Consider the following 144,179-nt stretch of genomic DNA (forward strand, 5'->3'; position numbering starts at 1 on the left):
AAAAATAAACTAGGCATAATGTTAAAGCATTTTACAAGCAAAATACTTTACTGTTTCCGTTTCAATTTGCATGGGGTGGGATAAGTGTATGGGTTAAAGAATAAAACATACAGAAGAACAATACCATAGAGTTCATCAAACTGCACTGCAGAGTGTTACATTCCTGTGAGTGAACAGCACTTAAGCAGCTGTTTCTGTCAATGGAAAACCATACACTTCACCATTGACAAGGCTGCCTTCCCATGACCATGATGCATCATGATGGCTGCAAGCCACTGGTTTCTTTTCTTACATTGTAGGCCATTCTCCTTTAAAGAAATTAAAGAGTTAAACAAGCCAGAATGCATCCATCTATGCTCATTTCTTTTCTACCTGAACAAAGGACAGCATGGAGAGAGGGAATTTTTAAAGTCAACTTTTGAAACTGGTTATAGTAACCTGTGTCTCTCATATTTTTAGTCTCATGGAGCTAGCAAGCTTAGAGCTTCATCCACACATCTCTGTCTCCTATTACCGTGCATCCAGGTGAAAAACCTGTACTTTTCACTTTGTAGAAACAAACTGCAAAGAGATCATGCTTCTTTCCCACTGCAGTCACATATCTGTTCCTCCAACTGTATAAGTCTGGCTTTAAAGTCTCACAAAACTAAAAAATAGTTGATCTAGGTTGTAATTAAAAAAAAAGAATATTAAATACCTTTGGTAAAAATAGATATATTTAACAAGTTTAGAAAAGCAAATAGTTATATCGTCAAAAGGAGAGTATAAAAATGTACACGATAAAAAATAACAAACACACAAAAAAAATCATCAGCCATAGTAGTAAGAATAAAGGCACTGATCTTTTCAATGTTTGCTTCCTTAGCTCACATTATTGTCCAGTCTTCCTTCTAAAAGGCAGGAGCTTTACTAGAGCATATGGAAAAATCCAGTCCTTCCTACCAGCATTAGACAAATTAAATTTAATTCAGAAAAAGACAGTCTGTTTTAACCCAAGTTTATACAACAGAGAACGGTTTGATTTAGAGTACGTAGGAGTAGCTGAACACAGAAAGATTTCAGGTGTTTTCAACCAGAGGCCAGATGTACTCGAGCTGTAGAAATGAGACAGCCAGCAGGATCAAGTCTCCATGATGTCAGCCTTCTAAATCTATTTTTTACTCCTAAATTATAAATCCATGTATTGCCAAGAAAATTGTGGGGGACAACAACAATACATATATTTTAATTCCCTCATTGATGCCTTTCTCCCATCCTTTCACTGGGCCTCCAAACAGAGCTGTCACACAACATATAATCCCAGTTTGGCTTCTCCTCTTTTTAGAGCTCACTGTAAATCTTCAAGACGGAAGATCCCCAAAGCAAACAACTGAGATTACAGAAGGAGATAATGCACAAGCCCCATAATAGAATCAGCCATTGATTGAATGTGCTTTGAAAGAAAACAGCACAATTATATCATGTTTATCCTTCAGTATTCCTTTTGCACACACAGTCACACTCCTCGTGGTGTTCCAAAGGTACATCTGTCAATGATTTATGCAATCCCCGGACACCAGTCCTTGGCTTCAGCTGAAGAACCTGAAGGAGAAAAAGCCAAGCATCAAAAAAACAGCAAGTGCTTCATCACACACCTAGACTGTGAGCTAGATTGCACTGGAAACCCACCGGATGACACGAAGCATATTAAAACTGAATTTCTTCATTAATTCCACCCACTCGTTACTACTTTTGCTTTTACCTCAAGCCATTTACAAAATTGATTAAATCATGTTGAACACAATTGAATCATGTTGCTTTACCAAAGAAGAGTCTTTCAATTTCAGATTTCCACTTAATTTTATTTAAGAGCAAACAGTAGAGTCAACCCAATTAGAAAATTCTATAATAAATAATTTTGGCTATAAATTTATAGCAGTGGAAATGAACAAATATTTGTTTCTTCATAAAGTCGATATCTACCACTAGAGAAAGAAGAATGAAAGGTATGGTTGTGATGTGTCTGAACTGCACCAGTAAATACCTTGGAAATTAATTAATAGTTACACAGAAAAGAATATTAATAAGAAAGAGTTTACCTTTTTCAATGCAATACCTAATCAAAATGCTAAAAAATTATTTACTAAAAGTGCAATACATAAAATATTAAAATATTAATGTTGGTGCATTAATTTTATTAAAAATAAATGCCCTGATTGGCTTTCAGTGTTTCCAACATGCAGACATAAAAATAGTGCATACCTCATGGTATTTTTTGGTGACTTTTGTTGGCACACATTGGCACTCGTTGCAGCTCTGCTGACAACAGGCACAGTTTCCACCACAGCGTTTCACCAGCAGGCACAGCGGCCAGAAGATGGTATCCGTTCTCTTCAGCTCCTCCCTCAGCGACACCGAGAAGTTGCGCGGGGTGCAGCTGTACAGCCGCGCCTCCTCCTTCAGGAGGTTCAGATCCACCACTGCAAAGAGACAGAGAAAACTGCGCTTGCCCCATCTGCAATCCAAACTCCTTTGTGGCTGATCAACTTCAGCGGTGCAGAACCCATGGGGAAGGTTCACTTTTGTGCCGGTTCAGCACAGAAGTGCAGTACTGCGGTTCTATGAACACCCATGAAACTCCAATGGAATGATCACACAGTGATATTCACCAATTATTGTATAACTCTGGCAAAGTTGGTTACACCCAAAGCAAGATTTGGCTGCTATGTTCCAGTACATGTTTTATCAAATCAACCCTAATGGAAGTCACTTTGTTCACACTAATACTCTGAGTTCTAGTGTTGCTATTCTACGGTCATTTTGGATTGGAGAAACACACACAGAGCAATTAAGAATCCTGCAAAACTTCAGGGACATTTTTAATTCATTTGCAATAAAGCATTCAAACTTCTTGTTCCAATTTCAATTATCACTTCTTTGCTAGGGCATTTTAATTATAAGAATGACACCATCCATATCTAAGCAGAAGTCACTTATATGGACTAAGAACTTCAAGAATTTTTCATCAGCAGGAAATTCTGCATAGAATAAATAACTGTACAAGAGTGTATATCTATATAACCATGAGCAGGTTCCATTTTCTCCTCCCTCTCCATAGCAGCATATATATGATTTTCTGTTGTTTCACTAGCTTTCATTTTCTCTTGATGTGTCTTAAAAAAAAGTTCCTCCTTGTAAGCAAACTAAGTTGAAGTGCAAGTTAAAGATATTAATATTTGGCACCAGTTTCCCTATAAACTGGTTCCACTGTATTATAGTAAAGCTTCACTGTTTCACTGGTTGAACTGCAAGTTCATGAAAAGATCTGAAAGACGACAAGCTCCTTTATGTTCATCTTAGCTGCACAGTCAAGAGCTAACAAGCCTTGAAAGAAGCAGTTAAAATTGGGAAAACAATGAATAAGACTGGGGGAAAAAAGTGAGAAGCAATGTCAATTGAATTTATTTCAGAAAAGTCAGACTATAATGATCATGATCTAAGATGTTTTGTCTGAAGTGTTTTTTCTCCACACCTACCATTAAGGAACAGAAGTGATATCTAATTCACAGGGATACTACTCTCTCTAGTAAAAAACAAAAAAGATAAAGAGAAAATGAAAATCCTATGATAACATGGCTATTGAGATGAGTGAAACAGGCTGAATAATGTGCCAAAGACCTTTAACCATCTGGTTTTAAGCTAAATCAAGAGAAAAATAGGGGGAAAAAGAACCCTAGTGCATTAATATAGCTTAAAAATTACTTTAACGTCATCTATTCATAAATAAAAATAAATACAATAAAGCTAAAATAAGTTTGTGAACTGAATCACCCTCTAGAGAAATATCTTTTTTTCCCTCTCTACAATGTAAAGAGCCTCAAGAGGTCATCAAGAAGAACTTCAGCCTATCAAGGCATGATAATTCCTCCTAATTCTATTTAAACACATAAGACATAAAAAAAATTGGGAAGCTGAATTTCTTTAGCAGAAACGCTCACTGGTACTCTCCATGGAGCAGATCTTTGGGAAGGAATTTCAATCCTTGTTCCTTCAAACATTTCTTTTGCAGGCATATCCACATACTGGCATATATAAGTAAGGATTTATTGTTGTGAAAGGTCAGTTAAACACACTGAAGCCTTTTCTTTGCTTGCACTCACAGTGAATGCCAAGCTGGGGAACTTCATTCCATCACTATCAGGTTAACATAGGCTCCTAAATAAACAAACTGAATTTTAAGAGGGAGGAGTGTGTAATAACTCCAATAAAGTTACTGATAGGACACCAGCCTGCCTCCCACACTGCAAGAGCATTCCTTGGAGAAAGTTGAGAAGAGAGCAGAGGAAAAGAGAGACAAAACTTCCAGGGGAGAGATTCACTGTGAGAAACCAGAAATTATTTAAGCCCTTCTGATCATCTAATAGCTCTAGGCAGAGTCACTTAAAAGGTGGATGTGTCTACCTCCATTAATCAAGGACTGTGGACAGGAATGGAGTATTTCTTTCTTCTGTAATGTTTTCAAATGTATAATAATTGAGCTGCCGGAATGAGGATAAAATGCCTGAAGCACACTGTGAGAAGTGCTAGTTCTGCTAATACTTTCTCCTGGAAGATTGTTTCTGCAGAGACTGATATGCTTGGTGCAGTGAATTTGAAGGAGCTAATCTCATGTGCTGCTCAGCCCTTCACCATGGGATATTGAAAGTGAAAGTGGGCACTGGCACCTCTTCCAGCAGGCCCACGGAGCAGCGGGAGAGAGATTCTTGTGTGGTGATGACCTTCTCCATTGCCTCCTGCCTTCTGGCAGCAGCAGAGGAATGCATCAATTTCCACACCTACAGCTAGCTTAGTTATAGAGAAAAGGGCAATGTGCTAAAATAAACAAGATTTTACTCACTTTGTCACAAAAAAGAAATCAATTTGAACTCAACCCCTCAGACCTGCAGACATTAATTTTAAAAGGGTTCTGCTGGAGAACACACGGCCAGCTCTTAGCAGACATCTTTCAGTGTGCTGTACTGTTACAACAGGCTTCAGGAGAGATCAACAAATGTCATGTTTGATTTCCATGCTTTACTAAAATGTACTAAGGTATACTCTCTACATTTGTATACCTTGTATATTGCTATAATACCTCACAATGAACCCTTGCCCTATCTTATGTAATTCAATTTCATTAAAAGGTCTGTGGCAAATTTATCTAGTGCTTATATAATCACTTCTTTGAAGTGTGTGAATGAAGCTGTTATTTTTTCAAAGAGTAGCTGTCTGTTCAAAATTTATTTTAACACACTGTGGGCATGAAACTAGATGAGAGAATGTATATATTCCCTTAAAAGTGTTTACTTAACCACAATAAAAGGTTATGCGGATTTCCCAAGTGCACTGAGTTACAGTACCTGTTATAATGTGAACATTTAAACACTCCTTCAACTTGGCTTCCACTAATGTATCATGTTTGACACAACAGTCAAGGTTCTTTTGTCTACCACTAGCTCAGGAGGAGTGAAAGGCTCTGCAGTAGCACATAAATGGGAAGCACTAAAATAAAAATAAGTGAAGCAGAAAAAATCTAGATGCAGGTAGGCCTACAGTAAAGTGTATATCAAGAGTGTGCCGACACTGGCACACGCAACTGAACTAATCCATGTTCACAGCAGCCTGAAATTAAGTGTGTTATGCAATTGGCAATGCAATTTGCTGGCATCTTCTGGATGTGTATCGAGTACCACAGGGAAACTTCTTTCCCAAAACATTTTTCCAGCTGGATACTGTTCTCAAAGTCAATGAAACAAATTAAATTCCAGTTGGGGCTCTTGTGTGTGAGCACAGCAGCAGAATGGTTTTCATTCCCAAGCACTTTGGAGATGTTCCTAGGGATGTAAGTTTCTCACTGGCTTTTACAATAGGAGCTGTTACAAAATCTCAAGCAAGAAGTGGGGTATAAATAAAAAAATAAAATGACATAACTTGTACAAAACCCACAACTGCTAAGGACTACACTTTGACTGGGACTAGTTTTTTCCTCCTTAAAGAGATTTCAGAATATGATCTAAAGATTATACATAGATTTCAGTGGGAAGTGATGGGATATTTTTTTTTTTGCAGAGCAAAATATATTTATTTTTAAGCATGTTTAATAGTATAAAAGAATTTAGAACTATATTTCGACATCAAAGCCTCTGAACTTGGTTTTTCTTATTTTTTTGACTAGAAGTTTTTGTAAGCATTTTATCCAGAGAAAACATCAGAGACAGAAGTTCTCTGGAATTTAGATTGTCTAAATATAGTTTTTTCATACAAATTATTATGTAGGAGTAGAGGATATTTCTCTACATAAGATACACTTTTAATAACTTCTTTATGAAAACAGGACAGTAATTTAGCTTTTACACTGAAACACTGTAAAAATGAAACTGATCTAATCATGAATGAAAGAGTTTGAATAAAGCAAAAAAATTTAGGATATGCCCTTCCCACAAACATCTCTTATAAAGGTTTTGAAATACAGCCAACATGCTTCTTGAGAGAATATCATGGGAAAAAAATTAAAAAGAAGAAAAATGTTTTGCTTTTCCTATCTATTGAATAGTCCTATGCCATTTCAACTGGACACATTTTCCACCTCAGACTATTATATTACAGACTCAGTAATGCAGTCTGAGGGTGGTCTCTAAGACAAATGTGGCAATACCATGATATGTTTATTCAGTGAAAAAAATCTATTTCAGCATCTAATTAGAAGCCTTTAAAAGATTTACTTTGATAGTTTCTTTCTAGTATGTGTCTTGCAGGGAGTTTCTTTTGTCAATATAGATGTTATCCAACACCTGCATTTTGTTTTTCTCCCAATTCCTGTGTGCTTATGGCATGCATTTGGCAAATACTAAATCTCTTTAATTAAGGAAGCATTAAATGACTATCTGAGAGCTTTTAAAGATGTTTCCTCCTCTTCGGCTCATAATTTAGCTGCTCTATGCACAGCTATAGCAATATGGATAGGGTACAAAGGCTGATTTCTGGGCTCTGATCTAAGAATTATCTGTCAAACCCTTAAATTTGAGCTATGCAAGGTTCTACTTCCTTCCCTTTCTTGCTGATCAGATGATAATCTTCTAGTTTATATCCACCAACAGGGAAGTCTGTTCAGTTATGCTCATATGTTTTCATTTTCATGCTGTATGGCGGACAAGGAAGGTGGTATTGCCTTCCTGCTATCCATGTTTATCCATAAACATGAAATAGTGGGTAGCATCTGGATGGGATGTGGCAGGAAATTCAGGAGTGTCAGATGTAGAAGGAAGAAAATGAGTTGCTGATCAACAGACCTACAAAATTTGAAAACACAGTATACTTTACTTCTGATGAATTGACAACTGCATGATCAACCCAGACATGGACATTTCTTAAGGTGTCATCAATGAGAAACATTTAGGTATTGCTCTCAATTCATTTCATGTAGAGACTGGAAAAATTTACGGGAAATAAAAAAAATCATTCACATGATACAGTAAGTGTAAGACATTACCTACCTCAAATTAAAATAAAGTTTTTGCCCTCCATAAAAAAAGAAACCTACAAATTTCAAATATGTTACCCTATTAAGATGCCCTGCTACTTTAGGGAAATAAAGATCTCCCAGGTTGCCTACAGGAAACTGCTGTGTTTGCTTTTTTTTTTTTTTTTTTAATTCCACATTGCTGCCCTATCCTGCTAAATTCCTTTAAGTTTTGAGTTTAGCTATTGTCCTTTTTCAAATAATACAATTTTGAGGACAGTGAAGAACAATGGAACCTGCTCTCTTTCTAACGTATTCCTCTATTCGAACCAAAACTCAAAGTGAAGAACGCTCTTAATTCTTTGTCAAGAAATCATACCCGTAGCAAGCTGCAAGGCCAGACAGAAGAGTAAATTACCTCTTGACTTCCTCCCATGAATGTATGCTTTCCCAAGAAGCTGCCACGTTGGCCTGTACAAATCTTCCAAATCCAGCTGCCACCGATCTGGTTCGAGATAGCGGATAAGGTCTTCCACGGTGCTAAACCCAGCGACGGCGTTGTTTAATACATCCAAGGGCAAGGCTGAGGGGGGTAGCAGGGATGGGCTGGGTGCTTCTGTGTGGTGCTGCAATCAAACCCAAGAGAAGAGCACCAGTCAGAGGGTTAATGGATCTGCTCTGACAAAGTGCGGTACTTTACCCAGTTACATAGCTGGGAAAGTTTATAAGTGGATAGCTTGTTTCCAAAGTACGGTTTATCTAATAAGACAAATGACAAAAGTCAAAAAGTACCTAATTATTCTTTAGCAACAACTGTAAACAAACTTCCACTGCAGAGTTTGCCTACTTCTTATATTTTCAGCCTTGCAGCTAGCACGCCACTACACCTGTCCTTTGAAGATGTTCACTGAGTGACGGATGGGACTTTAGAAACAGAACAAAAGGTGATTTAAAAATATGGCCCCATTTACAGGCATTTCCCAAACCCCTCTAGAAATCTGACACATTTCACATTCTGCCTCTCCTCAGAAACTTAGCCACAATCTTCGTCTTCTCGTCCTTCAATGCAAATATTAACATACCCCAGTACAAAGACAGCAAATATTCTTGCTTTCATCTAATAAAAAAAAAAAAAAGCACCAGTTGTGTTTCATGCAGTGCTAAGAATTATGTTTCTGGTTAAACAATAATGACCAATGTAATAACAACATCTGGCAAAACTAAAATTATTTCTCCCTTACAAAGAGAAAAAAATGTTCCAAATGAAATCGAAAGTATTTAAACATTGAAATTGAGTCCTGAAAAAGTACTTTACCACAGCACAAATCTCATTGACAAGCTCAGTGGACAGGAGTACTTAGTCACAGACAATTCAAGCAAAGTGAGGCATCTGTTTTTGTTCACTCTACAATCTGTTTTAAAATTATGCATTGATTTGCATTTTCAAAAGAGTAAAAAAATGGCAGGAACGTAAGCCTAAGTAGGAAGCTGCTTCTGAAGCACCTGCAGTTTAGGCTTCAGGCTTTTCTGTATGCAGACATTACTACAGACATTATGTCCACAGTAATGCACCAGAGCAATTCATCTGGCTCATGTAAGAAGGATGAAGAAAAATTTGAACGTGCTGCCAATTTGGGGGATGGAGAGGACAAGACTATGTGTTTATATAGATATCTATATTTAAAAATCCTCATACCACTTAGTGCCAAAATGGCACTGTCAGCATTGCAATGTGAAGTGTGTATATACTATAATTTTTTCCATCTATAATGTCAGATCAATGGTAGGGTAGTCATTTACCTTTTCAAGATGGTCAGGGAAATTGATGAGACATGTAACAGTTATGATGGAAAAGGAGATTTAGTACAACACTCAGCAGAAGTTTTCTAAAATATATACTCCTGTGGTAGCTGCATCCCATACCAATAATATTTTATTTTCTGTCCTCTAGATTCTATTAAATATATAAAATTTTGGTTTCAGCTAAATGTGTGGTTGAAAGAGCAGCCAAATGGGAATAACCACCATGGCCTTCCTATTTTTTTGCTTGAAGGCTTTCTCTACAACTTCAAGAAATGCAGCCACTAGAAGGATTTGTGCTGCTTTGTAACTGGAAGTCTTGCAAAAATAATACAACACATAGATTAAGTGTTCTGCTACTGTTAATTTTACAATATTTTCATCTTGCTAATCTTTTCAAATAGAGTTGGTGAAACAGTTGTTTCCCATCCTGGATGAATGTGGTTTTCAAAATACTAAAATATTTCTTCTTCTCTTTGCTCCATTGCCTGCATTAAAAATAGTAACATGTTAATCCATCTATTCGATTATGATAATAAAGCAACAGATTCTGGTGTATAATTTAAATAGTTGCTCTTAGCAAAATATGCTCCTTAGCAAGCTTCAGAACAGTGCTGTGACACTGTAATTCAGATGGTCAAAAAAGAAAACTTTCCTAAATTTTTCTTCCTGTTTTTCTCCCCAATGCTGAAACAGTCACATTTCCTGGTTTGAAGGCGCAGGGTTTTACTAAAGTGAAAAACAAAATCAACGGTAGAACTCATAACTGAAGTAAAAAAAAAAAAAAAATTCTTCTATTTTGTTTTCAGCTGAAGAATTTACTTCAGTGTCTTACTTCTGCTGGGACTTTTGTTGGCAGAGAAACAGGTGGATTCTAGAAGAATATGTATTGATCTACAATCTATTTCCATATTTACAACTTACAACATCTACACTAAATGTTACATATGTAGCAAGTAATCCATCAGTTAATGGTATTCTGGATTCAATATGCATTTGCCTGAGTTAAAATGTTGTGAGGATATAGGGAATCATTGCACTTAATGGTAACACAATTAAAATTGCCATCACTTTCTAGTCATTCTCACAGCAGCCCAAAACAGAAAGAAAAAGTATTTGAAACAGCAAAATCATACAGCTTTGAATGTTTTAGAATAAAGTCATTAGATCTCAGGATTAAGAATGTTTTCTTCCAATACTTTTTAATGTTAGTTAATTTATATGACAGTTAAAATGTACCAAAGATTAAAAATTATTGATATCATAGAGCTATAAAGGCTGTATATTGAATTTGTGACATATAACCTTTATGAAATCTCAATTCAATAAACTGTTCAAGATAAATGGTACTTCTAATTATACTTTACATTGTTTTTACTTGCTAGAGGATACTAATTATTTTATAATTTAAATCTTTCGGACAGAACATCCAGGGCAGCCTAAGTGGTAATCCTTCCAGTGACTAAAACTATATATTGGAATTCTATACAATTTATAATTTCACTTGACTTTCTCAAAGTTTGTCATCTATAGGCATAGTTTACTCATACAATAAGGTTTTACTCACAGAGCAGAAAGCAGAAATTACTTGATGCAAGAAATTAAAACTCGACTTCATTGATGTTACACACCTTTTAGAACAAGCAAATGTGAAACTTCAGCATAACTCTGAAAAGTAACATCATAGTTGCAACTCAGAAATGCTGAAATAATTCCTACCTGAAGCTTTCAGTCACTTTATAGTAAGTCTGTCACTCCTGTTGCAATTTAATCTGCATTTCTCTAGGCAGCCCTACCTGGATGCCTCACTCCACCTGCATGGCTGACACTCACTGGTGTTCTCCAGGCACTCCATGTGCTGTGCCATCACACCAGCAGCCAGTGGGTGTCAGAGAGAGCCCTGCCATTTCACAGCAGAATGGGGCTGGGAAAGCCTCCCCGGAGGATCACTGATAATCTCTAGCTGTTTTGCTGCTCAGCATTGACGGAGATAATGATCTGATAATGAAGCAGCCACCTGTCAAGTGGACATTTATTCTATAGATGGCATCACCTAATTTACTCCACAGAAATTTCTCATGTCTCCCTTAACAGGTCATCTAAAAAATAATCAACCTTTTATTTAACATAAATTTATTTATCTGACAGGGGAGATACAACCCAAGATCCAAAATATCTTTTCTGATGGAAACCATTTTCTGAGAAGTGATGTTCTCCATACTCTGCTATAATAAATACTTATTGACAGTAAACACTTGTTCTGTCATAGCAACACATTCTAAACTCATGCCAATGTTTTAGGTTTGAGATCACCTTTCTTATTTTTTTTCCCCTGAGCATGAATAATTTCTGTCAAGACAGATTTGACAAATGCATCAAGTTCTTTATGTGATTCCTCTAGTAAAAAACATACTGTGATTTGTTTCTGTTTTTCTGACCAGGAAATAATTTCAAAGTACTTTAATAAGCATAAATATGATTAGAACCAAGACAGAGGTAAACAGTTGCATATTTACTGTTAGTTAAAATGATTCAGGATGAAAACCAGAGCAGAAAACATTGAACTTCTGCTGGCCTGTACAACAGCCAAGAATGACAATTGGTATTGGATCAAACAGAATTTTCTTCAGGTTTGTTTATATTGTATTTCTGTACATGCACTCAGCTCTATCAAAACAAATACCACACAGAAATCCCCTAAAATGTTTACAAACATGACAGGCCAATAGACCCATTTAGGCAACAGTTAAAGATATAGGCTTGGGAAAAAGGATGGAAATATGTCACAAAAGACCACCCAGCCCAGAACATCACACATAACAGTGCCCCAGAAAAAAATTTAGGGACTAAAATGCATCTTATGGTGCTCACAATGTTAGTTGTGCCCTATTAAAGGAATCAAAATACTCCATCTAGCCTCAAACGTGAGGCTTATAACCTTCTCAAAAGGGTTAAAAGAGTAGGACACTATTGTAAGTAGAATAAGAAGTCAACCCTCACTGAAGCAGCAGATCTGAACAAAAACTTCAACAAACAATTTCAAAATTATCTGGTTGAAGTTAAAGCCTAAAGTATTATTTAGTGTACAGCCTAACTTGAAGACTTATGATTAATGTCTTGTTCTGACACATATTTCTTGTGTTATCCTGAGCACAGTATTTAGGTCAAACCTTCATAATGTAAAGCATCTGGAGGTAGTATCTTCTTGGTATGCCAGCACGACTGTGTATGTGGCTGAATAATAAATAAGAGGCAAATTTCTGAAAAAGAAGAATAGACCTGCAACAGCAAAGCCATCACAGCTGAAAGCACAGCAGTTGCTCACACAAATACAGTTTTAGATTCACTCTGGCACCAGGAATTTCACAGGTTTGTAACACAGCCTTATCAAATCTGTAAAATGAGCATAAAGGCAGTTCTTTGATCTCACAGATTTTGCGAGAGAATGAATACAACCAATTTTTGTTACATACTCATTACTGGTTTACCTAAAGAATACAGAAGTGTGTTAGACAGATTCCAGGTATAAATTTGGATATGAGATTGGATATTATAGCCTTTCCTGTTTGTCACTATCCATTTGCTCTTTCCTTGCACAGTAGCTGCTCCAAGGATAAACAACTCAGAAAATAACAGCACTGACCTACAATCTACACAACATCAGCTCTTGATAGCTCTATTACGACCTAAGAAAAGCCTTGATTTTGCTCCTGTTTCTCAGGATAAGAGTACTAACACCCTAAAGGTACTAACAGTACCCTCTTCCAGTTAAAGAAGGCAAAAACCAGAAATGTTAGGCTGCTGCCGCCAGGAGTAAGGAATTTCATGTTTAATAACGCAAACACTAAGTTAAGATTGGAAAAACAAAAACAAGTGAGTCAAATACTTGGCATGACAGAACACTTACAAGTACTGAATACTATGTCTAAAATAATTACCTCCCCACAAAAGAAATCCCCACTTTTTTTTTTTTTTTCCTTTCTTGTCTTGAAGAAAATACTGTCAAGTAGTTTTTGAGTTATGACCCATTCATCAGTTGGCACAGTTCAGAGAAACTAATAAACATCAGTGTAGTTTAATCAAACTAGAAGGGACTCTACAAAAGCCTCAAAGGAACCTAGTCTCCCCTGAAACCCAACTAGGATCAGTAATTTGAAAGAAATAACATATTTCTCTTAATGAAATATCCTTAAGAGTTTGTTGCTTTTTTTTTTTTTTTTTGTTTTTAAATTATTATCCAGGAACACTCCAAGTCCTCTTAGATTTAAAGATATGCTGTTGAAACTTATAGTACATGCATATTCTTGTAACATGCACTAAAGAGCCTGTTTTTTTCCTTTATAATCACAGGTAACCCTCCTAACCCTCCTACTAGCATCATTAGAAACCCTGAGAGAAAGCAGATCTCCAACTCTTTTGAGTTTGCCCTGAGGACAAAAATTTCTCTGCACAACAATAGCTCTTTGTCTTCTCCCAGAAGTATATTCAGTAATAGGTGCGAAGAGCCTCTAGAAATCCTTACCTGCCTGAAAAAGCACACACTTTTACTTGCTTGCATCTATGCAGTAGAAAAGAGAAAGCATTTGTGAAAGCCTCTTATTTATAAAGACATCTTCTCTGTGCAACATTAACGTGCACTGCTAAGAAAGTGTTAGTCCTGTTCGAGTTGCAAGGCAGAAGGAAGTGTGCAAGGATGTTTACTACACATGGCAGACATGGAAGTCAGGAAGGCTGCCACAGCTCTCATCCACTTTTTACTGCTTTGGATGAAGTTACTGTCAGGGCAGCAAGGATGGCTGCATGAGAGGCACATCACCCCAGGGCTGCTGAGCAGGTAGGTCTGGTGAAATAAGCTCCAGTGGCACTGAGTTAAACATCCCTCTCTTTCAGCTGGCCTCCTTTCAGGGATGCAACCTCTGCCAGTCAAATGACACACAGGTAGAGGGGTACCAGCCCTCCTCAATTTGATGCTTCTGCAAATGACAACCAGACTGCAGGATGACAGCACCCCTCTTTCCTGGGCCCCCAGATCTCTGCCTTTCACAGGTTCCCTCAATTTTCTGTTCCTACAGAGTGCTACAGCCTCTCATCAAAAGCTTGTTCAGGCTCTCTTCATGTGTGTGCAGGGTTTTCCTTTTATCTCACTGAGGACCTCATCTGCTGAGTATCCATGCATGCCCTTGCACCAATTTACATCTCAAAGCCAGAGATGGCTTTCCAAACTCTACATCCATATTTTTGTTACTGCAGTTTGAAGATTGCTTTCTGAATAGTGTGTGACCTCTACTCTCCATAACCACTAACAGGAGAAAGATCACAGAGATCACAAGGGAAAATGGACACATTTGTGCCTTTCTGGTTTTGCCTGACACAGGTGGGAATAAAAGAATAAAGATGTGCAAAAGTAGCATTGGATAACAGTCTTACAGCTTAACTAACAGCATAACATTTTTTCAGGCTAAATTCTGAGATAAAATGTTTTTTTGAAAACGTTTAAATATTCTCCTAAACAGAGTTTCTGTGCAGTTCACAGAGGAGGCCTGGAATTCTAATTGTGCTGGAAACAACTGCAAGATGCTCCCAAGGAAGCTAGCAGCATGGAAATAGCACAGGATGTTGTGCTATTTCCAAATCATCAGTGTTCCTCTGGCAAATTGCAGCTTTTTGCCTGAAGTCTATGCACACTGACACCTTTTGAAATAGACAGTACAGGTGTGAGAGACACTCTGTGAAGACAGAGCTGACACATTTAGAGCTAGCTCATTAACTCTCAGAGGATGCCATCAATTGCAATAATCTCTGGAACCTATTCTCAAAAAACCTTTAGGGATTGGTTAGTTATCATAAATATCTATAATCATATATGTGTACATAAATAGTTGTGATTATATATGCATAAATACAGTTTGATTTTTTTCTGTGAACACATGTATCAGTAATCAATCACACTAATTCATTTTAAAGACAAAAAGCAGAAAACTGATGCATAGCCCTGTATTTTATGGGATAACTTATTGTCAATACACTTCATCATGATAGTTTTAGAGGCTTCTATTCCTAGGAGATATATACACAGACACAACTATATTTTTTGGATGTAGTTGCATGTCATTTATTTTTTTCAGTGCACCTGGTAAGTCTCATTGAAGCAGCATGTGCTACTTCATGAGTATTTCATAAGTACTACAAAATTACCTGCCTTGTTTTTTTTACAAAATGACCCAGTGATTCTTGTATTCTTTTGGGTAAGAACTTTGATTCACTGATTTATTCTTTCAGCTAATTAAGGAGAGAAGAATTGTATAAACAACTCTGCTTGAAAGCTGGGTTGCCAGTATCTTTGTCAACTGCAGAAATCTCAAGCCATAAAACATATAACCCCTGCAAGCCCCAGAATCCAGAAAGCTGGCAGATTCAGCCACATACCTGCAATGGAAGTCAAATTCTGATGCCTTTTTTTCTATATTCCTAATTGTTTTTTAATTGTATTTGCTTGCATTAGGAATTCGTGGATATGACAGTGAGTAGGATTCTAGATAGAAGACTCAAAGAAATGTGAGACATCTCACAACTTGGACACATTTTGACTCCGAAGACAAAGACCCAACCTTACTATTCTGAAAGCAGGACCTGATGAAGTTGAAATTCACTGAGTTGAACAGGAAGCATTTAAAAGCAAACAGCCTGAGATAATCATATAGAACAAGTTATGGCATAGATTATCTCCAAGACAAGAAACTTCAAAGTAGAATCAGCATGTCAGTTTGAATCTAGAGTTACTTCTTGAAATAATTTGTCTTTTTTATCATTTTCAATTTACTGTAGATATACAAACTGATTTTAGGTTTGTTATCCCAGAGTCCTATTAAGCATACTTGTGGCAGAGTAACACTTAAAACATAACTACTTCCAAAATCTTAATTTTTAGTGAGCACTCTGCTTTTTTATGCATTTCTCTCTTTTAAATGAGACTTTAAAACAAAATTTAGAGTGAGCTTTCCCTCTACCATATAACTATATATATATGCTATAAGAAAAAGTCTACCTTTTTTATTCTAGTAACAACTGCTAAAAATTTTGATTTCTGAACCTCAGAGCAATTTTCATTATAATATTTTCAAACCAAATTTATGAAATGCATTCAAAACTATCTGGCTGTTCCTGTCTCATGCATGAGCACATGGAAGGACTATTACTGCAAATTTAAAAAGCTATAACCCACTAGATAATGTTATGTCTTGTACAATGTAAATGCACAATAGAAATTTTTTGTCTAATTCAGACCATGGGCAATACTAACATTTATATACACATTTTAAAGGGTATGAAGTTTGTTTGTGTGTTTATATAGATAAGGTACCTGCTGAAAAAGATTGAAAGTAGACTGCATATAGACAAAATGAAGTACCAAAATAATTTACTGAAGTATAGTTTCTCTCATTACAATCTCGTAAAATCTTTCTTTGGAGAAAGATCTTGTCATGTGCTTGCTGCAAGGTGCTAAAACAGCTCTCAATGTCTGAGAAATCATAACCTTCACGTCTTATAGCATTTTCTTTTTTATATTCACAGGACTGCTCTAAACAAATTAGCAGCTGCAGTGAATTCTTACCATGTGTGGAATGTGTGAGGGAACATGCAGGACAGGTGGTCAACTACTCACATCTCATGGGACTGCTGCTGATTGCTGCAGGTTAAGTTTTGGAAACACAAAATATTTTCCTAAGTAGTAACCCTGTCCTCCCTGTCTTAGTGCCTTCCTTTCAACTCTCCCTTATTAATTACCCATCACAGCATTTAAGGACATTTAAAGTTTATTCCCTGCTTAATAGAGCTCATTGTTAAGAGGTCACTGCAGTCTTGTATCCATTTACAGGGTAGAACTCTATATTGATTACTTGCTGACTTTTTAAAAAAATGGGATATTTTCTCCTCATACTGCTCTCACTGAGGAGTTAAAGTAGAACTCTACAGAAACCCTTCAAAAACTACGTCAATATTTCATTGCTTGATGACTTTCTGACTAAACCCACAATTACCTTTTTATGTTTCCACCCTAAGCTCTTAAGGTAGCTTCGTTTTTGTTTTGTGCTTGAACTGACCTTGATTAAAGCAGTAGGGTATTTAGTGACTGTTTTAAATAATAGTGACATCACTTTGCACTAAAATATTCCTTCATGGACACTCAAATGCACGAGTTGACAGCTAAATAAGAAGTGTTTTTTCCAAATGCTGCTATAAATTAACCTTTTACCTTCATTTCGTGAATATAAAGTTAAACGTAATTTTCTAGGTTGTCTTATTTTGATGAATGTTGTATTATGCCTGCAATTCCCTCCTAGGAGGGAAATCTTATCAAGATTTATATATCAAATACTGGGAACAAGAAAGAGAATATCTCTTCTCAATATTCATAATGATATCCTTATATCTATTTTACAGTTTATATTTATTGTACAGAGACCTTGGCTCCAAGATTTAGCTGAACTTTAGCAGAATAGGATTCCACCACAGCTTAGCTTCTTTCCCTGACACTTTGATACTATGTCAGTCCAGTATACATACCTGAAGGCTGAAAGGAACACCTTTTACTTCAGTCAGGAGAACATGACAACCTGAATTTTGTTTACAATATGAAATTATCATCAAAAAGGAGGAATAACATTGTAGTTGAACTGACAGCAAATTAAGTGCCCAAATAAATGCAAAAAGAGACTCCTGCAATCAGATGGCAATGGGCATGTAGTTTTATAAATGTTTGCTCAGATCTTATTGTAAATGGGGTTACTGTGACTATCAATCACTATCATTTATAGACACACCTATAATTCAAGCAGGAAAAAGTTGCATCTGCTGTATTTATGATTTACAGAAGCCTTTTTTTTATTTTCTGCACACAAAGCTCTAGCTCTTAGCTGACTAACAGTAGCTGACAAGTAATAAACAGCCAACATATGTGCGGCTGTTCTGAATAGAAAAGAAGTTTTTGTACTTTCTTCTATGACAGGGGATATGGCCAGCCATAGTTAGAGGAAACCATGTCTGCAGACCTTTTTAAAAATTACTCATTTTACTAAAAACACATATAACAGCTTAATCGAATTAAACAACAGTAAGTGTTTGGAGGCAGTGAATGAACTGCTCTTTAAGTTCCCTCTAGGAACTTCCCCACTGGAAATGGGTAGGTGTTCTTAAGAAAATGTTTACTTATCCCAGTATGCTCACAGGGGGCACATCAAACATTAAACAGTAGGAATGAACATTTATTACAACTGGAAAGTGTATTTGTGAAGGACAATGAAAATTACCTCTACACTGAACACTACTTTAATTTGATCCTTCACTATACATGTTAAATTGCATTCCACAACAGCTTTCTGTTCATTTCATATCACAATAAAATGAACACACCCAACATTCCTGTACAGCAGACATTGCAAATCAGAGCTTGTCCTGCCTTGAAGGTAAAAAGTCCTTGAACAATGAATTACTTTGCAGGGAAACAACTTCATCTATGTCCTAATATATCCATTCTTAATGTTATCAAACATTTCATGTTACCTCATTATACTTTGATATACATTACACAAGTAGAATAATGTGATTGCACAACAAATAAAAGTCAAGATTAATTGGGAAAGTATGCTTGACAAGAGAAATTTAAGAAAAAAGTACTTTGAAATCCCTTGAATTTAGGAGTAAAATATAAAAAGCATAAATACAAAATCATAGGTAGAGTCTGAAGCAGAATAAACAGTGTTACAGAGACCTAAACCTGAATAAGAGACGATGGGATCCTGTTTTAAAAACTCAAATCTCATTCAGATATTTTCAGAACAACATCCTAAAAACAGATATTGAGCTGCTAGAGAGGTCTCAGCTGAAATACAGTGTTCAGATTTATCTCCAGCACTTGTGAGATACAGGCAGAGAGAAACAGGATATTCACATGAAAGACCAAGATGAAAACAAAAGAATGAACAATGATAAAAGATCAAGTGATACAACTTTCTTTCATCTCTACAAGACCAGGCTGATAGGAGATAACAAACATGCAAAAGCATCAGAAGATCAGCTGTTCCCTAGTCCATCAATGACAAGAATTATTTATGTTAAGTGTTTGAAAAAAGTATTATACAATGTAAAAGTGTGCAACAGATGACATGGGGAATCTCTGAAATCTTCATCCCTGGATTTCAGGAACAGCACTAGCAAGAATCTAGCAAGAATGAGCTTAGTGTGTCTGCTCCCCCTTAGAGCAGGACAATTGCTCAGAAAAGAGCCAGTCCTACTGTGTTCCCTTCCAGCCTTGCATCCCTGTGATTGTATTGCAAAGCATCTACCTGGTGACCTTGATCCGTCTACAAGATCCGTGAAATTATGCTGAGGGACATGCTGAATCTTAAAAACTAATTAATTCTAAATAATTTTAAAATCTGTTTTGACTAACTATGCCAGAAGCTCTTCTGAATACATAGGCAAACACTTTTTTCCCTCAGTTACTCTTTGTCCATTTGTACATTTTAACTCTTTGGATTTAGAAAATTAATGGTACATATAAAAATAAATAACTGGATGCCAGTATACCTAAATATAGAATACATGGTAGAAAAATACTTTTTTTTTTTTTTAGCTCAATGTCAAACCACAAGCCCTTAACTAAAATGAGAATGAAACTACTTCAATTTTGGACTTTAATTTAGGTACTATCTCTTGAAGTGAATTAAGGAGTCACAGGCTTTTTATTAAAAGTTGGTTCCTTGGGAGTAGCAGAAGTTCCTTTGGCAGTATCATTTACAATTTCTTTGAAACCTCAAAATAGTATGTAATATAACACACTTGAGAAGATGGTTTTAGTATCAGCTATAAAATAAAAGTAGATGCATTTCTGCCATGCTCTACTTTTTCAAAGCTGTTTAAAATTGATCCTTCAAAGATGGTTTGAAAGCAGACTGCTTCATTCTATTTCTAATAGTCTCCCATGAAATTTGGTACTGCTTACAGCATGAAAAAATCCATTAAAATAGAATTAGGTTGAATTTTAAGGTACCACTATAAACAACTGCCTCAGCCTGATTCTTGGTGTTATTAAAATTTAAATAAATCTTTGAAACAATCTAATTACTTTTATTATAATGAATAAATATACATTTTCCTTTGTACATGCAATTCCTTTTTAGCCATTTCCTGGACAAAAAAAGAAAAGAAGGAAATATGGCATCTGCCAAGTAATAAACCCATGTTATTAACAAACCCAATATTTTGGAGAGAAAATCCCATTCTCCTGAGGACTGCTAGTTAATCAGCTGTCTTCCATTAGGACTGATATCTTCAGCTGTAACAATGTCACTGTCCACAGATGTGACCAAATTCTCTCTAACTGATCTGATGGTCAACTAGATCATGTATCTTGATCTTGATGATGGATGGATGGATGGATGGATGGATGGATGGATGGATGGATGGATGGATGGATGGATGGATGATTATAGTCCTTTGGGCATGCTATGGGTACTCTTTTTAACAGAAATTATAGCAAATTATGCTGCTTTATGTCCTCAGCCAGGCCATTAATATTCCTTGAGGCATTTTAAACAAGTCTATTCAGGCATTGATTGTGGCCCCAGTGCTGCCAGCAGGCTGTTCACAGCAGTGACACTGACTCAAAGGGATGTCCCCACGTGCACAGACCTTCATCTGGTTTCCTCCTGTCACACTACCCTGGGTTTGCACGTTCACTGTGCTGGAAAGCTACCAAGTCACAACACCTGCACAGGAAAGGAAGTGCTGCACACTAACACCAGTCATAACCCATTTACAAACTGCTGCTATCTGCTGTACCTTACTGTCACTTTGGAAAGAGGTGAAGGTTTTCCTCAGTTTTGTATTTCAAAAGCATAATTTTGAAAGAGTTGCAAAGCCTTTTAAAGAGGCACCTTTGATTCTATTCCCCTCATGTACCCTTTTTAATACCCATTTGAAAAATTAATATTTTTGCACTGAAACATACTTTTCTGCTTCTATATATGCTTAAAATATCCCTGTGTGTCTTATTTTTCCATTCACTGATTTAACAATACTGTCAGTTTCTAATGATTTAGTGAAGAATATATGGAGCTAACTACAGAACACAAGACATCAAAAACTGTGGTTTTCTAAACTTTAGTTAATTGTGGTTTCACAAGCTGCTATTCAATGTAATCTAGGAAGTGGTTAGATGTAGGGCTTATTATCAGTTTAAGTAAAAGCCAAAGTGTGAGGCACAGGTTGCACCTGAATTTTCCAGCTCATAAGAAACACGACTTTCTGTGAACTGCAGAAATTGTGGGGTTCAACACAGAGAAAACAAAGTGATTTTTTGCTTTAGCCTATTGGACTGAAAGATACTGGCTAACCACAAGTTTATCTTTTGACAAAGACAGAAAATCTACTTTACAGCCATATCAGTGAAAATGCTCTTTTGCATCCCCAACAAAGCATCATCTCAGAAACAAGCCAAATAAGAAGATAACTTAAGATGATATTAAAAAGGTATTATTTACAAGCAATGATCACTGAATTTATATCGTGGTATGGATTTCCAGGGCATGATGGACACTGCAAGAAAAGTGCAAAAAAAAATGAGGGAGTCAGGGGGGAGGGAAGTGATTTTGCAAGGAATACACCAATCAAGAACACTCATTGAAGAGATCTGCATGGCTAATTCTGGTGGGATTTCTCCCACCTGCCCTACACAGTGAAGCCCCATGAGACTATGTTTGTTTAAATAAGGATAAAAACACATTCTGAATGTTATCAATACCAAAAATGAAACATAATTGAGATGTTCTGCATGAATTACACTTATGAAGCAACATTAAACAAGTTGACTAAAGTGACTGTGGTGACCACCATGTTTTGCTGAAGGAAGACTCAGTCTTGTATTTGGAGAAAATATTTTCTGTTTTTGTAAATGTTTATACGTTCTAATTGCCAAGAAGATAGTATTACCATGTTCTTAGCCTTCTTTCATTATTTGCTATTTAATTTGAAGTTACTTTGCATCTTTCAGATTATCTGTGCAGTCCCAGTGGACAAACAATGATTTGAATTAGCATGCCTGAGCGCTCACTTGGGGAATGGGAGGGAAGACAAATTGTCATTTCAAGTACAGCAGCATAAACTTAATGTAAATTGCCTGAATTTAGGTGAGCATAAATTCCCATTGTAAGGCTATATTTCAGTTAAGAAATCAGAACAGGACATTTTGCTATTTAACAATTCAGGTTATATTCTCTTCTCAAACAATATACTAGTATTAGATATGGGTTACCTTAGCAACTATTATGTTGTCAAAGAGAATTCTGAGAAACTAGGATGCCTTAGTAAGCAACTAAAACATTGACAACTCTCTTCTTTTTTATCTCCTACAACTCAACTTCTCCCACAGAAAATTAAACCAATTTTTTGGGACAGCCACTGACTGTAATCTCAGAATGGGATCATCAATACATTTTAACCTGATTAGCATCAAAGTTTAATTCGTCCGAGTAATCTTTACTTCATTACTAAATTTGGTCCATGGTGTATAATTCACTTAATTAGGAGATTAGAGGAATACATAGATGCTGGGCAGAACATTATTCTCAGTGTAATAAATACGTATAGGGAAACAGTTATTTGTCAATCAATTAATTAATTTTTTTTAAATAAAAAACCCCACCAAAATCTATTTAGGATTGAATCATGTGACCATTACTGTGATGGTGTGGTCATTGTTTTTCAGACTCACAATACCTAATAGCTCCTGTTGAAGGCAACGGGAACTCCATGTTTAAAAATCTGCCACCAGCCACACTGTAAGTGACAAAAAAACTAGAATCAAAACTTCCAAAGATGTCAAGCCTATAAATTGGAAAGTATATGACTCTTATTGAAATTTCAGTAGTCTTGTATATGAATAGAAATAACATTAAAATTGCATGGAATAATTAATTCAAGTTGGCGCATTGTAAAAAAACCTTTTAAATACAATTATTTAAATAATAATAACAATTATTTAAACAATAAAGCCCACAGGAATACCATTTGCATTTTTATTTGTAAACAAGATAACCTAACCATGACAATTTGGCACTACAGCAATTGCCAGTTATCACCCCTTAGGTAACTTGACTACTGTTTTCACTTTCTCCTCTGAACCTCAATACTTGGCAGCAAAAAACTGCCATCCTTTTCCTGCAGAAAGAAAAATAGTGGAAATTGCCACTATGCAAGAAGCCATGGCCCATGGCAGACTGCAACTGCAACAGAACACTGTGCACGACAAAGTCAGCGCAGGGTAAGAAAGATCTAAACTGAAAAATTCCCATGCTGTATCCCATGCAAGATGAGTTGCTTCCTAGCTCTCTTGGGGGATTCTCTAATTGCTCGATTAGATTACCTTTTGTAAGTATTTAACCAAGGACAATGGAGAAGTCTTTCAAAAGTAATTGCACTCTCATAATTTATTAGGGAATCAAATTTAGAGAAAAATTGTGAAAGTAATGGTGTTATTAAATCACAATTTATTTGAAATGGCCTGCACAGAAAAGTTGGTCTTGTTCACACTTTGATACCTTTTAATACATTGATTTTCCATACTCCTTTGTGATTTCAGGTGATGAAATATCAAACTTTAAAATGGAAATTTTAAGATTTTTTTCCTCTTTAACAGCAAGTCTCTTTTCCTTTTTTCTCTTTAACAGCAAAAGATTCCAATTTAGAGAATTGAAAAACTTAGTGAAAATTTTTAGTTGTCTTCGTACTGTTAACCTGACCATTTATCTTTGATTTTTGGTGAAAAGCTGAGCTATATTCTGAAGTTTTTACACCAGCAAACAGCTCCAAAACACTCTTATGAACCTTAATTCCACATTAATTTTGCATCAGAAATACACTGCTGTTTTAGGCACCAAACTGAAAAGGATTTTTTTTTCTACATTAAAGGTGCCTATGACTTTATTAAGCAGAAACGCAATTAAATAAAGTAAATACAGTATTTTAAGATATATATATTGACAGAGTGCAAACAGGAGGAGATCAATGACAGAACTTAGTTCAACTAAGACAAGCATTCCAAGCCAAAAAGGCATTACACAGATGAGTTAAGAGCAGGAAGTATTTTATTATTAACTTTTGATTACCCAGAACACGTCACATTGAAAGCCCAAAGACAAATACGCACACACAAATCAGAAGAGTTCAGCAGATCAGAATGATTTTAGAAGATAAGCAAGGGCAACCCTATTAACAGCTTATATATTAAAAGCTTACATGTATGTGGCTAACTGTCCTTCCAGTTAGAAAGTTAAAAATTATTTTTAATAAAAAATATAGATGATGACACCTCAAGAAATACAGATGATGACTGAGAGGGTTTGATAATCTGGCTCAACTACGTCATTTTACTCTCCTTGGCTACTTAGTCCTTTGGTTCTGTCAGTCAGCAGGGAAGTTCAGGGTTAGTAGCACAGTTAGCAAAAATTTGTTTTCAAATATATTTTAAATCTTAGGGGTTTTCAAGCTTCAAAGACAGTGGCCTTTTAAACACTCACATGCAGGCACAGTAAGAAAATGAGTGAAAATAAAACACTTGAAAATTCAAATTCAGGAATTGCATTTACTATGTCAACCATTCACTAAAATATGAAGATACTGATTTCCAACAAAATCTCCTTAGTACTGCATCTGTCTTTTTAAAGATGGTCATGATTTCTAAAAGGTGCTTGTCATACTATTAGAAGAATATGAATATTTAGAATAAGAGATGCGTACTGACAAACTGAAGCTAAGTGCTACCAAAAGACACCAGAGCTAGATTCTGAACAATAAATCACCATCTTAATTTAATTATCAGTACTGCACTGAAACCCCCCTATCCTCCTAAAACACTCAGATGAGACCAAGAAGTGATGTAAGGGATGTCAGGGTGGAGTTATTAGAGAGTTCCCCCAAGAAACTCTTTTGCAGCTGAAAGGGAAAGGCTATTGGGATCCACCAACCTCCACAGTGCCTGTAGGACTACATGCAGAATTTCTTGGAAAGGCTGTGTCAGCTGCTTTTACACCTCCACCTTTCAAGTGCATTTCAACCTGGTCTTTCATGCATTAAAACACACCCTTCAATATGAAGCCCAGCATTCTATTTCTCCTTGTAAATGACCTTTACTTTTTCTTTTTTTTTTTTCCTGTGATTTATTGCTCAGCTCAAAAGCAGAGTGAAATTAATAGTCAAGCCTCTGGAAATTCTTTGGTCAAACAAACTGCCTTCCATTTCCGAAAGCTAAGTTCTTTAAATTTTGTTTTGTTTTTAAACAATTACAGCTCTTCAACAACATCAGCCAGCTAGGAGCAAACATGGACACAGCCTTCCTGAATTCCTTGTCTACTCCCCTAGCCTGAGATAATTACAAGAACAGATGTGATAGCTTTGTGATTTCCTAGACTTTCCCATGAAAACAAAACTGAAAGCTTTTCAACAACAATCCTGGCTTCTTCAGCCAAACCTTTCATCATCATCATTAAAAAGGTTTTGAGCACTTATAGAAGCTAACAAATGACAGCTCATAATCCCCATTTGTAACACCAGAGGCCAGGTACTGCAAAGACAAGACAGGTGCAAATTTTGGTATTCCCATAGTGCTTATTAACTACTCCTTTTTAGAAAGAAAAGGATTTGTCTTAACACCACTACCAATATTCCACATTAATCTTCCCACAAGCAAACTCTTACCCTGAAGCTACTATACAGTGTTATTACTCTGTCAAAAAATTTTCTCCAGAATTTAAAGTGGTGCCTCTACCAAGTGTGGAGCTAGATTGTGCTGTAAGCCATCTACAGAAGCTGCTCCACAGCTGAGTTTATCTCAAATGTCTAGGGCTGCCCCCTTCAGAGCTCTAGCGTGTGAAAATGAAATAAAATAAATTGAGAAGTTGCACTCTTCTATCCCAACTTCTTTAATTTAATTTCTGCTTTTGCCTTTTCCTAACAGATTCATAGTAAGAAAATTTAGCACAGTACACACCGCTCTAATTAGTTACTGCCTGTTTTGCTGGGGTGAGGCAATGGATAGGATTGTGGCATGACTAAGACACTAACAATGAATAGGGACAGAACAGGAATGCACCTAAATGGCATAACTGAAAACTATGGTGGTGCCTGAAACCTAGTATCAAATGTACATTTGCTTACCTTTCTTTCAGTTAGCAACCATGTCAGACACAAGGTCTCAGTGTGATTTGAAAGAAAAAAAAAAAAAATCAGGACTGTGCCAGTTACACAGGGGATTACTTTCAGAGTGGCATAGAATCACTTTGCTTTGGAATTTGTAGAGAAGCCATCAGCATGCTTTCTCAAAAATGTTGATCCTGAAAATTGGAGAAGGGATAGTCAACTAGACGATTCTGTAGTACTTAAAGTAGAAAAAATATGGATTGCTAAAAAAACTTTGGGGAAGAGGAAGGCAGTGTTGGGAATTCTTTGTGATTTTTGTTTGGGTTTTTTTGTGGGTTTTTTTGTGTGTGGACATTTTGTTGCCTTTTTTTGTTCAGGGTTTTTTGGAGGGAGGATGGTTTTGGTTTTTTAAACCAAACATATAAAGTGAAAACTAGCTCATAAAATATTTAGGAAAGGATTAAATTAAAAATTAAAACCATTGAGACACTGCATTCTTTAGGATAGATATGATCAATTAGATTGAACAAATAAACTTGAACCATGACTACAGAATTATCTTGCAAGACTAAAGGAACATTTGAACATCATTGTGAAATATTTCTGTTGAAGTAGCACCCAAAGCTCCAATTACATGATAGCACTGAGTTTACAGAGTTTACAGCTGAAGAGTGACATTTTTATATATATACAGATTGCTCTTAAGTCACAGCCTTGAGTGAAGTTTTTTTTTTTTTTTTTTTTTTGTTTGAGGACCCTCATATAAAACTTCTAAATTTTTTGAAAACAGCAGAGCACACAACATTAAAATTTACACTAGAACACTACAAACAAGTAAATGATAGACCATGTAAACCTCATTTCCAAGTTAAATATGCATACATAAACTTATCTGCTGAAATGCTATGAGACACTAATAGAGTTTTCAAATACTAAAAAAGAGTCCCTGACAATATAAATATCCATTACTAAATGGCAATTTAATAAAAGCCTTTGGGTAATTTACAGAGAATGGAGAAAAGAAATTGTCCAATGTATTTGAAATATTTTCCAACACATTTTCTAAACTTTTCCACTTTTTAGGGTATTTAATTGTTTCCACTGAATATTCTGTGGTCTGCTTTCATCTGGGAGGAGAGTGTTAATGTGTGATCAAAGACATTATTTGGGACAAGGAGCAATAAATGTTGCCTGCTTATCCTTGAAAGATGTATCACCCCATCTCCTGTTTATGGTAATTTCTGCTTGAAACAAGTTGACAGAGACTGATCTAACTTGGACATAATACTCTGGAAGGAGAGTAGCTTTCACGAGCTCTTTTCCATGTCACTTTTTGAGACTGCCCCTTAATACTTTCTTTCAAAAAATGCCCCCAAACTCAAAAATTAAAGAGCTTTAAGACTTATATTGATGTTCCATTAAAAACATGCTTTGATATTTGCTGAACACTCTTGAATTTTTCAGGAAGAGAATTTGTACAGAATTTTTTGTAAAGAAAAAAATACCAAAGCATGACATTTGTGGTAATGCAATTGCATTTAATTTTGAAATTACTGCTAGTTATTTAGAAATAAAATTAGCTGATTTTTCATCTCTTGCCTTATTGATACAAGATGTGATATTCAATAAACTTCCCAAATCAATGAACTTGAATTTTAGTCAAATATATGATAAATTTGTAAAAAAGTTTAATCCAAGGAAATTAAATTACTTTTTTTTCCACAATGAAACAATTTGTGATTCTTTTCCGCCTCAGCCACTGCAAGACTAACAAAAAATATGAATCAAATGGTTTATAGTATATGTACTACATGAGAAACTGCATTCAGATTTTGACCAAAGGGAAAGGAACCTTGTCCTTCAAAGTACAAAACTTGCTATCAGAAAATTATACTCATTCCTTTCAAGAACTAAGTGACAATACCAAAATGGTTCAAAATATCACTCTTCCTTTTAGAGTCTCAGAAAATCCTCACTGACACCTCAGGTTGTGAAGGTCAAGGATACACTTCTATGGACTACTGTGCAGGTCCATAATCTTGCTAGATTCCTGTCTAACCCTCTCTAGTCTAACCTCTCCAGTGTCTCTGCAAGTGCTTCACACACACAGATCTTTAAACTTTTTAAGATGTCCATGGGACAGAATGAGATATGGCCACAGGAAAAAAAGGCATTATGATTTAATTAGAAAGTATACTTCAGAGGTTCTGTTGCCTCAAAGTTTTTTTTTTTTTTTCCCCACCACTCATTTTTGTCCCATGGATAATAGCCACTCTCAGTTTGTACTCTTTTTTTTTTTTTTTTTTTTGTATTTTGGGGTAATATTTAATGTCTCATCTAAGAAATTGTCTCATCTAAGACATTAAGCAAAACTTTAATGCAAAGCAGAATCTCCAAGAAAGAATTTGTTCCAAAACGTCTTTGATTTACAATGAATTTTTGCACACAAAAGAAAATTAATACATGGAATTTGCACACTGGAGCATCTTTAGAAGCCTGTTCAATTATCTAGACTAAGGTTTCACTGTACCTAATCAGTGGAAACTCTGAACACTGAGGTTTTGTTTTAGAGTCCTTCCCACCACATGAAGGGTTTTCACAGCTCTTTTTCACTTCATGTAGTATTGCAAACTGCTACACAACACTCATCCACTCCCCAACTCTTCTTCCTACCATCTTGGCTTAAACAATCCTGAAATAATTTTGTTTCTAAAATCTTTTGACCACTTCTAAAGAGAGTGCAGGAAAAAACCTTGTTTAGAAGATCAATAATGCTCTTTATGATGGTTCTGGATGGATTTGCATTTACTGTAGGCACAGTTAAGCATCTCTTGGGCTTCAGCACAAACACGTGAGAAACACACCTGATTGCTGTGAAATCTGGAGACTTGTGAAAGGAAGTGTAATCAGGGTATGAGCTTTCCCCTCTGTTCTAGTTTTATGCACTTTTTCTATTAGTATTTTAATTTTATTTGCCTGTTTCAATCAACAAGCTGAATTAAAAAGGTTCCACAAAAAAAAAACGTAATATGCTCAATCTTTGAAGAGCAAAGCTTGGCCAACTCAGATGAAATAAAGGAAGTGTTATTACATAGTTCTAAAAAGAGTATCTTTTTAACTTTCATTACTGCTAAAAGCAAGAGCAATACTAACAAAATACCTGCATCAAAAGGGGAAAAAAAGAAAAGCAAAGCAAACCAGACCACTCTCTTGGATTGACACCCACATAGCCAAACAGGTACTGCACCAAAATCCCAAAGCACCCAAAGTCACTTTTAAATCAGGTCAGGCTTTAGACAGCTTCTTGGAGTTTCATCTTTGCTTGCATAAAAGAGGGTTAAGTCTGTTCTTTTCAAAGATCTTTGGCATGATCTTTGATGACAAATGACATGCTACCATATGCCAAAAAAGAAGGGGAATACAGTCACCCCCAGCTTCAGCTTTAACTGGAGCTGCTTTGTTCTGAGTGCCCTGAATAATTAATAACTACTTTGGCAATCAGTCATGCATTCCTTAATGACACCTCAGGCATCAAGTATCCCATTCACCCGCTCCCCAACTAACAATGGACTTTATTACATCAACTTTTCTCTGCCAAACTTGTAACTGACATAGTTTAAACTAAAAAAGTCACTAGGAAGACTGAGGCTCAAATGTATATTATAAGAGTTTTTAAGATTTTCCTCAATTTCATGTGGCCACTATACGGGGCAAGCGAGAAGAAGAGGAAAAGAAATGAAATATGGATTGTTTTTGCAATAAAGTTCTAGGAGGGTTTTGGTGGCACAGTGCTGCCAAAATCATGACGTTTGATAAATGGATAGCTGGTCAAAACTGAGAACCATCTCTAGGCAGCCCTTACTGAATAAAGCAGCTCACCAGTAAGCACAGAGTAAGTGACAGGGCAGAGCATGAAAGAGTGACTGAGAATAACAGCTGTGCTGAAAGGAGCATAATAATTTTGAAATAACACAAATTATGTTTGCTTAATAGGAATAAGCTTTTTCAACACTTGCTTCCATTTCACGGTATCGCAGACAAATTGACTTATAACTATAAAATAGAGGAAAGAAAGTGGGAGTAAGACCAGAATTACAGAAAGTTCCAGGGTACTCAACTTAAAATGGAAGAAATTCAAATTATTAAGATCTAATTAGTTAGAATATGAAGACAAGGACTGTGTTTTTTTTTGGGAACATTCTGCTTGCATATAGTATATGCACTGCTTTTAAGCAGTGTCTTCCAATCCCACATCAAACCTTTCAGAGAATGATGTTGGATTCACTGACATTGGAATGGCTGTGAGTCCCTCCTTTAGAGTGACTAAATCCTAGAAATAAAGTAATCAGATCAATAGCCATTCTCCTACAACTTATCATGTGAGAAGTTGGTTTGAAATATACAAAGTAAAAAAAAAAACAAACAAAAACTGTGTATATATATATACACACACACACATATATATATATATACACACGGTAAATTACAGCAGATCTAAACAAAGTCACTCCTCTTACTCTTTAAAAGACCTGAAAATGTGTCCAGTGCCCCTCACTGTGTGTGGCCTTCAAATACAGAAACAAGCTTGCACTGTTTTATTTCAGTTTTGCTTCATTTCTCCCCAAACAATCTCTCACTTCTAGTCTACCAGGCATCTCCCCCTCCCCACTACTTGTGAAAAAAAAATTGAGCAAAAAAAATTAACTGTTTAGGATCAATTCATTGAACTGAATCTCTTAGCGAATCAGTTATGATTTTGCAAGAATTATTTAAAATTTAAGCTAATATCTATAGCTCACCTCTTTTTTTGTGGGGATGTGGAAGGGGGGCTGTAAATTTTATTTTCCCTTGAAAAGCTGGATAACTTTATAAAAGCAAGCTACTTTTTTTTGGCATTGGTTTTCAATTGCTTTAGGTACAAGAAGGTGGTTTAATCTTGGAAGTAAACAATATCCATTTAATTTACAATCTGCTGTCTGAAATGTGTAATTGTATTCTGCATGTCTGAAATGTGTAATTGTATTTTGCATTCTGCAAAAACCAATGTTTTTTGTTGAAAAAGATCACAGCTCCTTTAGTGGCAGATTTAGAAATTAACTGATAAGAAGTTATTCTACTGCACATTTTGGGACTCATTCCAAATTCTTATGACAGCAAGTGAGCTGCTCTTGTTCCTTGCATGTGTTAGGTGTGACTAGTTTGAACACTAAACCATTGTTTTGTGAGTAATTTAAATTTTCTAACTGTCTTCCCCATCAAATATGAAGGAACAAACTCAGTCCATTTTTACAGCATGACACAAAAATAATTATACGTATACTCCTATTTTCAGGTGCCTTTGTTTAATCAGTTCCACAGAAATGGGATCACACATAAGTTAGATGCAAACATAGCAGGTAGGGTGTAATACTAGAGCTGTGACAACGGAATTTGGCACCAGCCCCACAAATAGATGTATTTGTTGATTTTCTTTTACCATTTTCTAAAAGTAAACACACTTATTACATTCTGCCCTCAGGTGTACTAATGTTTAAACCTGGCCTTATTTCAAGTTTGGAGACTGACATTTTATTTAATTTTAAAGTTTACCACTATTGAGATATAACATTCTACTAACAAAAGTTATTCTAACTCATGAAAGAGTCAAATATGCAGATCAAACATTTAGTTCCTTTAGAAGAAGTAGTTCTTCCTTAGGCAAAAGTAGCTAAAAATATTTCTAGGAAAACAACACAAATATATATATATATATATATACACATGCACAAACATCTCAGCCCCACTACACTACGCTGACACCATCATCAGCATGGTAAATATATTCTTCTCAATAACTTAAATTTTGCCAATAGGGAGAAGGAGCAAAAATAGCAGAAAAATAAAGCCAGCCAAGTGCATTCTGAGTGAAGCACATTTCAGTGGGGTTACAACATGGATTCTTTTGATCAATATTTTTTTTTTTTTTTTTTGGGCTTGGAGATATTTTCCACCAACCAAATACCACAGACCATGAGACTACTTAGGAGACTGAAAGTGAATTATGAGGCATTAACAAAAAATAGTCCTTACTCTCTTTAAATATGGAATACCTATTAAAGAAAAAGCTCCTGTTTTCCTCTATTTTAATGTTTCAGAACATTATCTCACCCTTAAAATTCTGTAAACATTTTTTTGCTACCACAGGTCTTTCAGTTAATGAAAATAGTAAGAGAAAACTGTTGAGATTGAAATTAGTCACATTTTAGACAATGACTAGTTTAATATCTGTGACTTACAAGCTTTAAGCAACATTCAAGAGGAGCCTAAAGTACAGATAAAGTAAGGAAAATGCAGTGAAAAATGAGTATTATGGGTTGTCTGCTTTGCCTCTATAATAAAACTACCCAGAATCATAAGAACTCTTCTGTTTGGGAACTAGGTATAATCATCTGGTTGAGTATGTCTAATAGCATCTGACTAAGAAAAACATTAATCTCCTCAGTTTCCTTTTTGTAACTTCCCAATCCTCTTTCAACATCACACTGGTGATTCATAAATTGATCTGTCTTCTTCCTAAAGCTGGAATTCTTTTTTGTTTTCCACAGTACATTATTAGGAATGTAAACATTTTACTGAATTTTCCACACAAACAACCGAGCCCACAACTTCCTAGTCCAAAGCCATCCAAAAAGAACCACAGGAACACTCAGCTAAAAACAGAAACAAAACGTACAATTCAGGAAGACAGACTGCACACTGTTATTATTATTAAGAAATAAACAGTAATTAATCTTACCCTATTAAAATATTCTTTTGAGCCACCACTTCAAAGATTTTGTATCCTGAAATGTTTCAATCGGAAACATATTACTTACTGGCATAAGAAGCGTATAATGGATGCAGAACCCAGGTTCAGAAGGGAAATATTCATCAGACACAAATCTTATTCTGATCTGGTTTCCTTTGGAGATTTGTCTGCTTGGCACAGTACTGGAACCACACCAGCGACCTAAAACGGTGCCATCACTAGGCTCTTCAACTTCTACAAAGTCATACCTGAACAGAAAAGAAAATAAAATGTTTATTTACTGACAAAAATTCTATAAACTTCCTAATGTAACCAATAAACTGACTCTGCAATTTTTTATTTGTTTAAGGGCTAAAATTATGCAGCCAAAGCCAGCTATTTTGAACTTAGCTCCCAAGTTGCTACTGACTTACATACATAATAAAATCATACAGTGAGGTTAAGAAAATAAAAGCAGAGTTAGCATTTTGAAGAGACCCAAGTGTATGGTTTTGCTTCTTGTACAGAGAGCAATGACCACATGTGTGACAGGGCAGAATAAAATCAGAGAAAAAAAAGGCTATAATTGCCTGAGTGGCACAGTAATTCGTGCTGCAGTGTCACCAGCAGCACACTGCATGCCACCAGGGAAAGTTCAGGGGTTTTTTGGTACTGAAAACCTGCTTTCCTGGAATATCAGAGGTGAATAACTTCCTAAATGTTAAATTAAGGCTTAGAGAAACCTGGAAGGAGTTGATGCATATCCCAAGAAGACATTTGTTGAGCAAAGACTTAGACCCCACTTCATGTGAGAAAGAACCTGGTATTGTGGAAATATTGACAAGAAACATATGGGTAGGCAACGTTGAGAGAATAAAACATATTGAGTCTGATTTAGTTTCATTGCTTTTAACATGTGGTCTGGGTATCCCTGGGGATCAGTGAACAACTTCAAGCAGATCCATGGAAGGTAACTCAGACATGCCAATCAATCATCAATAAGCTTCAGTATGCCATACAAAGGTCCTCGTTTTCACTGGAAACATTTAGTGGGTTCCCAAGTCATAAAAACATGGAAAGCCACTGCTCTAGAAGGTACATCTGGTTTCAGTGCTTTAACCTGCTTCATGTCAGTTCCCCAGCCGCCCACTGACAGAATAAACACTGAGCATTTCAGCTGCATTTTCCCTGCTCCAGCTTGAATCCCCCAGTGGCAGCACAGCCCGGTGGTTTGGGAAGGTGAATGTGTGCTGGTAAAACCAGGGCAAGCACTCGGCTGTTTTCAGTTCCAGCTTCCCCAGGCAAGTTTTTACTTTTAAACCACAATTTGTATCCTAAGCATGAGCATAACAAACCTCTGAGAAAGTTTTGAGGTTTCTGATATTTTTATGTCCTCTTGCATGTGCAGTCATATATTAAATACATCTCACATAAATCTAAATTCGTAAATAGCAGAGTCCTTTTCAAGAGTACAAACAGTCCTACCTCTGATGATAGCAAAGGCTCATATTTTAAAAAAATGCACACAAACACACTCTACCAAATATGCCAAACTATATTTAATGTGAAAATTATTACCTCATAAACATTTTCTACTAAAGCTTTTTCTGGATTTTTTTTCAGTAAATCTAATCTTTATAATGATTCCCAGTTCCCTAGTTAGACAGCAGGCAATAAATTCTTGTGGTGCATGTTTGTGCAAGACTGACTCGCACATTTATTATCTCCATTTAAAGGACCACTATTTTTTCCACTTAATTAAAAATGAATGCAATGAATATGCTCATTAACTGTGTTCAAAATCCATTACTGCCATGTACCACAGTTTTAAATCTTTGTTGAACTTATGATACTAATTACTTTATCATTATCTTTCTTCCCCCAAACACAAACTAATTCCTTTAACAGATCCACCAGTGTTTTTACTTTATGATCAAGTATACAACTTATTACAAAGGCAATGTGTACATTAATTGTACTAAGGCCTCAGGGCTCAACACATTTATCAAATTTATTTGGAGCACTGAGCATTTTTTCTTTTCAAGATCAGCTTTTGAAATTTCTAAAGACAACTTTTTTATTTTTCAGTTAAGAATATGAAATAATTACCTACCTTTCTGATTTTTAAAGAGTGAAATAAGCTAATATTTACATTTATTGACTTAGGTTTAAGATGTTGAGGGGAGTCAGGGGGCTTAGTGCCTCTACCTAACTTGCAGTGCTTTTTATTGCACTCTTTGGTCTTCTGGTACACCTGAAGTAAAAGAGAAGCTCAAATTCCACAGTTTAAATCCTAGACCCTTCAAAATAAAGCTAATTAATGCCATTAGTAGAGAGGTAAACTTGAGGGAAATAAGTATCCTGAAAAACCAAATAAAATTCAGCTTGGATAATGACATTTTTAGCCAATAACTATTCCTGTCAGTTATCTAGGTTAAATGTGCTACAAGAGCCTGCCAAAAAGCCTTCTGTGAGACTAAAATTCCTCTCATCATACATCTGGACTGATGTCTGAACTTTTTGTAAAAATAACAAAACAAAGCTGTTCAGATGCTTTAGCATTTACATTAATGTGCTACGTAATTTTGCAGCTGATGTCACAGGGCTAAGCATCAGCAGGGACAACAGCACCACCATGGAAAACTATTTCCCCATCAAGAGAAGCTTGTACTTGAAACACAAGAGATCTAGGATAAATAACCAAGAGCTGAAATGCCATTTTACAATTGCAATGGAGTAAGCAAATGTTAAAATGCATGTTGAACTTACCAATGCAGAAGCCTTCTTTTCTTTGCAGTGTGCAAAGGAGAAAACACAAGCCTCTTTGAAAATGACTAAAGAAATGCTCTGGTGCTGTATCTGTAATATTTTTTTTTTAATACAACCAAGTAAAATTTATGCCAAAAGGCAGTCTAATCTCCTTTCTGGGGACTACAGATGCTCTGGCCTTTAGGCATGATGCCCACAATGCCTTCTGTTATACCTGTTGCAGAAGATCTAATCCCCTCCCCTAAGGCCTGGGTGCCTGGGAACATGGATTGAAGTAACAACCTGAGCAAAGACAATTTACTGGAAAGGAGCAAGGAAGTAACATAAGCAGCTCAAAGCTTCAACAGCTTTCCAACCAGGAAATGTATTTTCCAAGGGTATATGTTTTCCTCTCCTTTCTTTATGTTTTTCTGTGGTTTATACTGTCATTTCCTAAACATATTCTGACAGGCTGTTTATCTTGGCTTGAAGTTTTGTGACCTTTCTATGGCTTCTCTCTGCCTCCAGAATTCCACAAATATATCAAAAAAATATAAGAAGCAAAAATCCACCAGGTAAAACCGTTTGTCATATCAGTGGCGTTGGACCTTTACATCTGCATACAGATGCATGCTAGAGAAAACTCTAGAAAAGCCCTTTAACACAGTTTGTGACAGGTGAAATTTATTCTTGCTTCCCCTTTTGACAAAAACAAGTTTCCTTTTCTTTAGTTAAGAAATAAGAAGTGTTAACAATCCCTAGTGAATTTTTTATGGCATTTTGTGGGGCAATGTAATATTTCTATTCCAACTTGTTTTAAAGCACATAGAATTCTGAGGTTTTCCTGGTGTTGGCATAGCACACCCACCTGCAGACCCAAAACATCTGGCAGTTCACCAGACAAACAGTTGTAAAATAGCACTGAAATGGTTTGGGCAGCTTCTATTTTGGAAACACTGGAAATTACTAAAAACTGTCGTCATGCAAATATAACTTTGATATTTTACTAATAAGAATTTTAACACCATCATTCCAAAGAAAACTTCACTTCCCTCTTTCAGCTCTATTTGAAAAAATTTCAGTTTCTGCTATGGCAATATTTATATTTCCTATGACACAAAATCTTGGTTTCCATAATTTGACATAACTATTCCTTTGTATAGACAGAAGTGTGAGGTACCGGTGATACCTTAGGTAGTCTTCACTTCTTAGATCACTTTCAAATCACATCTGTAAAAAATAATATTGCTCTTTGTAAAATAAATATATTTGCCTATAGAGGAAACCAAGGCCAAACATTTAGCTAACAACATTTTTTTCAAAGCTTGGCAGATTCACATTTATCCAAGTGGAAAATGGGACACTGAAGCATGACAGAGGCACTCAAATCCATGGTACCTAATAGCAGCTTTGTTATTCCCTGCAGGCCAATATACAGCAAAGATGTGTGATAGGACAAGAGGAATGCAGAGTTTATGATAAAGGACAGAGGGAAAATAGGAGGATCTCAAGAAGGGAGAAAAGGACAGAGTGGCATGCTGGATTACAGAAAAAAAAATATTCCAGCTAAGGAACAAGCCTACAGACATAGCAATACAGTTGTAAAAAGAAAAGCATACTCCATCATTCACTCAACAGGTGGAGAATTTTCTTTTTTCAATACCAATACTACCCCTCTCACTGAGACAAAATTAATTTTTCCTCAAAGACAAAAGCACAGACCCAAAAGATACATCACATGAGATGAAAATCAAAATGACACAAAATTTAAGTCATTGGTAATCATGAAACTGCAGGTACCTGTGCAGTAATTTTCAGCTTATATAAAATGAAATTTTAACTCAGGTATTATTTTTTTACTTTACAATGTGACCAGGTCAGGCAGCTCAACCACCTATTGCCCAACTTTGCAAGCTTCAGAGAAGCTATTTAATTCCATTGCCTTTCAAATGCATTAATTTACACCATATTCTTGTGCATTTGCTGCCAGACAGAAATATCCATATTAATGTCAGACTGGCCTGTTCAGTCCAGTCCCCCATTCAGCACATCACTTTAAGTTACCTATGAATAATGCCACTTGCCAGACAGGCAGCAGAGAAAAGAACTCAGAAAGCAGATTTCCTGGAGGGACAGAAGGGAGATTGCACCTTGACTTAAATGGTGGCTCTGTGACAGCACCAGAAAATTCCATACAGGGAAAAAATTCCGTAAAGATTATTCTGCTTAACATCACCAGAAATATTTAACTGGCGCTACTTTGAGTGACACTAAAGTCAGGATACTGGAACAAAACATTTTCAAAAACTAACCATTGCAAAATTTTAATTATTTAAAATATTTCCTCTGGATTTTGTTTTTCCAATACGAATTTCCAAACAAAGTTACCCAGAGTCATTTGACTGCGTTTCCTGAGGCTCACAACATGGGTGATTTACCCCTAAGACTCACCCTCGTTAGCAGGACTTGGCAGTGTCTTCTCCTGCAAGAGGAAACTCCCTTGGATATCATTACAGATCATCCAACAATTGAGAAAAGGCCTATGTCCTATCATTTCTGTCATGAAATCATCATGCTTGATGTTTTAACATGTAAACAGAGAAAAGATGATGGAACACCAGTGATTTGCTGAGAAATAAATTTCCATAGTAGTTTCTGTATTTGCTGATCTTATACACACTGTGTTATAACAGTCACTGGAAAGAAACAACAAACCCAGATATAATCCAAATAAATAACTGATGAGGTCAGTTTTTGTACTCAGAAAAATTATGTTTAATTATATACAAATATCACTTCTAGCAGTAGACATCACTTGCAGCCAACGAATGAGCATAAAACCCCCAAGTATCCTGGCGTGTCTACATTTTCCATGAAATAAAGATACTCAAGGTATAAACAGAGAACATTTCTAACTGCCATTCCCCAAATATGGATTGTAATTTCTGCGCCAACCTACTTTGAATACATCTATTTTAGAATATGCAGTACTACACATTAGGAACTGCCTTATGGAAACACAGATTCATTCACAAATGTTACACGGTTGCCATGGTTCTCCCTGTTTAATCTTTTCTCACACTGATTAATAACAGCCTGGGGCTTCTAACACAACCACACAGCTCTCTCTGTATTTCTACCTTGTTATTTAGAATACATGGGAAAAAAAAGTTTAATCCTTAGATTTCACTCACTGCAAGCCATTTCGATCATAAATATACACTTAACCACATTACAAGTGAAAGGAAAAACAAGACAGAGTTCAAACCCCAATTTCTACTCTTCAAACATTCAAACTTTTTTTATTAAAAGGATGCACTGATTGTTTGATTTGGAGAAATTAATTGCTGCATTACCACACTCCACTCTACCAGAAAATATATTTTCCATTTTCTGTGGACCAGTTCCATGTGAAGGTGAGAAATACACATTTTGCAAAGCAGCTTTTGTCCCTTGGTGAATGCATTTTGGCACTGCATGCAAAAATAAGAAGTTCAAAGAAATGTGTCTCTTTTCCTCAAAACTCCCATTTTTATCAAAAGTTTACTTCAGTGCTAATTAATAAACTGTGTATTGCTGAAAACATTTCCCTGATGACTAGACAGTTGGCACACAACTTTATCTAGGAAATAAATCCTCATGACTGATATCTAAGTGCACTGATAAACACTTATGTTTCTCATCCATAAGCACATGAATATCCCATAGCCTCTGAAGGTGACATCCACCTTGTGGGGACAAAGGGACAAGAATGAGACATTTCAAACTAGATGCATCAGTAAATGTACTTCAGGCTCTGAAACAAAAACAATTCTATGTTCAACCAGCAAGCTTTCAACTATTTAAGCATATATTAAAGTACTGATACAGATTAAGCACATAAACAAGGAATTACAGGAATACAGAACGACAGAATTCAGCCTCTACTACAAACTAATTTATAGCCATACAACTTCTATTCATACAGCATTTCAAGCACTTGAATAAGAATCTTATCGATAGAGACAGTATAATCCTGCAGGTCAGAGTTGGAGGTAAGGAAAGAAGATGTTTTCCCAAACTCTTTCTTTTAAAACATAGATTGTCAAATTTCTTAGAAGCTACTTATCTTCATTGTATTACAGAATGACAGTATTCCCAATGCCAGTCAGAAATATGTTTAGCTCTTTTAAAACACAGATTAAATTTGGTACAAAAATGGCCTTTTATGAGTACAACAGACATAGAAACCAAGAAAGTGCATGACATTTCATACCATCACTATTACTATATATCAAAGAAGAATTTGGGAAAAAGGGTGAGCTTGGAAAAAATGTACACACACAAATAAGCCTGCAAATGATGCTTCAGTCCATGCACTTACTTTGGCCTTTATCTTTAAATACAAAGAATTAAGTTCTGTGTAGATGAAGATTCCAAGGATTACCAACACTCACAGTTAATATGCTACACTTACTTTTCTCCTATCTGACTACACATTCTCCTGTAGTCTTATAAAATACAGTAAATAAAACAGATTTTCCACAAAATTAGAAGTTACTTGGGAAGGTTATTTTTCAAGGACTAAAAATGGGTAACATTTACAAGAAACCCTTTCCTGTGCCATTTCACCTCTAACTGTCTATTTTGTACTATTCACTGGACCTCCTTAGTATTCTGCACCAGTTATAAACTAAATAATAACACACACAAGAAAAAATGGTAATTGGACAAAGTATTCTTACTCTTGCACAGCAGCACTTCTATTATTGGCTTTGTCTTCTGCTGTGCAAGGCATTACCTGTAGTATTATTATTATTATTATGTTACAGTAAAACATTGTGTGGAAATGAACACCAAAGTTTCAGGGTTCTGCTGTACTGGACACTACCATCTCCAAAGCACTTTTTCTTTCATAAAGATGCAGCTGCTGTCTCTCCTCACAGAGTGAATCATCTTAGTAAGTATCCTGCACTATACAGTACTACACATTCCAGATTTTGGAGAACTAAATGCCTTACCAAATTTTTCCCAGGACTCCTCTGTACAGTCTGGTATGCTTTATCTTGGGAATTACAGCAATCATAATAAATCACACGTTCCTACTGTACAGATCGACGTTTTGTAGAAAACCAAAAAATCTAATGGACCTTAGAGTTCACATTTACAGGCAAGGTTGTAAAGCACTATTTCCATAAAATTTCTTCCTCTGTTCACACTGTTCACAGTGGTCAGTGCATCTGTTCCAGCTTCTGTGAATCCACAAACACATATTTTACCATTGTTTTTCAAGCAGCATTATAAACATTTATTCTAGTATCCCAAAGAGTAATTTCTTCTTTATGCACTTTCCAAGATATTCCAGGGCATAAATCCTAGAATGCAGCAATGGCTCCAGACAGTGATGCGCAAACTACGGCTAAGCAATATTCAAAAGTAGAGGTTTTGGTGAAAAAAAACATAAGGAGCATAAGGGGCATTTTTATCAATGCAAAGATTCTGCCAGGGCAGTGCTTCCCTTCCCCTAAAGCACCCTCTGAAATTAGAACACCATGACATGCCTGGATAAGCTCCTCATCTTCCCTTCCCCTCCTCCTGCCTGCTTCAGGGGAGGCTGGGGCTCTATCTATGTTCATTTAAATGAAAACACCTTTATTTTCTTTAGCTCACAATAACATATGGCCTCTTGCAGCTACACCTGAACACAGGATTTGCCAATCCAGGACAGAGCAGTTGTCACAGTCTGATATTCTGCTTCAGGACAGACAAGTAATTGCTAATCAAACAAAAGGTGAAAAAACCCTGTAATGTAACAGACCAGTCTGCATGAGCCATAAAAAAATGTATTCTCAATCCCAGAAGATCACTTTTTACCCAAGGAGCATAAAAAGTTTCCTCTCACTTCAGTTTTACTAGTTATAAATTGATGGTCATAAAATTATGCAAGTCTATTTTCAGTCCAGCCACAGTATCAAAGGTTAGTCTGAAGAGGTATGTCTTAATAACTGGTGCCACAGTGCTGGTCTCCCTCTTCACATGCTACTTTCAGAAAATGAGATGATCTAATAATTTACCTTATAAAACCCCTCTGATGCTCCCACATGACCACCTAATATTTTTTACAATAATACATCTTTCTTTCTTTTTCTGATGCACATGCATCTTCTCAGATATCCTGATGACCAGATTGATGTAAATTGCATTACATTTTACTTCTACTTTATCCTAATGGACCAGCATTGAGTGCAAGACTGGATTGTTACTAACTTGTCTGACTGAAAATATTTGCTGCTAATGCTGTCTGACTACAATTGCATGTGAGAAACATACTTTGTTAAAATGCTGATGATACACTTAAAGAAGCAAGGACAGCATTTAGGAAGATGGTAAGTGGAGAAAAAAAGGTAAAAGGAAAAGCTGCACAACAGGTGAAAAAACACACTGTCCATCTAGGAACAGGACAGCTGGAATGTCTGCTATTCCTGTTTAATCCTGCTTATATACCTGATGGTGAGTCTAACATCGTAACTGTACCTGGACTTCCAGTAATCAGGAAACATCAAGAAGGGACTGTATGCTATACTTATACTTACATATTTAGACACATGGGGTAACTTTAGATTACTTTGTTGGTCCTGACTCTGCAGCTTGCAGAATCTTGTCATCAGGAGCTAAACTGAGCCTTACCAGAAACTACAGGTGGCTACAGAGTCTGTCTGTGTCCCTGAGCTCAGGTGGTGGTGGCTCACAGTATGTTTTTCTGCCCCTGAAAGTAGAGATTTACTTCTCTGTTATAATAAGTGGTAGGGTGAGAGCAGAAGAACTCCATCAACTACAACTGCTGCCAGAACACCTTAGAAAGAAGCAAGACCCATCAGTTCCAAATTCACATTCGAAGAAAATAACTTTGGTCTCCACCATTAGAAACACTGCCAACTATGGTAACATAAAACAATTTCAGAAGCAATAAATTAGCATTAGGACCGTTTACAAAAATATTTTGATAGTGGGGACACAGTTTACTTTATTCAAACAGCTTGCTTGAGATTGAGAGGACTAGGAAGAAATTTTAAGAAGCCTAAATTTTTTTTAAGTCAGTGACTGTGGTGTGAAAAAGGAGTAAGGGATTATGTCAACTGCCCACTCATCAGCAATCATTTTCCAACACACTCATGCAGGCTGTGAAAACAGGCATCAATTACTTCCAAAATAATATCTATTATAGTGTCCTCTAGCAACAGTGGATACTAAAAATGAATGCTGCATTTACAGAAATTGAGGGAAAAGTGGGTAGGTGAGAAGGTGGTCTCTAGGTTTGTGCAGAGTGCCCTTCTGATCACATCACCTGCGCTCTGCTGTCCTCCCATCCCACCCAGAGAAGCATCTCCTTCACTCTTCCTTTCTTGTGTTTCACTCTGATTTGCTTAGAGAATGCAGTTTTGCAGCTTTAAGAGCTTTCTGTACAAAAGAAGAGTTTACTCTTCTTGAAGCCTCGGAAATGTGTGTTACAGAGTAGCCTCAGTTACAACCACACTGAGCTTTGCTTTCCTGATTTGTTTTTAGCATTTTTATTGCCTGTGATACCTGCTTTGTCACACTTATAAATCTCTTATCATGAGAATGGTATTAAGCAGATTTTAATAAGCAGTAGAGAACCCAAAAGAAAGGATACACACCACTGCCACACTGGGAACAGAGGACAGCAGCTAAACCAAAAGGATGGGACCAGCTGAAAGACGAGTTAATGTTTGAATTATGTGGAATGTTTTATCTGGAATCACAAAATATCCAAAAGGAAGATATTTCTTAAAAAAATCCTAATAAACCAAACCACCAAAATCCAAAAACAAAATAAAAAAATTCCCACTACAGTTTTGTTCAATGAAATCAGAATAGAGAAGAAACAGACCCAGATATTTCTTTTTATGCAAAAAATCTACTCATTTTTTTTTCTTTAAAACACTAAGAAAGCAGGAAGCATAAGTTTGTTGGATTTTTCTTCAGAATTCTATTCATTAAATTGAAAGAATATTGTTACATTGCAACTCACATGAGAGAAATAACTTTTGTAATATAAAACTATTTTATTTATATATAAAAGAATTTTTAGATAATCACAGGACTCTGGCTCCTAAATCAATGTAACTTCTTACAAATTTTGATCCCCATCCCCCACTCTTATCCATTTAGCATCCAAACTTCTCTTGCACTACTTTTTAGTTTTCTTGCAAATGGATCAAAGAATTAAAAATCAAAACCACTCTACAAACATCAGAAGAAATTACTCCATCAGCCCAAACTGACACAAGTAATTTTCTACATAATTTTCCTAAAATGCCACCTTTCTGCCACTGATAAAACATCAATGCTGCTACAAAGGGCTTCAGATTAAATTAGGTACTTCACACTAATTCTCTTCCATCAGTATTTCAATTAAACCAAGGCAGTTGAATGCTAGAACTCATCCCAACCATTTCAATTATATGTCCCCCTTTCATACTTTGAATAAAAATGATTAACAATTTATTTTTGTCTTGGGAAAGAATTAAATATTTTGTATTAAGGAATGAGAGTTCATATGCTTTTTATAACCCTGTATATTAATGAATCATTCCTTTCCAAATGCATCTGAGTCACAGAAAAGGGCTATAATAAATTCTAACTCAGTTACGGTTTCATTTTTGCAGAACTTACAGCCAATTATGAGAAACTTCAGTATGACTGATAGGTAGAGTCACCTAAACAGAGCCCAGCCCACCCATGTGTCAAATCTCACAGAATTACAGAATATTCTGGGTTGGAAGAGACCCACAAAGACGATCGAGTCCAGCTCTTAGCCCTGCACAGGACCATCCCCAAGAGTCACACCCTGTGCCCAAGAGCACTGTCCAAACACTTCTTGAGCTCTGTCAGGCTGGTGCTGTGACCACTTCCCTGGGGAGCTATTCCAGCACCTGATCACCCACTGGGTGAAGAACCTTTTCCTGATATCTAACCTAAACTGCCCCTGATACATCTTCAAGCCATTCCCTCGGGTCCCATGGTTGGGCACCACAGAGAAGAGATCAGTATCTGCACCTCTTCTGCTCACTGCAGAAGAAGTTGCAACTGCAATGATGTCTCCTCTTCTCCAGGCTGAAAGGACCAAGTGACCTCAGCTGCTCCTCACACAGCTTCCCCTCCAGAGCCTTCCCCATCCTTGTGGCCCTCCTCTGGACATTGATTACAGCTTAATTTTTTTTTTTTTTTTTACCCAAAACTGCACACAATGTCCAAGGTGAGGCTGCCCCAGAGCAGAGCAGGACAATCCCCTCCCTTGCCCAGCTGGTGATGCTCTGCCTGATGCCCCCCAGGACACGCTTTGCCCTCTTGGCTGCCAGGGCACAGTGACTCCTGTTCAACTTGCCATTGACCAGGACCCCCAGCTCCCTTTCCATGGCACTGCTCTCCAGCACCTCATTCCCCAGTCTGTCTGTACACCCAGAGTTGCCCCACCTCAGGTGCAGAATCCAGCACTTGCCCAAGTTGAACATTGAATCATTGGAGATTATCTCATGAAAAAACAGGTGGTTAAAATTGAACATACTGAAATGCTAAGGCAACAGCTGTAAGAAAAGAGTTTTAAGGATTAGTCTTCACTATAACTTTCATTTCTGCTTTCAGGATTCTATGGGTTTTGGTACTCAATGTTTTGGGGGTTTTCCCAGTTTGAAGCCTTAAAATTTTTGGGGACTCTATTTTGAATTCTCAAATAAAGGTGACAGCAGCAACCCCTTCATCTTCAGAAATATGTGAGGAAGCAGTAAAAATCCCAGCAGCCCAGCTGCTTAGCAACATGAGTCACTGTGAACATTGTCTGCACCACTTCCACTTTAAATACAGAGTTCACTTAAAGGTCCTTATGCAGTTATTCAAAGCCAACTTGAACTTTGTACTTACTCAGGAGATAACTTCTCCCTCTGTAACCACAGTCAATGAGAAGAATTTAACTGATAGTAAAGTCAGCCCATCAATTGTGTCCAGAAAACAATTTTCTTGGGAACCAGACCTTGATAAGAAACTTGTTGCCCTCAAAAGCCCCAGAAGTAATACTTACCTTATGTGAAGAGTTATTTCTTTCACAAATCTATGCTTGATACTGGTGTGGTCTTCACACATATACCATTGACTCTACAATGCACCAAGGTAAAAAACTTTTTCTTCCCTAGGGGGCAGAGTGTGGGATGGAGTTTCTTCTGAATAGAAGAAAATGATGCTGACATTATCCTTTCATGAATGCACTCTCTTGATGCTGCAAGGTGCTTCCATACAAAAGCACAAAACAGAAGCAAAATTTCTGTTGTTGTTTTTACTGAAGCATTAGAGAGTCACTGTTATGCATCCATCTCTTACTCCACATATTAGACATTGTAATAATGACAAGAAACAAAGTTCCACATGGTGCAAGTAACTCATTGTGTCTTATATTACACAGAAAGGTGTCTTTGGAAAATTGTGTGACAAAATGTTCAGTCCTTCTATTGTGTTTAGTGTAAATTATCACTGCCTAGCATCCATCTGAAACAAATCATGCAAAAAAAAAAAAAAAAAAAAAAGAAAAAAGAAATCCAGACTGCTAAGCAAACATTTTCTTTCTTCATAGTCACAGATGAAAGACAGTGTCTGTATGTTTCCTCTTTAATACACGTTTTTCAGTGTTGTCAGACTAAGCCAAATCTTCTAATTCTTTAATTCTTATAAAGAATTTCCTAACAATACATTCATTAGGAACCTATATGACTGATGAAGCAGTCTGGATCACAGCTTCTATCCCAGAATCTTGATGTTCCATGAATGGAAAGCAACAGCTCAGTCACAACAGACCTGCAGTGAAGGAAAGTAGCCATAGGAAACATGGAAAGGGGAGGTAGTGAATTTAATACATGTGGCACCGAAGATTTTACCCTATGTTAGCACTGATGGCTGCCTTCAGCTTAACTAATTTTCTGCAGGAAGAAGTTCCACAAATTACAAATATCATGTAGACAAGCTTTGAAATCTCTTTCAAAACATTATAGGTTAATGCTTTACTTATACATGTAAATGAACAGACTCACATCTGCAGCTGCTAAAAGCCTCCCTCCCCCCCTTAAACAAACAAACTACAGTTGATAATTTAAATTATTAGAGGGCTAAAGAGAGTTGGAAATTAGTGTCAGCATCCTAAAATAAAGATGTTGCTAAAATGGTATTTATTATTCTACTATCAGTTAGTTCCATAGCCTTTTACTCAGGCATTTCATCCTTATCACCTTAACTACAGTAATTGCACTTTGGATTTGTGACACATTTCTGTGTTTTATTATATATAATAAAAGTCAGACTGTAATCATCAGATGATTAGAAAGAACAGCTGCAGCCACTACTCAGATGAACAACTAGAGCCATTCCATGCACAGGGAGAGAGCAAGAAGAAAGATTCTTTACTTTCCCTTTCCTATTTTTGCCTTGCATTTTAATGCTCTGACCAACTCACATAATCAGACTTCCCTTCAAGGTCAAGTGTAATATCTATGCTCTTGCTGGAAGAAAGCTAAATCTATGTCTTCCTGTCACAGAGGAGTTAATCATAAAGCTGTTATCACTTCATGTTCTTATTGACAGAAAGCAACAAATTTGAACAACAAGCAACAGCTGAGAAGAAGTCAGTTTTTGGTCAAGAAGAGTTATGGCAGCTCCCTGGCAATAGGAGCTGTCTGGCACAGGAGTCTAATGGCTTTATGATTAAAACAGGATTGAGGGGCTACCATCATGAAAATAATGACCATGTCATACCATACCAACAGCAGAAAAACTGCATTTTCATTTCATCAGAAAGGGCAGGCGTATGCAATCCAAATTCGCAATGCCTCTGCTAGAAATTCACTGCCACTTTTACCATGTAAACAGTACTGCACAAAACACCCAAAAGTTACATCCTTCTCCTTTCTCCTTGGTTGGTTTGAAGGGGGATTATTTTGCTTGTAATATTATTCTTTTGCAAGTCACAACTGAAATCAAACAGACTGTATGAAACTGAAGTTACCATAATATTGCAGAGATTTATACATCCCTACTGTCTACCAAATAACCTACATCTCTTCTAGACATATGCATGGATCTAGTTTCCAAAAAAAGTGGAGTTTGTGTTCACTTTGGAAAGGACTTCTTAACATTTTGTCCATTGGAAGGATGAAGTGCAGATGATGTACAACTATTGTGAAGAAAACCAAAAAACAAAAAACATTGACTAGCTTTAAAAGAATGAAAACATGATGTGCTTGAATTTCACATACATCACCATTGTAAAACCAGGATAAAAAATCACGCTTACGACTGTTGAGAAATAGCAGAATGTGCAGGAGAGGCTGAGTCAGAAGGGCTGGCCTTAACACAATTTTTTGTAATGCAAATTTGCTACATTAGTAAATACTCTAAGTTGAATGGCAAGTAAAAACCGAGTGGGGAAAAAAAAAAAAAAAAGCCATGCAGGATCACTTTGATTTGCATTTGAGAAAATATTTGAAGTACAGCCTAGAGTGATACCTGAAAAATATCTGTAAAATGTGATATTTGCTATAGATGAAAAGACTTCACTGAATAGCCTGAAATGTCAGAACTGACTTTGAAGAAATCCACGGTCAGATACAGGAAAAAACTTGCCATAGCTTCAGGATGCATCTATGACATTTTTTAGTCACCACTACTATTGTATTCCTGATGTAGAACCATGCTAAACAAAAAACACTTGTACAACTGGATATGTTTGAGTTTCATTTTTCTCCAAATCATGGGCAATATTTGAATTACTATGAGATGCAAAAACTGCTAATTATCTTAAGCTGTTATACTCCAGACTATTCTCTCATTGGCCCTATGAGCTGACACCATAGGACCCCACAGTCTGCAGAGATGACGAAGAAAGTTCTGGCATTACCCGGAATGAACAGCTTAAACAGGTAGAGAGACTGAAAACTGTGACAATGACCACAGCAGGTAACTCATGAGGTTGTCTCAGACACTACAGAAGGGAGAAAATGATATCCTGATACACACTGTACACTGCATAGAAAGTCTAATGTTTCCTGGCTGCAATTTTTACTTAGTTTCAGTCATATGTCAAAGCTAAAGGTATAGAATTATAATAGATCAAACTTCATGTGATGTTTCATTCTGTCCTTGGTCATACAAACCTGCTATTGGAGAAATCGTTGAGCAGTCTACATGAACAATAGTGATCTGTGTGTTTCAAGATGGCAGAAGCACAGTGCAGTAATAAATTCTGTGGGATGTAGTCAATAAAAAAACCCTAGTTTTTCTACAGAAAGTATTGGAAGAAGTATAAATAATTTTATTAGGAACTCTAAGGGTAAGAAATGCAAGACATAACTCAAAAGAGATATTACTCGGGTAACTGGTAACTTACTTGACCTGTGTAGAATTATTTTACATATGTAATCTGTCTCTTAGTTATTTTGTCAACTTGTTTGTTATTTATACACCCTTTACATTAAACAAGTTGCAATTTGTCTTCCTTTACTGAACTTGCTACTGAAATTGAAGTCCAAAGGAATCCTGGAGTTAAAATCAAAAATAGAAATCTTTTCCAGAGAGAAATATAACTCTCTTTTTAATCTTCCAAACCAAAAAGCCCAGTATTTTTTTCAGTAGGACACATATCAGGAATTGCAGTCATACAAATTCCTGGTATCCCTGAACAATTACAAGCATGGTAAGATTCTAACTGAGTGAAGATTGAGTGACTTGCTACTGTTTCTTAATTTGTCAGTCCTTTTGTATTTAGCACATTATTTACCTAAAATAAATCTACTCACAATTAAAATACTATTCTAGTTATAATATTATAAAATATTTTAACTTATCTTTCTTCTCTTTTTGCAAGTGGATGAATTAGTCACCCTACCTGGATTTTCTTTCACTTGCCACTTCACTCTGCCATATGCAAAGAAAAGGAAAAGCAAGCTAAGTTTTTACTTGAAGAAAAGACTTATTGTGCAAAGGGAGTCCACTCATTCAAGCAAACCTGTGTTTACAGTCATTAGCATATAGTACAGTACTGATATGGCCTTGGTAATTACTTGCTTTAGAATTCTGAGAAAAAGATATTTATCTGTTATAAACACCTTTTCCCAAATTAAGGATAAGTGCAAAAATAACCTCTAAAGAATTCAAATTTGTTATCAAAAGTTGATACAAACCAATGGAATAACAGGCAATTAAAAAAACCTGAAAACATGAATCAAGTCAAATGCGTATATGACGTACACAAAAATAAAAATCAAACCAGAAAAACAAAAAAACCCAAAATATTACTGTGAAACAAAAATCTTGTGTGAACTACTGCTCCAGGAAGGTATCAAAGGAGAAAATGCCATTTAAATGACGTATTTTATTTAATTTACTGAAGAGTGCAAACAACGTACCACTATTCACACATCAGGACTTTTTATGATGTGTTGCTGAGAATACAGACAGATACAGGATACACGAGTTTAGGATGTCTCCTCTTTCACCCTCCCACAGGAAATGTCAGTCCTACTGCCTCTCAAAACATCCAAAACTTTATCAACCACATGGCTTGGTTCAGAACTACATCTGTGCTGACGCCTGTTATGTCACAACTGTTTCTCTCCCAAATTACAAAGCCTTCAGCTGAGAATCATGGAAGGAAACAGAGACCCCGCAAGTCCTACAGAAACCTTCGCCAGTGACTGAGCATGCAGATGCTTACTGAAGTCAGGGAAAAACCAGTACCACTGAAGAATGTCAATTAGCACAGTACTTCAAGTGCTGTTTTTCACAGATAACTTGACAACTTAAGGCCATTAAAATATTGTAGAGTAGTGTGTGCAGGTGTCTTAAACAGCGGTGTAATACTTTTTGTCATGACCTGAATTCTGCTTCAGGCAACTTACTCACCAAAATTTACTCTGCAAAAACTAGACATTCATCATTCTAACATTCTGTCAATAATATTTTCCCAGATGTCAAAACTTTCACTTGAGAGGGAGATTAAATATGTCACATTTTTCTGTTGTAATATATGTATGGCCTAGGTATTGAATGCAGAAGTAAAAATAGGAGAACACCAGAACTTTCAAGCATGAAAGACTCCTGTAGCACTATAAAAGAAAATCATAAACCAATACTTTAAAAGATGCATTTTATATGTAAATTAACATGCAAGTGTTGATTTTTGCAAAACTCAAGCAGTACTTTTTTTCTTCATCTCCAATCACCTCCTTTCAGACTTTCCTAAGTGAAAGGGAAGGTAACTTACTTGCAAATGTCATCTTCTGGGTCCTCAAGCCCAAATCTTTCATCAAAAGTAAGCTGTATCCATACGTTTTCATCAAGTGCTACTAATCTCCACACTAGCACAGTGTTGCGTGGGTATGTGTGTGGAAACTTGGGGCTGTGAATACTCCCATTAGTAGTCACAGTAATTATCTTCTCATGGTGAGGGTCCTGCACACCTACAGGAAGGACAGAAAACAGAGGCATCAATACTCATTCCTTCTCCTTTCCCCAAAGTGTCAGTATAGTATGCACAGATAAAGATGCTTTTGTTTTATTTGCTTTTCTTCATCTGGCAAGAATTTCTGCTTGAGAAGTCCATAAAATAACAAAAAAGACAAGAGTTTTTCTAAAACCTGTATATTGTCAGATTGGTATTCACTCAGTAAATTATAGGAGTTCTCTGAGGTAGCTATTAATAAATTTGTAACAAAACAAGGTCGCAGTTTTATACAGGAGATTTTATATTCCTTTCTTTTCAGCTATTCTTTTTTTTTTTTCCAGTTAGATATTCTACCTTGTTTTTCTGACTTTTCTTTATAAACAACATTCTGATGAACATTCATTTGAATTTATAAAACACATACATACTTTAATCTACTATGAAAATGCATGCTGCAATTGCATACTTCAATGTAGCCATATATAAAAGTCAACAGCCAAATTAATGTAGTGCAAGAAAAGACCACAGACACTGCATTGCTATTTCAAAAGAATCAATCTATACTTAAAAATAATTTAAAGTCTGACGAACTTCTGCCTTCTATTATTCTGGACTTGTGCTTTCTACTTTTGGTATGAAAATGGTAAGTTTTCTTTTAAGTAGAATGGCTGCTTGTATCAAGCTAATGGAGTGTGGTCTTGCCCACATCCACGCACACTTGCAAAGGACTGACTACAGCAAGAGAGGACAGCATGCAGTAATAAGAAAAAAAGGCACAAAACCAGAATTCCTAATTTAGATACTTCATTGGGTTTTTGTTAGCTGAGTCACAAACATTTTTCTATAATGTACAGTCTGCCAGCTGAGAGCTGCTTGCTACACACAGGAGCCAACAATAATAAAAATTACTTTCCCAGAGATTAGTGCACTAGAGTGCTATTTCCAAAGCATTCAAAGGACCACCATTTCAGATAAACGTGTCAAAGTGTGGTATCTGATGACACTATACTTAGTGATACTTTTTGTCCCTAAAAACACGAACAGAAACCATGACATATTTCACAACACATTAAAAAGTGTTTTCTTTTGCATCATCAGGGCACTGATAATAACAGCATTGCAAGTAAGGACTGTAAATAGTCCAGGGATATCATGATTGGGAAGTCAATAAAAAAGGGGAAAGGAATGAAGACATATCTATTATTTGGTGAACTGCATCTCCAGTACCTTCAAGCTCCCCCATTTATAATGGAAAAAAATATCTATTTGCTTTACACACAACAGTGTTACATGAACATATCAAATTTCCACACACACCACTTGCTCCATTTCAAATATTTGCTTTCTCACAGTGGAATTTCTTCTCTTACAAAAGAATTATTTTGTATGACTACAAAGGCAAGTAATTGCTGTCACTGGAGAATGAAGCTATTTAATTCTATTCAGATAAGTTGCAATATTCCTTTTTATCTGTTCTACAGAATTTGTACCAGTGTACCTCAAAACTCTAACCTTTTTCTCCTGAGTTCATGCATGGTCTGAAAATTGATTTTGTAGACTCTGAAAAGCACAGCTACCTGTGCATGGCTAAAATGAGACTATAGTTTTTGATCTTTGTGGAATGACCTTGCAATTCCTGGCTTTATTTTAGGTATAAATCAGTCCAAGTTACACTAAAAAGGCAGTAACAAGCTCACTCAGATGTACAGCAGCCAGCTGTAGAACTCCAAATCTATATACATAGCTGTTGTGGGCTGTCTGCCTTTCTATGAACAACCATTCTCCCCACCCCCATCCTGATGTCCCTTCACTGTCAAAAAAAAAAAAAATAAATTATTACTGTAAAAAACAGCATTGAAAAACTCTGAAGCATCAGTTCAGCTGAGGACAGGTGAGGACTGAGACAAGGCACCATCTCAGCCAGGAGACAACTGGGAAAATGGGGACAGACAAGGACCAGACAATGCATTTGCATCTTCAGTAAAAAGCTTCAGCAGACAATGAGCAACTGAGATCATCTTCAGGAGAAAGTCCTGGAAATGAGTCAAACTAGACAGGAAAAATCCCTGAGTTGACCTAGATATGAGACACGGTTGCACTTATTAGGAAAGGACGGCACACATTGAACATAGCCTGAAGTTGAAGAATGAGTCGCCACAGTCGTCTTTGATGTGGTACAAGATGCTATCACCAGATTTATACATCCATCAGTGCAGAACGTCTGCCCCTGAAAATTACAAGATTCCAGGCATTCTGAAAGCACAGCAGTGCCTAACCCTTCCACCCAAGTAGTACTGCAGAAGAAAAACCACAGAATCACCAAATAGATCAGTAGATGCCACTGTAAACTGAAATTAAACCCACCAACTAGACAAGCTCATTCCTGCCTACTTCAAAGTAAGGCTCTTCCCCCATGGGCACAACACATTTCACAAAGATCAGCACTGACACTTTTCAAATATAGCAAATACCTCTTAGTACATTGTAATCTCTACATTTTAGCAAGGGTCATGGTTAAAACTCAGACAAATTGCATGCAGTTCAGGAGGTAGAAGAGGAACTGCAGAAGAAGAGAGGAGCACCATGGGTGGAATAATGACCTCGGCACTGATTCACTTAAAAGGCCATACAGTACTGGAAAAATTTGTTTTTAAATCTTTTTGTTAAAACTACACTTTTTCTGCAACAGGACAACTAATCACAATTGTTAATCAACAGTACTGCTAATCACACAGTCTTTATATATATTATTTGGTTAATTTCATCTGGTAGCCCTAAATTATTAAAAATAACTTTAGGCCTTCAGAAAGAACATTAGCTCATGTGTGGGTATCATTGCTTAAAAAAAAATAAAGCCAAATCCAAACATAAAAAAGTCCAAACTCCAAATATTTACCAATAAACATTAGAAATTTTTGAGATATACAGAAACATTGCAATTTGTGAATCTTCTGTTTTAAAACTGAGGGAAAAAAAGGTGCCAGTAACTATTTGGTCATTACCATAGAACTTGAGAGGGAAACAGGGCTTTTTATTTAATTGAAAGGATTTCTGGACAGCATTCCCATATAATTTTTATAACGCACCCATCTGTACAGCAACTGAGACTTTGTAAAAGAAATTCTTTAAAATATAACATATTTTTTCCTCTTTCCCCAGAATTTCAAGAAGCAATAAGTCTGCTTTCAAAAGCAGTAACTTAAGCCATGCAGGGGTACCTCTTTCTGTCCTGTCTCTGATTCAGTTGCCTCCAGGCACTTCTTAGCTATTATTTGAATACAACAGTCAAAAGAAATTTAACTCTTTTTGCCAGGAACAAAAGAAAAACTGGAAATCCGTCTGTTATTGGCAGCACATTGAAGACAAATACCTCTCTTCTATATTGTTTGCACATAAAATGGCTATCAGGGCAAAGTCACTCCAAGTCATACAAATGCTGCTTTGCAGAGACCTCGAGAGACCCCCAGCCCCAGCTCCTGCTTAGGTTACAGCTCCTGCTCACACCAGAGCAGCTCAGTCATTGGAGGGCTGGCATTTCGAGACAATGCCCAAAGCCCCTCACACATGGAAACTCCACAGTGCCTTGGGATAACTTGTTCCATTGCTGCACTGCCTCTCTAGGTAAGATGTTATTTCCTAATACTAAATTTGATCCTCTAAAGATGCAATTTTTTTAGCCATGATTATTTTGTTATTTTGCGGGGGTTTTTTTGTTTGTTTATTTGTTTTGGGTTTTTTTGGGGGGATAAAGGGGGGTTGGTTGGTGGGTTTTTGGGGGGGTTTGGGGGTTATTTTTTTTTATTTTGGTTTTTTGGGTTTTTTTCAGGATTCATTCTGGTGTTACATTCCGTACCTTCTACCAGGAAGAGTTTAACTTTTCCATCCCCTGCAACTGCTCTTCAGGCAAATGGGGGCCTGTTAAGGCTGCCTCACAACCTGCTCTTCCTCAGACAAAAAAAAAGAACCAGACTCTTCACTGTCCATCAGTACCTGCCACCAGCCAGCTGAGCCTTCAAGCCTGGCCATCCAGCCATTGCTCAACCTAACTAAGTAAGCAGTCTACTCTTCCAAAACTTTTGCCCCAAGTTGCACAAGAAAAGTTTCTGAAGCTCACAGGGTTTGTTTTCATCATCAACTTTTCCAGTTGATGATGACTAAGAAAAAGAAAACTTAATACTGACTTGCTGTATCTCCTAAGAGAGCTTCCCCAAGCAGTATGATCTGCAGCTTTTCTGGGATACATTTCTTGAGATGGATCTTCTGTGAATTTTCCATTTTCAGTTGCTTCTATGATACAGCTACCTATTTTAAGTCTTGACATGATTCTTGAAGTATTAGCAAGAAATTAGAAAGAGAGATGAACACTACCCACAGTACACACACACAATATACACGTGATCTGTCAACATCACAGCATGATAAATTCAACCTCTAACTAGAAATCAGATAATTTTCACAGTTACATGAAATCCCAAATTAGAAAACTTAAGAAATACAATTTATAAAGTATCATATAGATATAAAGTAACAAAGTAGGAACATGTAAGATAAATATTACATTTTGTTTACATTACTCCTCCCTCTGACACATAAGTCACACACTTGGAAAGATGTGAAAACATTCTAGTTGCCACAACTCAAGATGAATGCATAGAAGAACCGTATTTGGTTTTTGGTTTTTTTTAAATCCTACAATTTAACCTATTCCTTTTTTCTTCAGTTACTATTTTGAGTTCAAACTTGTGCTGTTACCTTAGGCACTGAATATCACACACTATTTGACTGCTGGCTAAAGGTCTTTCTGCCTTTCACATCATGTTAAGGACTGAACACAGAAGAAGTGAGCAAAGAAAAAGTTCTCTAATTGATCTTCAGGAGCCCTCAGTTTTGGCAGCTGGCCCAACAGGGAGGACAAAAGGAAGAAAAAGAAAGAGAGGACAGAGGGGTGGAGGGGGGGAAGACATCAATGGGTGACAGAGCATGGAACTGCAGTAACAGATTTAATAAAGTTTTCACACAGCTGTGTGATTTAATGTCCTGCAGAAGATAATGACTAATCAGAAAGTAACAAATTTTTTTGATTCCAAATTGCATCAAGAAACAGAAATTAATTTATATTTTCACTTTACAAGTTCATACTTTATAACCTTCAAGTATTCTGCCAGCACTTTGCCTAGTACTCTGGCTTCTGCTCAAAGAAGAGAATGGCAATTAAACAGCGGTGGTTTTTTGGTGGGGTTTTTTTGGTAGGTTTTTTTTGGTTGGTTGGTTGGCTGGTTGTTGTCACAGGGTTTTTTTTTTTTCCTCCACAGTAAATCTTCTTGCATTAAAAGTAACGCCTTTTGCGATCTGTTTTCAGACCAAATTCTTTTGGAAGGCAGTCTTGGTTCTGGACTTCTCAATATCTTTTTAAACTAGATAAATACTACACTGTAGCCAAAATAAAGAATTCCTACTGCTAAATGTTAGATGAAGTAACTTTTTTGCTGTTATCACATGCTCAAAGATGTAATTATTGTAGGGTGTTTCAATAAGCATTTATTCCAATGTCCACAGGTAAAGTCTTGGCTACACTGGCATCTATATTAAAGCCCCTGCTGACTTGAATATGAAAGGAATTCCATTTATGCTAAATACATAAACCTGCTAGAATTATTTTATAGTGAACTGATAATAATATGATCTATTTTCTTTATTGTGAAAAAATAGGATTATTAGTACATTGCATATTCATAAGACAAATACATATACTGGTCATTCAAAAATTAACAAAGTAGTGCGTAATACAAAAATTAACAGTTGAAGTTTTATAAACATCCTTCTTTTCTCTTATGGATGAAATAAATACCAAGCCCATCCTTTTGATTTTTTTTTTCATTTTTTCTTGTCTCAGTGGTTTTTTTCCCTAGTAAAATTATTATACAGTAGGTAACCATCACATAACATACAGTTTCTAGTCAAGGAATTCTCCCTGTCTCTGTCCTCTAGCTAAAGTGATTGGAGTCATCTTAGACAGAAGAGGCATCACATAAGGAAAGAAAACTCTGGCCTCTTCTTACAACCAATGCTATTAATATATTTATCAAAATAATCCAGGATTATGATTTTTTTCCTGGAGGCGCAATACTATAAAGAGAAAAGGATATCAAATGCCCACCAGAAAGTGCTTTAGAAGTTTTAAAGGCACTGTATTGGAGTTAATTCCATTCCTTTTTTTTATTCAATTTGGGGTATGGTCTCTGAATGTCAAAGCAGTACCTGAAAGTGTGATGACAAAAACAACGTCTCAACTAAATAGATGGAGAAAGAGTGGAAAAGAGAGAGAGAGAGAGGAGAGGAAAAGGGAAAGAAGGTAAAGACCATCATTCTGAGTAGATCACTCCCCCAACCATGACAAGGACTGGCAGATAGTAAACAGCTCTATGATCAACAGCGTGCAGGGCAGACAACAAATGCAATCAGCCTAAATACCTGGCCTTCACTCTTCAACACATGAGTGCTTCATGACTTCTCATCTTCCTGCAACAAGACGACTCTTACATTTTTCTTTTCTGCTATATTCCAGAGCATCAACCTGCTACACAATATTTTTTGTGTATTCTGTTTCCTATTTTCTCTTCCCCTGCTGAAGGAGGAAGCATTTTATGTAATCTCCACTCAAAAGTCCCTCTCTGCAAAATTATTTCAATTGAAAACTCCTGAAGCTGAAGCAAAGCATAACAGTATGCAGTGACAGATCCATTTTCCAGCTTCATCCCATGGAAGGCTAGAACATCAGGTTCAGTCTTCTTTAATAATGAACAGATAAAATGGGTGGTACTGAATGGTAACAAAACTCAGGAAGGGAAAGGTTTTTGAAAGCTACTCACCCAGGCTTTTACAAACACATGATTAAATGGCGTGGGATAGAAGGAAATGCAAGTCTCCTTGGAAAAGTACAACTTGATCTACATGAAAAATCTCAGTAGAAAAGACCTGCAGGAACTTTTAATGCTGAGAGGGATGAGGAAGCAAACACAAACAGTTAACCAGGAAAAGGTTTGCCCAGCTGGAGATATTTATATCTACTCAGAGATAACAAAGTTATTTATTTACTTTATAAAGAAGAAAAAAAAACAACCTGTTTTTAAAGTCTTATGTGTTTGGGAGGTTTGGGGGAAGAAATATTAGTATTTTCAAATCTGTAATCTTTCCAATTCTGTTACTAAAAATAATTGTTTATTTTTTTTTTCCTATGGGAACTGATTTAGAAAAGTTTTGAAAAACATAACTTAATTCTGACATGCAAACAAACATCAACAGGAAGTACAATTATAAATAGTATCTACAGCAACAACAGAAACACAAGTGAATGTAAAAACCATCACATATAAATGCTTGAGCCCCTTCTTCCAATTTGTTTTCAATTTTACTACAACAGTGCTTAGAAGCTACATCCAAAATTAGCTTTGTTAGTACTGGAGACCACACACATGCCCACACAGTATCAGTCAATCTGTCTTGAAAAGCTGTACATACCAGCCGAGATAGGAAGGGACAGGGAAACAGAGCAGCATTACCCTGACTTTCCAGACTGTGCATGGCACAGAGTGGTTACAAGTGCAAGATAACTTCAAGAAAACAGTGAAATGAACCTGGATTTTCTTTCACCTCCGTTAAAAGCATTAGTTTCAATGCCATATATTAAAACCTACTTATAGCTCATTTCTTAATACTAGCTCATCATGTGCTTTTAAATTTATGTGATTCATGTCCTTTATAGAAAAAAAGTCTTTAAAATCCAAACCATTTGAAACTTGCACTTCCTGATCTTAAGTCAGACTTAGCTGAAACGCAAGGTTTAATTTTATTATGCCCCCTTTCTTTATGGTGCCTTCAGTTTATATTGTCCAGCACTTGTTAAGAGCAGATACTAGTAAACATTTGGGAAAAAGATTATCCATGGTCCATGTGGAATTCAGTCTGAATAAATAGACTCTATGGATACGGAATGTGTCAAACAGCTCTCTCTCATTTTAGGCATTATTCAGAATGAAAAAAATAATCCCAGACTGATCATGTTTCAAGAGGTGGAAAGACGAAGGAAAAAGAAAAGATAAAACTACCACCCTAATCTTCAGAAACACCAGCCCTGAAATGCTTTGGTTTGATGTTTGCACTGTGTTACTATTTCTATGGATTTTGTTTTTTGAATTCTTTACACAGTAGAGTATGTTATATATATAGCAATTCAAACATTTATGAAGATCATCAGTAATAGTCTAAGGTCTGAAAAAAAATGTGCTGCCCAAGACCACATGGAAAAGCATCACTGCAAACTCTTTTAGTCAGAAAATTACAGTGATGAAGTCCTGTAAGAGGGGACATAAAAGGAAAGCAGAGACTGAAGGGTTTGTGCACTACAATTGGAGGCAGGAACGCAGCATGTGTAGGGCTAGTTTTACCTACACTGCAAGAGTAACTATAAGAATGAAGCCCATGTGGCATCCAGTTCACTATCAAAAATGCAGAGGATCCTAAGTAAAACAGTACAGAAATGACATTGCCACTGGAAACTCCAAAAACAGCTGAAAATTGTCCCAGGCCTACCTCACATACACACAAAATGTAACTCCAGTATATTCTTGTGTTAAAAAGGCAATAGGAAAAAAAAAAAAAAACAACAACAACAAAAAATATAAATAAATAATTTGGCATCTCTTTATGTATTTCCTGAACTTGACTACACTACATTTCCAAATTCAGAGACACAAAAATATTACATCTTTAATGTCCATTTAAGCAAAAAAAATATTTTATCTAGTGTTAGCCTCTTAAAACAAAGCTTTTGGAATAATATGATATCTTCACCTTACTAAAATTTGATTCCTAGAAGATCATTTCACAGGAAGCAGTCATGTACTATCAATACAGATCTGCAAAGATGGATGCAATGCAACTGTTATTGAAATGGAAGTACTTCAGGCAGACAGAACTCTGTACAAAATCAAAATTAAAGCATTCATTTCTAATGTCTTTGAAGAGAAGGTTAAATCATGCAACACTTAACAGAATTTGCATGTGTAGAAGAAATTTAGAAAGAAAGCACAAGTCCAGCAGACAGTCTGCTTGATCTGTAAAGACAAAATGAGAAAGCTTTGTAGAGTATAAAATCACCATATGGAGAACTAATACTTTTTACGAGTCTGTTATCATGCATCTCTGAGCCTGCTGCCTATTGAACACATGCATACGTGAAAACCAGAAGCTCTTTTTACAGACAGACCACAATGACAAGAATCTGATAATTAGACAAAATGATGAGAATTTTCTTAGGACAGAGAGATTTTCAAGCTTCAGGGAGAGAACTCTTGCCATTCTTTCTAAATAAGTAAAACACTTTCCCTTTTCAGGTAACTGCAAGTGGTACAAGCCTAACTGATCATTTATTCCTTACTCTCCAGGGAAGCCAGATGAACAATACCATGACACTTGCAAACAATTTATCCTTATTTTCCTGTGACCTTTGTATTTTTCCAAAGACCATAAAGGCATAATGGAGCATCCATAAGAGACCTGTATCCCATAGGCTAGTGAGTATAAAATACCATAGGCACATGGTATTTTATGTAAAAACACTTCAAAAGACACTTTTGCTAATCTAGCATAGCAGGTGTCTTTAAGGAGGATTGACAGCAGGGCCCAAGTCACCACCAGTCAATTTATGCCACTGAAAATATATATGCAGTGCTGCAGTCTTCAGAAACATATTGATACACTGATTTAGACCTGACTCCCCAGAGCTGCCAATGTTCACCTTATTTCCCATGTTAATTTATGATTTTATTTGTTCACAAACAATTTGGGATTTTTTTTCACACAATAAGCTCAAGATTTTATCACTAGAGGATTTAATGGTTTTTTTCTGCTGTCTTTAATATAAAAATCTTCTCAGACAGTTACGTCTAAGCCAATATCAAAAAACTCTGTATAGGTTCATCTGAAAAAAGCTTCACAGTTATGATATGAAAAGTGACATTTGAAACTCTTAAGTCACTCCAATCTCCCTAGTTTCAGATAAGTTCCACATTTGTCAACCCTTTCAAAACTATAGAAGTTTTAAAACTTTAAAACTTGTTAAACTGGCAGTAATCTCCCCAAGGGTCTTGGCAATGCTGTCCTTTAACAGAATTTGCTCAATCAGCACTGCTCATTTTGAAATTCAGCATGAGAAATATGCTACTTTCCACAACAGTCTCGTCCTCAGTGTCAGTCAGGATCAGAATGAAGTCAGATCTGTCACTTCACCTTTCTGGAAGCTTCAACCCTTGCCAAAACACCCTTCAGTATTCTTCAAATTTTTTCGAAAGCAGAGACATATGGGCATATGGGAGGGTTGGGGGAAATCAATACTTAAAATGCATTTTGGTTGCAGTGCCCCTGCAGTTCTGGAGAACATGCAAACAGTATAAAAGGAAAGCAGACCCTTAGCAGGGAAACTCAGAGACTGCTCGAGTAGATTGGCTTCAATCAGGAAAAAAAGGCTTTGCCTTAAGAGTCGGTGGTAGAACAAACACTGACGTGTGATGGAAACCCATCTGTCCACCAATAAATAAGACCTGCTTTCCTGATAATTTATCCTAGGTGAACAGTAAACTAGGTTAGGATAGTTAATGGAAACCACTTTCCAGCCTCTTCACTCACATTTGGAAGGCGTTTTGGATGCCAGTTTGTATTGCCATTCAAACTCCTTGGGGAGAAAGGTAGAACTATTTATTTCACAGGCACAAGCAGAACTGCACTTTTTAAGAGCAGTTTGGACAAGTTGAATTCAAAGTTCACATCACATCACATGAGTCTCAAGACAAGAAGGAAATTAAATGCCAGAACTCTGTTTACCAAAGAGAAGGTAAATAAAAATAATTTTCCCCTAGTTACACTTGGAGTCACTACAGAACGACTCAAGTGTTAATCCCCGTGCTGTCATTATAAGAGCTATTTATATTTTAAAATAGAGGAAAACTATAGCAATTTCAATTAAATGAAATTGTGCCTTATATTCAAGGCACTGCATTTTCCCAGGGCATAGCAGAAAGTTACTATATGAAAGAGAACAGCTTTTGTAAAGATTCACATCTCAATGCATGCTTCATTTACAATTTTATGCCTAAGAATTCCAATGCATCCCCAACAGAAGGCATTTATCAACAGCTTCAACACTAATAGGTGAAGCTAGTAATTCAATTGCAAAACAAACAACATACGAATATCAAGCCCTCAAGCTTATGCCTTCATGTAAATTAGAAGGAACAAAACAATTAAAACATGCTTAATCTAATCCAGCACTGCAATTAACGGGATGTCTGAATCACTTGGTGATAAACACTCTGCAATAACTAAACACATATATATTATACACGATGGCTGAAGAAGAAAGTAAATATTTCTCATATCTAATCAGTTTCCCACTACAGAATTTTAGCAATATCAGTGTCTACAAACTTTGATGGTCCATAATGTTGTTTACTCAGTCCACCATAGCATTGCATGAAAAAGAATTCCATACACGCAGAATGCTTAAGACAAACCTGAAGATTGTTAATTAATAGCTTACTGAAATTTTTAGCCATGCTAATATTTTTTCTTATTTCTAGGCAGCTTAGCAGAAGTCTATTATATTAAAAACTTGCACAATTAAGAAAAAAAAAAAAAGTAGAAAGGTCCAAAGTGCTATGGCAGATGTTTTGTTTGAAATTGAAATCTTGAAGTTAAGATTATAATATGCCACAGGTAAAGTATTATCTGCACATCAAAGCATCACTGCTATAAAGAAAAATGGAGCACCAGATGCCAAATGTTGACAACCTCCACTATGAAGCTGAAAAAAGAACCCAAGACTGCTGAATGAAAATCAACTGAGAATGTTTAGGATTTGGGAGAGGTGAGGGTGGTCTTGCTGTTTCAGTTCCTGGTTGTTTTAGAATTTTTTGAAACAGCACATTAACATGTTTTAAATATTTCAGGTCTTCTGCAAAAGCAGAAAAATTATGTTATCACACTAGCAAATCTGACTTGATGATTTCTGATTTCAGTCTTTTAAGACTCCTTCCTCACTGAATCAATTTGAGGGAAGTAACTGATTAATTTCTAGCTGGTTGCACTTTAAATTAACACAATTTGGTTTTTTAGTCTCCGAATAAAGAAGTTTGCCTTTGAGAACATTATTCCCTTAGATTCTTTAAAAACATGGGCATCATATACAATTTCTTTTAGAATGCTCAAAAAAGCAAGGGTCAGGAATTATTTTTATAATCCAGAGATGTCTTAAGTTCACCTCACTTAGGTTCAGGTTTTCAAAAGAAGCAGAAAGAGGAGGACTGGTATTTCATGGTATCACCTATTTGTATAGAACTGAATGCAACTGAGACTGTTGATTTCACAGCAAGTTTAGGGGATTCTCTGCTATGAGAAAAATTTTCAAAATAACCTTTAAGTTGAGGTGTTACTGTTCAAAGAACAGTGCAGGACCGTGAGCACTAAAACAACCTGCTTTAAAACATGTCTTCTCTTTTAAATCTGACAAATACAGACTTGCTAACAGACATACATTCCTTCATAGGGTACTAACTTTATTCTGGTTTCAAATTCATTATTTTGTATATTTCAAAGAGAATTAAAGCTCGCTCTATTAAAAGTAATTAGACTAATTCTTTTTAGATTATCAGCAGGATACACCCAATACAAAGACCTGATGGTTTAAATTATTATTTTAAAAAATTCCTATGTGCAGAACTTTCCCCTAAACTATTTAAATATCCTTATATGAAGAGCAGGATGGCTTATGGGTTGCATTGTTGCAAAGACAAACCACATGCATACATATACAGGCATTTACTGAAGAACTGGTAAAAAAAATATAAATTCTTCCACCATTTAATACTATTTGTTACTTCACAGTTCAGCAGAAGTAGTTCTGTGATGTCTTTTCAGATTTAACACTTGTTTAAAAAAAAAAAAAAAAAGATTTTTCTTGGATGGGGATCTCATCCTAATCTTTTAATTTTTATGGTATGTCTAATTACTGCTAAGTGCACTTCTGGAAGTAACATCAAACCTACTTGCAAGACCCAGGGAGTTCATAGCACAAGGGAAAGTGAGAAAATAATTAAAAGGAGTAACAACAAAATAAGTCATCATCTCATTTTGAAATCAGCCAAATCTGATGAAGGCTAAAGTGATCACATACTCTCAGCTCATGGGAATGCACACTTGCCTCTGGAAGATTCTTGTTGTACCAAATTGGAAGAGGAGAGCAGAAACTGTTTCTGCTATCTGTGAAGCTGCAGGCCTAAAACTAATAAAGATGAAAGTCTTTGTGCCCACTTCAGAAGGGATGGATGTGAAATATATCAAATATCAGAGGCATACATGAAGTCAACAGCGCTAATAGCTGTATTAAAACAAGTCCATACCATTAGAATCATTACTAGCAGACAAGGAAATTAAGGGTAAAAATTAAAAATGTGCCAGATTCAGACTAGCACGGTTCCAGGGATTTTTCAAATTACAACCCAAGGATGCCCTTGGATCAGAACTAACCAGTCTTGGTATGGAGTGGGCAAAAATATGCTCCAGTTCAGCAGAGTCTTTGAGAGATGTTAAACAGACTTTAAGAATATCAAAAAGAAGGGGGAAAAAAATCTCACCACCAGCATCCCAAGAGATTCCACACATCAGGAGAACAGAAAGTTCCCCCTTCTCCTCCCACAAGCTGCATTTCCCATTTGCTCCATTATTCTACCCCAGCTTCCCACAGCTGTGAGGATCCCTAGAGCGGGGCCCTTCCATGGCACGCGGGAGACCAGCCCCGGGACAGCCCCGCTCCTGCTGCTTCCTCTGCCATCCTCACTGGAGTTGAGCCTGGCACCAGCTGCACTCCAGGGCAATTGTGGCTTTAAGGCAGTTCAGATGGCTTAGCAGCACCATCCATGCACACCATCAGAGAGACACTCCTATCTTACAGCCACTGGTAAATGCCTTTCTTCACTGTGAGAGAGCAGACAGAAGAATGAAGATGTATTAGGGCACTTCATGCATTTGCTGTACTGATAAAGTTTCCTTTAAGAGACTTCCCACAAGGCTGGAAGTTTCCACAAGGGTCTGCATTTGCACTTTGTCCAGTGTTGCTTATTACCCTCACTACTTCTAGAGACTGGTCTACGAAAATGTTAGGCGAAAGTTCAATTGAAACAAAGTAACCTTCGTAAAGTAAAAATAGTATAGATTAATAAAGGGTCTAGAAACACAGCTTCTTTCTTTATTTTGGCAATTCTTCATATACAACTCCCTCCAACCCCCAACAGCTGGAAGACTGGGTTTTCATTCTGTTTTCTGGTACATCCTGCAGACGACAGTAAACCCACTCTACCATTTGCAAAATCACTTGCTTTCCTTGTGGCTGCTGTTAAAATTCAAGCTGATAACAAAACCATCCTCCTTCTCAAGGAGACACACAGCATTCCCCAGCACATACCCCTCAAGCGCTAATGCCTGGCGCAGAATGGGATTACTAGGGATCAGAAGTTGGCAGATCTGGGTACCTACTCACAGCTAAGCCCAAAGCCATTCACAAAGACAATATTCTGGGTCTCACTGAAGGCATTTAGTTATAGGTGTTCTTGTTTTCAATCTAGTAATTTCCTTCACAGGACAACATTATTTGTTAGTGCTACTAAAAAAGAGTGCCACGTAAATTTTGAACAAAGTCAATACTTATCAGCAATTCCCAATTAAATATCCCAGGGACTTGTTTAATTCATCTCCTAAAGCTTTTACAGTTTCTGTATGAAGAGGAAAGTAAAATCCACTTCCTTTTGTGTTATAAATTTCTATTTAATAATATTTATTCTAATTCTGGTTACAAGCCAAAATAAGTGTGTATCATTGTGAAAAGGCAGGAGTTAAAATAACAATTATAAATGAACAAAAGCAACTAATGATAAATACTTACTGTGCCTGTCTACTCATGGAGATGAGTATCCTGAAAGATGATGAGAACCCCATCCCCTTTTCCAGCAGAGCATGTAATTATCTCTTCACCCGGCTCATATTACCAACCAGTCTGGGCTGGAAGACCAGTCTTATATTGCTAACATAATAAAATCTTACACCTTTAGTACAATGGAATTTATTTTAAGTCAAAGCAAAAAAACAAACCAAAACCTGAAAATATTTACTGACCTCCAAAGCTAAAGAAAACAACTTTTTTTCTATAAGTGCACTAAACAGTTCAGCATTAATGTCTATATTTTAGTACTACCTTAACAGGAGAACATGAGAACTTAATTTCATCCTCCTTTATCACTGTCATTTATTTCTGCCATTATTGGGGAGTCAAAGCAGGCATATGTTTCCTTTTTTTTTTCCTTTAAATTCAGAGTACTGTACCACTATATTACCTAAATGTTTAAATTAGTCATAGTCATTTGATGACACAATCTACTGGAATCCTTCTCTTCTTCTCTTTCCTTCTTTTATTCCATGTACATTACAGCTGGTAACGTGGATGAAATCCAGATGTTATGTAAAACAGCTGCAAGTATGTGCTTCTATTTAAGCCTCCAGTACTTTTACTCATATACAGAAAATGCTTATACACTCAATGTCTGTGAGATCAGTTCACTGGAAAAAAAATTAAGTCAGCTGCTATGCTTTGTTAACAGAAGTCAAAAAGAACCCTCAGCCAAACTCAGTTCTTAAAGCTGAATACCAGTTAGTTTATCAACTTATTCATTCAATGACAAAGTGTACTATTTTGTGTATCATTTTTGTGCTTCCCCCCCCCCCATAAACTCACTATTCATCCCATTTTATTTTTTTGTTTTCATCTACATGTACATAACAGCACTATATAAAAGCAGATTACCTGTTCACTTCCAAGGATTGGCAAAGTTTTATCTGAATCTGCAGTCCTAGTTCATTAAGGCAAATGAAAGCTCTTATATTTCTCCCATTCTGTTGCTTTAACACAAAATCATATTGTTTCTATTCATAATACACTTTTTAGGCAAATTAAGTGAGGAAGGAAAGACTGATTAATCACAGCAGAAAAATCAAACAAAAACCCACCAATAAAATTCCAGTTCTAATACATGCATACAATAACACCACATTAAGAACAGTTTAGAGAAAAAAAAAAAGGAAAGAAGAGGACACTGATGAATTTTATTTTAGTCTCAGGTAAATATCAGATTTGTGAAGTTCAATGTGAAATTATCAAATATCAGTATTTGTATATTTGCAAATATATCAGCAACAAAAGAAGGGCAATAGAGAATCTCCATTTTTATGGATGCATGGGGAAACATAATGAAAAAGGATCAAGAAACTTTAATTGTTAGTCATCATGCCAGACTGTTTCCCAAGACTGGCTTCTTTAACAAGGAAAGGAGAGAAAGCAACCAGAAAATATTTTCTGCCATTTACTATGCAGAACCAATTAAACACTTCAGCCAAAGTAAGACATATTACTTTTATTTATCCATGCATACACACACACGCAAAAGCACCCTATGCAAAATTCTAAATAATCATGTTTGTGAGGAGGCCTGTGGATATTTTCTCTGTAAGCACACAGCTCTGTCTAAATGGCTCAGAAAGAATCACCTACCTGCCTGCAGCACACTCAGCCCCCAGATGAAATTCTGAGCAAGGTGTCGTGCAGGGACTCTGAATAACAAAGCAGCTAGCTGCCCAACTCTATCACCAATTCCTAATTTTTAATCCACAGTGGTCTTGTGTAGCTATGATATTTTATTAAAAATCCTTTCCTAGGATTTTTTCCCTCCTGAGAGCTGAGGGCCTCGGGAAAGAAACGTAAACAATAACTATCTGCTGCTGTGGAATGCAACAGGTGCATCTTCCGTTAGTTGATGTGGATTGTTTTCAATTGATGACCAATCACAGCCACCTGTGCCAAGGCTGTGAGCCATCACAAGATTTTGTTAGGCGTTCTATTCTATTCTTGTTCTTTTCTTTCTGTTCTTTTAGTATAGTTTTAATGTAGCATTTTAATATATATATATAATATAACAAATCAACCTTCTGAAATGGAGTCAAGCCTTGTGTCTCCACACATGGGGTGTTCACCTCAACAGTCTTGCAGAATTTTAGCGTACATATGCAGCTGAGCATAGCCTGAGACAGCTGAATAATAAAGAGGGGAGCATGAACACAAGGAACAGTGAACCAGTTGCCTTGTGTGAGGCTACAGAGAAGTTCTGAATCCCAGAACTGGTCTAAGTTTAAGGAACAAACTGTCCAAACCTTTACTACAAATGCAGTCCTGCAGTATCCTTCTCCTGTATCAGTGACCAAGATCAGACAGCGCATTTAGGAAAACTTTGATAGGTCACTATCTCCTGACTAGTGGGAATCTAAGACAAAAGAAACTCTTCCAATTAATAAAGATAAACAATGTGTGTCACAACAGAGAGAGCAGTGTAACAGCATTACCCTGTCAGTGAAACAGCCAGGGCAACAAACACCTTTCCCATTTCCACACACTGACATGCAGTAGTTCTGTGCACAAAAACCTCAGATGTAATCTCCCTCAAATTATTTATTTTTTCTTTGTCAGATCATAATTTTACTGCATTTGTTTGGGTTTGGAACACTAGACTGCAAAGATTTTCCAATCTGAAAACTATTTCTTGGATAATGAGGGTTCTCAAGTTTGCCACTACAGAAGGAAAACTGGGCACTGCTTAACAAGTACTGACTGACAACATGGTTGGTTATAAACAGGATTATTATTATTATTACTTTTTTTTTATCATCATCATCTTTTACACTGAAATGTAGGTGAGATTATCAAAATGGCCACGTGCTTAGTTTGTGGAGTAATGGTTTACTGACTACTGTAATCAGAAAATAAATGTAGAAGTCTGAAAATGTAACACAAAATTCCTAAAGTTCTGAATTCATCACTGCTCACCAGTTTGAACTGGGAAAAAACAACTTGCAATTTAATTCCATATTGTCCTACACTTTTTGGTTCTTGGTTTTCTAGAACAAAATACCATTTTGACAAGACATAATTCAGTATAAACCGTAGTCAGTCACTGACAGTAGTGGTGAAACTTTTCAATACATGAATTTTTAATAAAAGGCCTTTCTTCTCCCTGAATTATACTCTTTCATATCCCATTACTCATACTTTCCACTTCTATTACCAAAAGCAGGAGTTTAAATTTCTTACTTAACAAAGATGAAGCTTTACTCTTTCTCCTTATTTTAGTGTTTATGATTTACATCTCCTTTCAATTTTGAAAAAGGTTGAAGTAAATGGGATGGGAAAAAAAAAAGTCCCTGCTTTCTCTTATGGGGAAAAAAAGAAACAATTTAGAAAATGTTTTCACCAAACACTTTTTATTCTTCCTTTCCCATCAAATGAATAAGAAAATAAGTACAAATATTTTAATCAGTAATTAACAATTTTTACAAGTTGAAACATTTCTGGTTTGTAAGGCCACAGCTTTAAAATTTAAGCTTTAAACTAATTTTCTATTTTCCACTTACATGTGCAAATTAAGTTTCATACACAGGAAGAAACCATGGAAGGGTTTTTTAAATTTAACCAAATTACACAGACGACATGAGAGTTCTGCTATCCTACTTTTTGCAGAGTAACTCTATTTTCCAAAATAAGACCTCCCTCAAGTAGCTTTCCATTGTTTTAGCAGATCCATTTAAGCTACTTTCATCTCTCTTGAAAGATAAAAATCTAGTCAACAGCAGAATATAGATCAAAAAGCCTTTGCCTTCAAAGGCAAACAACTTCAAATTGTGGGTCATAAAACAACAACACTCCAAGTTTATTCACTGCGTCTTTGTTTCAAAAGGTGTTTTTAGGTATTTTTCCTGCAAATTTACCTTCTTTTCTCCTTCTACATAACTACCCTTGTCACTAGTAAGTCTCAAAATGCAGTGAAATCAAATTATTTCTGGGACTTGGAAATACCACGATGGAGGATTACTACACACATGCAAGTGTACAGGTGTTTGATATTTCTTAATTTAAATTAGCAATCTCTGGGTGCTTCTGCAGCCACCAAGAAGGTGCTGGGAGTGCTTTTTGATCAGATACCAAGATGAAGCATTTCCATACCAGCTGCCTCCCTCCAGAAGGACATGTGTGTAGTTAGGAAGCAGGCAAGATAAACAAACTATTTTTGCAGCTTATTCTTGCAGCTGTCTTCATTCTCTTAATACAGCTGTGCAAGACATGAAAAGTCTACGTCATAATTAACTACTATGTTTTCACTTTTCATCTCCTCTATAAAAGGCATATAATCAGTCACTTTTATGCTGAAGCTTCTAATGTACATCAGTATAATTACTGCTATAGTATTTAAACAAAACTTAACAAGTGCTATTTAGTCAGAATCATGGTGGCACTTACAGTGTTAACTAATGGCTGCTGCTAGTGACAAATTACTCTCAGTAGATACTTTATAAAGTACATATCATTTCTCTTTTGGCTGCATTACTATCAGATAATGAGATTGCTTGTGCTTTTGGGGTTGGTTTTTTGTTTGTTATTTTAAATAGCTCCCAGGAGAAAAACTCCTAAAATTTCAAGATTAATTATAGGATACTTATGTCCTGTACTTCTTTGGTGCTGTTCCTATGCTCTAACAAGGATAATCTGGCAGGATTGTAACATCCTGCTGGTGCTTAATTTTCTGTCAGACTACAGGTAAAAATTCATAATTTTTGATAGCTGTATTATATAAATACACTTTTTTGTAAAAGTCTGTTTAAAATATCTGAGAGCTTTTCCAGTCTAAATATTTATTCGCACTACTACTTTTGAGGTCTCCAGTTTCTGTAGTCACTCTCACAACTTTCACCAAGGTCTCATTGATGCACAGTCAGCTTCTGCCATCTCCCTGGGGATTACTCTCAGACTAACACATTCTTCATAATGATTAAATCCAGTGGGGTGGGCTCCTCAGGAGTATCAGACTGTTTGAATTAGCAGCATCTTCAAAGAAAAAAGGTCTTCAGTGTAAAGCTACTTTTCCAGACTACATCTACCCAAAGCCCAGCATAAGTCTAACAAAATTCAATAGTTCTGTGTTCATAAATGGCAAGAGCCAAGCTTTGTCTCACAGAACCCAGGCTGCAGTCAGGAACATTATTATGAGACACTTGCCATCTGTACTCAAATGCTAATGGCACAACTGGATTGACTGTATATGGACAGAAATGGTCTCAGAAAGATTTGGATTACAAAACAGATAAAATATAACAGATGTGCCCATCAGCAGGCAGGCTGGCATTCGCTCCGCAGCAGCTGAAGCTTCCAAGAGTAAGCATACTGGAGTAATTCATCTCTTTCAAGCTTTCAAGTCACAAAAAGCACAAGTTCAAAAGTACCCTAAATATATAAGAGAAGAAAAAAAAAAAAAAAAAGGAAAAAAGATTTCTTGTTCCTTGAACCATGGATTCATTATAAACAAGCTCTAGTTCCAAGCCCTGTAATACTGTTCTGCTCTGGATCCAGCCTCAACCAACCCATTCTGCAATTCCTGAGTGTGCCTCAGCTCCCTGGTGAGCCAGGCAGAGCAGCTCCCTGCCCACAGGGACTCCAGGCACACCAGAAACGGGGTGAGACGAGCAAACACCATGGTGCAAACCTGCAACAAGCACTCTGGCACTGCCCACTCGACCGAAGCAGGTTTCAGCATTGCAATGCCCACAGTCCCCAGAGCCCTCATGCTGGGCAGCAGGCTGGAGAGCAAAGCAGAGTGTTTCCAGGAGTTCTTCCCCACTGCCTAGAGCTGGCTAAGGGGAGCACAGATTGCACCACTACACAGCCAGCCTGGGCTCCTGCTTCAGCTGAAGGTCAGTATCACACACTTGTAGCAGCACCAAAGGGCCACCTTCCTCATGGGAAACTGGAGATGTTTGGAAATCCTGGGAAAATCTCTTCGGGCTAGGAACTGATCTGTTTCCTAAATCCCATGCAAGTATGTTAAGGGAAAGGGAAGGGAACAGCCACCATCTCTTCGAGTAGTCTTGCTGCTAAATTACCAAAGCCAGTGACAGATTTACACCGAAATTTTTTTGACAGTATGTTCAGATGGTGTTCCACTTTCAAAGACCATAATTTATTATGTATGTCACCATGTTCAAGGGGGGGGGAAAAATTTAAAAATCCATCTCATAATATTTGCCAAGCTTCTACCAGACTGGCAGGCACATCTGACAGTTTTATCCTACTTTACTACTTTTGGGAAAAAAAAAAAATGCAACACATAGAAATACTGTTTCCAAACTGAAAGACAGAATTTTGGAAGAATCCCAACTTTTTTCCACTCTACTGATCTGAAAATGACATAATGACCTGATGAAGTCAACTGCCAAATACTTCTGAGGCAGACTTCAGGAGCTCCAGATGGCATTATTCAGAAGTTCTTAGAGCCTCATCCTACTGGCTGGCTCAACAGCATTAAAAAATTGTTATTTTCCATATGAAATCCTACTTCTGATCACAGTAGTATTTCCACAACAAAAAGGATACCTGCTTAAAGACGACATAAGGCAGATTGGATTTTGTCTAATATGTCTCCAGCCTTCAAATAAAATTAATATGTCATTAGATGGCATTATTAGTTAGTATTAAAATTAATATTGTACCTATATTAAAATTCTAAACAAGTACACAACTGAAAATCAGATGTTGAAGATTATATGCATTCCAATCTTGTCTTGCCAGTTCCAGCTCTGGAAAATTCAAGTTCTCATATGATTCAGGTCAACGCCAGCGTTGCTTTTAGTTTTTTATAAGACTCTTTAGTATACCTCTACAAAGGATTCTCCAAAGGCTATCAGAAGTACTGTCTGGAGAGGACCTGAATGTCAGAGTCTAAAGTCAGAATACAAGGACTGTAGAAATTGGCATTAAAAGCAGCACAGGTCTCAGTTTTCCACAGATCAGGACATCACCAAGCCAATGTTAATATCTTGTGTAAAGGAGACACTTTCAAAGTTTTTTTTCTGCCTTCTCAATATCAAATGAAATATCAGCATAATTCACTTTGCTGGAAGTGAAACTGTGCTGGCAAAATGACTGTGAGGTAAAAGAGCTTCAGCACTTGATTTTATGTGGTTTTCTTGTGAGGCCTGGTCATTTACGTAGAAAAAAAAGTTACAACTATTAATAATGCTGATGGCTAATATTACTCCACCTCAAGAACTGATGTCCTGCTGGACATTATCTTTGAGAATCAATACACAAATATACAAAATAAGAATGCAGGTGATTTACAAAAGTAATGAATTAGCAGTTATTTTTAAATGAACCTGTTATGCTAAAAGAAAGGCTAATGACAATACTCTGGCCATGAAATAATTCACCTCCTATTCCTCTTTCTCTTCCCCCTTCAACTTGAGTGAAAATTTTAGTTTGACCTTCCAGCAATTCTCCTCTAATTGCTACAAAATCTGCTGATCTCATTTCAACATTCCTGAATTTTCTTTGCTCACATCTTGAGTGGCCATTTGTGAAACAGTGCAGATCAACAGGAAAGATGAGAACCAGCAAGCTAGCTGAACGACATGAAAATATCTCCTGGCATATGGTCTCCAGGAGCCGCACGTGAACACAACTGCCACTTCCCAGAGGGACCAGTGCGACACCAGGCAGATGGCACCTCCATCAGCAGCCCAACATCAGACCCTTCAGAGGAAAATCAGAGGTGTAACTACTCCACTGTAAGACAATAATGACAAGGAGACCAAAACACCAACAGAAAGTAGGTTTGAGCAAAAATATTCCTGGAAATATTTCATCTATGGACATTTATATGAAATATCCAACAATGCCTTTGAAAGTTACCAAAATAAATTAATATTGGAGGCATGCAGCAGCTGGGAAAGTCTGGTGTTTAGTAAGGGATCCTCATTTACAGGTCTTAGTTCTCTGAAGTAAGCATAAGCAAAAAGTTTTTGTTCTTTGAAGAGTATTCTGTGCTTTTCATTTTGATCATTCTGAAATAAGAAAACATTGTTGCAATGCCTTGGTATGTTAATGGTGACCTTAATAAGGTATTTATGTGAACAGTAAATTTACAAAATCCTTCAAAACAAACAAACAAAAACCCACATCAATGCGACATATTTCTCCCTGTAAAACAGCTTATTATTTACAACCTCAATTTTGAAAACACTTATTCATGTTCTCAGTGTTAAAGACTGCAGTTAGTACCACAAAGGTTAGTGAAATCATGCAAGTAAATTTAGACCTTCACAAAAAGCAGGTACATAAATGAAAAAAGTGGTTTTAATGGAAATTTTTGTTTTGATAGAATTTATGTAGAAACCTTTATTTTTTATTATTTTTAGATGATATCTACAAGAGTGACTTAGGTCAGAAGTGGTTTCCCTAAAGACTAATAACTAACAAAATCCAGAAAATGAAGGGCGGGTATTGGGGAGGTTTGAGAGGGATATTTTGTTACTTGCTCAAGTTTATTTCTTGTTTGTTTTTAATTTAAAGACAAACATGTGGTCACTCAAACTGAAACTACCATTGCTGGTCTATTAGTGATTTTTTTAAAGTAGACCAGGGCAGGCAGGGACAGCCACTGATAAGGTGGTGGCTCTGCAAGGAAGGTCCTGGGCATGGTGGTGGGCAGCAAAAATAAACAAGTGAGCATCCTTGCAGCAACAAAGCCTAAACACCCATCTGGCTGCACCTGAAAGTGGGACTGCTCAAAGTGCTCCTCTGCTTGCAGCAAATGATGCAGCAGGAAAGACTGAAGGTCCTGAGTCCATTAAGCTTGGAGAAAAGAAAGGAAAGGATGCATCTCATAGCAGTCATCCACAACCTAAACAAGGGTCATAGAGGTGTAACTTGGGACACAAGCAACAGGACAAAAGCCAGTGGTGGCCAGCTGCAAGAAGACAAGGTCTGGCAGAACATGAGAACAATGAGGGTTCTCAGAAAGCTGTCAAGCACTAGAACAGGTACCCGCGAAGGCTGTGAATCTTCATCCTTAGAGACTTCGAAAATTTAGCTGCATAAGGCCCTGAGCTACCCCATCTAACTTCCCCTTGCTGCAAGAAGGAGGCTGGAAAAGGTGACCTGTAGAGCTCCCCAGCTAAAACTTCAGAAGAACTGGCGTGGAACAGCTTCACTATGCTTCAGTGAAGCTGGAAGATAGTCAAATGTAAGACCAAAGACTACAAATGGACTTGTTAAATCCATTACATAGTGATTTCTTTAAACTCCAAATATTCCAAACAAAGAACCTCAACCATGAGATTACACCTGAAAGTCTGTTCTGGATCTGCATTCTGCAGCACATCTTACCTGCATGCAGACACAGGCTGGCTCCTGACAAACTAAGTGCTCAGGCACAGGGACAAAGACTGCAATAGTTGATGGTCAAGTGAACTTTAAGTCACACCATGTACTTATTTCATGTACTTACATGTTCTCATGTACTCCTTCAACTACCTGGAACACTGAGGGTAACCCTGAACACAAAAAGAACCTTCAGAAATATTATTTTTGCATGTGTGCAGAGCTACCAAGAAAGATATGCTTAACATCATCTTGAACTATGTTAAAGATTAACATAGAGCTTATAGAGCTTGACATTATTCCTGAGAATTTTAAAATGGTTTCAATGTCAAATGATATAATTGCCTCACACAACATAATACAATAAAAAGCAGAACTCCTTGGTAAGTTTTATGCTATCCTAAAACACCAAGATAACTTCACTACAAAAAGAAAAGATATTTTTAACAGGTGATTCTAAACCCCACAGGAAATTCAAGTAGTGAATCCCAAAAGCCAAGATACCAAAATGACCATGCTCCATGGGTACCAATTACTCTATCCTTATCAGCAATATTAAGATGTAATTGCTGCATATTAACAGAAAACACATGCCTATGTACTAATATACACACTAGCAACTATCAAATGCAATTTCTTTCCAGGAACATAGGTTCTAACTTCTCACTCTACAGGCAGATTGAAGATAAAAGAATACAAAGCATTTTCTGATGTATGCAAGAACATTACATACATAAAAAAAAAAAATCTCACAACTTGTGCCCATACTAAAGGCAATCTGCCAGAATTATTATGTGTTCATGAGAGAAATTCTAAGTCTTTAATAGAACTGTAGTTATCATAAAACCTCATGTCCAGTTTTGGGAAAAAAAAAAATCCACAACTTCATTTGGGGAAAAGCAATAATAAAATTAAAAAAAAAAAAAAGTAAACAAATTTAGGGCCTCTTTCTTTCAAAAATTCAAATCAAATGATTTTTCCGTCTCTATTTTAGAATTCTATGCATTGATAATTTTTTTTCATGTCTTGGAACTAAATTAAGGATAGGAAGATTCTTTTGCTAAATACACACATATATATATATATATATATATAGACATATTAAGATATATAAGTAACTGTACCTGTCCACTTAATAAGAAAAGCAGGCACTTATGCTACGTTAAAGACAGTGGAATGACTTTCCCTGCATTAACAGCATTTTGCTTAATTGTTGGTGTCTTTAATTTTGCAAAACAGGATTTACAATAGGACAAAATATTTAAAAAGGTAGAAAGAGGTGTAATAGAAAGAAAAACTTGTAAAACTGCAAATACAACACAGTTCTTCCCATTTAAGATGATATTTCATGCAGTAACATTCAGGAATGTCCAGCAAGATAATAAGTAAAGTTCTCTGTAACAGTAAAGAAATAAACAAACAAATTATTATTGAAAAAGCAACAGAATTCAAATCTGCTTCAGAAACTGAACTAGGTAGAAAAAAACTTAAACACAGAGAAGTAAAACAAGAGTAATGAAATGTTTTCCATGGAATTTCTCCTTTAAAAGCTCTAGAATACATTCCTGGAATTTCACACACAGGCTTTGCTATGCACATTAAATATACAATTGAACAGAAGCGTCATGATTAAACTTCACACAATTTTAAATTAACCAATATTCTGTGATTCAGAATTATAATCAGTTCTGTCAATCAACACACTCATCAGTGCCAAAGTTACCTTGAAAATGTGCAAAAAGTATATAGCCCTTTCTCTGAAAATTATAGATTTACTGCAAATTGCAAGAAATAAGTGTTCCTTCCACCAGCAATGTCTTACAGCATGCTGCTTAAAAATGAAAAAGGCACATTCATGAAACATTTACAGCAAGGACAAAGAGGAAAAGCTCCACCTCGTATGGAATTCATAAATCAATGTGCTTTAGAAATGTTTCAGTGAAAAAAGGAAAAAATGAAAAAATTGATTCCACCAGTTATCAGTCAAAAAACTTGTACCTACACAAAAATACTAAAACATTCCATAAATACTGGTTGTCTAAATGGGGATACAGTAAGACTTCAGAAGAGATAAATATCCCTCTCTTGGCCTAACCTACTACTGGTCCAACTCCACCCAAAAGAACAAATATGCGACTGTTTTTATTTTTAGCATGTAATGTGATCTAATTATCTTTTTCTTTACTTTTAAGCTATTGTAATTTTGTACTCACTCAATACACAGCTTTTGCATTTAACTGGGCCTGAACACAAAAATGGATCATTTTTCTGCATCCAAAAGCACATAAAGAAGACAGAATAGCTCCATTTTTCTCTTTGCACAATAGGCACACCACTTCTTGAGCTGAAATGACACAGGGGGAATCTTAATTTGCATAAACTGTCATCATTCTATGCTCCAATTTTTGTTGAAAATTTGGAAAGTGACAATACAGGGCAGATCATAACTTATTTCATATGGCCTCTAGCAATGACCAAAGTGCCTGTGCAATTTAGTAGATTCTAAGTGAAAAATCTACAAAACTCAACTGTTCAGTCGGTGTCTTGAACTTACCTTCTCTGTCTCATTCCATTTATCTTATTCCCTCCAATCACTCAGAGTATCTAATTTTACACCTACCACCACAAATATTTACTGCCATAAATTGTCACAACATGATAAATTGTAAAGTAATTGTACACTGCCACAAACTTTATGACTCTCTAGGCAATGTTAGGAAAGATCAATAAATGAGTAATCATGAGACTTATCTAAGGAACTGAAAATACATAAAACTGGGTTGGAGAAAGATGAAAATGGCTATAATAATATTGAGTAACAAAGATTCTCTTTGCTAATTCCAAGGATTTTATGTTGATGATGGCTGGGGAAGTCCTTGAGACGGGCCATATTAAATTAAATCCTGTGCAATCCCAACCAGAAATTCTACCATTCCTTGGACTCATCTCTTTTCCTACACAATGCCCAGCTAGCTGGGAGTAAAGCAGATTTATAGAATAAAAACAAACTGCTATTATTTCTTCCTGACTCTTGTTTTCTTCTGATTATCTTCTGAAAGCTTTGTAATAGAGCCAAAGTTAATTTATAGCCAAATTGAAATGAAGTGAATAACAAGCAACTGCATAGTATTAGATTTCTTTACAGGGTAGCACTCCAAAGAGCAGACAAAACAAGCTGGCCTAGGGAGGCAGCAATAGTAAATTACACTTCATTAAACACATTAAGGCTTTAATTCTGTTCAATGAGCTTTTGTTAAATTTCTGCTTCTTTGAAATTAAAATGGTCATAAAAAAGGAAAAGTGAGGTAACTTTAAAGGATTGTAGCAGGAAGGCATCTGTTGTCCCAGAGACATTCAGTGCATTCATACTCTATTAGTGAAGGGCTGAGAAAAGTGATGGAAATGTCAATTTTGCAGCACTACAAACTACAGAGCTCTTCAAGCTGGCCTTCAGTGGGATGGTCAAAGGAGGTTAATGATTCTTCCTTTGAGCATGCTTCCCCAAAACTCAAGCTGTGACCATTGCTTCTGGCACCAGAACAGCAAAAACATCCAAAACTATTTTGACCAAATTTTATGCTATGAATGACTGAAGAAATGAACCTGCCAACACATCCATACAGTAGTCTACAAAAAAAATTAACATTCTCCACTTTTTAATGCAAACAAAGGAATTTGCAAAATTGCTGCTACAGTGTTTCAGTCATTCTCACTCAAGGTAAACATGAAGTTTCAAGGACATTTACTCCTGCACTCACCCTTTACAGCATCACCATTTGCTATTCCACAAAGCAGATTTGTTACATTAATATATATTTTCACTTGCCTCACATTCCTTCCCAGTGTGGCACAAAAAGCATTCACTATTACTTCACATGCAACCAGATTGACAAGTAAGACTGGAGAAAAAAAAAAAAAGCACACATACAGGGAAAAAAAAGGCAAAACAATAACACAACAACACAAATGCAAACAATGGGGTTTTTTTTCCTTTTAAGGGCCACAGTAGGTCAGTCACTTGCAAGCTAGGAGTGACACAAATTTGGCAGAGCAGGGTGAGGCAAACACCACAGGAACACCAAATTGGCAGCTAAGCACATGGCAAGGTTTGTGTCCTTCAAGTATTTCCATTTCCTTAGGATAAGACAGGCTTCTGTCACAGCACAAGGTTCACAGAACAAGGTGAGTGAGGAGAGGTCCAATCACTGAGTAACTGCAGGTAGCAGGCTCAAAAAAACAAAGAATGCAATTCTTTACATAAATGCATGGCTGACCTGTAAATATCTTTACCACAGAGTCCTGTGGGTGCTGAAAATATACACCAAGTGAAGTAAACTGAAGGCTGGACATGTTAACAGAATAGGAGCTCACTATGCACAGAAACTGCCTCTGATTCATGAGCTATAGCCTGGGAAAGAATTCATGCATAGTTTATCTTTATTCTCTTTCATATTTACCAATCTGTTTAACTTTAGCCACTTCTCAGACAGGGCAAACAGAGGTCTCTGAACATGCCTCTGCTCATGTTTAAAATAAAATAAAAAGCAAGTTATGCATGTACTTGTAGATTTTTCTTTTGATTTCTTCCAATATTTCATATTTCCATAAAAAAAATATCTTGTGTAACACACTAATATAATGGATAAGAATGGCATTGATTTTTACACTGTTACTTACTTTAGATCAAATTGTATTTAAAGAGTATCTTGTCCTTATTCAGTAAAATTTGGCAGAATAATATGGGAAGATTCAGAAAAATAAAAATGACTGGGTTAATAAACAATGTCTTCTAAATTGCATCACTGTCAGACAAAGTGATTTAACCATGTTGCAGTTCCTTCACAAACATCAGTCTAGTCTAGAATTACCAAAATATCTTATTCGCCCAACCTGTGTATGTTTTTTTTTTTTTTAAACAGCTATAGATAAGTTTGAGTTTTTAGAAGGATCTCCAAAACCACCCAGTTCCAACCCCTCTGCCATGGGCAGAGACCCCTTTAACTAGACCAGGTGGCTCAGAGCCCCATTCAGAGCCCCATGCAGCCTGGCCTTGAACACTGACAAGGATGGGGCAGCCACAGCTACACTGCGGAACCTGTTTCAGTGCCTCAACACTCACAGCAAAGAATTTCTTCCTTATATCTAATCTAAACCTACTCTCGGTTTGAAGCCATTCCCCCTCACCCTGTCACTACACACCCTTGTGAGAAGTCCCTCTCCAGCTTTCCTGTAGGCTCCCTTCAGGCACTGAAAGGCTGCAGTGAGGTCACCCTGGAGCCTCCTCTGCTTCAGGATGAACAGCCCCAGCTCTCTCTGTCTCCACAGAGGAGAGGTGCTCCAGTCCTCTCATCATCTTGGTGATCCTTTGGACTCACTCTGACAAATCCATTTCCTTCCACCTGAGGACTCCAGAGCTGGATGCACTGCTCCAGGTGGGAAGTGAACAATAAATGCAGTAAAGTAACTTAAAATACTTAAAACACAACAAAATACTATGTTGCTATCAATAATGAACCCTGCAGCTTAGCCTACAAAACCTGTATAACTAGACACTCTTCAACACTCCAAAAGAGAATTGTGAAAAAAATATCTTTCAATATAAGCTTTTTAACATGAACATTGCATGTTTTAATAGCTCAGGAGGGCTCATCCCTCATACTTGGATGAATACTCCTAATAGTAGAAAACCACGGTAAAATATGAGAGTTGGAACCACTTCTTCCAGACTTCTCCCTTTCAGGAAGAAATAAGTTACCTTGCATATAAGGCTGCCTCACATGCCAAAGAAGGCATCCAACTATTGCTAAATTTTATATAGGTTACAATTCTTAGAAGGTCAAGGAACTAGGTTTTTTCCTCAGGTGAGAAAGGAGATCAGGAACAGTAAAGAAATAACTGCTTGCTCCTATTTTTACACAGGCAGGCCAGACATTGTGCCTTTTCCTTTTCAGCTTGATGAAGACAACTAAGTACATATTTTTGCTGCCTATGGTGCAAAAAACACATTACTTAACCACAAAATCACATTCAGTGTTGACACGATATTGAGATACAATTTACAAATAAAATGCAATACACGTGACTGGCTTTCTTCACTGACATTTAGCTGCCATATATGAAAAGGACCTAAAAACAAACTAGAGAAATTGTAGGCTAAGAAACATCTGTTTAAAGAACCACTTTATTTATAGCCTATTAATTTTAGGCAGATGTCCCCAAATCAATATTTATAGTATTTTTAACCAAGAGTTGTTTAAAATAAATTATTTGATTCAAAACCTATTAAAAATAAATCCCACAGGCTTGCAACCTCTGCAGTTTTATTACTGCAGCACCAAGCATTGATAGCAGTGTGAGGAATGCAGGTGTTGAAGAAGAGTGCAGATGGAAATAAAGCCCTTCAGAGAGTTTGCCTCAAATCTATTTCAAGCTTTGAAGATAAGAGTATTTCATTTCTCCTCCAAATGGGGGAAGGGGATAACAAACAATCTTAACTCTTCTCTTTCAGCAAGTGTTTGACTAATAGGGGTAGTGGTCTCCTGTGCAAACAATATTTGAGCCTGGGTTCAAAGTATTCTCAGGAATACATGGGCTCCTTTTAAAAATTACAGACTAGGTGTACTCTGTAGTTAAGCACACAGAGCCCTGTATCAGCTTCTCAGAAGGGCAAACTAGCCCATGCAGAAAATCCTGGCCCTGAGACTCCTGGATTAAGCTGTACAGGGCAGAAAAAAAGCCCTTGTAAGTCTGCTGAAATGCACCATAGATTCACATCACTTTAAAACAAAACAAAGACCCCCAAAACTTTTATGCCATCCAGCTACACTTAACTCTGCCAACATGCATCGGGAGTTGTGCCTTCTCAGTTTTAATTTTCTCCTTAAAAGGAGATTTTGCCTCAAAGGACATTATCTCCACGTCCCCAAGAAGTCACAGAAACCAGAGCAAAATGTTATTCTGGATGTTAATCTATTATTTTACTTTCTAATTTAAACAGCTGTAAGAAGCACCCAGTTCAGATTTGGTTTACATGCATCGAATGCTATTTAACATAAACATCTTCCTTGCATCCAGTGAGGATTGCCATGTCATTTCCAAATGCATCAGGCCTGTGCACTGACCACAAAGAGCCATTCTTAGCCCAAACTACTGAAGTCCTTCTTTCCAGGGCAGCAATGACTACATTACCACATTCTCTTCGGACAGCGAGCTCGCCCATCTCAGATACTTCTAATTAGAGGACAAAACTAAGCTGCTGTCTAAATTTAACAAGGAAGGCCAGAGCTGGGGATCATAATTCTGGTCTCAAGGGCATTCCAGTCATGTCCACTGCCTCTAGCCAGAACCCACAACTCTCACATCCTCCAGCTAAGTCAGTAACACAGTTTTAGAAAGCTCTGTCTCTTCTGTCTGCAAGGCACCATTCTGCAGAAAAACTGTTCTCATCAGCTCTAAGACAAGTCATAGAAAGCCAAGTCACTACATCTTTTACCTGCAATTTTACTTGTCATTTCCAATTATCTCTAAATTCCTGAGAGAATCCCTGTAGAAGGAATTCTCAAGAAGTGTGATTTGTTCTACCCACCACATACACACATAATTCAGAACTAATTGAATGGCAAGCATTGTGTTTCCATCCTCACCCCCTTTATCCTCAGATACAGCAAAATATGGGTGGAACTTAAGAAAAAAAAAATTGTCCCCAAAGAAAGCAATCAGTGGCAATATCTGCATCTTACTTTCAATTATTTGCAACCCACCTGAAAGGTAGAATTTCTCAGAAACATTTGTTAGTGGGTATATGCTAAAACACTGAGCTTATGCCCTGTCAGCACAATTTGAGATATACAGCTGTTAAGAACCGTGGTCTAAGTGCCACTGTATCACTCATCACATATCACACAACATATTACATAAAAAGAAAAAAAGAATTTATATCACAGAGCTTTCCAAAATAAGAAATAAAGAGCATGCCTGCAAAACATTTAGGTCTGAACAAAAAACAAATACACTTGAAAAAGATTGACTGCTTGAGTCAGGCAGGGCACTTGAAACATGGTTGTTACAGACAAATCAAAGAACAGAAACACAGTCTCACCAGAAGATTTAGAGCTGGGTTACCCATTTTGAACTATGTACCATCACGAATTCCTCAATTCACTGCTGTTTAAACTGCTTGTTTCCACACTGTCTTCTTAATTTGCTTATAGCCCAGAATAATTTTGTTATCAGTCACATTGTTTATCAATATTATTTCATCTACATTTAAGAAGTGCTCCTCAAAAGATGCAATTTTGCAAGAGAAAGGTTTATTATTCATTTGTATTAAAAGAAAAATTGCCAAGAATTAAAATCACAAATATGTTGAGAGAGTAAAAATTTTCCTTACACTTTTTTGTTTAAAAGTCCTAGCTTTATTATTCAAATTTTTTTTTTTAAATTCGACATATTCTAAAATAGAAGGAGCCATTTACAATAACCCAGGTTTTGCCCAAACTCCACACAACTACAACACACTTCTACACAGAAAAGGTAAGAAGCAAGGTAAATTTCCTGAACTGAGTTGCACTATAATTAAACGTGGTGAGAAGTTGTGAAAAAAATATTGGAAAGACAGATTGATTTATAGTTATTAAAGCCTGAGAAGAGGACAAAGGTTGTTCTTTGAAGTTTTAGGGAGGCAGGTATCATTTTAACGTTGACTTCAATAACTCCTGCTTGGCAATTAGAAGTCATATTTCTTACAAGTCAGTCTTAGCGTATCTAAGCATTTTACTGATAAAAGGTAGGATAACCTGAAATCGTTCAAATTAAATTTGAATGGTCCACTGAACACTTAATGATGTCTAATCCCTTCCTTTTTGAGAGTGTGGATGTATTTCCAGAAGGCTGTTGAAAAGACTATCTTCAAACAAGCCTGAGAAGCTTCTTAAGTCTCAAAGAGATTCAGAACAAGACAATAAGCAGATCCAACGTACAACCAGGAAAAGCTGCAGTGAATAAACCTACCTGAAGCTGGTATAAAACACAATAAAATATATCATGAATACTAAACAGTATGGTTTACATAAATGTTTCAAATAATAATTCGCAAAATATCCCCCCTGCAATATCTTTATAATTATTAATTAGTATTATCAGAATCTGAACATCTGGTATAAGTATTAGAAATGGTTTTGGATCGCAACCTTTTGCTGATTTTGCTGACTACCCTGTCAAATAGTCACTAAACCCTCCTAGTTCAAGTCACAATTATCTTGGCATTAGTTATTAACCAGCTTGTTTAGAAAAATTCACACTTCAAAAATAGAGAACCATTAATTTATAGATGGATTTGAATCCATGTTTTTGCTTGTATAGGTAGCATACAAAATAAGCTAAACACAGCTCTAAAGGCCAAAATTTTCTCCACCAGTTAACAGCTCATGAGACTAAAAAGCGCACAACTAAATTAATCCAACATATGTGTTTTGCTACTTAGTAATGTTACATGATAGCATCCAAGAAACTCCTGTTTTAATGTTCTTGGAGAGGTGTTTAAAGACAGCATTGCTCAAAAGAGGAAAATACTGTTATTCCCTGTGCATATTTGGGTGCTGAAATAATAAACACAAGAGAATATATTCCAAATTAGCAGGAATTCAACTATTCCTGAAAAAAAAAAGGAAGCAAAAATCCGAATATTGATGGTTGTTATCACAGGCATAGACCTTGCAACGAAGTTTCCTACAAAGAAATCTTCACTAGGATACTGACACAAATCCCTTTACTGAAAGCTTCAGGTTACTTAGCAGACAGTAAGAAAATCATCTTATACTTCAGATAATTAAATTCTAATTCATACCTACCTACCTTAGTTTTTTTAGGCTAACTATATTACTTAATTCACTCTTTTTTAAAGGATTGTGCTTTTAATAGCTGTATATAATTTTCTACATGCAATAATGCATATATTTATAATTTTTTTTTGCTATGGGAAAAATGGCTAATCCTAGATTTTAAACATGCAGTAATTTATCCTATGACTTTTGAAAATGTGTTTGTGCAAATCAGCTCAGTTATTGCTGAACTTTCACAAGATAAATATATTATTGACATTTCAAACATTGCTGAAATCATCTTACAGGCTAGAAAATGGGATTGTCAGTAGCCACTTTCTCTAGGGGAACACCCTAGCATAATTTTAGCATAACTACATTCAATAAGCAGTTCAAATACACCTTACATTTGGTTCAGTGCCACATGCAGAAAGGTTGGATGTGCATCAGTACATTCTCCTTGCTGCCAGTTTCCCTAGAAAAAATGTCCAGCTTGCTCAGATCATGCCTAGTCCCAGCAATATCAGCTGGTGACTGCTGAAATCGCAGCAACCATCACAACAGGTAAACCTCACATTACTTCTGTGAAAATTTTCTGACTTATCATGAAACCGGGATGAATTCCAAAAGCAGCAGCACAGTATATGCATGTTCTAAATAACTGTGTTTTAACATTCACAGTGACATGAGCTTAAAGCAAAAAAAATAATTGTAATTCTTTCATAGTGTCCTAGGGACCAAGGCCTCAACAGACATGATTTTTACTACTAGGAAAGCTGTTGATTCTTCAGATATTGAGCTTGTTGCTGCTGGTTTTCTTTTTTTATTATTATTTTTAATATTTGGTCATTTTATATTCTACAGCATCTTTTACTAGACTCTAAAAGGGATGCTTAAACTGATGCTCAGCTTCCAGTACTGCTTACACTGTACACGCAAACACCATTCTGAACTGTGGTTAATCAACGTGATATAATTCAGATTTTCCTCACTCTGGGAACAAAATGTTTAAAACATCCACCTTAGAACAGATTCTGCAATGCTGCTGTTCAAAGAACCCAGAGTGATCGTGCATAGGTTTGCATTCATGAAGACCATCTCACACTCTGCATTTCAAAGTGTTACACCAATGCAGAAAGTTAGGTAATTTCAACTGTTAGTGGGAATCTCAAGGTAATAACATAAATCACTAATCTCTCAGGTGACTTCCCCCCATCCTGCTATTAGATCCTCAAATAATTATCAGCAGCTTCACTGCAAGCAACAGTTGATGAAAATGGAAAGCTGATGCAATACAAAAATATATAATATATAAAATATAAAATATATAAAAATATAAAGCCATGGAATTTACAATGGTAATAAATTCTCTCTGTTAAGTCACACTATAACCTTCATTTTAAATCACTCCTGGAAAAAAAGGCATTCACAATTTTCACCATCAGCTTACTATTCCTTAAATTATTTTAAAATAATTTTAATAGAGCAGGACTTCCTAAACTTTCAAAGAATAAGAGGCAACCCTGAGAAAATAGATAATTTTGCCCTTTTAAATACATGCTTGTATAAGCTTTTCTTAAGGGAGTTTGCAACTCCCTTAATTCTCCTTCTCCTACTGCAACTCCCCAGGAACTCTGAACAGTCAAACCCTGCAATGCAGACCAAAGGGGTTAAACCAAAGCTTAGAGTGGAAAACTGAAGTGAGAATGGTCTGTTGTACCTTTTGCTGCCTCAGGACCAGTTCTGAACAGCACACATGGGAGGAGAAAACAGCGTTATAGGAACAAGCATGCACGTAGGGATGCTTAAAGCTTTCACAGAGCTGCTGCTGTGCAGCTTGAAAAAATACATGCAATCATTTGGCAGTCTTGAGAGCAAAGTGCAACCTGCATCTTCAACCCATCACTCGACAACCTCAGCTCTTCCCAGGTGCATTCAGCAAACTAGCACGACAATTTGTCACTTTTCAAGCTGCTGGACACTGACAGCATGAACCGCATTTGTTTAAGAGTGGACCTTAAGTCCATAGCTATTTAAAAAGTTCTCCAGGCCTTTTTAAATAGCTATGGGTTGTTCTGCAGACTGAGGAGGTGAAGTGCCAAGTATTAATACATCATTATATTTTGAGATAAAGACAACTGAACTTGTCCCCCTGCAAGTTCAGACGGCAGAACAACAGCTGCCCTCCTATTTCTTGTCAGGCAAAATGGAAACAAGGAGAAAAAGCAGAAGAAAAGCATGTGCGGCTGCAAATTTCTCCAGTAAATAGATTTTCCATTTCACTCAGAAAACTACCACATAATTTCAAGTATTTTTTCAATCTGCATTTTATTCCTCATAATAATGTCTCGGTTTTTTTTCTTTCTTCCTGTCTGTCCAGCTACCATTTCTGCTCACACCCACCTAAATAAATTTCCTTTTTCCCCAGAACTGAAGCAATTTCAATTGTTCTAAGGTTTATTACATTTGCCTTAGGTATTGCTTAGCTAAAATACACATTTTCAGCTCATAATTCGCTATAAATAACTCTGCAACTATTCTTTGAGCTTTATCCAAGTCATAACAGTATCTAGCTCCAAAACCAATCTCATTGGAGATCCATACTTTAGACAAGGGTAGTTAAAACTGCCCAGCATCTCTGGAAGTTGAAAAAGTCTTTCTTTGCTACCACAGGGCTCCACAGTCCTCTCTGACACCACTGTTTTCACTAGTTCTTCCTTGGATTGAATTTCTGTGGTCCAGTGCTATCAAAGTGATCTTTTCATCTTCTATATTTATTTCTTGGTTCTTGGCTGCCAGGTACTCAATTTTTTTTTATCTTTCTTTCTGCGAAAAAAATATTCAGAGAAATTCTTCACTTTTGATTCTACTGTAAGTATTGCTTTTGCGGTCTTCACAGTTCGCAGCACACATTTTCCACCTCTTTTTCTGATTACAATACCAGGAAATCATAACGCAGTCTTACCACTGTGCTTCAGCCTTACCCATCTCAGATCTAAGTGAACTGAAGTCAGCACTTCTGAATTTGAATTTCCTCCTAACTCAATATTGCATGTGAATATTCATTATGTGCCTATTCACCTTCTCTACACTTTTCATCTCCCTCTGGTCTGCTAAAGGAATTTCAGACATCAAAAAAAACCAAAATAAACTAAAAAAAAATCTGTTGCTTTAAAGATAGAGTTGGATTAATTTATCAAAAAAGATCATCCAACTTAAAAATAACAAGCTGAGGCATCAAATGCGTTACTTCTATAAAAATAATCTACTTCTTAACCACTAAAACTTACAATGGTAGAATACTCAACATAGAGATACAGGACATCCAGTCACAGAGATGGTGAGGAGCTGTTTGACTAAAAATACTTTTTCTACTGCTCTATACCACAGTAAGAGCTAAGGATCCATCCTAAAAGTCATCATGGGTAAGCCTCAAAAAAGCTTAAATTTAAGGTAGAGGCTCTAAGAATTTATGTGGACACTGCACATTTAAAATTCAAGAATCCACAAGACACACAAGAAAAAAAAAAATTTTTTTTTGCCCTTTTGCCCTATTTGTATTCTCTCTTCCAATCCACTATCTAAAAATAATTGAAACTTTTAAGGAGTATGAATTTGGGCAGCTCTTTGACTTATCCTTCCCTTATACACCCACTAAAAAATAAAGCAAAAATTCACAGCAAGGCATTAGGTCTAAGCAATACTTCAATGTTCACAGTTTTAAAACTGTTTTTAGAACAACTGGATGTGACACTTAGTGTCTAGTTGACAAGGTAGTGACCAGTCAAGGGTGGGACTTACTCTTAGAGGTTTTTTTCCCAGCCTATATGATTCTGTGATTGCTTCTTACACATAAGAAGCTTATACAGAATTTCTTGTTATACATATTGTATGAACATATAGCAACAACATGACACCCTTAATAGGAATTATTGCTTTGAAAGAAAAGTCATCCTGTGGAAAAATAACTTTCCTTAAGGAAGACTTTAGATATAAATATACATCTAAAAAATATACATACATATATGTGTAATGTCTTCCAAATCCTTCTTTTGCATATAAATTCTTCAGCAAAATGTTTTGCTTTAGTACAGATGATTAGTTTACATTAGATGATCCTTGGAGTCTTTCAAGACTAAAAGTCTAAGTGAATGAATGTAACTCTGAGGTAACATTTTGCCATAATCCAAGACTGGGACATGGAAGATGTCCCCTCACACGAAGTATATCTAGGAAAGATACAGATACATCAGAATAGCAGGTTGTCTGCATTAGGGAAACTTTAACAGACACATTGCAGCACCAAAAAGCCACATTTGCTTACTACCGAGAATAACTGGATTGTACTTGACATTCTGAGGAAATTATAAACTGTATTCTGCTTTAGAAATCTGTGTTATACAGAAAACTTCAGTATGTACTACAATGGAGAGTAAATAACATTGTTTAAAAATATCAAATATAATATTAATGAGGTAAGTTATGTACACATCAAATTGTTTAAAAATATCAAATATAATATTAATGAGGTAAGTTATGTACACATCAAATTGGTATTTAATTTCTGAAAAAAGGTCTAAATAGAAAAAACAGGCTTAATTGTATTTGTAATATGAAGACATTGAAATATGCACCAATGTCTAAAATGTCTTTTTAGCACAACAGTCTATTTCATCTTCTCAAAATGAGCCCTGAAAATGAGCTGCTTTGCAGTATAGCGACATATCTGCTTTTTCCAGATCAAATGTTTTGACCTACAGCAACCACAGGTTAAGTTGAATGACACCAAATTATCTCAACCAATTGCAATTTTATCCTAGTCATCCCAGTTTATCCATTATCTTGCCTTTCCTAAGAAGATGTATTTATCATCTCTGCATCGGTGCTTCTTTATCTCCCATTTCTTTCATTTTGCCATTCCTCCACAGTAAAGGAACTGAAATCTCTTTTCTCATGCTCCCTGATTAGCTCTTACATTCCTTTCCATATCACTTTCTCACATATTCCCTATCTGTCAAAATCCTTCCATACAGGAAGTCATAGGGACCAAACTCAACCACCACAGCACCACTTGCTAACACATTTTTATCTGGAATCTTTTCCTGCTGTGAATTCAGCCTAATTCATTTTAAGCACTTTGGGACTTAGAACCAAACCTCTAGTAAGCAGCCTCATAAAATTCTCCAAGTAACTATGCTACTGAACACCAACACTGCCCATTATATTACTTGAGCAAAGTAATTTATGGGGTGAAGGGGTGCAGACAAAGATATCCCTGAAATCCTGTGCTATAGGCTGTTGGAAAAGAGTAATGAGCAGCTGGAACAAGGATGGATGAAAATACAGTGTTATGAAGAAACAGAACACATTACTTTGCAGCTTAACACTGAACTTGCGACCTGGCTAACGAGGAGCACCACAGACACACCTCGCTGCAGCAGAGTGAGAGAATCCTCTGTTTGCAGGAGGAGAGCACAGAGCCAGAGCTTAGCTGAAATATTTACCTACAGAACTTCAGATTTATGCAGAGATTAAATCCACCACTTCAGCGCACTCAACCACTGCTTCTCCACAGGGGGCCTGGTACTAAGATGTGCGTGGTGGGTCTCTGCTGTGGAAACAGCTGATTACAATACTCTGGTCAAAGAAGTCACCTCCAACACACTGAACAAGGGAGCTGAGCACCGCTGCCTATCAAAGGCTACCCACTAAATGCACATATATAAATGCCATCTTTATCCTTTCAGCTTTGTTTAACAAAAAAAGACCTCTTTGGATTTTTAAGGGGAAAACGTTTTCAAGAAACATACTCTTTGTCTCTGTTTCCTGAGGCGCACACAAGGAGGGACTCCTTGGTCAGAGCCGTGTTCTGAGGTCCAAAGAAGTATAATGAGGATCACTGCTTCACTTGGGTCCAGGATAAGATTCTCAGTGACTTCAGCAGGCACCAAGGTGTATTTTCTATGTCCACAACCATTGTACACTGCTGACAGGGGTTTATTTGTTTATTTATTTATTTGGTTTTTAAACTACTAGTCTGAAGTTACTTGCAGCTTCAAAAAAAACCCAAACAAAAAGCCAACAACTAACCAAAAAACTGGGTCCTCTGTAGGTGTAAGGTAGGAAAGAAAATGCTTCACATCCAGTGAAGCAGTTTTTCAGGCCAATACATATACGTGCTATACATTTGCAGTAAAACAATTAACTCAAATTTCACATGAATATATGAATTAATACATGAAATGCAGGCTAAAATCAAGAGGTATATGTTTCAATAGTCGGAAATTTGTCATCAATACAGTAGTCAAGTATAGAGATTCCCAATCTTTTTATCATTAGTGGGAGATATAGTACAGGCACTGTTACAGTGAGTGACACTGAAATTATCACATTTATAAATTTCAGGAGAAAGTAAAATAATTACAAAAAATGGTAAAGAAAAACAAAGCACTGCCACTATGTCCTTGCAACAAGCCTGAAACTCTGTCACCAGGTTTAACTCTTAATACAGCCCAAAAAAAGAGAAGCTTTAAAGCAGGATACTCATGCCACCTTTTATTCTGCAAAGGTGACAAGGATGCTGTTTATTCACTGAAAGCTACTGAGATAGCAAGGCTAAGCCAGGTATCCTAGGCACTGCTTCTGGCCTTTTTCATGGGAAGTCTTCAGAAAGGGCTGCTGAGGAGCCAGAGCAGGCTACAAAAGCACCAGCTCAAAAAAGATAAATACCCATTATTATACCTGTAGTACTTTGCAGATTTTATGTCACAGACACTAATTAGGAGACAGATACTTCTCAGGGCATCTAATTAGGCCTGAAAATTAACAAGTCCACTGTGATGATTATCTGACAATGAAGCAGGTATTCTGAAGTCTTCAGGATGATTTTCATGCAGTTAAAACATCCTCACAGAACCCACATATAATGCAACTGCAGTCACTACACAGTGTGAAAGAACTGATCACTGCAGCTATTGGCAAGAAATTCAGCTTTATTTATAATACCTGGCACAAACCTGTAACTGTTTTTTCTTCCCAGAGCTCATGAGACTGCTTGTGTCAGGTCAGATACAGCCACTGAGCTACAGGATTCATCCAGGTAAATGCTGAAAATGCTGCAATCACAAAGCAGCAATCTTACCCAAGCATAGTAGAGAACAATGAAAAAAAAGAAAAACCCTACCCTTTTATTTCCTGGGAAAGAGTCATCTCTATGCTTTCCACATCATATCAGTATGGGATCTAAATCCTAAGTAATGGAGTACATAATGCGACAATGGCATTTTAGTGAAAGCTGAGATTAATACTGACATATAAAAATTTAAAACCAGTTCAAAATATTCTTAACAAACCTTTCACTATTCTGCTGGATTTTGTGGGTTTAGTGTCCTTTTTTCTCTTAAAAAAAAAGTCTCAGTAAGCCTTCTCATATATTAGCTTTTAGGAAAAATGTTTATAGGATTCAATGTTTGCTGTACAGTGTGAAGTTTTGAATAGCACAATGTTAAGATGATAAATGTGTGACTAATTCATGGATTATTTAAATAGCATGCACAATATTACATGGACATTGCTCAGATTTCTCGAGCTAAAGATTTGCCCATGTTCCTCCAGTAAATTCCTACTTTTACAGGGATAGAGATTAGTATTTTGTAACCAATCTGGAATGGAATGGTTTACAACATTTAATTTCAAAATGATTGCTAGTTATGTATTTACAAACATACAAAAACAAAGATTCAACCATACGCACAAACATGTGCATCCCAAAATTTGTAGCACTTTGTACATAACCTGTCACTTGACCAAATTTATTTTTAAAAACTTAGCTTGATTCTAGACAAGTTCAAAGGTTTTCCTTCAAAGTCATCATCTAAACACCAAGTTTTGCTGTTACAGCATTTCACATAAAAATATTTCATATACATATGCTCAAATGCATAATTCATATGCTTTAAATATATATATATATATATATATATATATATGTATATAAACACATACCCCCAAGCAAAAAAAATCCAGGCCTTCTGTTGTTACATTTTTGCCCAAAACCCAAGTCTTATTCATAGTAACAAAGTAAAAATAGATTTTTTTTTTTTTTCAGGTCAATTTAAACACACACACTTCAGAGTGTTTGACTTTATTTTTGCTTGGGTGCTAACTAAAAAACTAACCTGTATCTCTCAAGGCCCACCAGAGTCAGGCAACTGCAACAGTGCCTCTTGATGGGCCAACAATCAAAATGAGAAGCTGTGCATAAAACAAAGTAGCAAGATCTGCTACTGTTGCCAGTTTCATGGATTTTCACAGTCTGCTATCACTATTCTTGATTTTTCATTCATCCACCCTATTCCATACTGCAAGACAATTCCATCAGCACAGTTTCTTAATTTCCCATTATTTTTAGCGCATATGAAGAACAGTTTTCAGAATGTGTCTATTTTAAAAAATACATATTTCACTGACAGTAAAATGTAGAAGCACAAAAAATCAGATTTTAAACTCATGGGCCACAGAATATACATATTATAAATTTGTCCCATGCATTCACTTTGTACAGTTGCTTTAATTAGTAACATGCTTAACATAACTTCACAAATTGTTCGGGGGTTTTTTTTCCCCCCCCCTTTCAAGCCAGAAAAGCTATGGGTTGGAAACAGAACTCCATCAGGCACTGGTCACATGATCCTGAGGACTGTTCAACAAACTTTACCCCAAAAAATAATATGTAAAGTAAACTATCCCCGTAATTGAGGGGTAAACAGGAAAGACTGATGAACCAATTTGCCAGATACCTTAGAAACATACGACTCATGGGAAAATTTTTGCTGCTGACTGGTCTCATATCCCATGTGTATCCCAGAATGTTTTACAAGTTACATATAATTTATTGCTCTCTTGCATAAACCCTGTGTAAGGGCTTCTAAGCAAGATTAGTCCTAAATGTAAAAACCAGCATTATTCAGGCAGTCTCTTTATATTGGTCAAGCAACTACTTTTATAGCCTGAAAGGACCACCTGTGTGAGCTTAAGTAATAAAATGGCACAAAAAAAAAAAAAAAAAGGGAAAATAGGAAACATGAAGAGGTGATGGAACAGACACAAGAGGGAAGATGAGAGTCCTAAGATTTATTTTGTAGATGCAAAAACATTGTGTAATTTGTAAACAGCTCTACTTATTTAGTGGTTTCTCACCAAAGCAAGTGATAGTTTTTCAGGACTCCAGCCACACTGCAAAGCCTACTAACTTCGAAAAGGTAACAATCAAGTCAACAGGAAGCACCAAACATAACAATTCAGTTTTTTAGTCAAATCATCTTCCTGCAGAGAAAAAGAAACTCATCCCATTCTTAGCATCACACCTTTTATGACAGGTGTTCTGAACTGTTTCTTCACTTCCCACCTAACCTGGTAGGGTAGGCATGACCTCACAGAGCGCAGCAGACAAGATATCTTCTAGATTCACACATCTAGAACTCAATCACAATTTACCAGCTTAGCAATTACAAGTGAAGTCTGATCCTATAAGCTCTTAGCCAGACATTTCACTGGGACTGACTCCATAGGCTTTGAATGATCCCACTAGTTGTGTAAAGCTGTCTGCAGGAGATCAGAGGCTGGTTCTGCCAAGATATGCATGCCCAACAGGGTCTCCTTCCTCTTTTATTGCAGAGGAGATCAAAGACTGAACAGTACAGTGCTGCACTGCTTCACATGCAGGGGGACAACATTCACCTTTCTCTCATGCCAACGCAGTATTTTAATGCTGACAGCATGTCTATGATGCTAAATTAAAAAGCTTTTAAATTTTACACCTATCTCTCTGGTTTAACTTCTCTTCAATTGAAAGCAAAATAACTTTCCTTTCATGGTATGATACAATGAGTTTCTGTAATACGTGGCTTCCATAAGAATTCAGATATAATGGCTTTCATCAAGCTGATCATGGGAAAATTCAAATTTTTTCATATACCTATCAAGAAATTAGAATTTTATGGACACTGAAAATCTACATATTTATCCATGCTCCAGTTCTTAATAGGACCACCATAGTAACAGTCTACTTTTCTACTTACAAAACAGACCAAATGAGACAACAGTGTTGGTATTAACTTGTATGTTGAAAAAAAAAGGACCATGTAAAATATCTGAGAAGTCAGTGATATTTACATCAAAGAAACCTCAACAACATGAAAGCAACAACTGGAAATTGAAGCTACCCATCACTTTTATGAGAAGTTGCAAAACCCTCTTATTTATAGATACACTGAGCTTTCAAAATTTGTAGCAACTAAATTCAGTTTTAAGTTGGGATAACACTATGACAGTCAACCCCAACCTTGAGTTCAGCTGAACTTGGTGCATTTCTAACATCATATTAACTACAAAATTAGAATCTCAAAAGCCACAATTCAGAACTGCCTCAGTTGACTTTCCTCCCACTTAGATAGGCCAAGAATGGGTTTTTGTGAGAACAAAAACAGGGCACCAAAAAGCCACCAAATCACAACTTTCAAAGTATCTGTTTTGTAGGTCTGTCCACCAGCTGCTATGAATACTGAAGTTGATAATGTATAATACTGTTTATTCACATTTAAATTTGTGAGTTTACAAGACTCACATTCAATATTACATTATGTTCATACAACAGAAAAATAAGATCCACTACATCTCTAAACAAGAGGGTCTCATTATTTTGCATTCAAATCTATAATACCTTTCAAAAAAGTATCAATAAAGCCTAATATCAATAATTATTTCACACTCTCACATTATCAAATTGTGATAAATACTCTATTTCATAGATATGTTTTGCTTGCTTGTTACTAGAAACCAAAGCTGTATCAAATTCTCTTGTAAATTTGATGAGTTCTTGAAATACCCGAGTCTCTGAAGATATTAAAATACTTCAAGGATTAAGCTTTAATTATATTTATTACCTGTTACACAGCCAAAATTCTCTAAGTTTTGTATTTTAGCTTTACTCTTAACAAAGCACAAAGGGTCAGCTGCAAAACAGATTTCTGGAAATCTCACAGTCAATGGGCCTCAAGTTACACTTCACTGTAGGGTTTATGCAAACAAGAAGGGGAAAAAAAAGAGGTTAGAGTGGAAGAGAATAATGGTGAAATGAGGTCTAGAAGCTGAAGTGACTGACAATCTCTGAATAGAGCACAGCTATTCTTTAAAGTTTCTATTTAGAAAACAGAATAAAATAAAAATAAATGCATCTCACCAACAGCAATACTTACTATCTACTGATATTGAAATGTGGATTATCAAAGACTAATGTTTAAAATACTATAAACCTATCAATGTGACTGCATTTTCATAAGCTCCTTGAAAACTGAGATCTTAAAACCATGTTTTACAGATCTGTGATTTTTTTTTCCTCACCACAGACTATTCTTTCCACAGTTTAGCATTCATTTACAGAACAACCTAAATCAAAAGCGTAAATTTTACTTTTACTAAAAATAATGCTAGACAAATGCAAGTGCTTTGTTTTTTGGGGTGACAGGGTATGTTCATTGGTTTTGTTTGCTGATTGGCTTGGGTTTTTCACAAAAAAAAAAAAGGAAGCTACAATTTTTAGAAGAACCATATAAAAATTGTACATTCAAAGTATGAAAATGTGAAAGGGAAGTCACAAGAAAAAAAAAAATCTCATGATCACCATCATACCTAAATGCTTGGCACATGGTCTGGTTTCCAAACAAATCTGAAAGCCTGTATTAGGCTCCTGGAAAGAAAAACTTTATTTAGAGAACAACAAACCACACACTCATCCCAGTTCAAATCAGTATGTGTACCATGAAAAGACTTAATGCAGACTCAAGGGAAAAAACCATCTTCTTCCCATAGTGGGAATAAGATGTGCTTTTTGGGAGTTTTGCTTTGAAATAAGTCCTTCTTCTCTCAGAGAAGTCAGTGCTCCACTCAAAGCTGATCTACTCAGATCTGCAAGTTAAAAACTCCTCCCGAAGGTCTTAAGGTATTTAAACATCAGGACTATTTAAGTCATATTTTAATTCTACTCAGTCATAGATGTGTTCAAATTTACAAACTTATATGCTCCTGGAGGGATCCTGAAATGCCATGCTACAGCTTTTCTCCAGGAAAATCAGGCACAAGGTTTGAAATCCCTCTGATAAAGTCCTGCATCTGTCTCATCATGTGCTAAGCTTGAGGAAAGAACATCAGATTTCTTTACTGCAAGAAAGAGGTATGGCCATTGTAGTTTTCTAAGACCATATGTATGTAAATGTAAATAAAGTACAGACTAATACTCAATTAAAAGTCATCTGGGAAGTTCAGCAAAATAAAACATCATCTGCATTTGGAGACAGCTCATATGATGAAAAAGCATCAGCTCAGCTTACCAGGAGCAGAGTATTTCTGGATATACACAGGAGCCAAGGTTTTTGGGAAGTCAGCAACTACTAATAAGAAGAGTATCAAGACATTTTTTTTTATGCTCTCCCATCTCACCAAAGATAGGAAAGTCATTTTGTGATGTCATAGATGATAAACACAAATGACAATAATTACCTAGGCCAGAACTGCAGGATAAAAACCCTGGAAAACCTTGAAATTTAAGTAAACATTCCAGCCAAGGTCAAATTCCTTAAAATATAACAAAAACTTACCTTTTCTATTCTGTGAATTGCATGCACTCTAAAAACGGAAGACAAAGAAAATGCTGCCATCAATTATTTCAACTTTGAATTATGTCAGCTCCAAAATATTCTTCTGTTTCACTACAATTTTAATAAATGAACAACCTTAGCCCTAAACTTGAGCAGTAACTGAGTATACTATTACAAATATAAAATTGGCAATAAATCAACTTTAGCTGAGTCTAACTTAGTAATACCACACTCAGTGTCACATTCCCTGCCTCATCAGTTTAAAAACAGGACTTCCATTTTCCTGTCCAAAACCTTTAAAATCCTATTTTCATACCATTTTTCTGCATCTCATTAAAAACCCCACACACAGTAAGAAAAAGCCCACCCACACCACAAAACTCCAAACCAATCACTATCTGGTGGGAATGCAAAAGAGGTTGACTCTAAACAGACAAAACTGAGAGGAGCTGTGAAAGCAGAGGATGCAACAGCTCCACAGTTTTGACCTTTAGAAGGACCCAGCTTTTCAGCAAACATGAATTCTTTTGTACTGGAGGTGAAATGGCAAATATTTCCTGTTATTAAGGAAGGTTTTGGATTACCTTCTACTCAATCAAATACAAGGCTTCTGATAGCTAACCATAAAGACAATAAAAAGACTGTTAAGACTATCCTGAAGCTGTACTTAAAAGCAGATCACATTTCTGTTGGGAAGAACAATAACACTGCATTCATGGCCATCACAAAAATTGCATTAAGCTTTTTTGATGGTGCAAACAATTTCAGAGCTCTGACAGCTAGGAATTATTCCTCTCCTAATTCCAGATATAAAACCAACAACCATGGAATATAAAAACTAATGACCTGCTGCTTTAAAGGTGAAGATATCTGAAAATAAAGACTGAATTTTAACCATTTGGTGCCATCACAACCATAGCTCCCACAAATATTCCAGGCTTACAAATACAGCTTTCCTGTCAGCTTAGTTTGGAAAGAGCTGCCAGAATTTTTAACAAGGTTTTGAATCACAGAAAGGTTTTGTGTTTGGCACTTTTCATTGATGATTCCACAACTGTAGAGTTTTGTTCCTTTATTCCCTCCATACCATGTTTTCAGATTCAGTGGAAATAGAGGATGCCATCTGGTTCGTTATCATTTAAAGCAAGAGGTAGCCTTTAAGTAACCAAACAAATTTTTGTGTAGTTCAGAGCAAAAACTGATGTTACATGCACAGAGCCCATTAAAAAGCACAGATGAGATGCAAAACAACAGGGCTCTTGAATTTAATATGAAATCTCATACTTTCCATGGGTAGTCAGATTCAAATTACTATTTTGTAGGCAAATTTGAGTATGCAGTTATAATGCACAGGCTGTTACATCAAAACACCTTATTTTATCATCCTTTACAGTTTAACTACCACTAGTCACTGGAGCAGAAGAAACAGATCTGAATCTACAAGATACTCCACACTCTGACCCCAACCTAGCAATGCACTGAAGCAGCAGCTGATCTTTCAGCACAGAGTCCCCCTGAAGAGTTTCCTGATCAGGATCAAAGCACTCACTTTGTATCTAACACAGGAGAATCAGCTCCTGTCTAGTAAGTCACGCATGTGATTCGCACCTGAAACATGAATCAGCTTCGTGATACTGAGTATGGCTAACTGAGGAACAAGTTTAATGCGCAATCACAGGAAAGAGAGGTCGATAAGACCTTTGAGAAGTCACCCAGCTCATGCCTTCAGCAACGACATCACTAACCAACATCAACTACAAAATCATACAGAGGAGAAAATAACCCATACCATATAATGATACCAATAACCACCATAGGCAGCCAGAAATGGGAAAAGAGCACAAAAGGTAATTAAACTGATATAAGGAAGCAGGAGAAACAAAAACTAAAGAAGACAGGAAAATAAAAAGATGGTGTCCTGGTTTCTAGAGTAATACTTCATAGAAGACAGTTTAGGCTAACATCAAAAGGCAGCTTTAACTAAAAAATTTGTGGATTAGTTATTTGTATCTCCAGTTAATTGCACATGGCATGCCCTGTGAATCGAGAGATAATTAAACACATTAAGTGACAACAATTGAATTCTAAGAATACACTTGATCCCCTTGAGGCCCAATTTTCTCTGTTTTAATCCTGCTCACTTATTTCCACTTAAATAATAGCTCTGCTTGCCTCTGGCTGAGCAAATTTCAGGATTACACCACTAATTAACTAGTGGCACTGGGATTTCTAGCCTACACAAAGTAGCAAAGACTTAAGTTGAGCAAGTGCCCTAGAAACTCTGCTATGCCACTGATTTTTACTTCTTTGGAATAGGAATTACTTCCTTGGTTCATCTATGGTAGGGTTACATATTTTCGAAGATTACATAGCACCAGTCAATGCAAGAACATGACCTTGGAGAGAAAGCTCCCTATAGTATGGAAGCCTCTGCAAGGTAATCTTAATTGTCTGAATTCCTACTTGTACAGACTGATTCTGAGAACTTACAGCCCACTTGCAAACTTTTTAAGCCAAATTCTTTATGGATGTCTCCACTGACTGCAAATTTAGACCTCTGAGAACTTAACTGCACCAGTTCTGCCTTTGCAGAACGGTATGACCAAAGGGAGCCTAAGTGAAAGGGAAGTGGATATTACATGCAATTCATCTTTTCTGAGTAGAAAAAAAAACCCAGCTTCCCAAAGACTTTATCTTGATTTGAAACTGAATGTTTAGAACACCTAAAAGCACTACAATTGAAAATATATGATACATATGAAACATGTCTTTACAATGTTCAGTTTGTTGTCATTTTACTTTGACCTAATTAAGCAGTCCTGAAATAAAAAACACCTCTATGGCAACTCTCCCATCTCACTGTACAAAGATCCACATGGTACAATGCATCTTTGGGAAACTGAGTTGGAATTTTGAAACCTACCCCTTTTAGAATTCAACATGTGATTATTCTTCTTCCTGTCATTTTTCTTATCCAGAAAGTATTAAAGGCCTTTTTTTTCAGACAGAAAGTAACCACTTTTAAGAAAACCTATTTAAAAATTTTTAGTATAAAACAGAGTGGAGTACTGTGTGCATCATGGCGTAAGAACTAAAAACTGTCTAGCTCTTGTACAAATTTCAAGTGTTTCCAACTGTCCTATATCTTCAGACTATTTGCAGTTTCCAAAAGAGTTGATGGAAAATTAAACCCCACCTGGATACATTTTGTAGGGCACATTACAGGTTCCCTAAAACACTATGCCATTTCACATAAAAGAAAGCACATATTTATTATGCTCTCTGCAGCTAAATTGCTACACAAGTAAATTATTTTATTTGTGCCTTCTCAAGACAATGATACTTTTTGACAGTGACATTTTAATGCTCTGCATTCATCTTACAGGGCTGGAGATCACTCAAATTGAATCAAAATTTCTTTGATAGGTGAAATATGCCTGCAGGAAACTAATATTTTTGAAATATTTCCATTTCATCTAGGTGAATTTTTGTTGGTTTGTGAGGTTTTTTCCTAAGAATATTATTGCTACATACTATTGTTCCATTATGATCAACTGACACTGTGTATCTAGAAAGAGTTTTAGATATTTTAAAAAGACATTATCAGCTGAGTCTTGATAAACAGACATTTTGAAAAGAAGACATATAGTCATGACAGCTTGATTTAAGTGTATTTTTATAAGTAAACCTGAATAAGGCAAATTAGGTTGGCAAAAACCATCAACTTTAAAACCTATTTGTTTATCTTAAAGTATTTTACTACTGAAAAAAAAGAAAAAAAAATTACATTTTTTGCCTTTAATCCCCTAAACTTCTTTATTTAAACCAAAGTTTACAAAGTATTAGCTGTAAGTTTCTGAACTGCATACTTGGAAATGTGTAGTTCTCTGGGCAGCTCACAGACAGAGGGCAACACCCCTTCCTGACCATAAAAGGTCCGAGTGCATGTTCTCAAGCGGAAAATGTGTGGGATCTTATTTACAAACGTATAAATACATGCCATTCCTTTGCGCTCACAGGCACAGTTGAAAGCAAGCCAGAAAAGGAACTACTAGCAACTTGATCTGAGATTTCTATTACATTTTGTCTGGCATGGTACCACTTCAGCCTGTATTTTGATAAACGTCTAATTATTGCAGTGAATAAGGTCAGAAAATGTTGCCCAAATATGAATCGTGTTTCTCAGTCAGTGTTCCAAACATCTATTTCTTCTCATTCCTCCCCCAATACCTTCACACCCTCCTAAGGCAGAGACAGGAGACCTGGGGAAAAGGCTCAAGAGATCAGTACTGGATCCAGCAGCAACCAAGAAATAAATCTCACAGCAAGCAGCTTTTCCCTTGGGAAGGGTTTCCAGCAGACAAGAGCCCCTGGCAAGCAGCATGGCACTGGACCATCCTCAGGGACACCAGTCCCTGCTCTTAGCACTGCCTACCAAGAACCAGGCTTGGTTCACTACAGGCTTGACTTCACAGGGTCATCCAAATTTCAGCAGAGCATGTATCAGACTGTTCATGATTGCATAATTCATTCATTCTCCCAAAATCTATTAGAGAGAAAAAACCAAAACAAATAATAGTTCAATTGCTAGGTTCTCTCTAAATATAAAAGGCAATCTTGAAAATTATTCCTCTAAATCATCTCAAAATAAATTACAAATAATTTTCCAGGGTAAATTTGAAGGTTACTTTCAATTTGACAATTTAAACAAAATAGTGTTGTGTCATTTTTCATTACTGCAGATTTTAAAAATACTACTAGAAAATAAGCATCTAGTTCTTATGTGGTCATTTCTACCTGATGAGGTTAGGGAGGATTAACATTTGAGCAGGTGTTATTTATTCCATGCATAAGAACTGGAACTTCAGAGCACAGAACAAACCAGAGGTACACAAGTTCTCTATTTTTCTAAAATATTTTTCTCTACTTTTCTAAGAATATATATTTTTTTTTGCTTGCAGTCAAAAACCCCATTCCTAAATGCAGAATGGCATCCAAATGCTGACTCAAGCAAAAATTGAAAGATAGTTAGGTGAAGCATCTGGTATTCTAAAATATGTTTTTTTTCTTCATGCAAGAAACCCTAGAAAATATTCTGTTTAAAGAGGAGGGGGGAGTGGAAATCAATCACTACTCACACACAAGGTAGACAAAGGTGGGGCTACCTCATGAGAGAAACTCAACCCTAACGAAATAAAATTCAAGTCTAAAATAGGGAAAGGAACAGGATGGGAGACCAGCAACTCCTTTGCAATATCTTAATAACACTGGCCACACTGAAGAACCAGCTTACCCCCAGGGGCAGGTTTTCCTTCAAACTAGGATCTAAAATCAGCAAGGACTAAAAAAACCCCAAACCCTTAAGTCTCTGCTCTTAGGCAGAGGCATAATGGAGGAATAGATTCTGGCCATGAAGGTTTACAAATGAAAAAAATGTCTATGGGAAGGAAACCAAGGCCAAAACAAACAGAACACCACTTGACACCACAACCTAACACTAGGAAAAAACACTTGTGAAAGTTTACTTTCAATTTTTACAGTCACCACCTGATTTACAGCATCTTTTACCCATATTAACAATGATATACTTGAAGTGGAACATTGAAATGTGTTGATCCTGTGAAATTTATAGTTTTGAGTCACTGCAGTCTCTATCACTTCCAGACCTGAGCACAACACAAAGCAATTTCTGAGCATCTTTCCCATGTGCAGAGCTGCTGTCTGTCCTACTGGGACAGGACTACACATCTGAGAGGAAAACCTGAATATTAGGAACTTGAGGCAAAAGCATGGAAAGCTAGAGAAAGCACTATTACTGTGTAAATCCAGGGTCTTCTCATATCTTGAATACTGCTTCCCAGTATTTTTTAATACTTGAAATACCAGAAGATACATACTTTTTGTGCATTTTTTGCACATAGACATGCATATTTGCTACAGGAAAACACAAACACTCCACAGAACAGTGTGGCAGGTACAAGGCTTGGAGCAGCTACTAGCTGAGGTTCCACAACAGCTGATCAAACTTAAAAATCATAGGCAAAACCAAAGAGCAAGATGATACCAAATAAAATGATCCAACAGTGTGCATGAAACAACCAAAATAAGATATTTATCACTTATGTGGTTAAGCTTTCTCACTAGAAACTGTAAATAGAAAAAGTTTTCATACGTCAAAAATCCCTTGGGCTATCAAACACCCAAATTCTGCCTGCAATTTGTACACATTTCTGACTCCTGCAACACTGTAAGGCAGGAGAATAGTCCAGTGAATCATTGTTACATTTCTTACTGGGTATGTCAAGCAAAGCACACTGAGCCAACTATACCTTAAATTTGGCCTGGAATGGCTGCTGTTATCTTCTAGAACTTTCCCAGGGAATTGCCTTGGCACACTGGTTTCATTCACTAGTGCTTTCTTTTAATCTACAGTCTTGAGATCACAGCATTATACCTAACCTTATCTCTTCCTTTTGGCCTCATTACCACTTGATGATATTCAAAATTCACATATTATTCCATATCTTTAATTACCTTGCCTACCTTTAATAAAATTGTTTCATCTCAAATACAAAGCACTTCTTTTTGAGCACAATCAACAGTATTTTTTTCTTGAATTCTCCTCAGCCTAATATTAATTATATAAGCTACCTACCATTAAGTTTTACTTCTTTAAAAATATCCATATTTACAAGGTAAACTGCCAATTCTTATTTAATTTTTTCTTGGTGAACAGGAGTCATGTCTGAGTGAACTTTGCAGTTTTTCTGCCCATAATTCTGTTCCATTTCTCTTCTCTTTCTCAAAGATTCTAGTTCTGTTTTCAAGCCCTGGTTCCTACAGTCTCCCCAAGTTAAAAATTAAATTTAAAAAATTGACTATTTAGTCACATCTTCCATGTAAATATCTCAAAAAAATACTAAAACAAAGTTGTATAAAGCTGGGCAACAGAACAGCACCTACATTCTTAACAGATGCAAATGGTAGATAAGGACCTCAAAGTAGTTCATAAAAGGTTGCTCTAATTGCAGACATTATTGTAAAGCAAGAAAATTTAGTGTTTACAAAGGAATTTATGGGGACCAAAAGCAATTCTCCAATTTCATTTTGGTCAGAACAGTGTGCTAACCTGCAGCAATAGGGGATGTCAGTCACTGTCTCAAACCTCCAGCATGAATGGGGGGAGAGAAAGGCAAAAACATAACAAAACAAGCAACAAAACCCTCACAAACAATTAAAGAAGAGCCTTCACATCCCCTCCAGTACCAACACAGATGGAAGACCAGCACTGTCTTCAAACCCTCTTCATCTCTGTATTTCTTTGAAAGCCAACTCAGGTAATAGCTAAACCTAATTTCAACTGAGATACAAGAACAGAACCTCAGCCTTGTGTTTTCAACTGCTCATGCTTTGTTACTACCTGAACGATGCCATGATACCAAGAAATATCACAAAAGTGTTACACACAGAGACTGTCATTAAATGAAGTCCCTGGCAACACTTTTGCCTCAAGGCAGTAATAAAAAGATCTTCATGATCCTGGAAGATTTCTGCAAGTGCTTCAACAAAGTTGTTGACATACCTAAAGCCTAATATACAGCTACAGCTTGAAAAGTGTATATTTAAATTGCATATGAATAAAATTGTTGGAGGTGGCATCACCATTAGATAACTGTCTGCAGAGAGATCAAGATGGTAAAATTCTGAAGTGAATTATGAGAAAGCTATGAAAAGAAAATAATTATTCCTAACCTCAGAAATTAACAACATAGAAATATTTTACTTTACCTTAAAAAAGACAAGTAACTATCTGAAGCTATTTAGGGAGTTATTTTCTGGACACAATCCTTTTGAATGTAATATTGCTTATTTGAACTGGTATTTGTAAATAGAGGTTTGAAGAAGTGGGGAAAATATTGCACCTAGAAACAATGTACCAGATATTCTATTAATAAAGGAATAAAATTCAGAGAAGCTGAATTCCATGCAGAAGGCTTCAGCTGTGGAGATGAAGGAAATTCCAGAGCAGGAAGAATTTTAAGAACAAGGGTACATACCTTAAAAACAAAATACAAACCTTTCATTTTCAGAGAATGAAAGAAGTTGTCTGTACCCCAGACAACTCCAGTAGGATGCAAGATCTTTCCCTCTAGCCTTTTCTAACTGTGACAAAGCAGATGACAGCTGAGCACTCAAAGCCTGATGCCCACCATTAGAACTTATTTCTGCTAAAGGTGGTTCCAGAGGCTCCAGGGCTGCTTAGGGGCAGAGAAATTACCAAAGCTCCTCTTCCTCCTGTTTTCCCCATCCTCATAAATATACACATCTAACAATTTCTGATCAAAATCTTTCTGGCAGGTGCAAGATGCTGACCTTCCTAATCAAAAAAAACCCCTTTAACCACCATCTGGTTCACACACTTTTTCCTTAGGGCTCAGTTTATTTAAAAAAAAAAATTCCAAAACTTATATATCCACACACACCCCCCCCCCCCCCCAAAAAACAAACAAACAAACAAAAAAAACCCAAAAAAAAACCCAAAACCAAAAAAACAAAACAGGAAGAAGAGAAGAAGGGAAGCCTTGGATGCAATTTTATTTATCCTCAGAAACATTTCAGGCATTATGAAATAATTTTTTTAAAAAGTGCCAGGAATAAAAAAAAAAAAAAAAAAAAAAAAAAAGTTGCAGTGAATCTATATTCCCTATATTGGCGCCAAGGTACCACTGAGCAGTTTGTTGCATTCTATCCTCTGGCTTTAAGGATCAAGCTCCCAGCGGCAGCATAAGCACATGCCAGAAAAGTAAATACATTGATAATTTTTCAGAGACTTACAATTTCCCAATTGCCATTCATAGGTTTCATTTTTTAAATGCTTTGGTCTTGATTTTTAGAAGTATTATAATTTCCTCTTGTTTAAAATAATGACGAGTATTGGTACAAAGTCATCCCTGAAAGCCACACTTACTGGCCACACAGAAGACAAGTAATTTGAAAGGCTATGTCTGATATCTTAATTTTGGTGCACCAGAAAAAAAAACCACAAGAAAATAGAGATTGGTCATGTTATTAATCCAATATCGATAAAAAGCCTAAGCATCTGCTACTTTATCTGTAGTTCATCAGACATACAAATGCTTACGCGACACTGAAAAATTTCATGTTTTTTAGCATGAAAAAATTGTAACAGCTGAAAGAATGTTTGTTTGTTCACTCCCTGGGATATGAGCCCTGATTACCTACAGGTTTAAACCACCAACAGCAAACACACCCTGTGTTTTGAGGAACAGCCCATCAAAAAGAGCTGTCAGTAATGCTGAGGACAAACCAAGCCAGTATATTGCAGTGTTTATGAACTGACCACTGTCATTGCTGTTTACAGCTTCATGTCCTGTACTAGCAAAAAGTCTTCCAAACTCCCCTTTTAAATACCTCTACATGATAGAAAAATCAGGTGATAACAATATAGAAGTATCAAATAAGCTCCCCATGCACAACAGGATGAAAAAAATAATTAACCCCATTCAGTAATCATCAAAGAAGAGCTACTGTGCTGGAGCCCTTTTGTTCATTCTTCTACTGCAGAAAGAAAAAAAGACACAAAGAAAAACAATTTCCATGCAGTGTTGTCAGAACATCTTAGTTTCTTCTATTGTTAACTTTCAACACAGACGTCTTTCACATTTCTGTCTTTACCTCTCAACATATATCACTTCCTTATACTTCAAGGCATTCAATGTTGTTCAACTATTCTGCCAATTGCAAAAAGAGCATTTCTCCCTTGCCATAAAGGCAGAAGCATGGGGGGTTTTGTTACAGTTTTTATCAAATTTTTATCAAGAGCACAGATATTCATATTTGTCCATAGTATTTTACTGCAAATGGAGTAAATGGAGTATTTTACTGTGACTGTTGTACAGCATACAGCTTGGACTCCTTAGCTTATTGAGTATAAGAAAGCTATAAAAGAAAACAAAACTTAAAATATGAAAACATGATTAGATTTTATCTTCCAAACACTATTTTACATAAATAAAATTTATTACACTTTAACCATTATTATTTGGTTTTTTTGCAGATAAGTAATTCAGATGCAGTTAATGATTTTTATAGCTAGACAGGCACAGCCACCATAGCAAACATGAATACAATTGCTGAGTTTAATTTCACATTTAATGGACATAGCCAAAAATCTGAAAAAGAAGTCATCAAGATGTTTCCCTTTTCCAGGCTTTGAATTCATGACAAGGTCTTGATCTTGCAAATGTGCATCATGTAATTTTTTCATTCTAACTAGATCAAATCACTTCCCAGCTTCAATGGAATTCCTCATTCAAGGTCAAGCCCTTTTGTGTATCTTAGGGAACAATTCCATAATACATCTTTGCATCTATCCAGTCCAAAGCACTGTCAGTGGGGAAGTCCAGGGATTACAGTTAGTCAGCTGGTATGGTAACACACTATTTATAAAAAAAAGCATGCATACTTAGTACACATTATAAATTGCTAGTAGATATAATAGCATACTTTATAGCAATTAGCAACTTTAGAAACTGCTTTTATGTTAAGGATTTGACTAAAGCAGGGACAGAAATTAATATTTTTGATAACAGCTTGCTTTTATGTTATCTTATATGTTACAAGATACCTTTTAGAGTAGACTTTGAGCTTCAAAGTAATGAATATTCAGCAAAACAATGGAAAAGAAAATGTAACTGAGAAATCCAGCTACCTCTGAAAATCATTATATTTTAGTTGACTCTGAAGTCTTAAATCAGCCAAGGGGTTGCAGTAGAGACAGCAATAAAAATTTGTTTTTAATAAATTAGTTATTAATAAATATATGACCATGCACTTAAAAATTTAATTAAAAAACCACCACTAAAAAAGCCAAACAAAAAAACTCCTACCTATTCCAAAATTGGTTTTGAAGATCCTAGAGTAGGGCTAGGGAATCAGGACTGAGAAACCAAGAGCTCCTATATTTTGTACTCAGTAGCAGCATCTGGGTACACACAAATTCCAAAACCAGATGCTGTGAACCCTCTTCAGCCACATGTTATCCCTCTATGGAGCAGAGAGCTCAATATGCAGCTTGGCTGTGGCTGAGCATACACATGTTCAAAAGCCTCTATTGCCTGGAATTAAATTATTTTAAGAACAGTTGACATGCAGAAGAGCAGAAAAGATTCCCTTCTTCCCAAACCCAAGAAAATGAAAGTAAAATATAAATATTGTCATGTTACCTAGCATTAGTTGATCTCCATGTAAACATAAAAGTTTACTATTTAAACTCTACACAATTTATTAAATGTTTTAGGACCTATTAACACACTGATAGACAACCTTAAATTCAGTCAAAATACTTTTAACTCCAATATTCACCATTGCTTGCCCAAGCCAACTTAAAACAAGAGATTCCTGGATTCCCCTGCTTTCTTTCAAACTACAGAGTTTTCATTTATTTTCTTTAATTTCTTTTAACTATGTTAAAAGCAGTAACAATTTGGAAACATTTCACTGCTACTTCATTGGGTATTACCTCTACACCAACCTCCACATGCATCTTGACAAATGAGGCCCATCAGAGTTGTGTAAGATTCTTGCTGATAAAGCAGGCACACACTTAGAAACATGTTTATCTTTCTACTTGACAACTATACAAAACCATCTTTTTCCCCACAAGCAATATGGAAATGTTGCAAATCAGGCAGGTATTTAAGCAACAAAGCTCTCTTTACTGTCATACTCCGCCGAGGTGTGGCATTCTTGAGGTGTTAGGTAATATCAAAGACAATCTCAATGGTATCTCTTCAAATGGAAATTATTGAACTCAAAATCTATGCCAGTACTGTTTGGGCTCAGCCTGGGACACCCACTTCCCCACACACATACCAGTTCTTGCAGATACTGAGAACAGGTATAGAATAAAGATTCCCAAGAAAGAAACAAAAGGAAAAAAAAAAAGGCTGTTCTCAGCAACTTATGCCAATCTTTATGAAGGCTCTTAGGCAGAGAGGTAAGGACTGCTGAAAGACTCAACTGTCACAAATTCAATCTCCATTTCAAAAGGAACTCAAGATTGCCTTAGCACCACAGGCAAGTACTTTGGGACTTCTCATAGGTACTCATACAGCAAGTACTGTGAGAAATATAGTGAGTGCTTAGCAGAAATTTTTACAGTATTTAAAGTTTCAGACTCCAGTCTGCCTATAAATATGCAGCGCACCTTGGGCCTGGGATTTTTGAATGACACAAAGAAAGCAAGGCCATCAAGAATGTTTAGCCATATTTTAAAACAATAGGCAAGGTCAAATCCAACTGTCTAATCCCCTTTTATAGAGATCATGTTTGTTTTGGAGCCATTACTTGTTAGCTGTCAATTAAGAGGTTTTACCTCCCTTTCAGATCCATTATAGCTTCACAAGCAACAGAAATGTTGGTAGGTATGAACCTTCCTGTGTAACAACAGACCAACTAAGTAGTAAGACTTGGAAGCCTTGAAATATTAAGATAGACCACTTAATCCAAATTTATTTTTGAAACACAAATTGTCAATAATATACATATAAACCTTTTACACTTGACACTGTCTGAAGCAACTTTCATTCTAATCGCTTTCTGAAGGTCTTCTTCAAATGCCGCATAATCACACATACACATTTTCCAGGTAAGAACTGTTAGTTACACAGGCACATTATCAAGCACAAGAGAGCTACATCAACAGTTCATTATTTAGCACTGTACATACAAATAGAGGGCTTCACCCCTGTACACTTAATTACTACTAACTCCAGACTTGTGCTTCACGAAGTTATTTTCTTTCTGAAATGATCTGCAGATTTTAGTGCAGGAAGAGTTATGAAAGGTAACTGAAGTTGCTTTGGGAGTCAGAGAACAAGCACATCTCATGAGAAGGGAAGCACCTCATAGTAGCTAACACCAATATCCCTCCCCTCCAAATGTGAGAAAATTGTCCATCCTTAGGCTTATATTTACATCAAAGCAAATAAATGACCCACAGAATGCATCTTAACATGCAGAAGTTGTAGTTATCATATTTTGCACTCCTCTCCAACAAGTGACAAAATCAGGAAGGCCTTGTGAGGTGACACATCATGGATAAGACGATCAGTACTTCAATGAGATAAAACACACGTTTCTGTGACTAACACAGCTTAGCTTGGATCACAGTCACTGCTATTCTGTGCAAACCTATTCATACTGACAGAGCAGAGAGCCAAAATGGTTGCTTTGTAATTAGTTCAGGCATGTTTGAATCCAGAAGGGAAAGTCTTTTAGTTGATTTTCCCTGGGAAAACTACAAAGTTCCACTACAGCTTCACAGTGTAACCATGAAGATTAAGAAAGGCTCCTCATTCACCTAGAAAAATAACAAATCACAGTACTGAATTGTTCTCCTGCACTTGGCTTTACTGTGAATGCACTGAAATGTTTGAAAACACTTTTTCTGAAAATTTGTCATTTGTAGTGTCAAAGGAATTCCTGGCAGAGAAAGAAAATCTTGTTGAGGGCAAAATTCAGTCAAGATGACTGTAAAAACCTAATCCACACCTTTGAATTTGGACTGAATATCCATCACTTAAACATCTTGTAAATGACCCAATTTGTTTACATGGCCCTGTAGCTTTTTATGACTTTTCCATAAAGAAGTTATTACATCCATTCCTTTTATTTTGTTTTAGAGTGTTTGAATGAGCCCCAGAACCACAAGCAAGTGAAACAGATTCCCTGCAGACGGAAGTGGCCTCATATAACTCTCCACTACCGGTGGAATAGTCAGAACAACACTTTCAGTTTGGAAATGCCATACCTTCACACACAGCAAAAGAATTTCCTGTGCAATATGTCTTTTTTAATGTTTAACTCTTGCATAAAATGAGTGCTGGTTTCCTTGTCAATCCAAGGAGGAACTCTGAGCCCCTAGGATTGTTTGGAACAAGGGTGAACACAATTGGATGGTTACACAGAGAATTACACTGGGGGACAAAAAGTAATAAAACCGAAAATGTAATCAAACTTAGATATTCTAGTTGCTATCATACAAAATCTCATCCAATGAAGCTCCCTAGATAACAGTTTAGTAAAAGACTGGACAACTGAGTTTTGTGAAAAAGACTATAACTATAGATAACAATTGAAACAAGTGATACTGTGCATTAATTCAGAAATAAGTACCTCTTCCAGCAAGGTCACTTTCCCACTTCATGTGCTTTTAAACAAATAATGCTGAAAAAGAGGCATAGAGAACTTAGGAGCTACACATTGACAGGGAAGGTGCGCTAAGAGCACCTCCAAAATAATTTTTCCACTGTAAACTACTCTTCAAACATGAAACTCCCTAGTATTTTACACACACAGAAACTTACAACTTTGCTGGTATGTGCCAAACTGAGTAATGGTTTAAAGATGTAGAATATTGAAACTACAAAAAGGGCACCACTCCTTTACCTTTTACTGCCTGAACCTAGTTTGAAGCCCATTTATCAGATTACAGGACCAATTCCCTAATTAACTGCAGCATCTAACTCCTTCCCCCCCCCCCCACCTTCTCACATGATTTATTGCCAATTTATAATAAGAATATTACAGCAGCAGCAATGTAAAAATGAATTAACTGTACAGAAAACACAAGAAGCATTGTTTCCTCTTCCCAAGACATTCTTTGCCTTTTCTGAGACAGACAGATTAAAGTTTCAAAAAGAGCCACAAAAGGGTGATAAGGGATCCAGCACCCCAAATTATCACTGGCCATGCCAGATATTTGCTGAAACTAGGAAGACCTCCCCTGCTTTCCTCTAGTAGTACAGTTGTATCATAGGGAACATATTAGGATAGTTACCCATGCATGACCAAAGGAAAGCCCTGGCCTGCCTGACTTCACCAGGCTTTATTCAGGATCAGTAGTACCTTCCACTTCATGTGGAGAAATCAGCACAACAGTGATCAAACTAAGCAATGCCTGCATGCTGTTTTAATGCAGCTAATAACAAGTTTTAACTAATTCAACGAGAAATTTCAGTGTTTTGGGCTTTCAGGGAGGTAGGAACAGAGGTGACCTTCAGCATAGAAGAATCTCCTTAAAACACCCATGTTTATAATGATACCTTGAATGAATTTACCACAAAATGGCAAGTTTAAAGAATAATTTATGGGAATTAATTCACTAAAAGGCACTTGCTGCAGAAAAAAAAAAAAAAAGGTGCTATTGATTATTCCCTTGCAGCTCTCATTCTCAGTAGTATAAAAGGATGGCACTTCCTGGGAAATAACCTTTGAAAATTTTCTTATTTTGTTTCTCTTTCTGCCTGTACTGTATTAAAGGGAGTTAAATTCATATCCTCTTTCCCCAGCTCCAAACACCTGCATATATGCAAAAATTGCAGAAAGCAAATAAAATTCCAGTAACAAAAGCAGCAACCATCACTGTGAAGATCCTCACTGCAGAGTTAACCTGCATAGTCTTAAATTAGCCCACGAGAATGAGAATAATAATCCAGTGGCTCAAAGAGACACAGCTAAACAGCTGAGGAGTTCTTTTAACTTCAGCTGCAGCCAGCTCACATGCGGGTCTGGTCAGCAAAGGTGAAAGCACATTGCCATGGCTTGGGGGTGGCACACACTCACAGGACTTGTGGCAAGAAGCCAAGCAGGCTCCAAGCTCAGGGCAAATATCAGGTCATGCCTACACAGGGAGAACACCCAAGTCCAAAACTGAGGGCATGCTCAACAGAGATGCAATAGCTGGAAGAAAACTAATTAAGATCAGAAAAAAAACCAGCACTTGCAAACCCTAATGCAGAAGGCTTGCAGGAGATCAAGGAATTAGCTGGGCTTTCTCCTTTGTTTATACTAGTTTTTTAATAGTTCTTATACTCTCTGTGTGTAAGACTTTCTCCCAGAGCACCCAGAATCCTGCCTTTTGTCACCCAGCCAAACAACTGCTGTGGAAACTGAGCAAGCAATGGAAATGTAGTGAGTTGTTATTGTACACATGCTTTGTAAAGATGAGGTATCTTCACACATAAGAAGACTGCTTAGTATGCTGTAGAATCATGAAATTAAACACAAATAGCCCAATGTAACACTGAAGATTTCTTTGAAAAATCTCAGTAGAATGATGCCAAGAAGAGGTGATCAGAAGACAGATGAACCCTAAGGCTAGGATGTCTATGGATTGAGTCAGGAGTAAATTTTCCAGGCCTTGTCACCTTAAAATAACATCCTACAGTCTAAGAAAGCCCCTTCAAAACACCAATTGATATTTTAGCTTCACAATAACACATTATGAATTTTCACTTTCCTACTTAAATAAAAGCATTTCACATTCAAACACAAGCTGAAAAAGTTCTCCCCAAAAGGGAATGACAGGGCTGAGTAAGTTTTAATATGCAATTAATTTCTCAGAAACTCTGAAACAACAAAGCACTCATACAGACACCTAAGTGCTACTAAAATAACTGTTTCTATGTGTAAGCTCTATTTCCTTTCTGTTCCTGTAACTTTTTCTAAGTCATGCTGGTTTCTGCCAAAAGGTTACATCTGTACAGGCCAATTCTTAAGATGCTTACACACAAATAAGTGTATTTCCCATGGCATGTACTTTGGGACTAAAAAGCAAAGGTATGGCTCTCTGGCAAAGCCAAGAGCTGTCTATAAAGCAATTGAAGAGGCTCATTTCCCGATAAGGGAAGTGGGCTTGCTCAGCACATCCTCTTTCTAGTAACCAGGAACTGCCAGACATAGCAAAAACCAAAAGCAGCAAACACCCAACAGAGACAGAAACCCCCCAAACCACTGCTATAATTCACAACCACTGCTGTATGATGTAAACAAGTACTTTGCTATTACATGTTGACTATGCAATAATTAAGACTCAAAGGGTCTGGAAAAAGCTCTAAGATATAAAAGACATTATGTTTATGGAAAGACAAAGCTAAACATAAGCTCTTTGGCAATACAGCTGTCCCTGACTCAGGGTATGCCTCATGTTTCTTCTCCATTATAAAACTATATCTGACTGACAGACAACTAAAAAGACCCCAGACAACAAGACATAAAGCTTTGAAGTCCAATCTACAAATTTAATAAGAACTAGTTAATGCAAAAATAAGATTTTACACCATTCAAGACTCCATTTTACACTAAATTCCATTCCAGCCCTAAAGAAAGACATGGACAGGTTGGAATGACTACATAATTGAGACAAGGAGTAAAAAGTCTGTGCTTTTAAAACTCTTATTTTACCTAACAGAAGAAACTGAGGGAAGCAACAGGACTAGGGAGAAGTCCCAAGCATCACTCTGCTGAATGGCAAATATGCCACAAGTCAACTACAAACACAAAAAACCCCGTTTTAAAACAGGTTTTTTAAATTCCTCTGCAATTTGTTGTTGTGTTAAACAACTTCTCTAATTTGCCGCAATCTTCTGCTTAAAGTCAAAAGAGGATGTGTTGTAACTCATTACTTTCCAGGAAAACAGCTTTAAAACATTTCAAAGCAAGCCTTGGACTAGGCAGAAATAGATCTGACTTGAAAAAATTTGTATCGCCATCAAGTTTCCCTTCAGATGACACAGCTTATCTACTATTCTTCCTTATCTTCTCAAAACGAAGACAATTTTTGCTAGACAGCAGCAGTCTATAGGCTGTGCTGGCACTCTTCAATTCAACATGAGCCAGTGGAAGTGGCATCACACCACGATAAAATATCTTCAGTTATAAGACAGAATTTTGCAGTCAAATTTTTATTCTGCTTTCAAGCAAAAGGATTGACATTCCTGTCTGCAAGGATTCAATGTGCCACATCACTTGGAGAGCCACACGTTTTCCTGATGTTCAGCCCAAGTTAAAGAAACTTAATCAGAAACCCTTTGTTGCAAGGCTGTCCCACTCCCTGAATTAACTGGGAGCTCTCTTTGGACATACACAAATCAGGGAATCCTCTGTGTGGTTCAGAGTAGGCATGGCAGGCCACACACACGTCGAGGTGATGAGAGAATCCTCCTCTGGCACGTCAGCTACTCACTCAGTTCCAGATGCATCCACCAACTTTTCCCAAGGATGGCTGAAATATCCAAGTTTCAAACTGTCTCAAGGACACCCTTTTGCATTTGGTTTTTATAAGCTACATAAATCTTCCCCATTTCAGAAGATTTAAGAAATAGATTATGAAGTGTTCAGTTAGTGAAACTTATTATTAGAGGTTTCCATTCATGTGCAGAAAGAAGCCAACAACCTAATTCTTTTTGAGATCTGTGAAAAGACAGATCATGACTGACACATTGCCTGTGCTAGAGACTTGACAGAAATCAAGTAAGTGCTTCAGTTTTCTAAGATGTACTTCAGCAACTCTGTTTACTGCAGTTCATTCATACTTGAAACTGACTGCAGGAAAATCAGTCCTGGTGAGTTTCTAACTGACCTCAGGTCCTTGGCCTTCTCAAGTCATTCAGTACTACACTTGAATTGTACACACCACATAAGCTGTACACATCATTGCTTATGGCACCCAACAGTAGCTTTTACATTATTTTCTGTATATACACTCGTATTTCTCATAGAAAATGTAACAGATGATAGCTTAGCAAAATTACTTTAAGCATTTACTGCATCTTGTTCTAAGGCAGCCAAGAAAACAGGTCTTAGATTCTCCTGCCATCTCATGTTGTAAGCAAATCCAGATTAAGCTAATAACATCACATAAGCAGGTGCACTAAAGACTAACAGAGTTAAGTCACCAGAATTAAGTCATTCACAGTACTCAACCTACCAACAGTCCCCTCAGACATTTCTGAAGCTGAAGAAACACCATGAAGATACTATGTCAAAAACAGGAATCAAAAGTAGGTAGAAATGAAGAAAGTAGAAGTAAGTAAACCATCCAATTAATCAAATTCAATATGACATTGAGTTTTGTGATTTAAAAGAAACTGAGCATTCAAATTTTCTTGACTCTGCTTCAATACGGAAAAATTGTAGTAAATACATCAAAGAGCTATAAGAGAAATTATAAAGCCACCTAAGTATGAAAAACCCTTCAAAGCATAATCTGACAAAGAATTGTAGAAATAAAATCCACCCAGATAAATGGAAGCCCTCACTACATGCACCATTTACTACTACTTTACTTTCCAGAAAACTGTTGCATAAACTTCTTTGATCCTCTAGATGATTATTTACCCAGTGGAATAAAATAAAAACATTAAATATAAATAGGATATTTTTCACTTGCTGTCAAGCAGAGTTAAAAATAAAACCTGTTCTTAAAGAAAATCTCACTGTAACAGAGGACAGGCAAATAAAAACATGGAGGTAGTTTTTAGTGGTTTCAAATAGAGCTACAGTGGCCCCACAACAGCCAACACACTGAATTTCCAGGAGGTACCAGCAAAACACTATGTTCTAAAATATTTAATTTACAATTGCAAAAAAAAATATTTACACTAGGAAATTGCCACCCAAAATAATATCCACTATGTAGCAAAACCAAGAGAGCTTCTTATGCAAACACTTAACAAATGAGTCAAATTGTAATTTTGAATTTAATATAATTCAGCTATTAAATAAGTAAATATTAGTTAATCCTTAAGCACATGCTTATCCTTTGAAACACAAGTAGTCCCACTGAATTAATAACTGGTCACATGCATCTTCAGCATCACCTTGAAGCAAGAGCTATAGCACCCATGTGTGCAGCTGAGTAACACTGTAATCCATTCTACTGCAAAACTTCTTGGCCACTTAGCAGTTTTACAAGTTGAGGACAGAATTTTTATTTGTAGACTGTGTGAGTAAAAAATCTCCCTTTCTCCTGACCAGAGATTATTTGGCACATGAACAGCAATATCTCATTCTCATACTCCAGGGAGTTTTAACCTGCCTCTAGCTAAAAGCTATACAATCTTTAGATTGCAGCAGAGTGTAAAAATCACTCTAATTAAATCAAGTAAGAACTGGTTGGACTAGTGTTACTGATCCCCCAAATAATTAAAATCAGTTAAGAAAAGTCAGAGGTTGGTACTTAGCTATACCTAAACTTGTGCTAATTTTTTAAAGTAAGTTTTGCAATTCAACAACTATGAAAACGCAAATTTAAAGTAAGCTACAAGGGGAACCTGGACTGTTCTGAGTATAAACTACCACATAATACAGTTTCAGGTAGTTTTTTAATGTATATAAAATTTCTCCTGGCTTTGCAGTTGTTCTAAGACATAGTGAGTGTATCTTAGAGCATGCCAAATTTCACTGCAAACCAGTTGAAGCCTGACCTAAGGCAGCTGCATTTCTGATATATGTGAACAGAATCTAGTTTGCACTGTCACATATACTTACACCTATTTGCACCAGTTTTGCTTCCATGCTGTATGATCTACCTTTTACACTGTTGTGCTCCCACTGTTGCACCCTGGAGGCCTTTCAGGGCCCAGCTGCATTATCCTGGAATCCTGGAACAAACCTTTTAGAGGAGACTGACAGCATAGCAGGTTTCTTTCCAGTCCTGACAAAGTTAAAGCAAAGCAATGACAACACTCTGTGCGTTGATAAGCTCCATATGCACGCCATGCAAATTTAAGAGAAGGCAGCATAACAGCATCAGTATATAATTGCCAAGCCCATTTTGTCACAAACTGATGCCCTAGAGCCTCTAAACACCAGGTAGGATAGGAAGGGGTAGAAAGTGAGTGATTTCTCACACAGCGCAGATAATTTCCTGTACTGTGCAAAAAGTCTGATTGGTTTCCTGTCAGAATAGCCCAGTCTCTAAGTCTTTTGATCACTTTCCTCTGGCCCTTCACAGTTGCTCTGATTAGAGATTGATCCCCATGCTGCTCTTTGATCAGCAGCTCCGGCAGCCTGCAGGTGCCATATATCATCACATTAACAGGCCACAGCAGCATTAATCTCCCCCTTCTAAATTTGTTAGTGCACTGCATATTCTACCCACTCAAAGAACACTCGCAGAGGTCTCTAAAACTTTGCTTTCTATTAGAACTTTTATCTGGGGAGTCCCAAGTTCAAAGTTAAGAGAATTGAATTAGCCTCGAATCTGCGTTTCTGCTTTATTTCATTACAGTTCAGAGAGTTTTGAGAGCTCCCATCTTGGCCTTTTGTGTTGGTTTGTGCCCAGGGAGAAAGCTTGTTCTAGCTGACATGCTAAGTACTAAATTTTTCAAACACGCCCCCCCGCCCCCCACCCCGTACTTTAAACACCAGGGTTTCCACGAATGTGTGCAAACAGCCTTAATTTTAGATGTTCTACAGTAAGCATGGTTTCATGCAGTATATAACGTTACAGTTTGTAAAGTATTCTTTCAAATGACTTCATAATAGCAGATCAAGAGGAAAGGCGCTTAAAAATCTGAATAATGTAAATCATATGGAGTTCAGAGGCTAAGCAAATTACACACCCCGAAGCTGCCCTTGCTGTATGAAAGGAGTCTTTCTCCAGCTCTGCGCAGCCCCAGCCCAGGGGAACTTGCATTTGAGAGTTTTCTAAACATTTCAGGTACACTTGAAAGTTGAAAGTAATTCTCATTTCCTATGCAGGATTAGCTCGTTTCCAGCCCGTACAAAACACCACTCATTCACGCACAGACACAAAAACCCACCCCCCGAGAGCGAAGCATTTAGGGTACAAAGGTGCGCGGGTCGTTGTTGGGTTTAGGTTGCTGTTTTTCAGTTTGTTTGGATTTGTAGCAGGGCGAGGCGGCGGACGGGAGGGGGGCACATTTTGCACCTCAAGTACCGCAGAAGAGCGAGCCGCCGGGCTCCCCCCGCGGCCGCCGAACCTTTTAGCGCTGCCCTTTTACCCGGAGCCGGCGGGCAGAGCCGCGCTGCCCCCGCGCCCACCGCCCCGGGGCCGCGCTCCCGCCCCGCGGCGGGAGGAGAGGAGCCGGGAGGAGAGCTCCGCTCCGTTCCGTTCCGCGCCGGCCGGGCGCCCGCCCCCGCCCTGCCCCGGGCTGCGCAGCGGCGGGCGCTGCGGCTCCTTACCGTTCTGCTCCTTGGCGCCGGAGAAGGCGAACTTGCTGCTGAGATCGGACTCGGCGACGGCCCCCTGCCTCCGGCCGGCCAGGGCAGATGTCAGCAGGAGCAGCCCGAGGAGGAGCATTGGGCCGGCGGGGCGAGGGGCTCCGGCACAGCAGGCACTGGCGGCGCGGCACCGAGGCCCGGGCGTCTCTCAGCAGCGCCCGGCGCGGGCTGCGCCGCTGGGGAGAAGGCAGCACTGAGCCTGCTCTGGCAGCGGAGAATTGCAGGGTAGTTTCCACATAATCCCATCCAAAACTTTTTCCTAGAGCCCTTTTCTGTGTCTCCAGGTTTTGTTTTCCTTTGGCTTTTTTTCCCCCCTCTCTTAAAAAGAAAAAAAAAGGGAAAAAAAAAAAAAAAAAAAGGATCAAAGGAAAATCTGGACCCAGACCAGCTTCCCAAGGACTAAACAATCCGTGGCCGTGGAGGGCAGGGGTCGGAGGAGCCGGGGCTGGTGCGGGGCCGCTGCGGAGGAGCGCGCACCTGTCAGGCGGGGGCGGGCAGCCCGCGCTCACACAGCAGCGCTCCCCTCGCCCGCAGCTCGGCGGCCGCGCTGCCAGCCCGGGCCGTGCCTGCCGGCTCCCCCCTCCCTCCCACGCCCGCCGTCCCATCACGGCGAGGGCGGCACCTGGCGCGGCCGTTTACGCCCCGGGAAGTTGTCGGTGGGAAGAAGGAGGCTGGCGGGCGGCCCCCGCTGCTGCCCCCTCTGCAGCGGCCAAGTGGCGGCGCAACAGGTGCTGGGAAGGGAACCGGGGGGGCTCCCCAGCTCCGTGTGCCCCACGAAGGGGGCTCCCTCCGCCCTCCCTCGAGGAGGACCCGAGGTCACCGCGGTCCGGAGTCAGTTTTGTGTGTTTGGCAATTAGGGCGAGATGCTGGCTTACCAGTATTTGTTTACTGGGTTGTTATTATGGTAATTGGGTTTGTGCTTGAAAACTTAGTGCTTGGTTAAATATTTCGTCTAAAGGATGCCCTTGGTAGTGGGAACTAAAACATTGAGAGGAGGTTTTAAAAAGTCTCTGAATACTTTTTTTTTTTTTCCTTTGCTTGTTTGGGTTTGTTTGTTTTGTGTTTTTTTGTACTAGAAGTTGTTTTGGTTACCCTGAACTGGGACATCTAACAGTTACATAAGCAGATGGAAACATAAGTTCAAGTCTTTGTAACTGTCCCTGGCTTGTTGCGATGCCTTGTGGTACTTGGTGAAGTAAAGCAGATAGGACTGGGTTCCTTTTTGCTGTTTCACCAGAAAGCAGAACTGAGATGATGTCAGGGAGTATTCCCCTATTAATGCTGGTGAGGACTAAAAGGACTGATGATGTTCAGCACCCATATGGATCTTTGCTAGAGATGGCATTTCTAGTTTGCTCCAGGTCTGGAACTGTGGCTATGCGGCGGGTCTGGGTAACAACACCAGATGCTAACTGGATACCAGAAGGGCAAAAGAAGCAATTAAGACAAACCTCTTTATCTTGATTGAGAAATTTTGGGAGGGTTTCTTAAATTTTTTACTTCAGCCCCCATAATTCTAAGGTTGTTTTGGGGATGGATGGGGGACCTATACAGCCATATATATTTTGGGGGGGCCTATATAACCCTGATACGTGCAAGACATACAAGAGAGAAACTGAGTCTGCACTGCCAGAATCTCGAGCACACACTACATAAACTTCTTATCCTTTGACCCAGCTCTTTCCATTATATAACTGAGCTGATTCTTCGCCTCAGCCAAAGTAACCCTTGAGACAGTGATAAACAACCCCTCTGTTCCTAATAAGTGACATATTTCCAGTAGCAACTGAAAGCTGTCCAGCCAAGCTGGGCTGTCCTCTGAAAAGCAGACTTGGAGCATACCATAAATAGCAACCCTTCACTTACAGAGCGTGAAGAAAGAAATGTACTGCACAAAGCAGACTATGTAGTTACTTTTATTATTGTTATCCTTGTATTTTTTTTTTGGCTTCACTGTTGTTATTTTTAAATGGAAATAAAAATAACATGTGCAACTTTCTAGGTCTTCTACCCTGATGATTACAAGCAGTGTTTTGGGGTTTTTTAAATCAAATTAAGTATTACACTGTAGCTTAACCTTCATTGCCTGAGGATTTTGTGGGATTCTTTGTATTTTGGAGTACTGGTGGCAAGTTCACTCTGAAAAACATAGACCTAATGTCTTATGCTGTGTACATGAAAAATAAACTATCCATTGAAAAATCTAGGCTTCATCAGACCAGGGTTTCATCTGGAGGTGCTGGAGCATGCCCAGAGAAGGGCAGTGGAACTGGTGAAGGATCTGGCACACAACTCTTATGAGGAGTGGCTGAGAGATATAGTGTTGTTTAGCCTGGAGAAAAGGAGGCTCAGGGGAAAGACTCTATTGGTCTCTTCAGCTGCCTGAAAAGGAGGCACTAACAAGGTAGGGATTGGTCTCTTCTCCCAAGTAATAAGAAACAGAACAAGGTGAATCAGCAAGTTAGGTCAGGGAGGTTTAGATTGAATATTAGGGAAAACCTCTTCACAGGAAGGGTTGTGAAGCATTGCAACAATTGTCTAGGGAAGTGGTGATCATGATTCCTGAGGTGTTTAAAAGATATGTAGATATGTCACATAGGAACATGGTTTGGTGGTGGACTTGGCAGTGCTGGATTTGTAGTTGTACTTGGTCATTTTGGTCTTTTCCAACCTAAATGATTCCACAATTCTGTGGTCCTGGCTTAGACTTTTCAAAGGAAAATGCAAGAACCCACATAGTGGATGAATATGGAATAACGCTGCCTAGGGTGGAAGCTTCCCTTCTAAACCTCCTGTAATTAGAGGTCAGGGTATAATTTTGATCATTGAGGCTTTACTTCTCTAAAAAATGATTTTGTTGCAAATTCCACCCAAAATATCAGGTGAGATAATATCTATCCTTAAATGTGTCCAGTCTTCTCTGAAATTCATGCTAAGCATTTATCACTAGCTATGTTTATTTTTTATATTATTGCTCTCCAGTTTCATCAGGTATATCTATGTGCTTGGGTTATGAAAATAAATAATTTATGTTTGCCTCCTTTAACCTCTTCATCTTCCATGTAACAGCTGTATCATGTCCTTTCCCAGATTGGCTTTTTTACTATGGTTTTCACATGAACACCTTAGGCTTCCTAAGTGCCATCTGTTTTTGTTGTGTTTTATTTGGGGTGGGACAAACAGAACACAACATTCCAAGTGAATGCCTAATCTAACATTACATAGTGAATGAAAATAGAATGTTTCATTGTATATAGTATCTGTTGTTCATATCTTTAACTTTTTATATGATCTACTCATGTAATAACATATGGAAGTACTGGCATTAAAAAAGTAAATGTCTAGGTAATTATGACAAACTAATGTAAATGTAGTTCAGATAATTCAGATATTGCATTGCCCATACTGAATTTCACTGCAGATCACAATGCCAATGCAGCTAAGAGTTCTGGTGACTCAATGCTCAGTAAAAATTTCGCTGGATATCATTTTTTCTACATACATTATAAATATTTTTAATTACATAGAGCTTTATGTTTCTAAGTTTTCTCCATTATTAGAATTGTACTTCAGTTTTTGTCTTTTTTATCAGTCACCTCACCATAACTCATCTCACAATTATTTAGTTGACACTGTAGTCTTTCAAAAACTTTTTTTCCCAATATTTTGTAATGTAGTCTATAAAGTGTGCCTCAAGTATTTTTCAACTTAAATATTGCAACAGGTGTTTCTCTGTAAATTGTGATATTCAAATTGTCTGAGATGCCAACTTTGCCCTGTAGAATAGCCTCACTGATTTTACATATTTTCAGATTGTTTTATGACTCTGTTTTTTATAATCCTCATTGAGAACTGACTTTGAAGGAGTATTTCTTTTACTTGAATAAAATTTGAACTATCTGGATTATCCCACAGGAATGTATTGTGTTGAGACTTAGCCACCATAGAAGGCAACAGAAATTTGGCTTGTTAGGATATCAGAGACTTACTGTGATGCCGTATAGCCTTCTTGAACTATAAATATCCTTGATATGAAAAGGCATTCTCTGTGATTATTATTAACTGAAAGGATTACCATTAAAACATACATTCATCACACAATCTTCAAAACCTTCACTTACCTCAGCAAATAGAATTCCCCACACCGAAGTCAAAATAATATGGTCACAATGCCAACAGATGTGGTCAGTCACAGACATGTGCTCCTCACCTTGTCCCTTCACCGCTTTGCAACAAGAAAGGTTCCCCATTATTTTGGAAGTGGGCTGGAACTGGCAAGGTGCATAGATGTTCACTGACTGCCATTTATGCTCTGGGCTGATGCCAAGAGATATAGACTGATTTCAGGGAGCTCTAAATATCCCAAGTAAGTTCTGTAAGGAATTCTGTACTACTTCCTTCTCCTCATGTGCTGTTTCAGACTTTTTTCCCCTCCAAAAGCTTTGCAATTACATAAGCATTTCTCTCATGAGAAGGAATAGGATGAGAGATACAATGTTTGGGGGAAAATAGCAAAAGGCTGAGAGACAAACGCATTTTTAGGCATGATGAACCAAAGGAAAGTGCTTCTGGAGATGTATAACTCCAGAAATGCAGTAACTTCTATCAAATTCATGTCTCACAAGAGTCAGGATTATACATTTACATACCTTTGCAAGACTACAAAAAAACCCACTGTTGGGAGAAGAAGATGGATTGATTCTCTTTTCTCTCCAAAGCTTGTTTCACTTCTTAAAAAAATAAGGGAAAAAATTAATTAATAAATATGCACTTTTATATTCCCATATATTCTAAATGAACCTGTATAATCCTTGGAAGTTCATACTAAAGACAAAACAGTATTTTGCAAAGCTTAGAATATAATTAGAACTAATAAATATCTGCTCATCCAGACACACAGGCAAGTGTCCATTTTTGTGCAAAGTGCTCCTGATTTCAGTGTAGTTACACATGAATTACTTACTGGTATAAAAGGGCTGAGCTTTAAATGCTCATACTATAGAATTATTTTAAATTATTAAATTAGTTAATAAATATGTTTTGTTAAAATCTTTTTATGGATGAGTGATAAATATGAAAACAGAAATTGCGTTACAAACATTGATTGTCTTTTAGAAAAGCAATAATAAAATGTCCTACTCTCATGATCACTGAGCAATTGGAAAAGGCATTTGTACAAATTAACATGATTCTTCTAAACATACTCATGTGAGGTGCAAAGGCTGTGTGTGGAATTGAATAGAATGTCATTCCTTTGTTAGTACTCCTGTAAAAAAGGTAAGGATAAATTTTAGTGTTTTAGTCTTATTGTCTGTTCCTACTGAATTTGTAAATGAGCTAAAGATTTATTTTCCCATTTCTATGCTGCATTTGAAAATATAATAAAAAAAATGTGAAGTCCAAAGAGACTTCAGTTCTGTTGATGCTTGCGTGGTGTGGACTACTCAGACATGAACAGAGGAAGAGGAAATCCAAACATAGTTTGGTCACTTGAATCACACTCCTAAATAAAAGGTGCCATTTCTATTTTGCAAGTCCTAAAATGAGACCTGGGTCTTAAAAATACACCTACAAATAAGCCTTTGAAAACAGACTTCTAAGCATATCAGTGTTGTTCTGCTTGATGGTGCATAGCTTAATCATTTTTCAAAATGTCTCAAACATTTGGGATCAAAGTCCTTATTGCACTTTTGTGTGGTTCCCACTTATAAGCATTGTTTTAGAGCAGTCACATATAAGAATTCCAACGATTCAGTCAATTACATACACATATATAGTCCAAGTTACAATGCAACTTTGCTTTATGTAGGCTGTAGGAGCTACATCAGGAGACAAGGAAGGAGGCCCACTAGAGGTCTCCCAAACTGTGTAAAAGAGCACTACCCACTTCTGGCACCTGTTGGCTCATTTGGGTCTTGATGGGCTTCCCAAGTCACATGTAAAATGTGGGCTGTGGAGGTCACTTTTGCCTTGTAACATGTTTGCCAAACTTCAACATGGACTAAACCCAGCCTGAAAGCATCAAGCCCATGTCAGTCTGAAAGTCAGTGTTTCCCCATGGGATATGTAGGAACATTCTAGGTGGGAAGGTGTCTCTCTCAAAGCATTCACTTCCTTCTGTATGCTTTCACAGTAGGAGCGCCTGTCATTTCACACCACTGGTCAGATGCACCTCAGTATTCAAATGGTGTGTGCTCTTAGGCACATGCTTGAGCAAGTCCATAAGGACTTAAGTGCCCAGACAACAGGCTTGCTCAGGTACTCATGAATGTTTGACTCTTTGTGACTGAGTGTGTGATGACTTTGGTTATTTGTGTCAGAAGTAAGTTTTCTGGCTTCTTTTCAATCAGATGGCATCACTTATTAATCACTAACATCTTTGGTTCTATCAACATGCGTGGAATCCTGTCATGATCAATACTGAAGATGGCATGTCTCTTTAGAGCTGTGTCAGTTATTGATTTCTGGATAACTATTGGTCTTCCTGCCTGTCTTCCTTTCACTGAGCATTGCAAGATACAGATATGCAATCAGAATACAAATTCTGGTTAGTATTTCTAAGCATTACTAACCACTGCTATTTGAAAAAAAATAGTATGTGTCATGTAGTTATAAAGTCACATCACTATATCCAGATTCAGTAAAACTAAGGGTAAACTGTATTATTCAAAATTCATATAAACTGATTATTTCAAACACTGATAAAACCCACTTATTACAAGATTTTTTTTAATACTGAGATAATTCTAAGCTATTTATATATAAATATTCAATGGCTTTGAAACTGCTCTACAGAGAAATGAAATCCAGCTGAGAGTATTTGTGGCACAGCAGCATAATTTTGCTACCAATATTTGCAATTTATCTGGAACTGAACAGCCTGAATGCAGATTGTCTATCAAATAGTTTACTAAGATCTGTCACACTTATTTGACTTGAATATTTATATCTATTGAGTTTGAAGCAGAAAAATAACGTCTTGATTTATTCTATGTTGCAGGAATTTTTTGCTTATAATATTTAGAAGAGTATTGATACAAAAAAAAATTTGGTTGTTGAACATATTTAATTGAACCAGATTTTTTTGTATAGCTGTTGCACTTCAGCTTTAGTCTTCTGATACTTCAGTCCAGACAGCAGGAGTACTGCTGAGACAATTACATAGCTATGAGCCTTCATTTAAGTACTAAGTCAGCTGAAAAGAACAGGAATTGTATTGACAACATCAGCTTCCAAACAGCATTGTTTAAAGGCTGTACTGAGGTTACAGTTTGATTGGTTAATGAGATCCATCTAAGAAGATATGGAAAACAAGTCCATAGGTTAGAGAACATCAGAAATCTAACAAGAGTAGAGGAGTAAAGGTGAACTGAAGAGCAGGAACAACCACTCAGGAATGATGAGGCACTGGAGCAAAATTTCTGCTACATATGGATGTCTGTCTTCCCAAACCCTGATTTGCCACTTTACATTTCCTCTCATTTGTCCTTTCCCTGTCTCTTCCCTGGTCTTTCTCTCTTTCACCTCCTCCCTTTCATCCTTCTCAATTAATTAGTTACTACTTCTACTGCACTCATTATTTAATTAAAGTCTTGTTCCCTTAATCTTATCTCTCCACTCTTGATTTAAGTCCTATCTTTCCTAATCCACCTCCTTTCCTTCATATCTGGCCCACTGATACTCTCTAGCACACATATTTGTTTCCTCTTTGTAGTTTGCCCTGTTTTATTTCCTGTCAATCTCCAGGCCAGATTTGGTTACCACAGCAAATATTTTTATCCCCATTTTCATCTCACAGAAGGACTTTTCCACACCTTTACTCAGGCCTTCATTGCATTCATTTTTTCAACATGGGCTAGTGGAGTTCCCTGCATTCAATTCAGCTGTCCTGTTTACAGCCTGATGAATGGATTTTGATCTTTTTTTGATGCAGGAAATAATGAAAGCTCTATTTTCAGTGCCACACCTGGTCATGACCAGCTAAGTTATACTAAAGCAAAATGATCACTAAGAGCGGGTAAAGCTACAGAAGCTGAGTTATTACCCCTCTGATTGTCCAGCTTGTATTCCACTCCTCAGTTTTCAGGACTCTGGCATATCTATTATTTTCTACCCATTCCATTATTAATTGCTTATGTACTTATTGCTACCTACAAAAATATTCAGTGGTAAGATGTGTCTAAGAAGGTGTCTTTCTTCTCAAAACTAAACTCCAGTGTAAATTACCTGCTATCCTGTCTTTCCCAACTCTCATGACACCTTTTTGAGGTCCCTCTTATTTTAACCTACAGTACATACATCTCCTTATTGATGGAGTGTCTCTGCCTCTGAACAGCTTCCCTGTTCCACTCTGCACAGAGACAACAGGAGAGAACGTGTTCTAACAATTCACCTGAATCTAGGCTCGGTATCATCCACAGAAGCATACCAGAGTGTTATTTAAGCCATCTGGAGCTTTTCCACAGAAGAGAGGAAGAGCTTCCAAGGAACTGATCTGTAACATTTAAGAATGTACAGATCAGATGCAAAGTTTAATTTTCCAAGTTTTTTAAAATTTATTAATTTATGCAAAAAAAAAAGTATCAAGGCCATGTTCAAAGTAGTTTATATCACTTCTTAAAACAATAACTCATCAGAAATTTTTTAAAAGGCTTTAACAGGGGGGACATACAAAACCACAGACTCTGAGTTTCTCATCAGTTGCTTCATTCACAGAACTATCTAAGTTATTTTGGCAGAAATAAAGTTCAAAATGGAACATGAAGGCTTTAATCCCATGTATTTTTCCAAAGTCAAAAATAGTAAGAGTCTTTTAAAATATCAGGTCACTTTAGTAAAAAGCAACAGTCTTTATATTTTCAGATGGTTTTTAAAAGATCTCATTTAACCCCTTCATTCAATAATATGTTTTAAAAACAGACATAGATTCTACAATTTTTTTTCCATAAGATAAAATGTTATTGGTAAGGGCTGAGCAGCTTAATTCTACCAAATTTTTTTCTACCCCTTCCTACATAAATATAGGTAGAATTTCTGCATATTATAAATATATTAGAATAATCTGAGATACTGAAGAGCAGTTAAATTATTACTGAGCTATACTGCAAAAGAATACAGAGTAAAGCCTACTTCAGTTTTATTATTTCAAATCATACATTGTTTTTGTGTCTGGAAATCCAGGTAATTCTGCAGCAGCTGGACTGCCAGCTGGACAAGAGTATGAAGAATATACAAATGATGCATTATTCATACCAATATATTCTCATTGTTATTTCCTTGCCAATTCACTGAATGGAAATACACTACAAAGGAAAATAATTTTAAAGCTTTTTCCAGTAATTTTTCAAAGCTATCCCACAATGATTCACTGGACTTCATGTCATCCAGTTAAAAATGCACAATATTCCAGAGTATTGCCAACATTTTTATTTATTGATCACACACTAGCATCAGTCTTGCATTCCCATAGCACCATAAGAAGTGAGAACTTCAGCTTCACAGCCACATGGATCACAGATCATCCCATAAATATGTTTAGCTTGACAGTAGGTCTTTGAACTATGTATTTCATATTATGTTTGTAATATTGTTGTATGTTGTGCCCTGACACAATCCATTTTGAAAAGAATACCACTCCATTAATGTTGAAATTTATAAACAATACTCTTTTCTCCCTAGACTATGTGTCTAGTAAGGTGTTTAGAGTGGATTTGTGGACGTAAATAGTGATATTGTTATTCCCTAGTGCTCCTTCAGCATTCTGGTTACTGTCAATAGCCCAAAATTAAACATGGGCTAAAGGAGATAGAGGAGCTGAAGCTGCTGAGGTTTTCAGCATCTTTTTGGGTGGAACTCAGTACCTCCCAGGATCATGCCTTCCTTCAAAAAGTACATCAGCAATGCCCAGAATGAATAGTGTGAATAGAGGTGGACCTGAAGAAGCTCTTAATCAATGCAAAATATGAATGTTATTACAAGGACATATTTTAAAAGAGTAATCAAATTTTGAGGTGATAGTTCTTAATTTACTCAAGGGCTCCTGATCTAAATGGATTTGTAGGACCAGATTCCTCGTCCTCAACCACTACACTACTGGACGAGAGCCTAAATATTCTTCTGCACGAGGAGTCCTGTCACACACATAGAAAGAGTAAGCCTGTTCACGCCTGAATAAAGCAAATATGACTTGATCCTTTGTAGCTCAACACATTTCTGCTCAGCTCTGTGAACCACTGAACTGAGTAATGTTAATTCCATTATATTCATTAAAAATCAAAAACAAAGCTAAGAAAGAGTGCTCAGTCCCTCATGTAATTGGAAATTAATGAGAAAGATGGTTCAATAGTGAATTCCCTGCATTCAATTCAGCTGTCCTGTTTACAGCCTGATGAATGGATTTTGATCTTTTTTTGATGCAGGAAATAATGAAAGCTTTATTTTCAGTGCCACACCTGGTCACGACCAGCTAAGTCATAATAAAGCAAAATGATCACTAAGATTGGGTAAAGCTACAGAAGCTGAGTTATTACCTCTTTGATTGCCCAGTTGGTATTCTGCTCCTCAGTTTTCAGGACTCTGGCATATCTATTATTTTCCACCCATTCCATTATTAATTGCTTGTGTACTTATTGCTACCTATGAAAATATTTTGTCACATAAAATTAGTTGTTATGGTTGTATATTTCAAGCAGAAAATTTTTGTGTGCAGTAAGTTTTAACAAGTGATTATAGTAATAGCTTTCTTGTTCCTGTTGAATATCTTATGAAAGGAGAAGGAATTTTACTTTGGAAAAGACAGCAGATGATGGCCAATAGACTGTCCTTTTTTTCTTCTGTTGTAATACAGCAGAATTCTACTTATGGACAGATAAATCAATTCTGGTTTTGTAGTGGAGGCTAGTTATTATTTTAAGGGCATTATAAATATGGACCATATTTATTCTTCCAGCAGTTTCCTGGAAAGCGGTTTGTGAGGATCATTCAATCAAAGTGGGACTACTCTAGCCACTGAAAGATGATCATTCAGTCACCATGCCCCTTCACCCCACAAACTATGGCCAGACAAATATCCTTGTACTCAAAAATACCAAGCTACTGTAAATGTACTTTTAACATCTGCAGTTTTAGTTAAGACTAATATATGGCTTTAGGTAACTTAGAGAAATTAATGCTAATTGAATAGATGAGAAGAATGTTATTCATTGCACAGATTAATTCAAAACTGCTTATGCAGTTATCAGATGGAAGTCAGATTTGTCGTATCAGTTAATTCTTATATGAATATTATGGCATTAAGAATAGCTGCTACATGTTGAGACAGTGGAAAACTCTAAATGCTTTTCACATTCCTGTTCCATTTCTTTTTCCAAGGTTGTTAGCTTTGATTTGTAGTTCTTTATCTTATACTGAGTGAATTTTTTTCATGCAGGACCAAGTGCATTAATAGCTTAGGGCAATATTATGAGTTATTTTAGGTAAATCTGCCCATAGAACAATGTTTACAGCTGCTAAATAATACCATGTTGGTTCTCAAGGTTATTAAATCAGGTTCTAACTTGTAATACACTATAAAAGGAAAATAAACAATATAATAAATGATATAATATTTTGGAAATTAATAAGTTTAAGAATCTGTCAAGTATCCAGTGTATAAAATAAACATTCATGCCCCACTTTGCAGATGTGAACTTGTTCATTTTACTGTATAGCAGAGTACAACATCCAGAAGGAAAAAAGAAAAAAACCCCAAAGCCTTCCAGCAACACGTTCCCTTTTCTGTAGTCACTCATCACTCATCTCTGGTATATCAGGGACAGAAAGCAAAGGGAGTAAAATAGAAGAATCACCAAGTGACATCTGACATTTATTCAACTGGAACTGCTGAAACAGCTACAAAAAATGAAAGCAGAACAGAAAATTTCATTACAGAGAAATCACTATGGGGATTAAGTAAGGTCTAACTGATTTGCATGCAAAGTTGTGCTAGCATGATCATGGTACTTTTTGAATGTCAGCTTGTGTATTTTTGCAGTGCTGCATTCTGCCTTTAGGAGGTATCAGTCCTCTCAAAGAGCTAGAGCTTTTTCATCCGGCCCAGCTCAACTTAAATCCAGCCTAATCTTGTTCCTCTCCATGACAGGTTTGTCTGGATCCTCAGTTTGACAGCACCATTGTGGGGCAGTCCACAGGCCCCCCTGGTACATGGCAGCACTGTGTGGGCCGATAGCAGCTTATCTGCAACGAACTTAATCAACACAACATTTTGTAGCATTATTCTAAGATATTATCTAAAATTCTGGGGAAAATAGTCTTGGGCCAACTCAGCACTTTGCTTGAGATGGAACTGAGACCATTGTGCTCATAGGATGTATCTGGTAATTTGTGTAGCTGACTTTCTTGGCTCTAATTTAGGCTTTCCTACATGATGCTCTGTTAACAGGATTTTAGAATCATACATTTTGTCTGTTTAGTTGTAAGTTTACTTTACCATCACCTAAGTTATTCTTTAGAATACTTATATTCCAGCCTACTAAATTCTCCTGACATTCACACCAGCTGAAAAAGAAATGCTTCTGCAGATATGGAAAAGTCTGTGTTAGTACAGCATCAAAAGTGAAGACTATACACTTTCTATTCCAAAAGTAACTGAGAAGACTGGTAAGCAGCAGCTACTAAAAATAACCATCTAAATCTTACTGACTGGTGCCCAATCCAAGAAACTTGTCTCAAGGGAATTTCAATATTTTTTGTTAATTTTGCTTAAGCCTGGACTAATAGAGGAGATGTATAAAACGGAAAAAGCAAGTGGTTATGGTTCTACCTTGATGGGAGTGGGATATAAAATAATCATTGCCACATCATGGCCTGTGGCAAATTAAAGTCTGAAGTTCCTTAAAAAGGGGAGTTCCTTAAAAAGGGGATGAATGAGAACTTAGAATGATCCAAGTCAGAAGAAATGCATTAGCTTGACTTTGATAAATTAATAGAGAACTATGGGTTATTATATTGTTATCCATTAATTGAAATCATTCAGCACTGTTTATGGCAGGAAGGATTTGATGCTTTTTTATTTTTTAGTAAGAATACACACTTTGTTGCTCAAAGTAATAGTGTTGATAGTGTTGATGTAAAATGCCTCATAGAAATTTGAGTGTATGATGTGGTACAACATAACATCTTGATTAAAAGACTGGAATGTAAAATCAACAAGGAATGGAAGGAAGAGCTGTTTGAAGCCCTAGGGGCTGAAGGCAAGAACAGGATCTCAGAATAAGTTCTCATTATCCTTCATCTTCTCGATTCAGCTCAGAAAAGCAATGCTACATGATGCTGTTTAAAATCTCAGCCAGGACACATGACCCAAACTGAACAAAGGAATATTCCAGACACAATGGCATCATGCTCAGTATATAAAGCTGAGGAAGATGAAGGAGGAGAAGATTTGGAGTGATGACATTCATCTTCCCAAGTCACCGTCAACGTGATGCGGCCCTGCTCTCCTGGAGACAGCTGAACATGTGCCTGTGGGAAGCAGTGAATTAATTCCTAGTTTTGCCCTGCTTGTGTCCATGACTTTTGTTTTCCCTATTAAACTGTCTCTATATCTCAACCCATGAGTTCTCTCGCTTTTGCCCTTCCAATTCTCTCCCCAGTCCCATTGGTGGGAGAGTGAGCAAGGGGCTGTGTGGCACTTGGTGGCTGGCTGGCCTTAAACCACAACACTGAGTTGTAAAGACCACCAGAGGACAGAACATTTACATAAGGTGCTGCAATTCTCAACTCTGTTATGAATTTTCTAAAAAATAGTGCATTCTTTGATTACCAGGTCGTTTTAAGTTACATCACAATGCGACCATGGAGATCAGACATCATGTACTTATTAAAGCTGACATCTGAAGGTTTTTCCAAAAATAAATTCTCCCTTTGCAGAGAGGATTTCTCAATCACCTTAATCTTCTGTGGTATTTGAAGATAAAAAGACTCTCCAATTACTGGAAAATTTCCAAAAGGATATCTGGAAAATTGCAAAATAAAGACCTATATGTGATTCATGAATTGGCCATTCATTTATGAGATTATCCTATCGTACTTTTCTAGCTGAGGACTGAAAGAAACAGACACTGCATTATTCAGCTTTCAGGTTCTAAGTCTCCATATATTAGATCCTTTCCTGATACATCAGGAGGTGTTCTTCCATCGTGTGAATCACCCATAAAGGATGTGCCCGCCCCATAGGGAACCCCCTCCACTGGCTTAGTGGTTTGAGTACTTAGGAAACAGAAAATCTAGGTTTAATTACCTTTTCAACCTGATGGTGGCCTAATCACACCAATCCCTCTGAGAGGCTTTGAGGAAAGAGATGTTCTCTAAGTGACCTAGTGAAGTGATGTTTGTGTTCAGTAGCAGATCCCAGTTTCACTGGATGACAGGAAGAAAGCATTGGTCCCTAAGTCTAGATAATATTGTTAGTGTGGGTGAGGGCATACTGAACCCTTACTTGCATATTTCTTTTTAGAGTTTAGTGGAAACTATGAACACCAAACTAGGATTTTCCAACTCTGTTTTCTCTTTTCAGTGCTGCAACAAGGAGATAATAGAATCATAGTTGTTGTTGGGGGTTTTTTCTCTCTCTTCTAATCTTGTATCCTTTGCACAGTAATACTTATTCAACAGGAAAGGCTTTAGATATTTCTGTTGTTTTTTACTGGAAAGGACTAATATTTTGTGTATAGAATGGGAATTCCAGGAAACTGTTCTATGTACTCTACTCTTTCCAGTTTTGCTTAAGAAACACTTAATCTCCTGACTGTTCTGAAAGCCTGGGAATTTTCCCAGTCCACGTTGATTCTGAACAGAAACAGAGCACCAAGCATCTAAAGAAATTCAAGGGCTCATAAAAGGAGACAACAGGAAGTTTAGGTGCTGCTAGTGCCTACATTAAAGCTACATGGTTTTGTTTTCTTTAGTTGTAGTAGCAGGTAGAGTTGTGGTATTGGACAGAGGCAGAGAAAAGTGCTTCATTAATCATTCAAGCTAATGAACATTATATTAGCTTAATTATGTTTCTAAAACTGGGTGACTTCATTGTTTCTCAAATGGGAAAGCTGATACATAAGGAAAATAAGGACCTGTTTTGATATAAGTGTTCTCTGCTCCTAGCTCAAATCAGAAGGCCAAATATATTTTTTCCCTGCTTTTTCTGGTCAGGCTTTTAGTGAATATTAAATAACTAAATTATACAGTGAAGTTTGCCAAGAGGCACATAAATTAATACCTAGAATAGACTTCCTGCACCATTGACAGCTCCCATACCTGATAGCTTAGTTTTAGAATTGTTTTCCTAGAAAAAATTTGCCTACAGTATTCCAAATGAGATTTCCGTTTGCTGTAACACTTCTTCATCACTACTTGAAATACTAAATCTAGTTGGACCACTAGTCCTCAATGTCATTAATGTATTCAAATCTTTTCTACATTGGAAATCCTAATAGGCATAATTCTTACTGTTTCTTCTACAGCAGAAATTCTTATTAGCATCTTTTTCTCTGAGTTTAAATTAATATTATTTTCCATTTAACTATTGTGTTTGCTAAGCCTCATAATCATTCCTCATGTATAATAAGATATTCTCCCCTTACTTCATGATTCTTCTCATCTTCAGTGTCAGAAAATTATGCTAACACAAAGTCATTAAGGAAATAAACACCACTTAAGAGAAATACAAATTAAAAATCTAAATGGAACACACCTCCAAAGTTAGTTTAAGACAGTGTAGAACAAATAATTATCTCTTTAACCTTTTGCTCTCAGCAGAATGTATTCCAATTGTGGGATGGATTTAATCAGGATGGTTACAACCATATCTTGGAATCTTGAAATAAGCTACATATAATTAATATTCCAGAAGCTGCTGTATGCTTCTTGTCTGGGGAGAAAACCAAACGGAAACACAACAGCATATACCAGACCATTTATTATTATGTAAAATCCCACTTGTAACTCCAAATACAGAAGGAAAAAAAATTGTTGGTTCTTAATAGGAAGTAAAACTGCATTAGAAAAAAGTCTGGAAAAGTAGTGTCATAACTACTGCATGATACAGTCATTCTTAAAAAACCAAGCCAATAATGAACTCATCTGCTGAACTAACAGCTCACTGCTTATGCTACTGAAAAGTGTTAAAGTGTTTCAGCGAAAACTGAAAGAAGCTGAGGGAAAGGTTCTGAGAGTTTTTATTTTCTTTTTTTTTTTAATCCAGTATTTTGAAGGAAGGGGCAAACAGGATTTAGTTACTTAACTTTCATTTAAGATGGGTTGATATTTTCTCACCCAAACTTATCAATTTTTTCTAACTTTTTTATGATGAAACTATATACACTTTACTGAACTTAAATCAAGTAGGTAGAGTTAATTGAGTTCCTACAGGGCTTGCCAGGCAGGCAGATTGGCAGCAGCGATAGCTATCCCTGATGTTTTCACTAGGGGTTTGGGTTCTCATGGCCCAGAGATCTGAAGCAGACCTGGCCAGGCTGTGTTTATGTGCTGCAGAGCCACATCTATTAAAATCTTAGCCTGAAAGAGGGAACTGGAAAGCTGTTTCTCACCAATGCAGTCAGGTTGCATTGCAAACCAGTGCCAGCTTGGGTTCACCCACAGTTTTCATCTGCAGCAGGTCAGAAGCAGCTCAGCATTGGCGTTCAGCCTCTCTGCCTGATGTGGAACTGAGGGTTAGGTGGACACGTTAGGAGAAAGAGACTCTGTTACCTCTGCCTGTAAGCAGCCATTCTGGAAGCTCAAGCCTACATGTGGGCTCAGTCAGGAAACAAAAAATGGAGGGAGTGCAGCTGGTTCACCACACATGGTGTTCACTCAAACACTGCAAATGCTGTTTCTAGTAGGGAACTTTCCTGGAATTTCTGGTTGTAGGTCCCTGAAATAACATTAAAGTTACAAAATATTGGGATTTCCCAGTTTTACTCACAGTATGAGTCAAAAGCAAATTCCAGTTTCAAACTGCAGTTTTCAAACTTCTTTTGAAAGAAACCCCTTTTGCAGGAATTGTTAGTAAGAGATAACTTTCCACCCCACAGCCCCAAGAATGTCAGTAAATAAAAATGCTACACAGAGACCTGGAGCTTAAGGTTTAGTGAGAGTTAGAGCCTCACATTGGCATCTACATGGTGTATTTTGACAAAGCTCAGACTTGAAATGGCATTGCTTCATGTAAGATCAATCTCCATTTCTTCTTTCCTGGTCACACTTCTTGATTTCAATGTTTCTTATTTCTCTGAACTTAAAGAGGTTTTGTTTGGTTTAGTTTGCTTTGGTTTGGTCAGGATAATGTGTAATACCACTCAAAATCCCACAGAATATGTAATTTAAGCTTATTTGACAATATTGTGAGGTAATGTGCTCGAGGATGTTACCTGCATTTCTACACCTGTTCTGATCACACACCCTCATGCTTACTTCAGAATGACTAAAAGCAAAAGATAAATAGATAGATAGATAGATAGATAGATAGATAGATAGATATGTCCAAAACTAAATGTGCTTGATAATGCTTATCTCTTCCTGCTCTTAAAAGCTTTTATTTTTTGCATTTTTTCCCCTCTTATTAAACATATCTATGTTTCCATTTCCTTTTGAACTGAGATCCAAGTTAGTACCAGAGCTGCAAACAGAATATATAAATCCTATACATTGTTTCTGTGGTGCTGTAGCCAGAAAAGAAAAAAAAAATCAGTAATTGATTAAACAGAAATAGTATATGTTGGTAATCACATCACTTAAACTCTGAAATATAAACAATAAGGTTAGAAGGATATACTTTAAATAAAATACTTTAAAAATATTTTCTGTGTTCCTCTCTCTCTTTGAGACCTTTCCTAAGTTCTTTTAAAGATTGCAGACAAGAGACAATAATTGGATTTCCAGACCTGTCTTTATTACTTGAACTATAAAGAGAAGTCCAGAATGAATGGTCTAACTTTTTGCCAGAATGGATTCATAACTTATATGAACTGACTCTGGTTTTGCTCATCTAGGAAAAGGGCCCTATCACATTTATGCACATAGAGGAAGTCTGCTGCTCAGTCTTTAGAGATACAACAAGCAAATTACAAGTTTTAATTACATGCTGATCTGAAACATTTATGTAGATGCTCATTCTAAAACAAAAGCAAAAAGAAAAAAAATCAAAACTAGAAAAGGAGAAAGAAAATCAAACAAGAATTAATAGCTTTTTAAAGTGTGTAAATTTTCTTGTTGTTTTTTACATTATGTCTTTCTAAGCTAGAAATTTTATCTCCAAAAGCATACTCAGTCTGAAATTCTGGTACATTATTTTTTTAGGAAACTTGCTGATGTCTCAAAGTAGCAGAAATCTGTCTTGTTCATTTTCTATCAGAGATTTCTTGAGTTATTACTAAGATCTAAGAATTCATTTTGGACAGAAAACACCAGCTCCATTACAAAAATAAAATAAAATAAAATAAAATAATATAAAATAAAATAAAATAAAACTTAAAAGGATTAAGAAGCATTCTTTTCTATGTATACAAAATAAATTACTTCCTTAGATTTCCAGTAGACTTGACTGATACATATAAGTGATTTTTAACAATGCACTGCTGAATGTTACAGGTTCCTTCCTGTATTGAGAACAAAGCATCTTTTCAGACTGAGCTTGTATTCCTAGCTCAGGGAGTTTCCACTGTGTCTGCTAGAGTCCCCATACCCTCAAGGGGAATGGCTCTGACATTTCCATGATTCTGTGGAGCTGGACACCTGAATGGACTCCAAAATATGTCAGTGAATTGCTATGTCAGTGGCTTCACATCCAAATTCTTTGCTAATATGGGAATTTCCCAATTCAGCCTCTCATCAGATCCTACAAGGGCTGAAGCTGAGGGGTATTTTTGGTTCAGACATCATCACTAGAGCATGAAGCAGAAATATCTCCCTGTTTAAAGTGTTAGTAAATATGATTATACTGTTAAACTAATTCTATACATGCAATAGGTGTCAGAGGAAAATCTAATTTACTCTCTTAAACTGGTCTGTCATACTAACCAGATTAACAAGCAGAGAAGTAAATGTATTTTTAATTCTGATTGCACTGGGGGACACCTCTCCATAGCATATGGTGCCAACTTTATATGACTGGAAATAACATCTGAAATTATGGATGGGCATAAAATTGTTTTCAAATTTTTTTACGCATTCTTTATACCTTGTTTCATATCCATCCTTGGATTAGAAATATATTTTTTAACCCTGGAAAGCCTTAGGAGAGACATACGCTAATTGTGGCAGCTAAATGTGACATAAATGCTGGACAAATAATGAAAGGTTTTCAGAGGTTTCTAGCTCACATCAATTTGATGGTCTTTGACTAATTCAAGTAAGCTTCAAACAAACACCCTTCTTCAAATTAAATGCAAACTTCAAACCTCCTTAGAATTGCCTGGAAAAAATATCCTGGAAATTAATACTACATGAACTTCTATGTGATGGTATTATTTGCACTGACCGATATCTAGGGAAAGGACTTTTAATCTTCTTTGCTTCAAATCAAACATAACTACAGTGGGAGAATTGCACTCACAACAACTTGAAGTTAGTGTGGTAGGTTAAAAATATCTTGAAACTTCTGAGCTATGAACCTGATTATAGTGTCCTTAAATCCTGTCTGAATCTCTGCTAATTTGGCCGAAAGTACTGATTATGAAGCAATATTAAACACTGTTTATATCTAAGAATCTGTTATATATGGACACAATGTATGTGCTAACACCTTGGTGAAAGAACATGGTCATATACGAAATGCAAGATGGCATCAAAACTCAAAAAACAATGCGCTAAAAGAAACAGGTGGCAGTATTTTTTTTTTTTTTCTTTCTTGAAAATTACTAGAAAATGCATTTTCTTTTCTTTGGAATACGTCTGAATGATGTCTGCAAATGAATTGTGCTGGTAAAGAGAAACTTGGCTGGGATATGACAATCTTCAGATAGTTTACCTAATTTAAACACAAATTTATAAACTAACTATCTTGTTGATGCCTTTCATCCTGTCTTAATCTAGTTTCATTTTTAATCTCTTTCCTATTTTTCAACTTCACCACGTGAAGAATCACTTTGCATCATGGAATAATTTAGACTACCCAGAATGAATGCTTCTGGGGACAGTTGCAGCCAGGTCCACCGACAGAAACAAACTCTCTGCTGCCCATAAGGGGTTTGGTATCGGTTCTTAGCTCCAGTAGCCTGTTTTTAGTTGTCCAAAAAGAAGATTCTATTCCAAAAGGAAATTAAAGGAAAAAGAAGGATGTTTGTGACTCAGCAGATATTAACAACCCTTGTACAAATTCCTGGCTAAGGAAACAAAACCTGTTTGGTCTTTGTCATGCCCTTGAACCAAAAGAAAAAAGGAGATGGATGTGTATCAGTATGAAGCCTTGCATTTCTAATACCAGGCCTGAGCTGAAATTCTCTAAGCAGGAACAGGTTTTTTATATGAGAGAATGATTATGACTCCTCAGCTTCTATACTGACATTTGTTCTTCTCTATTTAAGACAATTTTATTCTTTCTGCAGTGTTTTATTGTACTCTGTCAGTTTTTTTAATTCGAGTCCTCAAAGAGTCATGAGTCTGCAACAGAAAACTGTAAAACCATAGAAAATTAATTCCCTGACTAATTAAAACTTCTGCAGGGAATATTTTACCTCTTTATAGAATGAGGCTTGCTATTCAGTCTATCGCTGTTAAAAGAAAGTCCTGGTCTTTCCCTGAGTCATTTCTTGCTATTCAAACCAGGACTGTTCTTTTTGGAATTAAATTAATTTTTTGTCCTCTTTTGCTTCTTATGTATTCAGAGATCACCCTTGAACGAATCTCCCCAAGGCCTGTGTGACAGCAACCTGAAATCGACCCCTGGAATTAAATGACATTTAAAATTAAATTATGTATTTGTTTACAGAAATGTTGACTGACTAAATGCCTTAGGACTGCCAAGATTCTCCTGTGTTGCTAAAATGATTTTAGAAAAAATATGGGTTTGTAACATCTGCTTGCTCCTGTTCATTCATGTCCAGTCTGGTCTACCTGGAAAGCCCTCCATGAGCTCCTGCAGCCAGTGGTGCCCCTCTGACTTTGTCAGTTCCTTTATCTGACAAGATAAAGCAGGATGCCCTGCTTAGAACAAACACACAAGGCAGTTATCTTACTACAGGAAGGAGCATGGCTACTGGTGACAGACATGGCACCAGAGGAATCTGTGTGGTCCTTGGCTACAGTCACTTCCAGCCAGGAAAACAATTTTTTCTTCCTTCATTTCACAACTCCCAGCTTTCAGGGCAGGAATTTCATCATACTTTTGATGGGTGGAAAAGCTACAGACAAATGCCTGTGGCAGGTAGACAGGAAGGTTGCTATAGGCCCTCAAAGCAGAAGAAACAGAAAAAAAAACCACCTTAAGGTTTCAAGAAAAACAAAAAGTTTTCAAAGAGTGTTTTACAAAGCAGTACCTATTTGAGCTCACTCAGCACTGTCAGGGTTAATGACTCTGCAGCCATCCCTGCTGTCAGGAGAGAAATGAGAAGTCAGAAAGAGCCACTAGTGATGTCTATTGTGAAACACCAGGAATAAATTGCATTGTATTGTGAAACCAGAATGTCAAATATTGTTTAAATGAAAATTTAGAAAAGTGAGTGGAAGACTTGCCCCTCTTAAATAATCTAGTAATCTAATTAAAGTATTCTAAGCATACCTAACAGTTTGTAACTGTTAAACCCAGTGGGAATCAGAACAGGACATGTACTTTAATAGAAATGCACACATCAGACTTCAGTTTGGTTTGAAAGCTGCTAGTAGGGTCTAGCCTTATGTTTATTTTAATTTATCTTTTCTGTCCTTACAAACATCCTAACTTTTCTCTCATCAAAATAAGAGGCAGCAAATTTGAGTAGTGAAACAAAAAGAGGGAAAAAAGACCCAAACACAAGAGCAACTGGGAACATTAGGTAGTGAGTAACATTGGGAACACTTGGAAAGTGAGTATTTCTGCACTTGCTTGTATATGGCTTTGAGTGGGGAGCCAAGAGCAGGACTGATGCATTTTCACATCAGCATTCTCACAGAATGCTGGAGCAGAAGGAAGTTCTGCATCATGCTCTCTCAGCTTTCCATGAAGCCCACTAGAGGCTCTTGCACAATCTCTCCAAAAACCTCCTAAACAGAAAAAGACAAAAGACACTTGGTCTTCATTAGACCTTCAGTACAGTATGATGGTGCATTTTCTAGCCCATTCCTATGCAGCATGGTGGAGAATTTTTCCATGACTGAAAGTCTGTAAGCCTCTGCTGAAAGAAAATAATGCTCTTGTAGATATTTTTGGGTAACAAGCATTTCTAATGGCAAGTTTTATTTTATATACTCTTGGGTTTTTTTTAATTCAGATCTCAGTTGGTCGAGTTTATAGTTTTGAAATCTTGAAAGGAGAACATGTGAGTTGCCAGTTTTCATTCAAAGATGGGAAAACTTCTAAAAGTAACTTACATATTTTAACCTAAAGGTAACTTCTCTGTCTTGCTCCATATAAACACCGTACCTCATAAGACCTAGGTCTGAAATTATAGATATAATTTTTATCACATGCCTTAAAGCACATAAAATAGACTGTAGCCAGACCAGCTGTCCAAGTTTCTATGTAAACAAAAAAATATAACAGCAACCTTTCTAAGATGGGAGCCCAACATTCTCATCTAATCCTTAACAGTCTTCTGGACAATTCTTTGTTAATTTCTGTCTCTCCTTGAAGTCTGAATCACCAACTATAACTAGGTGTGAGATGGGGATGTGTTTCTCACAGACTGATAGACTAGCCTAATACTGATGTGTATGTGAACTGCTTTATGTAAGTAGTCCCACTAAAGTCACTACTGAGGACAGGAATATGCTAACAGCAGTAAATGCAGAGCAAAGTTATTCTCACAAAATACCTTCCCTTTGTGATTTGAATACACTTGCTAAAAATGCACTTCATGCTTTTACATAGAGAATCACTGTTACAAGTTTAAATACTCATAATTGTAAATATACTATTAAGTTAGAGAAGGAATAGCCATGACCCAAACTTTCATGAAGAAATAATTCTTTCAGTCTGAGATCTTAAGATCTTACTCCTACTTTATACCCTTGAGTTTCTCTGAAGCCTGTACTTAAAAAGAAAAAAAAAAAAAAAAGAGAAAAAAAAAAAAAAACACCTTTTCTTCCATACAGAGAAACAAATATTCAAAGAATATCTGAATATTCTTTCAAGGTGGTTGTCTAAAGAGGTTGTTTCCAACAAGCTTTCTTGTCTGCTTATTTGCCTTTACTGCTCTAAGGTGATAAATTGGTTTACTTTTAGTAACATTTACAATTTTTTAGTCTCAATTCCAATGAAGTAATTAAGTCTTCAGAAAATTAACTTAAACCAATGGGGGTTTTTTCTTTTGTTTTGTTTTGTTTGCTTTTTCTATAAAGCTTCCGAAAAATCTTGTTGACCAGGAAATTTCTGAAGGGCTGGGTAAGGTTATGAAGTCAACAGCCTAAAGAGGAAACTGCAGCTGGCAGTTTTAGGTATATTGAGCAATTGCATTTTCAAGAAATCCTTGTTTGTTTTTAGCTTTTATGGTAACAATTCATGAGGCTTCATGTGGCTGGTGTTTCTTGTGTAAGGGAAAAAACCTGCCTGCGAGATTTATTTTTCATGCTTTCTTCTTTTGCAACTGGAAAGTAAATAATAATTACTTTTGTAAACACCGATGCAGGATTTCAATACTAAAAGTAGGG

At 36.8% G+C, this 144,179-nt stretch overlaps 1 protein-coding gene across 2 annotated transcripts; it reads right to left on the reverse strand.

Annotated features, from left to right (window-relative positions):
* Nucleotides 1–947: 947 nt before the first annotated feature.
* PDGFC (platelet derived growth factor C) lies at nt 948–120,903 on the reverse strand. 2 transcript variants are annotated; one of them, XM_041427932.1, is made up of 7 exons: nt 120,819–120,867; nt 120,303–120,659; nt 51,283–51,478; nt 33,325–33,505; nt 7,896–8,103; nt 2,242–2,459; nt 948–1,581 (listed from the first exon to the last, which is right to left on the reverse strand). In XM_041427932.1, exons 2-7 carry the CDS (start codon nt 120,418–120,420, stop codon nt 1,465–1,467), a joined length of 1,038 nt encoding a protein of 345 aa, XP_041283866.1. In that variant the 5' UTR covers nt 120,421–120,659; nt 120,819–120,867; the 3' UTR covers nt 948–1,464. The 2 variants fall into 2 exon arrangements, with proteins under 2 accessions (XP_041283866.1, XP_041283865.1); XM_041427931.1 differs by having other exon boundaries at nt 120,303–120,903.
* Nucleotides 120,904–144,179: the final 23,276 nt, after the last annotated feature.

Source organism: Onychostruthus taczanowskii, unplaced genomic scaffold, assembly GCF_017590055.1.
Source record: "Onychostruthus taczanowskii isolate IOZ18803 unplaced genomic scaffold, ASM1759005v1 scaffold12, whole genome shotgun sequence".
Lineage (NCBI taxonomy): Eukaryota > Metazoa > Chordata > Aves > Passeriformes > Passeridae > Onychostruthus > Onychostruthus taczanowskii.

Coding starts and splice junctions, on each gene's coding strand:
- PDGFC (XM_041427931.1), bottom strand. CDS start 120,420: ATGCTCCTCCTCGGGCTGCTCCTGCTGACATCTGCCCTGGCCGGCCGG. Junction 51,479..120,302: donor CGGCGCCAAGGAGCAGAACG/GTAAGGAGCCGC, acceptor TCCTTCCTGTAG/GTGTGCAGGACCCTCACCAT. Junction 8,104..33,324: donor ATTATACGCTTCTTATGCCA/GTAAGTAATATG, acceptor GTTTGATTGCAG/CACCACACAGAAGCACCCAG.